Genomic DNA, 107,237 nt, shown 5'->3' with positions numbered 1-107,237 from the left:
GGGTGTTTATAAAAGATCCAGTCCCAAAGCAGATTAAGAGCAGTTTAAGCATGCCAGGGGAGGTTGTCCTCTCTGAATCTAGAAATCCACCCTGCAGCCAGGGGGAGGGGGTCACGCCTGGCTTACCACGTGCCCCGGCACCCTCATCTGTGGCACCCTGAGGGTGCAGCCCATCTCTCTGCCTTACCTTTGATTCCTTTACATAAGGGGCCTTTCTCTATTTAAAAAAAAAAACAAACACGCGCGCATCTTGTGCTGCTCCTGCTGAGTGGATAATCGCTTGGGATGGGTTGTTTACCTGCACTGCCAACCCCTCCCCGGCTGCCGCTGCTATTGCTGGCAGTGCAGCTCCGTGCCATGGCCACCCTCTCAGTGGCATTAGCGTTTTTGAGGTGCCCTCTTCTTTTTGGCATCCCAGCAGCCTCTAACAGCATATCCCTACCGGGAATAGTGGCATTTCCAAGAGCTCAGTCTTTCCAAGAGCTGTGCCTCTCCGGGTTGTGCTGTCCCAACAGTAGGAACGGGGTAGAGGAAACACTGACACCAGGCCAAAGCGTACCAGAGCTGATTACAAAGAGTCTCTAATTGTGTGCTGTATTATGACAATGCAGAAGGAAAAGGAGAGTCCTTCACAGCTTCTTCAAAATACATTTTCCAGGGCTGGTTTGGAGGTGGGCGGGAAGATTTTGGTGTTTGGGCTGCTCTGAGCCTGTGTTATACCAGCATGGGTGCAGGACGCAAGTAGATATATCGCTGGGTAGGTATGTGGGCATATGTACACAAGAACCCGCTATTGTTAGACTCTCACCATCTTCTTAAACCTGCTTTTGCTTTGTTCTTTTCCACCCCACGTCCCACCTCCCCTCCCAGGCCGAGTTACCTGCAGACCAGGCCAGCCATTTTACGTCCCCATTCCTCCGCCCTGGTTAAAAACTGTCCCTCTCCACCGTCTGGTCAGCGTTGCAGCCAGCTTGTGCCAACACCTCCCTGTCCCCCTCGGGACACCTGCCTCCCTCCCCGCTCTGCTCGTCCTCCACATGGTTGGCCTCCTCGCTGGCTGCCACCACGGCGTTGTCGGTGCTGTGGGCCGGCTGGTGGTTGTCGCTGCTGTGCTCCTCGGCTTCCTGCACGTCGGACTCTGCTTCTTCGGTGTCGCTCCCACCACCCCCCGACGGGGTCTTCTCTGGGGGAGGCGTCTTCTTCTTCCCTCGGTTCAGGCAGCAGTAGGTGGCCATGGCCAGGAAGAGAGCGGAGAGCACCACCTCTGAGCCCGCCAGGTAGAAGATCACCTCGTAGTTCTTGAGAGCGTCGACCAAACGGCCTGAAGGTTCGAGAAGAAATGGAGATGTTAGTGTCTGCCTCAGCACTCTGAGGCACAAAGCCCAGCACAGGTGGGCAGCACCTGCATTTGGCTGGGGAACCATTTTTCAAAGGAAGAGCAAGAAGCCTGGGTATCTAAAATCAACCTGGGTGGTGAGGGTATGGGTAACTGAAAATCATGCTGTACCATGAGGGAACTACTATAAGAGTGTGTGGGTTTGGGGTTTTCCCGTGTTCTGACAAGGCTAAATAGTGGTGATGGGGTCACACTGTGATAGGACATTTTCTTGCCAAGGTGAGACCAGCTTCTGAGAGCCTGGCTTCCGTAGAGGGCCCCCACCTGCTGATGTCTCAGCCAAAATGATGTTTCTTTTGACTGCACCTCCTGAATGCCTCAGGGCTGGCAAGGGAGGGAGGGTTCACAGTCCTGGGGGGCTGGAGCTGCCGCCCTACTGGGGTTGGGCTGGCACCCGCTGACTGGGATGGGGCCCCGTGCTGCGTTCTCCTTACTACGGATGTGACCCCGGGTCCCTGCTGCGCTGCGCCCAGCCCCGCTTTCACACGCAGCGAATTCCTCAGCGGATGAATGCGCCCTGTTCACCCAGGCTGGAGAGCGAGCAAGGAGCATGCGCGTGCATGCGTGTGCAGCTTATCCTACAGCAAGCCCCTCAGCCCCGTGGTGGAGGGGGAAGCAGCTCAGGAGGATTACACCAAACAAAGCCACTTTGTTCAACCCTCTTCTTCCATCAGAGCACTGCTCCCCCGGGTCCGAGTCTCAAGCTTCCCCTACGAGGGGGTCCCCCTGGGGTGGGGAGGTGGGAGCCCCCCCCAGATACATTCTCCAGTGACCCTGCACCTTCTCTGTCCTGTTTTGCACTTCACACAGTATCAAAGCACAGCAGAACTGAGGAGGGGTTCCCCCCATGACTGCTCAGAGTGGTGTCCCCACTGGCACATTCAATGTACAGGCTGGTGGAAGTAGGGACCCCTGCTCTCCATGTCCTTTCTCTGTTGTCTCAGTGTCTCCAGTCTTTCCTCCCCACTCTTGAAGTTCCGTGACATGGAAAAACTTCAGCTGCAGTGGTCTCCTACATCCTGTCCTAATGCAGGAAACTGTTTGGCTTTCAACTCTGTGAAAATAGCAAGTGACAGGGCAGGCCAGCGTGGAAAACTCAGCCATTTTCATCTGCTCCTTTTCCCCCTTTCTTTCTGGTTCCTTTACTCCTGGGGCCTGCTCACTGACAAAGCTGGCCCGCTGCCATATTGCGTGCAGGATTTAATAAACGTGGCTCCTGCTTCCTAATAGCCTTCTGCTTCCTCAATAGTTATTTCACTAAGTGCTCCAGGTCCTCAGAGCAAGGAAACGTTAAATCCTTCTCTCCCCCCAGGGTCCCTTGCAGCTGCCTCCAAGACACCTATTTTTGGACCCTTGCTGGCCTGGGACTGCCGATTGCTCTACAGGTTGTAAGACAGGCCATGACCTAGCATCAAGAGGGTCTTCACTCAGAACTGGTGGTACATGAAGACCTCTCGTTCACACAGAGGTCTTCACTGATGGGCTTTAACCCCCATGCTGCAGCCAAAGGGAGGGAGTCCAGGAAGCAAGGGACTTGTTCCTGCCCAGGGATTTGCCCATGGTCTGTCCCTGACCTTTGCTCGCAAGTCACAGATGCAGAGAACTGCACTTTGTTTGGAAGTGAGCCTTTGGCACGATTTGACTTCCTCAGACCTGATCAGACACTTAATCTGAAGCCACGCCAGCCTCTTGGGTGAAAGCTTCCTCTCCCATTGAACAACCTATGTACAGGCTGTAGGGCATGGATGGACCTTACAGGGACCTCACACGGTCCCTTACAGGGACTATGGTGTAGACTAGACTGGTGTAGAAACCATGAGTTTCTTAATACTCTTACAAAAAGTAACAGCAAATGCGTTGGGTGGCTCTACACACTGTTTTGGCAGCCTTGACTGACAGCAACATGGCACCTTGGGTTGGGGCCAACACAAATTGAAATTGTCATTTACAGCATCAGTCAAAATGCCATGAATACCAAGAAGAACCTGAAACATCCTCACCTTGTCCCACTGAAGACTCTCACACGTTTGCCTGCAACATGTGCCTGACCCTACCCATAACATGATTTGATGCAATGTTCACAGCAGAGACAAGGATCCCAGCATGAAGGAGAGGGAAGTGCCACTGATGAGGACTGAGGGGCGCTGGAAACCATGCCACTCTGTATGCTGGCCATCGCTCAGGTCTCTCAGCAAGGCAGAGAGAGAAATATCACTTGCCATTTTCTGCTCCAGATCAGATTCAGTGTTGTGGTGGAGGGAGACCAGGAGCTCTCGCTTCAGAGAGCATCCAGGAGAAATTTGAAATTGAGAAATAGGGCCTTTATTCATCTACTTTGCCCATGACCGATACCTGCAATACCGTGGAATGGAAGCAAAACCAATCACCTGTGTTTTGTTTTGCAGCACGAGACCTACCTGCAGAGGGGGGACCAATGAGCACAGCGAACGCCTCGATAAGCAGGACCAGCCCGATGGCACTGGAGAACTTCTGGGAGCCAACGATGGCCATCAGCACCTCGAACTGCAGTGCCCCCACCATGCCGTAGGAGATGCCGAAGAAGACGCAGAAGATGACCAGCCCCGTGTAGTTGCTAGCCCTGGCGCTGCAGATGTCCGTCAGGCCATTGAAGAGCATAGCGAAGCTGAACAGGTAGGCCACGTGAGGACGGACCCACTTCAACCCCGCCACCATGCCGCAGGCTGGTCGGGCAAAGATGTCTATGAAACCGATGATGGAGAGCAAGAACGCGGCCTCTGTGTCTGGTACTCCCGTGTCCTTGGCGTAGTTGACCAGCAATATGGGGGGCACAAAGAGACCCAAGACCAGGATGAACTTTGAGATGGTGTAAATGATAAACCCTCGGTTGGAAAAGATACTAAAATCCAACAGCTTCTTTCCTTTCTTGGGCTTCTTCTTGGCTTTCTTGGCTTTCTTGGTTCCATCTGTGGAGCTGATGCCCTCCTCTGACTTCCCTCCTATGGGCAACATCTCCTTGGCTTCATACTTGTCCTGAGTCTTCTCCACCTTCCTCTTCATGCCCATATCCAGGGGTCTCATGACTGCCCCACAAGTGCAGCAATTAAGCAGAAGGCCCCCCATGATGAGGAACCCTCCTCGCCAACCAAACTTCTCCAGCAGCACCTGCCCCAGTGGAGAGAGGGAGGAAAGGAAGACAGGGCTCCCAGCAGCAGCCAGTCCATTGGCAAGAGGCCGACGCTTGTCAAAGTAGGTGCCCAGCATGATCAGTGAGGGCTGGAAGTTCAGCGCCATACCCAGACCTACGTGAGGGTGAGAGCCAGAAGGGAGAGAGGGAGTGCAAGGACATGAGACGTGTTTTGGAACAAGCTGAAACCCATCCAAGACTGTCCTAGTCCTGATTCACGTGTTCCTTACAAGCCTCTTCTCCATCTTGTTGGGTTGCCCCTGGAAAAGATGGTCTAATAGCCTATCAGCCTGAACTGTATTTGACTCTGATAACTGTGGCCATGCTTAGACAGGACCTGTGCCTTACACAGGAGCCTCCCCTCCCTCCCCTACCACTTTATACTGATGCCACCCCAGTCGCCATGACTGGGCATCACTTGTGTTTCTCATGTGCCTCTCCCCTCATCCACAGGCTCTGCCTGTTTGTTTTCAGCAGTTACTTCTCCCACAGGTGTAACATGCAAGAACTAGATGCCTCCTGTGAGCGGGTGGGCATAGGTGAGGGGAGACCTGATGCTAGACATGGTAATGCTAAGGTAAGTCTGCTCCCCCTGCTCCTGAGCCTCTCACCTGTCAGCACGCCAGCTGTCAGATAAAGCTCGATGATGTTGGTGGTAAAAGATGCCAGGATCATCCCAGAAGAAGCTAGCAGCCCGCCGATGAGCATCACAGGCCGGCAGCCAAACTGGTTCACCATGATGCTGCATACTGGTCCTGGAAGGAAGCAGAGGAAACAGAGTAGGAGACCAGAAGGAAACAGGACATCTGGGAAGGGGCAGCCTGCCCAAGCAGGGCACCCAGGGAAGATGAAACGCTAATGACAGAGATCCCTGCTTGGCTGCTTAGATACACGGCCCTTGGGCCTGGCCCAAGCGGTGTGGAGACCTCTGCTTTGCCCTGCCTTCAGCCCCCTCTTCTCTGGGAACGAGAAGGGGCTTCACGTGATAGGAACAGTGCTTCAACACTGGGAGCAAACCCCATGTTAACTGGCTAAGAGGCAGGCGGGATGACCCTCAAGGGCTGCTGGGGCAGAGGAGACAGGGACATGCAATGAGCCACACTTCTAGAAGAGAAGTGGTGGGACAATCATGAACATTGGTTCATGACCAGGCCAGTGAACATGAGGACAGCCCCTAGGGACACGGACTGGGCCTCTAGCAGGACAGGGGAAGGCACAGACTGGGCAGGGGGAAGTGTATCCAAGCATCACCTGTCCCATAGAGCATGGCCAGCATGATGGAGGAGATCCAGGCTGTGTCACTGTAGCCCACGTGGAAATCTTTCATGAGCTCCTTGAAGTACACACTGACGGCTTTCGGGAAGGCATAGGAGAAGCCAGTGATCACAAAGCAGCCAAAGAGCACGATCCAGCCCCAGCCGCCATCAGGGGGCTTCACGGGAGCTGGGAGCTGCCCTTCCTCTGGGTCAGCTCTCCCCATCGTCTAGCCTGGGAGGGGGAAAGGCAGGCCGTGAGGCGGTGGGGTGACAGAGAGCGAGCTCTCCAGGTGCTGCAAGAAGAGAAGAGCACAGCAGGCAAACATTTACTGCAAGGCTCTGTGTCCCCCGGTCAGAGGCAGCCAAGCAGGGTCACTGAGCCACGAGGGCTGACATGGTAGCATCAGGAGCTGCAGCATCACGCTCACCCCATACTCAGCCTCATGTACAGACCCATGAGAGGTCAGAACTGGCGATGTGAACCCCTCTTGGCTCCCAGGGGCAGCCTTTGATCCTCTCGCCTTCTGGTCTGCTCCAGCTGGGAGCCCACCGGGACCTCCACACGGCAGAAGCGGTGGGGCACAGGAGGCCCATTCACCCCGCCGTGCTTTCCTCAGCACACAGCCCTTCCCTACCTTTTTCTTCCCTGCTGCATGGGGCCAGATTTGGGAAATGGGTGAAGGGGGAGAGCACAGCAAACTGGTGGTGATGTTTATTCGCATGCCAGAGAGATTAGGGCTCTGTACCTACCCGGAGGGGCCGGAACAAAGCCGAAGGGGGGAGAAGGAGGGAATTAGAGGGGATGTCTTGTGAGTTGCTCTCAGGACTCCTAAGCTGCCCAAGAATTTTGCTCCACTTGGCTGCTGTGGGTGTGTTTTTTGTATTTCTCCCCTAGGTACCAGGTCTCTGCCGTACCCCTTCCAGCACAGAGCAGTACTGCTGGCCTCAGTTTCTTGGGCGCCCAGGCTTATTTTCACACCTGTACAACGAATTGTCACTGATCTTTGATTATAGCTGCTCCCCAGCAGCATCAGACAGGTGTTAGAAAGAATCTGCACCCAAGTGCTTTGACACAAAATAGTCTTGGCCAAAGGTTTTAGACAGACAACGGAGGGTTTGATCATGGCAGCACCCAGGCATCCTCCACAGCCACGGCTCCCTGCAGCAGAGCTCCCAACCTTCAGGACCCCACCAGCCACAGAAATTGGAGCAGGATCTGCCTGTGAGCATGCATTGAGGCAGCTCTTCTGGGTGGCAATTCTATAACAGGTTCAGCCAGAACCTAAAAGCCAATGCAGGCTCCTTCTGTCTCTCCCCCCAACCCAAGTCTCAAGGATCATGGAGAGGGGCAGAGGCATGAATTGAGACCCAGCTGCTAGAAAGCCAAAGAATCATTGCAAGGAAGAAAAGGTTAATTATACACTCTCCAGACACCCGTACATTTCCCCCCTGCCCTTTCTGCTGTTCTGACCACTGGCACCAGTACAGCCAGACTGAACACAGCCTTGCTCAGTTTCAGCCCCTACCTGCCTGCTGCTCCTCTCCCAGCTCCACCTGACCGCCTGGCTACTTACAGCCATCCAAAATGTAACCCACTGCCAAAACACAGCGATGTCGCAGTCAGTGCTGGTCCTCAACCACCACTCCATCCACTGCACCTCAAGTAAGAGTGACTGCCACCAAACATACCCCAATCCTTTTTGTTTGAGCCCCTCTCCCAGCCTCACTCTTCTTGTTCTTGTCCTGCATTGCAAACCAGATCAATTAATCAGACTGCTGCAATTCATCCTTTTTTTTTCCCCCTGTAAACATCCTCATCTTCCTAGCAAGAAAACATTTGGCTACCTGTGGAATGCCCTTCAGAGATTTCCAAAGTATCTTCTGTCAATGGTGAATCAACAGCATATGACTTTGAAGAGAATTTTAGACAAATATATATGGGTACTGCTCAAGTCTAGGGCTGGATGGGTACCTGCAGGAGTCACTTTTTCAGTGCAACACAACTATACAGCAAGGTAGGAAAGGGCATTTACCTGACTGCAACTCGAAGCCAGCTGACGAAGACGAGGTGCACCAGAGAAGCTCTCCCGTGGAGCTCCCTCCAAGGCCAATGTGCTGCAGCTCAGCTCTGCTGGGGCTTTATCCCCGCTCTGAGCCAGGCAGTTCAGAGCTGCCTCGCTTCTAACGCTGCGGTGCATATGCAGGCTCCTCTGCTCATGGCTGCACACGGTGGTCACACCGTGTACCCTGCACCTGCCTCTGCATATGCTACAGCTTGCTATTATTTTCTCCTCGGTTAAGGAGCTTTATTCATGGTTAAAAATATCACACGTAAGTTCACCCACCCGTAAAAGCTCATCAGCACAGGCAGCAGCCTTTCCCCTGGGCATCACATGCAAGCAGGCCCATGGTGAGCACTGCTGCAGATCAAGCAGCAGGTAGATGCTAGGAGAAGACGCACCATCACCAGAAGTCACAAACCCAAGCCAGGCGGACAAAGACCACTGCAGGATCAGCCTTGGCTGCCAGTGCCTGGGTGCACACAGAAAAGCTGGTGCACGACAATGTCCAGCAAAGTCCTGCTGTGCCAGGCAAGCTGCACCAGTACCAGCATCCAGGACGGTCCACATGAATGCAAGGATGTCTCCTGCTGCCTCAGTAAAGTATGGATGGGGTGGGGAAGGTTCAATAAATTAAATGCAAAGGTCATGATTCATGCCACCAGACTCCCCAGCCCAACATCACCCCGGAAAAGCATTTGCTAGAGAATTAAATTAGAAAAGGTCTGCAAAAAGTTGTCCTTTTGGCTCAGATGCATGCTTCCCACTGTGCCACTGACCTGTGCAATGACCACCCGAGCGCAGGCTGAGTCCCCGAGGTGAGGGGATGGGTCTGGCTGGCCTTCCCCGGCTCTGGATGAGGGTGCCCAGTCAGATGGCCCTGCTGGCTCTTTGCTCCATGGCGGGCACACCATCAGCAAGGCACGGGGCGATGCCTGCAGGAACCCAGCACCCTTCGAGCAGCCTCCTCTGCCCCGCTCCTTCCTTCGGGGCAGCCACTTCCCCGCTGGAGAACTAATCCCCCTCTCAGCCTGCTTTCCTCCAGCGCTGATGCCGCCCTCTGCAAAGCCACCCACGGCCAAGCCGGAGGGGATGCCCCACGCAGGGGACCCCCTTGCCTCCCACAGGTGGGTGCGGGCAGGGTGGACGTGGGTCAACAGCCGCTTATGGTTTCAGGTCAGCGAAGACCAGCAGGTGCTGAGCAGGCAGAAAGCACTTCTCCACTTTTAAGAGGCTTTTCCAGCCAATGGGGAGGAGGTGGCTGCCTGAATCCCCCGATAATCCCACAGCCGGCTGGGGGGCTCCTCGCCTCTCCCCCAGCAGAGCAGGGCAGGTTTGGAGGGGACGAGGGAGGAAGAAGCGGTGATGGTGATGGGCTGAGCTGGGAGAGAGGGTGCAGGGGAGGGGAGTAGCAGAGGGGCAAAACTGTGGATGGGGCTGTTTTTCACAGCCTCCCCAAGCCCCAACGCCTCTCCCATGCTCATGGTTTTGCAGCAGCATGGGCAAGGCTGAGGGGTATGTGCCCAGCAGAGTCAGAAGCTGAGCTGGAGCAGCCAAGTGATCACCATCCTTCATGGCTGGAAGAGCCACTGGGGATGGATCCAGCACACCCCCAGCAGCTCACTAAAACCCCCAAAACAACCCCTACATGGCTGCCACTCGACCGCCTCTGGGGACGAGCCAGTCCCAGCCACACACAGGGAAACCCATTTCCTTGCAGGCTGGGGGGGCAGATTTTTGGGGCCCACGTGTTAATCCCACCAAGCCTCTTAGCCCCCACACCCCGTCCTGCCTGGCGGCAGGGAACGGGGCACACATGGGGCCCACAGGGGCTTGGCAGCACTCGCAGCCAGGGTTTAATTTCTATTAATAAGGCTAATCGGCTCAAGCCAGGGCCACCACTTGCGCGCCCTCCCTCGCTGCACCTAGGGCTCACGCCGCCTGTGTGTGCGGCATGGTGGCGGGGCCTGGCGGTGGGTGAGAAGATGGCCGTCAGGCCTTGCCCTCCCACCTGAGGCCCACCCAGGCATGGAGGCCGGGTGGAGGCCGGGTAACAGGGTTTTGCTGCCCTCCAGCGGCTGCAGACATGGGGCCGGCTGGTGGGGGCTCAGTGGGGGCTCAAGCAGCCCCCCAGCCCCTTGCTGGTGGGGTCACACGTCCTCCTCCCCCCATGGCCTCTGACCGAGGGGAAGGCCTGGCCGCTGGGACAGCTATGGAAGAAGCGTTCTCCGTTTTATTTACAAATGCCTTGTCCATAGGACATCAGGTGGAAAAGCAGGGCAGTGGCACTGGGCTCCATCACTTCCCCCTGCTGTGCCCAGGGGCTGCCCAGCAAGGGAAGGGGTCAGACGGAGGCAAAGAGGGGCAGGTGGCTTCACAATGAACGTGGCTGCCAAGGGGGGCAAGAGCCCTTCAGCCAGACCACATTGCTGGAAGCTTTCTGGTGGCCACCTCCATTTGGGGTTCGTTTTTCCAGCGACGAAGGAATGGTCTAGCAAGTGTCCTCCTCCTCCTTCCAGACCATCAACATCCCCTCTCCCAGGCCACCAGCATCAGTAACGCCAGGCTTCTCCCACTCAAGTACAATAATCACATGAGGGAGGGGGACAATCTGAAGAGAGTAGCAGGGGCGTGCTGCTGGCTACAGCATGCCAGACAGCCAGGGGAGACGGATCCCCATGTCCCAGAGGGAAGGGAGGGATAGAGAAAAGTCACTCTGTGGGTGGTAGCATGAGGTCTCTGCCCTGCTGGGGTTGCAGCCCGTCACTGCTATGCCTTCCTCTTCCCTGCTGAAATTCTCGGCTGTCCGCAGTGCCGCTTCATCGGATGATGGGTGCCGAGCGGTCGTTGGTGACCGTGGGACGCAGCTTGACTGTGGCAAAGGGGTTGGTACCTCTGGAAGGGGAAAGGAGAGAGGCAACCATCAGATAATTTGCAAAGACCATGCAGGGGACCTGCTGACCAAGCAAGGGCTGTTCAGTGTTGCCAGAACGACACCTCCATGCCAAGGAGTTGGCTGTCGCAAAGCTGGCTGCTGAGTGTGTTTTCTCCCTCTTTAACAGCCCCTGCTGCAGGTTCCCATGTGGTTTCTCAAGCTCTCCTCAGGGCTTATCCTCACCCTCACTCTTCCATATGATAAAGAAAGGACACTAGCATAAGGCTCTCCATAGTGGTAGCACTCTACACTCCTGACCCTAACCCTCCAAAGCAAGCAGGGAGAAGAAAGAGGTCACAGCACCATGCTGGAAACATGGAGACACCAATCTGGCAGCAGGGGGAAATTATGGCAAGCCTCACATCCACGGACCTGGCTCGTCAAAGCTAAAAGCCACATCCCTTATGTCCCCTCAGCCCTTTCCAAGCAGGCAGCACTGCATAAATCATTCAGCTCCATGCTCTGGATGGGAAGGAGCATGCCATCTGGTTTGGCCGTCTTGTCAGAGTGTTCAGCTCCCACCTAATACTACCAGGGGCAGGAGAGAGCCTTACCAGCCAGCAAAGGCCAGAAGGGCCCACCTCTCCCTTCTGACATGGAAGATGAGTTATGCATTGCTTCCTCCAGTCACTTCCCTGATCTTTCCATGTTTGATAACCCAAAAGATTAAATAATAATAGTATTCTAACAATGCCACCCTATCTGGTGATTCCAGAGTGCAACCCCATGCCTCACTCACCGTGGAAAGAGTTCAGGGGGCTGGTCAAATACTCCTGATTTCTGCAATGCAAAGAAAGGCAAGTGAGTGATCTGGGGTGGGGAGGGAAATGGAGAGACAAAAGTTGGGCAGGGGACACTACACACAGGGTAAGATTTAACAAAACACTTGAGTGAGTTAGGAGCCTATGTCCTATTAGCAGGGCTCTGACTCCTTATTCATTCAATTTCTGTGCTGGGGGGTTGTCCCTACACAGGTTCTTTATGGACACCTCCTTTTGTCTTGGGGAAGAAAGGAGATGCCTCAGATTCCCTAAGTGTCACGTCTGAAGAGCACAGCAAACAGGGACAGTCTGATCTACATTCCACCCTGCCAGCACAGCCAGAGATGCCCCCTCATGTTGCTCACCCATCCTGGCAAAGAGTTTATTGTCAATGCCCTCACGCTCCCTGCACTTTCAGGGAACTCGAGAGCTGGAGTGCTGTACCCTACCCTACACCACATACTGCTCAAAAGTGAACCAACCTGGTGGAGAAAGATGGAACTAGGCCCTATGGCCCCTATCTTTGGCCAGCAGATAGTGAAGGATCAGTGACAATTGTAATGGCCTGATAAAGCACACCAGTTTCTCTATCTGGTGGCAAACAAGAAAGCCAAGTGTGGCTATCTGTGTTCCAGCTGGGAAGTCAAAAAAGGTTTTATTTGCTCCTGGCTCAACAGGAGGATATCTTGGGAAGCTTAGAGCAAGGTTGAGCCTTTCCAAACTTCTAATGAGGTTCAATTGCTCTGTTACCATAATATAAGTGCTTCATACACTTAATTGTTCAATCCCAGGTCTATCCCTAAACCCTAGCCCTGGGGCTGGCTGGAAACCAGTGGCCCTGGGATCATAGGCTGCAGAGCCCATTCACGTCCGTGTTGTGCAGCCTGAGGCTTCCTGAAAACACAGAGTAGGCCATAAAGGGGAAAAAAAAAGTTAAATGTTACAGAGATGAGGTTTCCAGCCTTCTGAGACTGAGCAAGGCACACCCGGAGGGCAGCACCATTCTTCCTTCTCCTAATCAGAGGTCCTCATTTTACACTGTCCTCACCTTTAACTTTGACTGTTCTCACCAGTCAATTCCCCACAGCTGGAAGCAGAGTAAGTGGAGGGTTTCCTTCCCAGTATGCCATCCGTGAGCCACAGGTTGGAGATTCCTTGTTCTAAGACTCTCCAAAATGGCTGTGCTCTCAGCCTTTACCTCTAGCTGTTTGCCTGTCCCACCTGTGACTTTAACCCAACCCTTGCTTGAATTTGGAAGAGGAGCCCTATGAAGCTGCTCTCCATTCACTGAAGGGAGAAGAAGGATGGCATCTCTGTTAGCTGGTCACCCACTCCCAGACCAGCCTGATCACTCCATGGTCCTACTGTTAGCAGAAAGAGGTGCTGCCCCGGAGCCACCAGAAATCAGGCTGGGAGGTCATGGAGAAAAGGAGTGAACTGAAGGGGCCCTGGTGAGCAAAAAGAAAGAGAAATGAGAAGGGCGGGAGCACAAAGGCAGTCCCTGAGGGAGTAAATCCAGGCACCAAGGGTCTGCACACACAAAGTTGACAGGACTTGGTTGCATGGGGACAGATTGGATGAGAAAGGCCGGTGCTAACAAGATGCCTTAGCTCAGGAAAGGACAAGGGCACACTCCTACATCTGTGTACGTCATCCTTCTTAACAGGCCTCCGCAGAAAAGGATGGAAGTCAGCTCTGATGGAAAGACGTGCCCTGCTCCACACATGCCAGCCAGCCCTCCTGTACTCACCTTGGAGCCTGAACCAGCCGAGGTCACCAGCCCACTCTGGTGGCTGCTGGTAGCCACTGGTGGAGGAGGCGGGTTCGGCACAGCAGCTTGGGCAGCAGCAGGCCGGTGAGTGTTGGAGGAAGAAACGCTGGGACGGTCCAGGATGTCATCCATACTGTGACTGCTGCGGAGCGGGAAGGACCTGAGCAAGAAGAGAAGACAACGTGGGGATAGCCAAGGAGAAAGGAATGGGGAGAAGCACAGGTGTTAGCCACATGTGTCCATGGGATATCTTTGGAGAAAATATGTGGCTTGGAGTGGCCCAGTCTCCTTTTAGAAAATATTGCATGTGTTAGTGGAGTCACCTAGGGTAAGTATGTGAGATCTCAGCACACAGTGAGGCTCTCAGCAAATTGCAGCTCTCCACCGGGTGCACCTGAAACAGGCACCGGTGTGAAAGACCTACAAGGAGGCACTTTATCTTCTGCCTGGCCAATTGCCCTCCTCTTACCTGATGGGTGGCTCCTCCATATCCCTCATGCCATCCAGAGGCTTGACATAAGCTTCAGGGAACCAGCCACATCTAGGCCACAGAAACAGAGATAAATGAGCTCCAGGCAAACCATGGTTTGTGGTTTAGATCCAGCTGCCCAGCACACCTATCTACACCCATCCCAGACATTGACCAAGCCCCCGCTGCTGCAGCTACCACGTGTGATAGGGTTCAGCGTTCCTTTCGCCCCTAGGTGGAGCATGGGGTTATTGCAAGACAGTCCTTGGGAGGCCATGGAGCCATGGTATTACCACCCCTGCTTGGCGCTGGACTCGCTTATCTCAGAGGCTATGCAAAATCACTGCTCCTGGGAGCAGGACTGGCACAATCCAGGAAGAGAGGCTCTGACTGAGAGCAATCACAAGGAAGCCAAGGCCAGCACTCAAGGCAGCATGTGGCAATCCTCTTCTCCCCAGGTCAAAGCAGCTCTGTGCCAGAACCCCACTAAAAGAAGGGCACTGCGCTTGCCTGTCTTCATCTGAGTGACCTTCCCTGCAGAACATGGGGCACAGAGCCCATGTGAAAGTGGGCAGCCTTTGCCAAGAGGTGTCAGCCAGCGGCACCGCAGGGAGTAGTAATTCAGTAAGCGCTGGGTGCAGCAGTTTCCATGCCCTGCCTGCGTTGGAGCTGAGAAACACCAGGCCTCTCAGGTAACTCCCGCAGTTCACGGTCCTCAGCTGGCTCCCACGGCAGGAATCACTCAGCCATGCAAGCCGGGAAGCGTCACCGGGTCCCTGGCTCTCCTACCCTGGAGCCTTCCCAGGCAGCACATCCACCCTCGCCCTGCTCCACCACTTCTCCTGCTCAAGCAGGCTGGGGACACGGCACAGAAGAGGTGGCGAGCAAGCCACCAAGCCCATTGACTGCACCAAGGTCTCACGTACATGGACGAGCCCTCCAGCTTGCCGTACAGCCAGCCGTTCTGCGCTTCTGGCATCAGCACCGTGATAACGTCCCCGGGGTCAAAGCGCAGCAGGGTCCGGTTGGTCCCCGTCATGTGGGGCACAATCGCCTGCACCCTCACCACGCTTCTCTTCCGCCGGCCCTCGCTGCTGCTGCTGGCCTCGCCGAAGGAACCGGAGCGGGAGATGCGGCCGGTAGGGAGCAAACCTGCGGGGGGGCATCAGAGGGGTCTGGATGGAGCTCAGCATCCTCCTGCAAGACCCACGCCGCCTTGAGAGGACCAGCGCTGCGTCCTCTTTGGCCAAACATTTCGGGCACAGGTACAGCCCGCTGCAATGATGGGCAGATGGCCCTCTTCCTGGCCCTGCTGCAGCAATTGAGAGTTTGTGTAATTTTTCTCTCCACCCTCCCTTTTTTTTTTTTTTAAGACTTTCAGCTGAAATTTGTGATGAATGAAAAGCAGACGAGTCCTAGATGAACTCCACTCCGAAAGCTGAGCTCACCCCCACTTCATTCAGCCTTGTCCTCCCCAGCTCCCACGTGCACTGTCCTCTCACCACGCCCAGGGATGTGGCCGAGGACCTGTGGTCTGATAGTTGTGGTCCCTCCCTGAGCCTGACCCTGTTCCCCGAGAGGCCCAACCACCGTGTCTCCCCGTGGCACTGCTCCCAGACGTGGGTCATACTGGCTGATGGTGTCCTCTGCAGTGGCCGCCTGGAGAGCTCTGGTTGAGGAGACATCTTCATTTCTGGCTCCTGAGAGAAGATGCTGGATCTGCTCCCAGTCATGGAAGAAGTAAAGTCCCCAAGGGGTTTCTGGAGCTGTTGGAAGGAGACAAGGCTGAGTACGTATCCACAGGGGCTGTGTCAAACAAAAGACACCCCATCCCTCTCAGAAAGCCGAACCCAGCACGTTTCGCCACCACAACCCGTACACACTCTTCCCTCATCTTGGCCAGGAAAGGCCATGGAGAGGCACCAAGTGGGCCAAAAACTGGCCTTGCCCTGCAGCCCAGAAGGGGCAGTGCAGCCTCGCCACAGGACAGCGAAGGCTGTCCACATGCTCCTCACCATCTCAAGGTGTGTGGGGGTGAGCCGGCCCGACGGATACCCCTGGCTGTGGGAACCTGCGAGGAGGCCCTGAGCGTGGCTGTTTGAGGGGTTGCGGCTGGCCTCCAGCTGCTCCTTCCACTGCGGGGCCTTGGTCTGGATCATGCCCCGGGCCTGGTAAAAGAGAAAAGAGGCGGTGGTGGACGGGGCAGAACAGGCATAGGAGGAGTCAGCCCAGACCCCTGTTCCCTGCCCGATCCATGCTTTACCCAAGGGACAGCTCAGCCCTGGCTCCCTCCTGCCTGCATCCCCACCCAGCTCTGCTCCCCGGGGCCGTACCCTGCTGTAAAACTGGAGGAGAGTGTTGTAGAGGATCTGGTGCTTTTCGGCCAGGAAGCGGTAGCGCCGCTTCTCCTCCAGCTCAGCCTCCCGCTGGCTCTCAGAGACGAAGGCCTGCATCTCCGAGCGCAGCCGCATCACGTTCTCCTGGGCCACAGGGGAAACAAGGAGGAAGAGATCAGCCTAAATCCGGCAGTGGACTCATGCACGTTTGGGAGGGGAAGCACTGAAATGCGTGGTGGTGTCCCCAGCTTCCCAGTGCACTGCTGGGGCACCACAGAGGAACTTGAGCAGAGTGCCAAGGACCAGCTCCTTGCACCCTGAGGCTTGCTAAATGAGGCAAGAGCTTGGCAGGTCTTGCAGGGTTGGGGACCACAGGTCAGCAGCACCCTGCAGGAAAGGAGGTGCCTCCTTTCCAGATAAGACTGCTGCCTTTTGAACATCGGGGACAGCCCCTTGGCTCTTCAGGAAGGGCAGTGCTGCTCAGAAATCAGCCCTGGTTTCAGAGAAATCAAGTCTCCTTCCTGCAATCACTTCTCACCTTCATCTCCCAGACGTTTTTATCACGGGCCCTCTCCATTCTCCACAGCTCTGCCATGCACTTATCCAGGTTGGTGGCTCTGCGCCTGTACTCCAGCTCGTACTGCTTCTGGCTCTCCTGCCAGGGAGAAAGCAGGCACGGTGAGGAACCAGAGACCCGGCCATGCTGTGATGCAGTAAGGGTCCTGCTCTGGTGGGTGATTGACTGTCTGAGCCCCCCTGAAATCAGGCTTCCGCTGAACCTCTTATAAAACGCCCAGTCCCCTTTCTTCCTTTGCCTTTCCTTTTATTTTTCAGCTTGCTGATGAGCCTCAGGATGCCATGAGCGAAGAGAACTGGCACCCAGCTCACTGGGAGCAAGCCCCCAGGCCTGTGTCTCCTCCTGTGACACCACCAGGCCACAATGGCACGGGACCCAAACCCACACAGAGGCTGGGGTTTGGGCAAGCTGGGAACTCTGCTTTGGGATGCCAAATCTCTTAGCCCTGCGGAAGCACTCAGCAAGTCCCACTGCACAAGGAGAAGAGCTGCCTGCCCTCGTTAGCCCTCCATCAGCTGCCAGACCAGGGAGCTGGGCTGGTCCATGAGAGGAGAAGAAGGTAAGACCTCTGAGTCCTACTGAAGAAACACCTCAAGAGCTCAAGCAAGATGTTTTGGGTGGCAGAGAGAGGGAGACAAACAGGGCCGAGGCATGGAAGGGATTTCAGCACTCACACTGATGAACTGCACGTCCATTTTGGTGTTCTTCTCCATGTGCTGCAGCAGGTCCACGTGGAAGGTCTGAGCCTGCAGGAGGCAAAAGGAGCCATCACCCTCTGCCCATCACCATACAGGGTGTGACAGGCTCTGTGGTTTGGGTTGTCTCGCAGAACCAGTGACCCTCTTGTCACCTGACCCCAAAAAAAGGCCAGGGTGTGCACGCAGCACCCTCCGGACCACCAGCCCCTGAGGTTAGCATCCCCTGCTTGCGGTGGCAGCCCACAAACAGCACCAAGAAGGGAATGAAGCCAGGCTCCGGCCATGCCAGCTCTGCAACATGCCTCCGCCACGTGCAGCGGGGACAGCAGGGAGGGAGCACCTGCCGGCAGGCACGTGAGAGGGAGGGAGATGGAGCAAACTGGGCAAACGCCAGCGAGCTGCAGGGTGGGAAGTCCCTTCTTTCCCTGACTTGAGCCAGTCCCTGGGAAAAACACTCACCACGACTTCCAAATCGGAGGTCAGGAGCCTCTGCGTGTCAGACATCTGCATCAGGATTTCACCTTCAGAGAGAGAGAGAGAGACGGGAAGGGTGGAAAAACCCCGCAGCCATTTCCTGGCGCACCCAGGGAGGCAGAGCAGCAGCGTGCCACCGCGGCCGATAGGCGGGTGTGAAAGTCCAACAGCTATCGCAGGGCGCTGCTCTCTGCACCCTCGGAGGCTGGCAGCCTTCCTCCCCGGGGCTCAGCTCATCCTCCTCTCCCCAGGCACCAATTACTGCCAACTCCGGGCTGCTACAGCCTGGGAGGCTGCGGGACCAGTGCTCAGCACCAGGTGGGTGCTGGATGCTTTCTACTAAAACATTTAGCAGTGGAACAGTCCCCTGGGCGTATTTTTAACAGCCATCGTTAGGCTGCAGAATTATTTGCAGTACTGAGTGTAAGCCCCGCAGCCCTGAGTTGCCATTTCAGTTGGCTGCAGGCTCAGCAAGACAACACCTGTTTGGTGTTGTGGGTCCATGCCCTCAAGTTTTCTCCTCAAAGCTGCAAGAAGGAGAAAAATGGTTCCTCCAAGATGGAAATTTCAACTGTCAGGGCAGGATGCCTCGGCAAGAACTCATTTCCATGACAGGTCCGTGACCAAGGGTCCTCTCCAAGGCTCAGTCACTGATCTCAGGGAAACGCAGGGAGACTGCTGTGGCCCTGGGAGGATATTCAAGGATACACCACAAATTTGATTGTCACTGCTTGGACAGGGCCTGGCACTGTGGGACATCATTTAGGGGATCTGTCTTCCTTCCCCCAGGACCTGGAAAGGGACCAGCTACTGAGGAAAGCCAAAACCTTCAGCAGTGGCACCTCACGGTGCAGGGGATGGTAAGTGGGAGAGCCTTACCCAGCTTGTGTGAGGTGGAGCTCTGCAGTGCTTGCTCCCCAATCTTCTCAATCGCCTTAAAATAAATTTCAGCTGCTTTGGATAGTGCTGTGTGGAGAGGAGACGGGTAGTAAGGATCTGACCTGCCTTCCCATCAACACCAGCCCCAGCAAGCAGTGCACAAGACATCCAACCCTATACTTCCCCTAAAGGTCTTTCCCCTTCTGTGCCTACTAACTGAGGTGCATCCCAAAGCAGGAGAAAAAGCTCAGGACATGCCACAAGGGAGACCAACAGCCTGTCCCGAACGCACAGCAAACCCCCAGGACAGAGGCAGCAGCACGAAGTGGAGCCTGGGCTGTGCAGGACCCCACTCACCATGGAAAGCACGCAGGTAGTTGTTCCCCAGGTACACCAGGTTCTCCAGAGCGGGGTTGAACTGCTCCAGGATGGTCTGTAGGCAGACAAAAGCATGTTAATTTTGGTCTTCCCCGTGCCCCAGAGAGCCCAGCAGGTGGATGCCCTCCTGCTATGCCTCAGCTGGGTGCAGCAGGGACTCAGATCTTGCCCAGGCACCGTGCTGGATGGCCGTGCTGATGTACGGCTGTGCACAAAGTCAGCTCCCCGCATCACAGCAGCTGGGGCTTTCTGCTACCCTGTGTTGCCTCCAGCAAGGAGGAGAGGAGCAGTGCCAGAGGGGAAGGCAGCCTGCTGGAGCACCAAGCTGTCACCTGCAGTTGCCACCGTTCTCCTAGGGCCCCGTGCTCCACAACGGCTGCAGACAGGGGAGTAACAGCGAGGGGACGTGTGAGCAGCCTTATCCCTGACCCCCGAGCCTGCCTGGGTGAAGGCCACCACTCATTACTCAGACACGAACATGACTTTATCCTGGCCACGATCTGGTGCACTGCCAGCCTCAGCAGCTTGATAAGAGAAGGGATGGACTGCTGCGAATAGACCTCTCTGTTTTTATTTGCCGTATTTATCAAAGGGTTTTATTGCTTGCAGCATAGCAGATCAGAGGCTGGAATAAGGAATTTCCCCTACTCCCGGCCCTCACCACCTTTCTGCAGCACCAGTGCGCCCAGGGAAGAGTTAGTGGGATCAGACTGCTCTTTGCAGCAAGGGGGAAAAGAGCTGAACGAACTGGTGCTTCCTACCAGCAACCAAGGCATGTGACCCTTCAGAAACATACTCCATACCCAAATCACCAATTTCTTCCTGGTGTTGTCTTAAGACCCACGCCACACTCCCCTCCTGACAGCCGTCTGCTCTCAAGCACAGCCCAAGCCCCTGGGATGGATCCAGCCCTCAGCTGCCCACCCCAGGGAGCCTCCCTCGGAAAACAGCTCTCCTCCCAGCGACGCGTCTCCCCGAGGCAGGCAGCAGCAGCCTTCGGTGCCAGCGCTCACCTTATAGATGGAGATGGTGGATCTGTAGGACAGGTCCATCTCCTGAGCCTTTTCTCTCTCCCGCGGAGGAGGAAGGGGCGAAGGAGAGCGCGAGGCGCGGTGCTGGTCCAGAGGAGCCCTTCTGCGGAGCTGGATGGATGGAGAGAGCCTGTCACTGGTGAGGTGTGACAGCAGGAAGACACGGACGTGGTGCAAAGGGAACGGAGCACTGCTGGAGTTTAATAATTCACCAGCCGGGAGGCTGGAACTTGATCCCAGGATGTAACCGGACTCTGGAGAGAGAGAAATCCTGCGACAGCCAGCACGGGCATGTGACCGCCTCCTTCAATTATTGATCGCTGCTCAGCACCCGGCTCCCCCTGCCCTGGCACCCGCAGAGCCAGCCACCTGCCAGAAGGACACCTTCCAGCCTCCGGCCGCTCGGAGGAGGCTCGCTCAGCCTCCCCGTGCTAACGCAGCATCCTCGGGTCCCTCACGGGCGGGCACCACGCACAGGAGATCCCTGTTGGCTTTGTGGTCACCGTCAGCAAATGGCGGGGGAGGCAGAACGTAAGAAAAGCTCAAAATAGGTTTCGCCTCTTCCCTGCCCACTGTTCCTCCCCGTTCCTGAGTCTTCCTCCCACTCCCGGTCCCACCGAGGCTCCCTAATGACTGGCACAAGCTTGTGCCCGAAGCCTCCTGTCCTCCCTGCCTGCGTGGAGGCCGAGCACAGCAGCGCTGTGAAAAGCCCTGTGCAGGTGGGGCTGGCTTATAAAAAGAGGGGGAGAGCCCAAGCTGGGGTTGAAAAGCAGAAGAGAGATTGTGTTCTCTCTATCCCAAGATGTGTGGCTGTTTTTCCCCAGGAAGGTAAAGCTTTTCCATTAGGAAAAACAAAACCTTTACTCCATCCTAACAAACCCTTTAGAACAAGCGATCTCCTTTGTAAAACTGAAGATCAGAAGGCAAATAGGCAATTTTTAGCCCTATTCGGGACTCGGCACCCACACCCCTGCCAACAGCATCCCCTGGGTAGCAATGGGCACCAAAACCAACAAGCTTGCAGCAGTTAGCTCGTGCAGGAACCACCCATCCCCAGTCAGCTGTAGCCTGAGGGATTTCAGTGTTAATAGCCTCCAAAAGCATCCTCATGTGGGAGCTGCCCCAAAACCTCCGCACAGGCTGCAGCTGGTAAGCCCAAGGTGTAATGCTGTGCTCTGTAGGACAGCCAGCACGCTCACACCACACACATGGCTCCAGAGACAGGCCATTCACCTCTCCAGCCCATGCACAGGGAATAGTTGTGTGTCCCCAGGAGCCCAACTTGTCATTTTCTCACTGTGAGAAATTCAGCCTGCAAGCTCAGCCCCGCTTCGGGATGTTGCAGGACGCAGAGGCACAAGACAAACATGGACCACATCACAACAGAACCAAATTTTAGCCTCTCTTTATTTCAAGTCATGTTAGTTTTTGTTCATAACGGCAGTCCATCCACTCGGAAGCAAATGATTAGGAGTTCAGTTTTGCAGGTTACTTCTCAGAACTTCCAACGGATACATACGTCATTTATAAATATGCAACATTTGCTACAGAAACATTTAGTACAGAAGTCACAATGGGATTTCCAGCAGTAAAAATGGTCAATCCAAATTGTCACAGGGTCAGTTGCTTTGGTGGGACCTGAGCTCAGGTTCAATTGCACACTAATGTAGAGAAAATCCCTCTACTGTTATCCCTCATCTTGAGCTTGCCATGAGACAAGACGGGTTTTCACACCTCAGCCCTCGAGCAGACTGTCACATCAAATCAGGGGACACAAAACAGCCCCTGGGGGGTCTGCTCCCACCAGAGGTGCTGCCAGAACCTCAGTCATCTCTGAAGGGAAAAGGGGAGGGCATTACAGATGGCAACTGGTTGAGGAAGGGTTCCCCCTTCTCCCAGTGCCAGTCACAGTATTTTCCATCTCTCTACTGCAGAAGGTTGCAGAGTTTCCGCCTCCCTCCAAGCCAGGGGTGTTGAGCAAAGGATCCCTTTCCCCACCTCACTCAGAACCACCTTGGTCCAAGCAGGGAAAGCAATCCTTGAACTTTTATCTGGCATTGGCCCGTTCTGCGATGCAGGAAGGTGCACGGTGCTTTGTCACTGGGGGTGCTGCACAGACAGGAGCCGGGCTCCAGCTGCTCCAGCTCAAGGTAGGTGGGGGCTCTGGCTCCTGGAGAGGGCCGTAAGGTCAGAGAGCAGGGCAGCAAAACCAAGCACAGTAGTGGAGATCGGGCTGTAGTACAATAACTGTCAGTATTTCATAGCTGTCCCAGAATATGTGTATGTGCACTGTTGTCTATTAAATACGATTATTTTCTAATTAGCAGTAATAGTAGTCCCTCCCCCCACCTCAACGTTTTTGGGCAAACCCGAGCCCTTTCGGCATCTGCTGCTCCTTGCCACCGGGATGCAGGAGGGACACCTCCAGGCCAGTCATCGGCAAAGATCCCGCACCAGCCGCTCGAACTGCTCCCGCTGCTGGTAGATGTACAGCTGGGTGTCCCAGAGGGCGTTCACCAGCACCGTGTCATTCACCTCGTCCAGCATCACATCCGTGTGCAGCTGAGGGCTGAGCCTGCGGACACCGAGATATTATCACCAGCGGGGCACAGACATGAAGGCAACAAGGCAGCGAGTATCCCAAGCACAAGAATCACAGCAGAACCTGGCTCCTGCTTCCTGGGGCGTTCTTTTCCCCTTATCTGGGAAAACTGCAGGCTGGAGGCCTTTCCCCCCCACTTTCAAAGCCCAGCTGCAAGTTTTGCTGAGCCACAGTTCAGCTACTGCTGCATTTAAGACACGAGTCTCAAAACACACGGTGCAGTGCTCCGAGGTGGAATAGGGCAGGATGAGGTCCGCACCCTCAAAGGACCCTGTTTAACATCGTCCAAACCCCAATAACTGACCCCAGATGAGCTGTGCTCAGCGCATCCATGAGCTACAGCATCCTCTGTTATATCACGGAGGCCTGAGGAAGGGGGCAGGGGAACGGGTCTAGGCTGGCACACCCCTGGAGGGGACGTGATTTGGGATGACACATGCCCCAGCCAGATCTGGAGGCTAAAAACGGGTCTGTGCAGGGAGCAGAAAGGAAGCTCTTACCGGAAATACGGGATATCCGTCATCTCACACCAGGCCCTGGCACGATCCACAGCTGGGCCATCTGCCTCAGTGCACTGCGGGAGAAACAGGCCCGCAGTTAGGGCAGGACTGACACGCTGCCCATCCCCTGCCTGCAAGAGGCTTCCCTGGCACCAAGCTCCACAGCACAAGCCACGGAGGGAAAGGGAAAACCAGGAGCAAGCGCATCCTGGATGGCAAAGATCACCAACAAGAGTGGAGTGGCTTTTTTTTTTCCTTCTCCAAATACACGAACAGCCTTGGGACACAAGGAATTGCACCCTACAGACCCTCGTATTACAGCACAGAGCGAATTCCCATAAGAAACCCCCCAGGATGCTCTGAATCACAGCCTCTTTGGGACTTCATCTCTATCAATTTCTATTCCACAGCCCGGTACCAGCAGAGCCTGTGATTACTGCAGGCCTTCTGTGCTATCCTGGGACAACTGAAAGAAAAGATAGCGGAGGCAGAGGGGCCTCCCCAGGTATTTCCAGGCTCTAGGAAGCTAAAAAGAGATAAAGCCACATTATCAAGATTATAGTCAGAACCTCAATTCTGATCCTTCCAGCTTTCATTCATCTGGAATGTATTCATGCATAGTATCTAATGAGCTTCCTTCTGAAGCATGCAAAATCATACGCCTATCGCACAATCCTAACCACAGCTCTGAACTGCTGCTTCTTATTAGTAAAACTCCCACTTTTCAAGCACTTGCTAATTGCTCTAGTGGGGATAATAAAGCTTTTCTTAAGAAAAATGACTCGCTGTCTTGCTGAAGCATAATTTTTGGTCTACATTGCTCAGATGATAATCCATGCTCCCTGGAAGGATTCCAGTTCCACAAACTCACACCTGCCAATGTTCCTAGGAGTCACTGACCACCGTCCTGACCTTAGCTCCTTTCAGCTGCAAGAACTGCACCTCTCTTGGCACTCGAAACACCAAACAGGCAGACAGGGATTCAGACCTGCTGTGCTCGCACAATTTTTAATTTACCCCTTACCCCCATTCCTTGAATCGGCCGTGGTTGGAGAGATTCCAAAGAAAATTCACTTTTCTTCCAAAAGGAAGAAGCTGAAGACTGGAAACCTCTGCTCCCCCCTCTGAAAGCAACCCCAAGGCTCTTCCCCTCCTCCCAGTACTTACACAATCCACCACCATCTTGCCGAGCTCTCTGGCCCCAAACATGGTCTTTGCCAGCTCCCAGGGGTTGGAGGGGCGGAAGACATCCACAGAGCTCACCGGGACCTGTGGAGGCTTCCCGGTCCCTAGGGAGACCACCAGCCCCAATTTTCTTACTTTCTGCCTCTGACCCTGCGGACAAAAAAAAAAAAAAAGATTTATTTGCAAGAACCCACAATTAAGGTGAATTATGTACTTGGATACTTCAAACCCATGGGATTCCCAGAGAGATGAGTCCTGGGACCAGCTGGCTGTGAAACAGTCCAGCTCTTTCAGTCATTTAGGGAATAAACCTTCCCTCTCCACTGCAGGGAGAGGTAGCTGCCAGTAGTTAGTCATCCTTCCGAGCAACTGGCCACACCGCAGAAGGCAGTGCCCTACCATTGTCTTCTTCATTTTGGGGGGGGGAACAGGAAAAGCCCCCGCAGAGCTGTGTCACAGGCCACAAAACTATCAACTGAATCATCCTTGCTCAAAGAGCAAGGGTAGGCAAAAACTGCCTCTGATTCCAGCCTCCCCATCTCACACCCTTGTCAGAGGGGGTATTTCACCTCTCAGCCAGCATTCCCAACACACAACCCCCTCCATAAACTTGCTTCAAGGGTGCTGCGATGCTAACTTGTTTTTCTTCCACTAGAGAATCATCCATTCCCAGTCTCTCCTCCTCTTCAGGGGAGGCTCAGTGGAGGAAACCAAGTCCCAGCCACCCGTCAGGGCCAGGATTTCCCTCACCTTCTTGATCAGAGACTTGTTGTACTCATGGATCTCCGCCATGGCATCGAGGGTCGGGTTGTTTGCTAGCAGCCCGCCGTCCAAAAAGCGCCCTATGGGCCGGAAATAGGTGGGAGCCGCACCGCTGCAGCGAGCAGCACGCCATACCAGCTGGTCTGCAGGGAGACAGAGGAGCAGACGTGCCTCTTTCAGCAGCTTTCCTTCGTGCAAGGAGCATCCCCTCTTCACGAGGGACAGCTGGTGCTGGGACACCCCCATTTTCAGAACAACAGGAGGAGAAACAGGAATTTTCCTGTGTCTGAGAGTTGCCCCCCAGCGCCATCATCCACCTGGACCTGCCGCGTGCCCACATTTACCTTCTGGCCGAGTGAGTGGTTTGAAAGACGCGGTCGTCTTATATTCAGTGGAGACTTTTGTCTCTGGTACGGGGTAATTCCGGAAGAGGTGGAGCTCAGCTGGCTGCCGGTCACACAACGTCCCTGTCACAATAACTCTGGGGGAAAGGACAAGACAGTTAAGGGTAAAATGGAAAAAAAACCACATGCTTATGGCTTCCATAGTCTACCCATCACAGGATCTCCAGATCTGCTCAAAGGAGATGCCAAACATACTCCACGTGGCATCTAAGAGCATTCCCAAGAGAGCCACCAGCACAGCCCCAAGCAGGACTTACTTGGGTTTTTGGACATCTGTCATTTTGGTGTTTTCCCCAAATTCCTTCTTCAAGAACTCATCCAGGGGCTCCGACTCGTAGGGCCGAGAGCCCCGGAACACCATGTCCTTCATGCGGAAGTACAGGCAGCGCATGTAGTCCATGGACTTCCCTGAGGCAGCATCGGGAAGGAGGGAGGGCAGGCAGAACAAACAGCACATCAGAGCGTGGACTTTCCAGGAGCAGAGGGTGGTGGGAGGCATCACCCCCAACCTCACCCCCTTCCCAGGCTGCCTGTCCCTGCTTGGACATCAACAGCACAACTGGGACGGGTTAAAGAGGAAAGGCAAAGCTGGAGCTGAGTTTCCCACTGCTAGTAAGTGCTGATCGCCTTGCTGTAAAACCACTTTGGGGAGAGTGGGAAGAACAGAACGTTTTACTCTGCCACCACGCACCTCCCCAAAATCCAGACCAACTGATGTGAGAAGCAAGAGCGAAAACAGGTCTGGGTTTTCCTTCGCTGACGGACACACCTTCCCTCCGCAGGTAGGGACGACAAATCTCAGGCAGGACTCCCAGAGAGGCAGCTCCCATCCCACATCCCTTCCACCCAGAAGAGCGCTTGGCCCCACAGGAGTGAGAACGAGCCCGTTATTCGCCTCACCGTGTACAATAGCCAAGGCCAAGATGCCCCCGGTGCTGGTCCCTGCGATCCAGTCGAAAATCTCCCGAATGGGACGCCCCGCGGCCTTTTCAATCGCCAGGAGGAGCTGGATGAGCACCAGGCCCCGGATGCCCCCTCCATCCAGACACAGGAGGCGGTCGTAACTGGAGAGAGACAGACACAGCTCACAGGAACGGTGGCACAGCTTACAGATCTTAGCACCTGGCCTTGGGGATGGGAAACCAGGCCAGGAACACTGCTGTGGACAAGGTAATGACCAAACAAAGAAATAAAATAAGACCATCCTGTCTCTTTCTCAAGATGACGTTCACCTTCAATTTGCACACAAGTCTGGGCAGAAGCTATTCCTCACTTACCTTCTTCCACCCTCCCTGGGGGAGTCCATGACATCCGGTGTCTTCAAGAACTGTCCAAGCGTCGCAGAAGCATACAAAAGGTCCCCAAACCCTAGAGGGCCATGAATATGCAAGAAGAAGAAAAATAAAAAATGAGAGACCAATCTGCTACCTGAGCCCTCTGACGAGTGCCTCAGAGGTATCAGTCAACCAAATCATACTTAATCGATTAGAAAGCCTTTAATTATTCTTCCTACTTCCTCTCTGTCCCCAAAAAACCCGGCCAGGGTACCCAAACTTCCCACCCCCCTGGTAAATGATTTCTACCACAGTAACGCAGAGAACATCCAACGCCCTTCCCAGTCAAAGCTCCCTGCAGGAGACACAAGCCATCTTACCCGTAACCACCAGGTACCCCCCAAAATAAACCCCACACCGAAGAGGAGAAACCCCGTTCTCCAGAGCAGGCGGCTGGAGGTATGCTGGCAAAGACGAAGGATTTGTAGAAGCAGACGTTGAGCACCACGGGTGAGAGAGGAGTTGGAGCCTAGCAGCGTGCCCACTACGCAGCTGACTGCAAGCCATGAGATAAAACCTAAATCTACTCCTGCGAGGTAACCTAAGCAGGAGAGGTCTGGGGACAGGAAGGCTCGTCATTACCCCTCGGCTGATGTAAACCCAGGGCACCAATCCAGCCTAGGTGAGAAGGCAGCCTGTGAAACCAAAAGAAGAACACGGGGAAGAGAAGTTAAATACTGCTGCCAGCACCCAGGCTGGAAGGTAGCTGTGGACGATGGAGAACACAGCGAGGAGTTTCTTCGAGAGCCAGAGTCCGTGCTGGAAAAGGGCCTTGCTCTGTCAGTGTAAGAGAGCTGAAACTCGGTGGGACACCGTCACAAGGCCGTGGTGAGAAGTCCTGAGGTCTCCAGCCAGTGGGACTTGTGGTGGCACACACTCGAGAACCCGAGGGGGGTTGTCCTCTAGCCCCAGAGGAAGGCCTTTGCAATGGAAACCACCATTTCCAGATGGAAAGTGGACCACAAGCAGCTGTCATCTCCCTGCATGCCCTCGCCACGGTGTCAGAGCCTCCCTCCACGCCAGCTCACCCACTGCCTGCTCTGTAACCCTCCCTGCTGCCTCTGCCCAAGCTCTGCAGCTCCCCAGAGGGTGAAAGCTTGACTTACTCAGACTGGGCAGTACAGAGCACAAGCTATGACACAACCACACGTCCTGAGTTTGGCTCTTCCTATGGATAATAAAAACCCTGTACCCAGGGTCACTTATCCTTGGCCTCCTCCCTTCCCTCTCCCAACTAGTGGCCCCCGCGATCTGAACAAGTGACACTTCAATATCCTCATGCCCACTGGGACGTCCTTAAGACAAACCAGCAAGTGCCTCCCCTTCTGTGTGTGACCCAGTAGATAAACTGCATGTAAGCAAGCAAGTCCTACACCTCTTCCAGAAGGGTGAGGGAAACAGCCTTCCCTTTCCTCCATACAGAGCTGCCTTGTGCCAGGTCTATAAAACACGAGTTTAGAGTGCGAGAGTTTAGAGTACACACACAGGGAAAGCGGAGAAAAGAGCCTGGGTCCAGCTGAACGAGGACAGAGTGGCCAGAAAGCGAGAGCTAGGAGACAGCCCCCAGAGCACGGGCTGTCCGAAGAACAGGTCTGAAGCTAGAAAAGAAGAAAGCGAGGGAGAGCCAGGGAAGGCTTTACCTAAGCTGTTGAAGCTGCTCCGCGGGGAAGATGGGCCTTCCAGGAAGAAGGAGGCGTCAGATGGTGGCAGGCTTTGGGAGTCGGGATTGGGTGGGTGGCAGCGCTGTGTCCCTACAGTTTGCAGCAGGTCTAAGAGCACTTTCCGGTTCGCACCTTACGTGACGCAGGGGGAGTCACAGATCAGAAAGAGAATCAGTGCACGCACACACCTACTGGGGGGGGGGGTCTGCAAAATTCGCAGCAGCCATGACCCGCACAAAACCTCTGGGATAACCCAGGGAAAGAGGAAAGCACGTCCTGAATCGGCCTTATCACCGGGCAGCAGGACCTGTGCACAGCAGGCGTGGCCAGCGCCATGCAGCTTGAAGGGTTTGTGCCACGCACGCTTCTTGCTGCGGAAGAACAGCCCGTGCCTGCTTATGCCTGGGCAGCTCAGTCAGATTCCCATCCCGCTGTGAGTCTGCAGTGCCCAGCACCACGGGTCGAGGAGGGGGAGTGCGTGCCAGCTTTTCCTCTTGCTTCTCTGTCTCATAGAGGAGAAATTCATCACGGGCTATTAACACAAAGCCTATGCCACTAGCTTAGCAAGTGCCGGTCCTGTGAGCAACTAGAAGCTGGGAAAGCATTTTGGAGAAGCATTGCCTATGCTTGGCGTGTTTTCACCTCTCCAAGACACAACAAAGGGACACAGGATGCCAGTTTCTGGTGCTGCCTCACCTTTGCTGCTCCTCGCTGCCAACAACCCCGGTGTCTCCCCGAAATCATTGGGGATCTCCACATCTCCTCCAAACACAACAATTGCTTTGATCATATCCAGGTGGTCATGCTAGGAGGCAAGGTAAAGCTCAGTCAAAAGCCATGCTCCCCTCAGCTACATCTCTCAGTCCCTCCCTCCCCCTTCCATGAGCCAAAGCACCCACGAGGATTGCTCCATAAAAGACAACAGTCAGCATTTCAAAAGGGTCTGCCCTTGCCTCAGCCCTTCACGAATACCCTCTCCCCTCCCCGGCAGCCTCTGCAAAAAAAAAAATCTCACCTTCATGGCCAGATGCAGCGGCGTGTTGCCATCCTGACCCCTGGCGTTGGTGTTGGCCCCGTGCGTCAGCAGCACCATGGCGCAGTCAAAGCGGCCCCTCTTGACTGCAACGTGCAGGGCCATGTCGGCTGTGCGGCTGGCCACATTCACCTCGGAGCCGTACTTCAGCAGCAGCTGCGTCATCTGTGCCCACGCATGCACGTGCCAGGTCAAGGGAAGAGAAAACAGTCGTGAGGACAACTGCCTGAGGGCTCACATAAGCCAAGTCTCACGGGCAAGCGCAGCAGGTGGAGAGGAGCAAGCCTTCGCCTGGTCACGGCAGGAGCCAGCTGCATTGTCCCAGGCACTGGAGACAAGGCTTCTCTGCCTTCTACCTCAGAATTATCTGATGGTTTTGCAATCTGGCTACAGCTTCTGGATGTTTTGGGTCTTACAAGCAAGCGTAACAACTGGCTGGTGGCAATGGAGACACACACAGTTCCTACTCAGGCCAGAATCCCTGCAGACTGGAGGGAAGGAGTTTGCTTTTTCTCATCTTCTCCTCCTTGTAAGACAAAGATTTATTCTGCTCCAAACCTCCTCAGGGCACTTCTGAGAGGGATGTGATACTGCAGGAGGGAAAACGGTCCTTCCACTGAAATGTCCTCTGCTTAAAACGAGCCCCTTACAGGTGCTCCAGCATAACACACCACTGATCTGGATATCTCTAGCAGAAGGACCGTAACCTACGTACCACGGCCCTGTGCCTACCTCACACTCCCCTCACAGTTTAATGCACCAGTCTGCCTCCTCTCATTAAGCTGGAAGATAATGAGAAGAGAGCTCCCCCCAGGGGTAACTGTGCTTCAGTGACAGTGGTGTAGTTTCACAAGAAAAAGGGAAAAGGGACAAGCTGGCAGTTTCACAACACGGGATGAATTACTGGGACAAGCATGCCAGTTTTGGGTGTTGGTTTTGGTGTGTTGGTTTTTTTTTTTTTTGTATCTCAAGGCTCCACTGCTCCCCGCAGCAAACAGCGCCGGTCAGCAGAGAGCGAAGGGAATCAAACAGCTTCAATCAGCTCAACAGCAGGGCTGTCTTGCGGGCCGCTTGCTGGGCTCTGACACTGCCAGGGCTCTGCACAAACACTCAGCGGCAGGAGGAATGAACCAGCTGCTGAGGTGCTGGGTGGCAGCAGGGGCTCCGGCCATGGGTTGGCTCTATTTACCTCCGCCTTCTTCGCCCAGTGCAGCGGGGTGGCTTCATGGCGCGGGTCCCTGGAGCGGACCTGGCTGGCGTCCACCTCGAGGATGGCCTGGGCACACCTGGTGAAGACAATAAGATGATGAACTGAGACGCCGGGCACCCATCCCAAGGTTCACATCAGCACCTGCCTCCTGCACAGAGCCTTTCAGGAAACCCTTCAGCAGCAGCTGGCTCTCCGCAGCACGTGCAAGTTCCTCAGCTGCAAAGCAGTTTTAGTTTGCTCTCCTTAGAAAGGAAGAGAGCAACAGGAAGCATATAAGCAGCAGTGTTCAGACACAGCAGGATAATCCCTTCCCAGTTCCAAGTTGTGGAACAACACCTTGGTGCTTCTCCAACGCAGGAACATGGCATTTCTGGAAACTCTGAAGACCTGAAAGGAAATTCTGCCCTTCTCTCCTCCCTCTCCCTAGGTAAACATGGGGATAAAACTGAAATAGTTCAACACCTGCTGAAATTAAGTCTGTGTACCTGCCTCTGAGAGGGGAAAAAAATGATCACATCTGTTGTTACTAGAATAGCATCTAGTGCCTAAAAACTCTGTCTAGGTAAACTTAAATAAACCCACTCCGAAACAATGCCAAGTAAGTAACGTAAAAAAGATTAAGCCCCACTGCAAAATAAGGACCTAAGCACGTTTTTGGCTTGTGAGTGTCCCTCTAACATTGGAGAGCAGTTTTCAAAATGCTGAAAAATCAGCTGGCAGCAGTCTTTGTTGAGGGCCCTTTCTGCATGGCTTGGATGCTATGAAAATAAGCATTAGAAAGCACAAACAAAGAGAATCAAATTTCTCCCTGAAAAGGAGAACAGGAAGTAAATATTGCGTCTCTTGATTCAGAGTGTGTTAATTAAGGGTCAGGAGTACCTTTGCCCACAGGAGACGGAAATAACTACGCTTTGGAATGAAAGCTTATTAGGATCAAAGCACCCAAAGACAGGAAGGCAGAGGTACGGCAGTTAATAAGAGTATTTAAGCATTGGTAAGTCACCTTCTCGTAGCTCATTCTGAGAAAGTGTTGCACAAACTCTTTTTTTTTTTTTTTCCCTTTTCTTTTGTGCGTGCCTCCCTCATTACATCACACGAAGTAATACCTGTAGATAAATTTAGGGAAAACCTTTTTTTCTGAACACGTCTCTTTCTTCCACACCACTCTTCGGCCAGCTCAGCAATGTCCTCAGCAGAGGACAGCAGAGAACACCTACCTACTGAGCACCCTCCAGTCTTAGACAACCCAGAGTAAGCAGACAGGGCCCCAAACGGGAGAAACAGTCTTTCTCTGGCAGCCCCAGTGGCTACTTACCCCTTGTGGGAGTACTTCAGAGCTGTGTGGATGGGGTAGCCCAGCGTCCCCACGACACCGCAGCTGGCCCGGCATTTCAGCAGCGACCGAACCATGTCTTCTTTGCCCAGCTGACAAGCGAGGTGCAGAGGAGTCAGCCCCTCGCGGCTCAGGTGGTCCAAGCCGACAGTCGGGGTTCTGCCCAGGATCTGGGAAGCGGAGGCAATAAATAAATAGGAGGAGGAGGCAATAAATAAATAAAAGGCAGACAAGACATGGAAGCTCCACGGACAGGGTTCCTCACGATGCTACAGCCTGTCCTCTTCAACAACTGAAGCACTTGTGTATTTTCTCCTCCTCCTCAGGAGGACACAGAGTCAAGATTTTTCCCATTTCTCAAGCTGCCTGCCAGCGACGCCGGGGATGCACGAGGCGCTGGGAAGGGACGTAGCCAGGATATTCCACAGCACGTGACATTGTGCTCGGCAATAAAACGGGGGGAGTTGGCTGAGGGGGGCTGCCATTGCTCAGGAACTGGCTGGGCATTGCTCAGCTGGCAGTGAGCAATTGTGTTTCGCATCACTTGCTTTCCCCCCCTTTTCTTTGTTTGTTCTTTCTTATTATACTGTCTTTTTCTCAGCCCACAAGTTTTCAAACTTTCTTTCTGTCTGATTTTCTCCCCACCCCATCCAGCTGGGGAAGGAGCGGGGAGCAAGCGAGTGGCTGTGTGATGCTTAGCTGCTTCCAGGGGTTAAACCACAGCGCCGGGTTGTTACACAAAGATGTCCCGCTGTGGAAACCCAGAAAGTCCTGGGACACACGAGAATAGCAGGAATTTAGTTTCTTTTCTTTGGTTTAGCAAGGAATCAAAAGAGAAAGAGAAACAAACAGAAGACTGCTAGGAACTGAAAGTATTTCTTTAACAAGCCAAGTCACCAAAATCAGAGGAATACAGGAAGAGGATATGTTTTTAATACAAAGGCCCAAACTGCCCTGCTCCACAGCGTGGCAAGCCCCGATCGATCGTCATCCCTCCGCCATCTCACATTAGGAAACCCCACCAGTCTGGCAGGCAGCGGGAGAGCTGTCACGAGACGCGTTGAGCAAACACGGGGGGTGCAGCTGTAGGCGAGAGCCCGTCTGGCACCCAGTGCCCTGGAGCTGACAGACGCGAGGAGTGAAGCGGAGGGCGCTCCCACACCCCCGCCGCTCTGCCCAGCACCTCCCGGCAATCGAGAACACCCCTGGCTTCAGACTGTCTCTGCCTCGAGGCTCTGATCGCTGGGTTCAAAGAGGTCGTGCAGGCTGAGGAGAGGTCAGTGCAGCTCCAAACCAGCCCTCGGTCTGCAGGAAACGCACACCTGGAGCTTAACGGCCCCTTTGGAGCACCCTACCCAGAGCTAAAGGCCCTGTTTGGAGGAGATGTTGAAGGGACAGCCAAGGGCTGAGAAAGTTAGCATTAAGGCCCGAAGCAAAGTGCCAACGAAGGACACTTTCTGAGAAAACTGCTGCTTTACAGAACCGTTCCACTGCAGAGTGGAACTTGGAGTCCGCTTATGGGAAGCTGGACCAGTCAGAGGAGGGAAGAAAGGGGCTGAAACCAGCCTCGGGTATTCACACGGTGCCGCAGCAGAGCTAGCTGCCCTTCCTCCCCCCAGGCTGCAGCCCTGGGCTCTTCTCCTCCCTCACAGCACAGACAGGACCCATTCCAGTCCCGCTCCCCCGGCTTTGAAAGCGCTCCCACCTCGATGATCTGGGGGTTGTGCCCTCGCACAGCGTAGTGGAAAACCGTCTCCCCGTTCCGGTCGGTGACGTCCACCCGCGCGTGGCACTCGAGCAGCTCCAGCAGGCAGGCCATGTCCCCCTTGCGGCACGCCAGGTGCAGCGGGGTGCAGCCATCCTCGCTGTCGGTGCTGTTCACGCAGCTGCAAGAGAGGAGAAAACGTTACAGCACGGGAAGGCTGGGAAGGAAGGACACGCATCCGCCCTGGGAGCTGATCCGAAGGCATCAAACCTCGAGGTTCATGGAAGCCTAGCCCTCGTGCCCTCACCCCAGCACGCGGTTGTGCCGGAAGGCCTCGAGGAGGCCGATCTCCACCGCGACGTGCGCGGGGGACCAGCCGGGGTGGCTGCGCAGGCAGTCGCAGAGCTGCTGGAGCTCCTCCAGCGCCAGGGGCTGGGGCGAGCTCTCGTAGAAGGGCCGCAGGTGGCCGGCGTAATGCTGGAAGCGCTGCAGGGCCTCCGCTTCGTCGTCGAGCTGGAAGAGCCTGGACAGGGGGGGAGAGAGGGGGAGAGAGGTGAGACCCCAAAACCACAGGTTACACCCCCAAACCCTCCCCACCCGCAGCCCCCGGGGCCATTTGGGGGCCCAGGGCTGGTTGGGGGCCCGGGGCCATTTTGGGGCCCAGGACCATTTGGGGGCCTGGTTCCCTTTTGGGACCCGAAGCCCTTTTGGGGCCCAGAGCCATTCTGGGGTCCAGGGCCATTTTAGGGCCCGATTCCCTTTTGTGGCCCGGCTCCCTTTTGGGGGCCCAGTTCCATTTTGGGGCCCAGGACCATTTCGGGGCCCGGTTCCCTTTTGGGGCCCTGAAGCCATTTTAGGGTCCGGCTCCCTTTTGGGGGCCCGGAGCCATTTTGGGGCCCAGCTCCCTTTTGGGGCCTGGTTCCCTTTTGGGAGCCCACTTCCATTTTAGGGCCCGGTTCCCTTTTCGGGGCCCAGAGCCATTTTGGGGCCCTGAGCCATTTTGGGGCTCGGTTCTCTTTCGGGGACCCGGGGCCATTTTGAGGCTCAGGACCATTTTGGGGCCCGGTGCCCTTTGGGGGCCCAGTTCCGTTTTGGGGCCCAGGACCCTTTTGGGGCCCGGTGCCCTTTTGGGGCCTCGGAGCCCCTTTCGGGGTCCGGCTCCCTTTTGGGGCCCGGTGCCGGGGCGTACCTCAGGGCCAGCTGCGGGCTGTGTGGGCAGAGCAGCACGCAGTCCCAGTAGCGGCCGGGCCCGGGCCCGTAGAGCCGCAGCCGGCCCTCCTCGCTGAGGAGGCAGCGGCCGGGCCCGTACTCGGCGGCGGGCACCTCCCTGACGCGGTGCGGGTTGCCCAGCGCCTGGGCCACGCCGCTCAGGGTGCTCACCAGCCGCCCCAGGAACTGCATGGCGCCGCCACGGCGACCGGCGACACCCCGGCCGCCGGCGCCGCCGGGGCGGGCCAATCGCCGCCGCCCCGCCCCGCCAACCAGCCAATGGGCTGCGCGGAGCGGGGGGGAGGAGCGAATGGGGAGGGGAGAGAAGGGCGGGGCGAGTGAGGGCGGAGGGGGAGGGGGGCGCGGCCGCCATCTTTGTGAAGGGCGGGGAGGGGGGAAGGGGGCGTGGCCGGGCGGGCCCTCCCGGGGGCGGGGCGCGCGGGAGGGGGTGACGTCAGCGCATGACTGTGTTTTTATGAATGAAAGGAATCCGCGGGTGAGTAATCGCGGGCAGCTCGGGCCGGAGGCGCAGCGCGCCCCGCCCGCCCGCCGCGGGGACGAGCGCGGCCTCCCCGGTAAGCGCGGGGCGCAGGGGGCCGGGGGGGGGGGGTGGGGGGCTCGCTACCGAGGGGCCGGGGTTGGGGGGAGGCGGCTGGGCTCGGCTCGGCGCCCTCGCGTCCCTCCCGGCCCCGCGTCTCGCCCTCCTGGGCCCCGATTGCATCAGCCTCCCCCTTCCCCTCCAGCCCCTCGCCTGGCTGCCGGACCCCTCCGGGCCCCCCCCCACCCCACCCCCACCCCGGTCCTTCCTCGCTCTGCCGGCGGCGCGGGGGGGGTCCCGAGGCGGGGAAAGGCCGCTTGGGGCAGCCAGCGCCCTCCTCCCGTAGGGCTGGGGAAATATTCAACAATAATTAAAAAAAAAAAAAAAAAGAAAAGGGGACGGGCAGAGTCCGGGTGGCTTTCGGGTGCCCCCCCGTCGCTGCTGAATCACGGTGAGACGCTGTCTCGCCCGCCCCCGCGACGTGGCCGCGGCCCCCACCCTTCGCCCCCCTCGCCCCGGGGCGACCCCGCTCGTGCCCGGCCCGGCCCGGCGCCTCCGCCCGGTGTCGCCCCGCGGAGCCTCCGCTTCTGCTTTCCGAGAGGTATCGGGCGGATCTCGGCCCCGGTGCCCTCCCCAGGAGGAGGCCCGGCCTCCCCAAGGCGAGGCTGGGGCGCTCGGGGGGGTCCCCACGGCAGAGCATCCCCGCGGTGGGGCGAAGGAGGACGGGGGGGGGAAGGAGGACGGGAGGCCCGCCGCTGTTGGCCTCTGTTACGGACTTTTTATTAGGGGGAGGGATGGGACGTGGGGGTTTTAAGGCTGGGCACGGGACAGGGGGGTCGGCGTCACCCCTGGGCGCACGGCAGGCAATAACCGGCTCTTCTCTCGGCAGGGCTGGCACGGGGCGACCATGGCTGCGGACGGGCTCTCCAGCAAGGCGCTGAAGGTGGGCAGCGGGGGGGAAGACCGGGGGGTCACGGGGGTGCGTTATCAGGGGTCTCATGCGGTCTGTCCCGCAGGTGAAGCGGGAGCTGGGGGAGAACACGCCGCTGCTGTCGGATGAGGAGCTGATGGGGCTGTCGGTGCGGGAGCTCAACCACCACCTGCGGGGCCTCTCCAAGGAGGAGGTGGCGCGGCTGAAGCAGCGCCGGCGGACGCTGAAGAACCGGGGCTACGCCGCCAGCTGCCGGGTGAAGCGCGTCTGCCAGAAGGAAGAGCTGCAGAAGCAGAAGATGGAGCTGGAGTGGGAGGTGGACAAGCTGGCCCGGGAGAACGCCGCCATGCGCCTGGAGCTCGACACCCTCCGCGGCAAGTACGAGGCCCTGCAGGGCTTCGCCCGCACCGTGGCCGCGCACGGGCCCCCCGCCAAGGTGGCCACCGCCAGCGTCATCACCATCGTCAAGTCCAGCACCAACCAGGCCGCCTACTCCTAGTGCCGGCCCCTCGTCTCCCCCGGCCGGGCACGGACCCCCCGGGGCGCCTTCCCCCACGGATCGACTCGAGGGTCGCCTCCCCAAGCCCTCCCTGACCTCTCCTCTGCTGGGACGTGTCCCCAAAATCCTCCCCCTCTGGTCCCCAGACCTCCTCTTGCCGGGCCAGCTCTCCTGTGTACGGGGAGCTGCCACCACGTGTGTGCTGGGGTGGACAGGACCCCATTGGGGACCCCCGTGGAGGCAGCGGTGGCTCCCAAAACCTGGCACTACCCCATAGTGCCGTCCCCTGCTGCAGCCCCCACCCCCCGGCCGGGCACCCCTCTCCCTGGTGGGTGCATGCAGGAGGGGATGAGCCCACGCGGCTGGAGGCAGGGAAACGTCCCACGGCTCCAAGCTGGCAGGAAAATGATGTGCCCCTTTTTTTTGGGACGATGCGGGAGAGCTGAGCGCAGGGCAGGCGCTCCCAGGAGCATGTACCAGGGAGGGAAATGGGGGGAGAGAGAGTTTGGCGGCGATGGGCAGACGGAAAAAGATGGAGGGGGTTGGTATCGGCCCCACGAGACGGGATGGAGATGGCGAGGGAAGGTGGCAGGTCAGAGTGGGGAGAGAAAGTGGCTGCAGGTTGGTGCCTGGGTATGGGTGGGCAGGTGGGGAAGCGCTGGGGGAGCCCGGAGGTGATGGCGGTGGAGGGGAGGGGTCCTTCGGGCAGGGGATGTGAGGGGCTCAGCCCAGGCTGTTGCCCGCGAAGGGGAGAAGCAGAGGTGCTGTTTTCTCTGTCCCCATCACGCACATCCTTCACGCCTCTTCCTGCCCGCGGGACGCTCGGCCCGGCCGGGCGTCTCTGAAACGCCGAGGCATTGGGCAGGAAGGAAGCGGAGGCAGCTGGAGCGGCGATAAAACGCTGTTTTGCTCGGCGCAGGCCAGCTCGGACGGCCACGCCAAGCCCGGCGAGCGCTCCCCTGCGCCCCGTTGGCCATAAAGCACACGGAAAGGCCGTCCTGGCCTCCGGGAGCAGGAGTTGAGGCTGCGAGAATTGCAGGGAGAGGTGGAGGTGCGGGAGGTGGGGAGCCAGGGCACAGAGCATCCCTGCTCCTGGGAGCCGCCCCGCCGGCGGTCATGCCTCCCTTGGGGTTTTCCTCCAGCTTGGACACCAGCGCGGGACGACCGGCTCTTCAGAAGGCTTAAAAGCCGGAGGAGAGTTGGGTTTGATGAGCACCGGGGAGGTAGCGGGAGGCGGACGCCTCGTGTGTGGCCTCTGCCACCACCTGTGATCGCCCCTTTCTGCCCCTGCCGCGGTATCGCCACGCCAGCCGCCTCGGCTGCAGCCTCCATCCCTCCCCAAAAAGAGGTGCCTGCCGCTCACGGGGAGGGCACCGTGGTTAGAGTCCCCCCCGCCCCGACTCCTCTTGGGTTTATTTATTGCACGACCGTAAGTTATTTTCACGTCCTCTTTGCCATTCCGCCTCTCGGCACAGCCAGGATGTTGGTACAGAGCCGTACTTTATATTTTATATATGCAAATCACATTTTATCTTATACTTATATAGAGCAAAAAAAAATACTTATTTATTTTCTGACTTACAGTATGTGTCCTACCCGACTCCTCTGTATTTTGTAGACTTTACAAATAAAGCAAGTTTGTTGTTTTTTTTTTTTTTTCCAAAGCGAGTGTGTTTGGTCGTTCTTAAACCTCGGGCTAGAGCTGTGGCTCTGCGATCTTTAGCTTTGCTAAAGGACACGTTCAAGAAACTATGCCCCAAAAAGACTTGGGATGGGGCACAGCTCATGACTTCCAACCCAATGCTAACTTATACTCTTGGGTGTTGCTCCTCCTCTTCTCCCATAACTAGATCCCGGTGTACAAGGCTTCATAGGTTCATTGCTGGAGCTTTGGTGATGCGTTTATCTCCTGGATGCATCTTCCCTCTTCAAATCAGCAAAATCAGAAAGAGTTTCCCTTGCCTATTGACCAGGAGCTGCCAGGCTAGGCACTCTGAGGACGAGACCGGCAAAGTCTCGGTCCCTGAAACTGGGCAAAAATGTTAAATTGGCTCTCAGAAGTCACGCACGCCGACACCACCACGCAGAGGCAGCTTATGTACAATCTATATTATCTCTATATTTTTTATTTGTCATCATATTTGCTCATTTCTGCAGAGTATAACGTCACAAAGACCAAAATAGAGAGAGCGGCTTGTCGCTGAGCTCACATCAGTTAAACACGATAGGTACAAAACTAGGTGGCTCTGTCTTATTTATCATACAATTTTTTTTTTTCAGTCGTTTATATACAAAGAACTACTCTACCTGGAAAAATAATAAACAAACCCCATGGGTATGTTACATGGTAAACAAAAAGGAAGGACAGAGAGGGGAAGCAGGTGAGGGGAGCAGCTCCAAGGGCCTACTCCTGGAGCCGACGGGTTCGTTAGGGCCTGGGGCCACTGCGAGCAGACCTGCAAGGCCATGAGGTGCCGTGGCCTCAGTCTCAAGCTCTGGGTCTTCAAAATTAGGTATTTGTTCCTCCGAGCCGGCGAGGCTTCAGAGCCAATCCTCCTTCTGACACCTGCCTGTTGCAAGGGAGCGCAGGAAGCTCAGAGATGATCTCGTGTAGTGTTAAAAAATATATATATGAAATGCTAACGCAGGGCAGCTGGCTGTTGTTTGGGCGCTAGCTCTTCACCGGGCTTCTCCGAAGGCAGCTAGTGCAAGAGGGTTATGCTTTAAACCACTACAGAGAGGAAGCTTTGAGAATATCCAGATCCTATGCACGGCATACATATGCAGCATCCATTTTAAAACAAAGTTCAGAAAACGTATCCCCAAGCCCAGATCATCTTCAAGCTCAAGAGGGCCATTTCAGAGATTTCAGATCTCAGCCACCCCATGCAACAGACACCGGGGCCACTCGCCGGTTAGGTGACACCAGGGTGTCACCAAGACCTGCAAATACAGGGACAGGGGGAAGGGATCACGTCCCACACCCCGCTTTTCTAAAAGAAGTTTAAAACAAATACCCCAAACTAAAGGACTATTCATCAAAGCCGCAGGAGACGGAAGGAAAGCCTATCCAATCTTCAGTCCTGCTGTCCAGGTAGCTTATGGGATGAGGAAAAAGAAAGCATCTGCACGTCTATTCAGCAGTGAGATTTAGGAAAAGCAGCAGCTAGCTGCGTGGCGTTGCTGGATGCGAGCACGCAGCCCTGAGAAGGGTGCTGAGGAACAGAGGAGCCCCGTGCTCAAGGTTGCTTGTGAGAAAGTGAACGAGCGAGTGCACAGATCGTGACACGCAAGAGGAAAAGCAAACTCCAGGCAGTGAGACCCCGCTTCTAGCAGAGCAACAAGGGGCAGTCTGGAAACGTGAAGGTGTTCTTATGGCAAGGCAGGCGTCAAGCGGGAGAAGAACAGAGAAACTAGAGGCAAGGAAAAAGCAGAAACTTGCTGCAGCCTCTCCATTTCAGGGGCAGGGGCATCTGATCTATGGCACTCGAGTGTGCTCCCCCCGCTCCCCAATTTTAAGCAGTTCCTGGTCCCTGGACAGATGCACAGAGGGATTATTTTTATTTTGGCTCCACTGAAAATCTAGGGGGCAATTCAAAACTTGACAAATGTAAAGGGAAGCTTCTTTTCTCACCCCATGGATGCCGGCTCCACCTTGGAGAGCACCGCAGTTGCTGCAGGGCCCGTGAAGCGTGGAGCAGCAGCTGCTGCCTGGGAAGCAGAGGGACACCTTCAAGCAGGCTGCGTCAGGTTTCAAGCCTGCTCTGGCTTGGCCCGGAATGGTTATGGAGCTGAAAAGCAAAGGAGTGTGCAACATCCCTTTCTGGATACTCCAGTCTAAGGGCAAAGCTTGAGCATCTCGCAGGGGGGACCTGCAAGATGACTGACCGGGACCTGCTCTGACAGCTGGCTGGTGCAATCCACGTCTTTAAGAGGGGCAGGGAACAAGAGGAAAGAACAGCTTAGTGTTTACAAAAGTTCCTTTCCCCCCCAGAAGGATGAAAGGGCCAGAGCTGTGCAAACTTCCACCACCTATCACGGCCAGTCCTCGGTTTTGTGAGCAGGAGACAGATGCTCCAGGGAGGCATCTTGCCACAGGAATGCAGGGGAGATGTGAACCTGGTGATTAGCAAAGCCTGCCCTTGTGAGACAATAATTCCACCCCTGCTGAGCTTCAACAGGGAGCAGAGAGGATGCAGAGAGGGTGGAACAGGAAGAAAGTCCCGTCCTTTTCCCTTTTGCTCGCTTACGTACAGGACTGCACAACCAGTGCTGAAGAGGGGTGGGAGAAGCTGTTCCTGACCAAATATCCGAGGCAATGGCTAACAGAAAGACCATTCTCCAGTCTGGTCCTTGGGAACGCTCATCACTGCATCCTAATCCCATTTCCCAAAGATCGCAGAGACGTTAGTACCAGGGAGCTGGGAGAGCAAGCTGTGCCTACACCAACCATTCGGGAGGAGGAATACGAAGCGGTCAGGTTGTCCAGCTGAAAAGAAAAACATTTTTGGCCACAACTCCAGACTCTGGCCAGTCATGTGCCACACCAAGCTGGGCAAGTGGGGGAGGCCAGAGCCCCCGACCCTGTAGCTTTGCTTCGATTAATTCCAGTCAATTGCTGCTGGAAGGAACAGGCTCAAGAACAGAGTCTTGGCCAATCCCCTAACTCCACACCACTCATCGCATCCGTACCCACAAAACCTAACGGGAATTGCCCACTTCTGCAACCTGTACTCTCTAGGAAGTGATATGACTCGCACGTTTATGCTTCAATAAATTAAAAAAAAATAATAAAAACCAACAAAAGAGGAAAAATGATGGCCTGCACTGGCCGTTTCCCCTCCTAGAACTCATCATCAGAGCTCAGCAAGAGGGTCTTCTCGTTGTCACGGGCACCCGAGCAGCTGTGGGAGCGCGAGATGACGTGACCGCCGTTGCGCCAGGGGGGGCCATGCTCCAGCGTCGACTGCTGGGTGTACTGCTGGTAGGCTGGGGAGAAGTTGTGGATCGCGTCCTGGACGATGTCGTGAGGGTTCATGGTCTCCTTGAGGCTGCTGGAGATGCTCTTCATGGGAGCGCAACGACCTGTTGGGGCAAGATGGGGAGGGACACGTGAAGGACGCTGCTGCCTTCCCCCACGCCCTTCGGCATGAAGGTAAGGACAGGGAGCATGCACTCCTAGATCCTGCAGAGCTTTATTTACAGACTTCCTTAAGCAGCTGCTGAGGAAATGCCACACAAACGGTGTCAAGTTTTTACCAGTAGCGCTCCTCCTGAAGTCCTAAAGAGAATCCACCTCAGCACCAAATGGAGGCCGTGCCACGAGAATGGGACTTTACCCCCACAACAACCCCCACTGTGCACTACCTGTGCTGGCTCAGGTGTGCAGCAAAGACAGTCAAGTGGGGAGGTGCTTCTGTAAAGGTGGTTTTTTTTTTTCCAGCATGGGCCTCTGGCTCTGCTCAGTCCCGAGGACAAGCTCCCCAAACGACCAAGGCATGCCGATTAGCTTCGTGAAAGTGAAGGGAGGCTGCGGTGAGAGAGACCAGACCGGCCCCGTGCAGTTCTCTGGGGAGAGATGTTTCACACAGGCCCAACACGAACGCTCCAGCGCGGGGTTATGCCACTGCCCGAGGGGCTGTTCTACAATTTATGATCCAGACAACCCTAGAGCAGCTGTGTGAGGCAGTCAGGTTACAGAGCCACACGAAGGGGGGACAAGGGAGAGAAGAGGCAGTAGGCAGGCTGGGAGCCAGGACAGAAGGGCATCCCAGCTAAATCCGACTGAGACGAACACACACAGCATGCTGCACCTACCGTATGGCCCGTACGATGGAACGGCTGCATCGGGGACGAGTGGCCAAAGCAAAGGAGAGAGAAAAAGAGGAGGGGAGAGAGACAGAGAGAAAGAGAGAGAGGAAATAACAAGAACTGAACAAGACCCACCACCAAGTCACCCCCAAAGTACTGGGCAGCAGTTTACCCCTTCAACACACACAGATCTCACCTCCCCCAGCTGTGGCCACCATCCTGCCAAAACCTCTGGGGCTGGCTGGGATGGAGGGATTACCTACACGAACACAGCCCAGGGGTGCTGCCTTCCCACGGCTCGGCACAGAACCCCGCAACAGGAAGGAACCCCTTTATTTGGAAAACGAGAAGCCCCAGTTCCTAGAGAACTTACACCTCCCTCTTCCCCAGAATAAGATTTCTAGCAGCTCCACCTTCAAAGTCATTACAGGAAGATCCTCCTCCTCCAAGCCAAACATATTGCCAAAGCACGGCCTCATCCTCCCAAGCTGGAGTCAAAACAGAGCCTGTTTCAGGCCCTGTCCCTCCTGCCTTCAGCTTGTTGCACAATCTGGAGCAATGGAGTTCCCCTTTGGGGAGACAGGAAGAAGGACAAACCCACTCTACCGAAAGGATGCAACTTCTTGCAGCCCTGAGGTCTGCAACAAGCTATCGTGGGTGGCACACTAGGGAAGCGAAAAGGGAACAATGCAATTCAGGCAAGGTTTCTGCCCTGCAGAGCTGTTGCACAACGAAATCTGCTCAGACGCCACGGAGGAGGGGACATGATTCCAAGCGTTCAGGTTGGGAGTCATATCAGAGTGCTGGCTGCTGGAGGGACCCATCTCCACCCAGTCTCGCCACCCAACAGACACGCCATACACACCGGCACATTTCCTACCTTGCGCATCAAGTCTCTTGTCCGCGTACACCTTGTAGGTGAAGGCATGGCGCAGGGCGATGGCCGCGAAAAACATCTCCACGCAGATGATGAAGTCCTGATATCCAGCAGCGACCGTGCCTTCACCCACAGACACGTTGGCGGAGTGGATTTTGGGGATGGCACCACACTTCTCCAAGATGGCCAACAGCATCCCTAAATGAAGCAACAACCTCATGTAAACGTGTGAAAACCAGGATTACACACCAACAGGGGCAAATGGAAATAGCTGTCTATGCTCTAGGAATGCAAATCCATTTAACACGGGAACCACAACCAGAGCAAGCTGGATGCTCCCTAGCTCACCTGTACAACAACAAAAAAAGGAGGAATAAATGAAACAGATGTGTTTAAGCAAAGAATGTTCAAACATTGATCCTCTTCTATCCTCAGCTGAACTATTCTTGGGAACTAGCTGCTACAGGCCTTCAGCCCTAAAGGATATAAAGCAGTCAGATATTTCCACGGGTGATCTCAGCACCTCCACTAACTAAAGCTAAAAAAAAGAGGTAACTGGGCTTTTCTCTTGAAGCATAAACTGTTTATGACACACAACTGTAAGAAAGATATTTTTCCCTGTCCATAACCAGGTGGCTGGCTGAAGAATTCCAGAGAAGGCAGAAAGCGTGTGACCAGATGGCTCGAGATGAAAAAGTAGACGGCTTATTAGTCTGTCTGTATGCGGGGAGGATGGGCCATACTCCAACAGCCTAAATTCCACCTAAGTTCCTACTCAATTAGTCTTTGAAGTGCAACGCGGTAAACTTAAGTAGGGCACCGAACAGGGAAATGCTCAGAGCCAATTAGTAAGAGGCACTAAGCTGAGGTGGAATTTAGGCTTTCTGAATGCGCGTCTACGTCACGACGTGTGTGTTCTGAACGCCCTTCACGAACACCAGTGCTTGGTGGTGTTCCTGTGGCATTCAGCTAGCTGGCTGCTTCACAGGCATCACAGACAAGCCATTACAATTTTGATTACACAGCATTAAAAAAGTAATAATTTAAACGTGTCGCTTTAATCAATAAAATGGCAGCACGCAGACAAAACCTTGGCAGCTTGTGCTTTACGATTGCTTCAGGAATGCAAAGGACCCTTCAGCCAAACAGCTGATTTTGCCAGAGAGATGTGTGTGCACGTGCACATGGAGGAACAGCGAGGATTCCGGAGCACAGAAAGAAACAGGAAAACGAGCAAACCAGCTCTCCCTGAGAAAAGCAACAAAAGACCGTAAAACAAATCCAATAATAGTACTAATAAATAAATAACAGAAAGACATGCTGGCTATTAATCATCTGTTCCATGAATTCTAGTGTCTGAGCCCCTACACAGAGCTCCCTGTGGCTACAAGCGAAGGGGAAAGCAGCTCACCTTGCCAGAAGGACAGGAAGATGACAGACTTCACCATGAAGAACTTGAGGACTGGGCTATAGGGACTGAGCAGCTCACGTGTGGCAAAGTAGAAAAGGAAGAGGGCATAGAGTGCCAGGCTGACAGAGATGTTGTAGATGATCGTCACGTAGAGGTAGCCACTGGTTACACTGAAGAGAGAAAATATGTGAACACCTGAAAAGCTCAGTATGATCCATTCCCCTTGCCCTTTCCCCTTCTCCCCCAGACAAGGGCAGAAAAAAACTGAAGCCAACAGGTTTACCCCCTTTCTCATGTACATATTCAGCCCACGAGCATCCCAGTCTTTTCCCATGGCCCAGCACCCCCAGAGGCTGCAAGCGCAGCAGGGAAGGGGAAAGCGAGGCCTAGAGGCTAGACAAACTTACTCAAAGTCACCATCCTGGTACTTGCCGAAGGCCTGAAGGATGACGGTGCTGATGGCCATGAGGGGCTTCACCACACAGAACTGCAGGGTAGCCTGCGGGAACGAGAGAGGAGGAGTGAGAAGGCAGTGGGTGCAAGAGGCCGAGGTCGCAAACAAACACCCAGTGCACATGTCAGTGTCCACCGTGACTTGCCGTGCAAGCACCCAGCAGGAGACAGAGGAGATTCGGAGGAAGTACGTGCGCATTTATGCCCAGTAACTGCATGAAAACAATCCCGTGCTGTGCTACGGTACAAGCACAGCGTATGTAGGGTGAAGCACACAACACAAAGGAATACTGGGGGAGGGAAGCACACCCCAAGCTGGAGTTGCCATAAAGCTAGGTAAGAAGGCCTCCTTGGTTAAAGAGATGAAACCCAGCTCTCTGAGGAGGAACTGTGACAGCTGCCACCACGTTAAGGCATTTTGTATACACTGTCTGGTCAAAGAGAAGGTACAGCCGTTCTGTTGTCACCCACGCGCCTTTTCTGAATCTCCCCAAAGACTCTGCAGCACTTGGGACCAGCTCTGTCCAGTCTGGCAGTAGGCACTACAGGTATACGTCATGGCTCCTATCAGGATTCCTCTCTCAAAGCCACCCCACGCTTCATTTTTTTTCTGCGAACAGGGAAAGCCGAATGCCAAGGCCCTAAAAGAGCAGCAGACTGTGTCCCTAAAAACATCACCATGTCTCCCCAAAGAAGACTGCAAGAGCCGGGGCAGGTGCTGACCTGCACACGTGGGGAGGGCTGTGTTCGGAAAGAAAGCAAAACCGAAGAGGAATAATTGCTTTGGATACGATGCAATTTGTTAGTGGTCATAAGACTTCAAGGAGATTAAAAACCCCAGCACATGCCAGTTCGTGAGTCACTGTAAAGATGTGAACTGGAAAAGGTCAAGCTAATTGGTAAACAACTCCATCCCCTGAGCTTCCCCTCCTTCCAATCTCGGGATGTTTTAACCATTTCTCCACAATCCAAACCACCGCCTTCTATTTTTAGTCGCTTCCCCAGAAGATGCTACAGCATACGGGAAGCACATGGATGGTGTGTGACCCATGAGGGTCACCAGACACGGACCCAGAAAGAACCTCGATGGAGACAACTCGAAGGAAATGAGCTGTCCAGATTTTACAGCGCAGCCACCGGCACGCCACCCGGCTGCTGCAGGACCTCGGGCAACGCGTGCAGACTGAGTGACCCTCGGCAGCAACCTGCCTGAGAACAACTTGAGGCTGGTGGCAAGGATGGAAAGGAGAGGTCAGAACATGCAGACTTTCCCAGGATGAAAGGGGCTGGAAAAGCAGAAAACACGGGCAGGTGGTGGCGGGAAGCAGTGGGAGTGCTAGGGAGCAGGGATAAGATGGGCAGGGGGCTCCTTTCAGCACGTTCTTCTTCCTGAGCATCACGATGGTGGGATACTGCACCAGTCAGCACTGACACCTGCTCTGCTGCCCTTTCACACCAACCTACCCAGAAATTTGCCTCGGAAGGTCCCACTCGCCCGTCCTGGAAGTCTACAAGTACCAGAAAGCGAGTGTTGGTGTCAAAGACTTCTCACCAAGGCAACACACCAGCTCGAGCCAAGGAGGAGGGAAGTACTCAACACACCCCTTTGCAAGACGTCTCCCTCGCAGCCTCCACAGCAGAGTTAGTTGTTTGCAAAGGGCTGGCCTGGTGAGAAGAACTGCTGCCAGACAGCAGCAAAGCAAAAGCAAAAGCAAAATGTCCACCTAAGCCAGAGTTACCAAATGAGCTCGAGATTTGCAGAAGCCAGCAAAATCCCCCCGAAAAGTGCTTCTAGTTCTCATTGTTGTGAAGAAAAAAACAAAAAACTTCCCAAACACAACCACATGCAACCCATGATGTAGAGATACTTGCCAGAGGCTGCGAGACATGAGAAATAAGAGGTCTAAGGGAAATTCTCTCTTCAGCACTCATTCACCTCGATGGGTGTTAGGTCTGCTCGTGACACATTTAGAAGGTAAACGTTAAAATTAGGAGAAAAAGAATAGGTAATGCATGGAATCAACTATGGGAGCACAAATGAACCCCAAGAGAAAGAGAATAGACAACACACGGGGAGCAGTTTAGGAATAAAGTTTCAGGGAAGAAAACAGGAAAGCCACGAGGGCAGAATACAGGACAGAGACAAACAGAGTGGAGAAAAAGATGTGTTATTTTGAGAAAGGCCAACCACGCTGCAGAGATTACCACTGGATATTACTAAGAGGCCGCTTTGTACTTTTGATGTTCCTGCATGTTGCTAAACCACAGAAGATGGGGCATGATGTGGAAGAGAAGCCAGGGCAGAGATCTAGCCCCAGTGACTGGAATTACAGCGACCTGAACCCTTTCAAAGAACCAGACTGGCCTCACGCTGTCTCCGGAGAAGCCTCATGCGTTCATTTCAGTCCGTGAGCAAAGCCTTGAAACCCACCTGCTGTTTCATGGCAGCCAGAGGTGACTGACCTGAACTCCAGAGATGAGCAGACGAAGGCTGTATCGAGGTTTAGATCTCTCATTCCCTCCCCATCAACATACCCAACCCCGCACAGACAGACACACACACACACACGGTGAGCAATACCCGTTTCCTCCTACAAAGCATTGTGTCACGCTTAACCTCCACCCCCTCCTCAACTCTAACCACAATGGCAGCGATGGGAATTCAGGAGGCTGTTACACAACTGTTGGGTGTCTGCAACACAGCCCAGCCATCCATTTCTTAAAGTCATGACCTCTGCAATGTCAAAGGGAAGAAAAATTCTGAGTACGCTTCCCAGGGCTAATGTCAGGTCCCAGGGCTAATGGGGTTGAGCAGAAAATATTAACGTCATTAAAAAAAAAAAAAGAAAAAGAAAAAAAACACACACACACACAACCAAAACAAGAAAAGCCTCTGAGCAGTCTGCAGGCCTCCCTCAAAACGATATTATAAACCCAGTAAAAGGAATGCACATCTCAGAAGTTCAGCAGCAGAAGGCAACATTGCCACCCCTGCCACAGACTTCATTTGGTTCTGGAGAACGGCACAGCTGCTTCAGCCCATACCTGTTTGCAGAACCTCAGGAATCCAATTGAATAGGTCTTTCCCCACAGGCAGCAAGTCCCATACACACAGCTGGACCTGAAAGAACCACCACAAGATGACAGGGATCAGAAGCAAGATTTGGGCTAGAGCACAAGATTCCTGCCCTCTTTGCCTACCTCTGCAGCAGTCACAGAACTGGTGCTTTCTCCAGTCGTGACCACAGTCACAGCCATAGCCTCTTTCAGAGACATGTTTAAAACACCCTAACTCCACGCTCCAAATTATTTTATTTTTTTTTAAACTGAGTAGCATGGGGAGAAAACCAGCCCTGAAGGAGCATGCACAACCAACTGCAGACAGGGAAGATTCAAAGGAGAAGAATGGAAGAAAAGAAACAAAGGAGTAGGCAGGTGTTCAGAAGAGCTGTGAATCAATCCAACTTGCCCAGGAGACCACGATCAGCCTGATCTGTCTCGGAGCAGGATATTGGTAAATCACCACGAGCCATCCTGCCCAGTCCCAGCAGACGTTTGCCACCTGACACACTTTTTAGAGACAGGACAGGGATAGAGGCACGGCAGATGGGCATGGAAGGATGAGAGCATCATGCTGTACGCAGGACAAATACTCACTCAATTGGTTTCCCTCTGATCTCAGACATGATGGAGCTCTCCCCTCCCAAGTACTCATAGCAGAGGCTGAGAAAGTTGTATATTACAAAGGCTGCAACGACATCAATCAGAGCAAAATGACAACCAACTTCAAAACAGGTGCAAGGACTGAGAGAGCAGGCAACAACCCAAACATTAGCAGGGACTGCTTATGCAGCATCTTTCCTTTCAAAGCTCTCCAGATTGTTTTCACTGTATTTATCTTCCTACCTCAGCATTTACAAGACTATCTGAGCTGGAGTTTGGCCAAGGTCCCAGGCCAGTTCCACAGCTCATGCCAAAAGGGTCACAGGACCATTTAAAACCGTGGTCAGCCTCTGTTTTACTTGGCATCTGTAAGGCGCCATTCTTTACGGAGTTCCTGTGCATTATTCCACGACATTACATGGCTACTAAATCATATGGAAAATTTATTTCTGATCCATCAACCACATCTTATCTCCTGACTTCACCCTTTGAAGTGATGAGCACAGTCTCCCCCTCTCTCTGAGGTGACTGGATTGTAGGCAGAAGAGTTGGAGAAAAAGTATTTTTTACCGATCAGTGAAACTCTGTTTTCATGCCTGGTGGAGACTTTTGAACAAACAGGCTCTGTGCTTCATTTCCTCTGAAAGATCAAATCTCTTGCGTACTGAACAGCTCTCTTGTCGGGCCACCTCTTTTCTGCCTTCCCCAGCAGCTTGGTGCAGATAAGGAAGAGCCTTCTCGGACTGACCGCTAATACTCTGCCCCACTCCAGTTCTCTTCAAGGCTCAGCTGTGCTGATACACATAAAAGAGGTGAAGACACTGTGGGGAGGGCTCTCACCGTAATTATAGACGTTTCCTTTTCATGGGACGTGACCTGTCTGCCACTCTCTCAACTTGTCGTCGCTGTTGGATCCTGATGTGCAGTTCTGAGATTTTTTAGGGCGAGGACTTTACTCCAAAATTTGCCACATACAAACATGGGGCAAAATGACAGATCAGGTAACCTCTCTTTCAACTTTATTTTCTATGATACACCATCCCTGGACATTCCCTGGAACGCCACTACCCAGATCCTAGTTTTGGCCCCTGACGCTGACACAATACAAAAAGAAACTAACTTGGGATGGAAACAGAAGTGTCAAGGAACTTTGGAATGAGACCAAAAGCCTAACAATGCTGAAAACCTGACCTCCCCAAGTAGCCACTTATTAGACCTGAGGTCTGTTTTCCCACATGGATGAACTTCTACAGGCAGAGGCAGGCACCGACTCTAATTTGTTCTACAAGCATCCCAACTATGCCCTAGAAAACAGGTACTCAACGCTCCCCAAAATGCTCAGTCTCAAAACATCGCATTAATGGCTTCTAGATGTGCCTAGCTGGCAGGAACGCCAGAGCACATAAAAGCTTGGGGTATACCTGCTTCTCCTTATGTAACTGGGAAATTGTTATTCCATCTGTAACCTTTGTTGCTGACCAGAGCTCAGTATGTTCACACCGCGCTGATTTTGTGAAAGCCTTACTTAGGAAAGAAAACACCAAACATGGAAAATGTATTTAAATAACCGTGGTAACCTCTTCTGCCTGCAATTTGTCAGCAACTTAGGTGACAGCTCCCAGCATCCACAGGAAGAAAAGCCGAGCTTTTCTTATTATCCTCCAGTGACCCCTGCCCTCTGATGTGGTCATTACAATAGCAGCTGCCCATTCCACAGTCACTAGGAAAGAGATGACAACAGAGGAAGTAAACAAAAAAAAACAAACAGAGGTGAGAGGGAAGTATCTGTCCCTCCATCCCCGAAATAAACTAGTGCTGATTATCGAAGCCAACTGCACCAGCAGAACAACTGTTCTCCCAGTCCTGATCTGTATTCTCCAAATGTGCTCATGACATCAACATAACCAAAAAAAAAAAAATCTACTTGTGTCAGTGTTGCTGCTTTTGCACAAACCTGGTTGCTGGAGTCACACGATAGAGCAACACCAAAACACGTTCTTCCTAATACACACCATGAAACGCAGCCCACAAGTGGCCCAAGACAGCTTTCATAATTTATTAGTAGGGTCTTCTCCCCAGCGTTTTCTATCAGAGCCACCCCACCTCGATTCCCAAACTAAAACCTTCCTAAAAACCAAAAAATAAAAACGAACAGCAAAGGAGGAAAGACAACAAGAACGCAGTTTCAAAGCAACCTCCAGAAAAAGCAACGGAGAGAACCTGCTGATTGAAGGTGCTTTCACCTCCACCTGCAGTCCTGTCGCACAGCACAACACGCCGAGGAAGCCGGTGAGCTCCGGAAGCGTGGGCTGCCTCCTGAGCAGAGGCTCTGATGTTTGCAAACTCCTTGCGCAAGGCAGGGGGACAGTGGCAGCTGCTAGGAGAGGAGTTTCGCAGAGCAGCAGACTTCCTGCTAGACCTACACACGCACGCGGGGCTGGGAAGGACGGGAAAAAAAAAATAAACGGGCCCAAACAAAGATGCCTTCTGAATCATGTGCGCACGTTTGCCATCTGCTGCTGCACCTCGGAGCATTGTCACGGACGTGAAGGAGGGCCTGCAGGTCCTCTGAGCTGATTAACGCGTCCACAGGGGCGGGGGCACCTCTCTGCAACGCAGACCTCACTAAAACAACCGCACGAACGAGTTACTGATTTAATGCAGGCACGGTGATAAACGGCCAGAGCGCGTTCTCTCCTGCGGGTGGGCAGAAAGCTCTTGTCTGGGTGAGATCAGAAGGGAAGATACGATCGTGTCTATTGGGGTGTAACTCACATAAAACCTAGTGGTATCACCTGCAGCCGATGACCGAAACTGAATCAGTGCCCCTCCTGAACATGGCACCCTCCCTCCTGCAGGACTCCAGAGCAGGACTTTGCCCCTCACCGACACTAACGCGTGGCACTAGCAAACAGGACGAAGCAAGCACCTGGCTGCTAAGTCAGTGACGTTCTAAGAGCCAGGTGCTAACCGATACCTTGCTTTACACGCCCACATTCTTGCCTTCATACCTTCCTGAAGCAAAGGACGAAAGAAAATGATGAATTTTGTCCCTGCAGAACGCAGGAGGGAAGGCTCGGTGCATTTTGTCATGCTTAGAGCCCAGGAAGGGGTCATTTTTCAGTCACTGGGTGGTCACGGTCAACCAGACAAGCACCACCATAAAACTGTGTCTCAGCTGATGACAGAGATGCTCTCTTCATGTTCCCAACCAGAAGCAAAAATTCCCTGATGGCAGAGACTTTCCACCTCCCCCCGCTTTGCGCCTGACCCCTGCTTACCTTCATAGCAGTCCCGCACTGTGCCGAAGTAAACGTAGTACTGGTCGTTGGTGAAGAACAGGAGGCTGAGCCAGGAGTCAAAGGCGTAGATGGGCACGATGAAGAGGATCCGAACAATGTAGCGCTGCTCATTCGGGCAGCTATAGCAGCGAAGATGCATGTAGATCTGAGGGGACGGAGAGGGGAAAACAGGGTCAGCTGCATGCTGAGTGGAGAGGAGAAAGCGGATCTGAAGAGTCTCAACTGGAGCGGGGAACGCTAACTTGGTAAATCAACTCTTGATTGTCTCTGGCAACCTCCAGGTGATAAGCATCAGAAAATCACTGTTATCTTAGGGCATCCACAGAGCATCCCTTAGTTTGCAGAGAGAGGGGAAGGGGAGGAAAGGGAAATGAAGGCATTTATAATCTAGTTTCTCACAGGGAGTTAATGTGCTGATACTATCATCACCTTCCCCTTATTTTTTTGTTCACTCTTTTTTCCTATTACCATCCCCATATGCCTGCTATCCTAATTAGGCAGCTAAGATTCACAACACTGCAGGCTCCTTTCTCTCGGCGGCGTAGGAGCACGCTTTTAGGCGCACGCTCACCGTAAACACACTCACTCTCCAGGCAGTTGTGGATGCTTTTGAGTCTCTCACCTTAAACAACCCGAGAGTGCTTTCCAGTGCTTTTCAGTGCCAAGAGCTGGTACGCCCCAGCCCACCTGCTCCAGAAGTGCCACCCTGCACGTCTGCGACAGCGTGGCCACGAAGCCTCAGCCACCAAGGGAGCACCGCGCTCGGGCACTGGGCTGTGCTCAAAGGAGCCGCTTGCTTCGTCCCGCTGTCCACGCACCCACTCCCTCTGCTCAGGGTTTGACGGCCATCATTAAACCCCACACCTAAGCCGCGTTTTTCACAGAATATCCACCTCGTGGAAAAGTTATTTACTGCAAGCATACCCTGGAGATGAGCAGCGCCGCTGTAATGGGCTAATAGCAGAGCGGGAGCCCCGGCTGGACTCGCAGGTACGCTCCATCGGCCACGCAGGCAGGGGAGGACACGTTCTCCAGAAGCCAGACCTTCCCACAGCAACCCTCATCAAGCTGCTGCCCTAGCTGCTGGAATTAAAAGCACCTCCTTTATTACATAGGCGCCTCATGACTGACTGTGTGAAGTGGCACAAGCGCTTGTTTGAAGCTTCACCCTGCGTTTGGGGGGGGCGGGTGCTGCGTAGATTCCCTAGGCTCTAATAAAGCACAGGCTGATGCTCTCACCTCCCCCTCGTGAGGGAGAGGGGGTTATCTTCTCTTCATCTCTCTCGGCCTCTTGGCCAGGTTTGGTCAAAGTCAACTGAAGGGCTCAAAACACTCCTCTTTCCTCCTCCTGGCCCGCGAGGAGCTCACAAAAGCCTCATTTCCTGGCAAGAACAGGTTGAAAATAACCTAACAAACCTTAGTGGTATTTTTCCCCTGCGACGATCCCAGTGAAACACCTCACCCAGCACAGGGACAGCTGACGCCGGGGTTCGGATGACTCCGAGCTTTGCCCTTGGGATGTCACAAGAGCCCTGCAATCCACGTGCCTACGAGAGCACTTTAGGCAGGAACTACTGCCTCCCAACAGGACAACAGCGTGTTTTAATCAACAGTGTCTCCCCAGCACTGTCCTCCCTTGGTTTCTTCAGGGAAGCGCATTAATGCCTAACTATACAATGCTATACTGCAGAGGAAAGACTTCTCCCCACCCTCAGTCGGTGATCAATCCGTGCTCTGAAGCAGGAGGATCCATGGCACTTGTAATTGTTACCCAAGCTGGTGAAACTGCAGGTGTTGCTCTTATTCATCAGTGACTAATCCGTTTTTGAACTTCACTATCCCCCGTCCTCCATCAACAGGCTGTAGTTTTCTAGGTCCTACTCATCGCTCTGGCATCTATTGACCAACAGGTACGAAGCACAGGTTGATAAATAACAGGGTTATTTGCGTTTCCCCACCGTGTTGTTCAGTTCACATGACAACCGCACGAGAGAGCGGTACAGAACAGGATGCAGCGGTTGACTCGTTCTGGCTCCCAGGGCACCTACCCCAGAAAGAGGGGAGGGGAGAAAAATTAAAATAAAGTGTTTCCTGCTACTCCTTTCCGCAGCAGAGCTCAGCCCGTGGAATCCGCTGGCACAGGAGATCAAAGGAGGTATGTCAACCAGCAGATGACCACGATCACTTAGCTAGCAGCTGACACGGTAGCAAAATGGCTAGGTACAGCTACAGGACCTGGGAAAGGATGGATGGCTTGGGATAATGCACCTTTCTGCTAACGCTCCACGGAGGGCCAAATGTTTTATACCTGCTAGCTGTAACGAGTTTGCTCAGTCAGACTACAGAACCTGGGCAGAAAAAGGTTCATACAAAAGCCGTCACCTTGATCAGCAGAGATAATATATTAGATCCCCAAAGAAAAGGTCCTCATACCACCCCCGAGTCTGCAAACCCCCATCAGACATAAGTATCCAACAGAGATCTGCCAGGGTATCACGGGTATTCCTCCACGTGGGGAAAGGCAGAGGAGCAGAAGTGTGAGTGACAGGGTTTTTACCTGGTGGCAGGTGATGAGCAAAGCTGTCCACACGAAGAAACCTGAGATGGCCTGAGCAGCGGTGGTCATGAGGAAAATGGGCTGCTCCACGGCTGTGGGGCTGCCGTCTTCTGGCATCCAGGAGAAGTTGGGGGCCACGGCTGGAGTGGTGGCAGCTGACCCCAGCCGGGGGGCTGCAGTGACATCAGTCATCGCTATCATGGTGCCTTGCGGTGCCAGGCTCCGCCTGGGATTGCTGAAGAACCGCCCAAGAGCCGAGACCTGCCAAGGAAGAGAAAGAAAAAGCAACAGCACTCAGTGGAAAGGACCCGGGAGGATCACAGCAGCGGGACTTTGCATCGGCAGGCTGCTCAGGAGCCTCACGAACAGGACCTGGAGGAGTCTGTCCCCGCTGCCCCCTGCGATCACACCATACTCAGGAACCTCTGCACCACTCCCAGCACAGCCTTCCCGTTGCCAACACCCTCCTGCAATAAAAGCATTGAAGAACGAGATGAAAACTGCATTCAGCTGAGGTCAGAGGGAAGCGTCTAAATCGCTTGCACTGGAAGATGTCCAGCACACCTAAGTTAACAACTCTGCCTTCCACAAAAGCACTGGCTAGCCTGCTACGTCCTGAAAAGCCAGAGCCCTAGTCTTACGGTTTCATCCAGACGAGAGCAGAAGCAGCAGCAGCAAGCAATGAAGACAAGCACCATAAAGGCTCGTTGCGTTGCAAGGAGGTAAGAAAAGCACCCCTGTTCCCCCCACGAGCGATCCCTACCTCTCCCGCTGCCATTTTGACAACAACACTCAGCCCGAAGCGCCTGCATTGGAAGGATGTGTGCTGAAAGCTCGCCGCGCTACAAAGAGGAGCATCAAAGCGAGGCTTTTATCAAACACCATATGGCACGGTGCACTTAGTCAGCCTATCGCTACCTCTCCTAACTCGCATCATTTTCTATGTGATGCAAATTTAACCCGATTGGTGTCTCTAAGCCAGCTGACCCAGGACAACACACCCAGAACACAAGTATACGCAAGGTTTCCAAGCAGCGTTACCCTTGGCCATTTCCCGGATGAAAAGCTGGTTTCATTCGATGGAGAGAATTCTTAAAGGTCCAAGATCTAAAGCAGCTCTTATTTTCAGTTCGGCCGTAAGGAGGCTCTAACGTGACCTCTGGGTTGGAAGAAGATAATCCACTTAAACCAAGATCACAAGCAGCCAGCCGTTGCCTCTGCGAACTACACGCGCTGCTCCTGATGCTGCCGTAGCGAAGACGTCGTTATCAAGGGAAACAAAGCCAAAGGCCTGGAGCAAAGAAATGGCTTCCACGCGCACACTACGGTGTGCAAACAGCCTCTCCAACACCCCCCCCCAAACCACACGCTTGCAGGAGTGACACGCAGCCCTCCGATGTCACCTACACCGCGTTCCACCTCCTTTCTGCTTTCTGCCAAGGGGGAACAAGAACACAAAACCCAGGAAATATCTGGGTTTGTTCAAGCAGGTATTCACTTACTACAGAGGGAGCAGCACAACTCTATGGTTTAATTCATAAAATAATTGTCAAACTTGGCTTTTCTTAGCTCTTTCCAGCCATTCTTTTCTTCCAAAACATTCCTGCTCTAAGTTACAGCTTTCCACAACTGCACATACCAAAGGGTAATTCCTTTCCAGTCCTAATCAGCGCAGGAAACATAACTGATAAGTCAGGAGTTTCAAAGCATACACACACACAATCCATGCTAAATCTAAAAGTCTGGAGAGACAAAGGCAGCCTGGAGATGTCGGAAGGCAGCAAGGCTTTTTGTGCTTTGGGAAAAAGAGGATTTCTGCCCGAGTGGCTTCTGAAGCAACCCCGCAAACCACGCACCCCCCGCGCTGACAGCGCGTCCACGGGGCTCACAAAGGGCACGGCTAAAACGAAATGGGAGCAGATGCACCTGCGGTTAACCTAGCTCTAAATAAAGTCCAGCCAGCTGCGATCCTGCAGATCCCAGCGCACTTTGAGAGCTGCGTGAGAGAGGAAGCTGCTAAGCCCTCCCTAAAGTTCACGGGGGAGCGGGTCACGACTTGCAGACCAGCAGCGGCAGGGGGGACAGGACCCGGGGCTCCGCTCCCCAGCTGCTCAAACCTCGCCGACAAAAACCTCGCGCAGAGCCAAGCGCAGCACCGACCGTGCCCGCAGAACTGAAGAACCGACAGGGAATTCCTCTGCTTCTCCGCACCTCTCTCTTTTGTAAGACGCCGAAGCAGCAAAAAGCGATCAACAGGCCTGTTGACACAAGGGTTAAGCATTCAGAAGCCAGGACATTTACGAGTTCAAGTCGTATATATAACCTTAATACTGCCCCCTTGTGATTATAGATCAACTGCCTTTAATTAAATGATTATGCATCATTCTTTGCTTAATCCCTTTTGATTCGCACAGTCATGGCAACTCAGAACTCTTTCCACCCCTGGGTTCTGAAACAAAACGTGCAAACTTTCTTAATGGGGGCTCTACTTCTCCCTCTGTACCCCAAACCCCAATCCGCCCCATCCATGAGCATCCCCTGTTCCTCAGGGTTGCCTGAGGACAACTTTTATCACCGGATACTTCTTACTGGTTGTAAAACCATCAGCTTGCACTTCATTCTCCTTCCCAGTCAAACACGCAGGAACACTGCACTCCCGAACCTGCAAAATTAACACACCCCTTCCAAATTATCCCTCCTAATCTCCTGAAGTCCCGTACACCACTACTGCAGCGACGGGAGTATAAGCAGTGCTCCGAGCCTTTATGAAATAAATACGACGGCGTGCAAGAAGCTGGAGCTGTAAGAGCAATTCTGGATTTGAGAAACGGATGACAGCACCGATGACTGGAGCCTTAATCAGGTGAGTGGGCTTCAGCTTATTCACTGCCACCACCACAGACTCTGCTGCCTCCTCTTTTGCCTTTGGCAGACAAGAGCATCGTGAGGGCAGGCTACAGCAATCGTCTGAACATCTTGTTTCTGAGCTGCCTCGTTCCCCCCGTGCAACGGGACGCGAGCCCAGCACATCGCTAGAGCAGGCTTCCAGAAAAGGTGGTGCCTGGGAGCAAACACGCTGCCCAGACAAGCTCCAGACCGAGCACCCCGGCGCAGGCAGCTCCCCTCGTACCTGGCTCAGCAAACGTGTTTTGATATTTGTTTCCACGCTCGGGACACCTCATGGCCTGCAGCTGGTCCTAACCAATTCGCGAGCTGGACATCCACCTCCTAACACAACCGCCCCGCTTCCTCACGGGCCCAGGGAAAAGGTCCAACCCCCGCAAAGCCCTCACATTCTCCTCGATTTTCTCCCTTCTCCCCTTTGCTACCACAGCTTTGCAGCACCCCGACGCTGGCCCGACCGCCGGCTGTGATCTCTTTCCCGCGTGCTCCTCCCATCTGGCCGCATTTTGTTTGTTGTTTCTTCGAGCTCCGAGGGACAACCGTCGCTTTGTTCTCTGCCTGCGCAGTCCCCAGCACCGTGAGGTACCGATCCGTATGGCGAAGTAGGGGCATTGAGAAACCTACGTGACCCACGCAGCACAAAAGCAACTAATCTAACGCGGAATAAATCTTGTAGAGCTCCTTGCTCTTCTGTCATATCCCGTTTTCTCTGTCCATCTCTTTCACCTCCACGTCACTGCTTCCAATTCGAGGGAGAGGAAAGTTCCTTGCCCACTTACTCTCCCTCTCTGGAGTGCCTGCCTAAATGTATCAAAGGAAAACATTTCAACACTTCTCAGTTTCACTCCGAAGCTTTCCTGCCTCCAACTTACCACCTTGCTCCCCCCGGAGGTAACCTGCAACACAGCATGTCGTAGGCAGGCCCAGGAGAGCGTACAACCAGGCAAAGCACCGAGCTGTGGAACCACATCCCGAAAGTACACTGGGCAAACCCACAGGGCTCCCAGACGTGGGCCTGGGTGGCTGCAGGAGGGCTGTGGGGATCTCGGATCAGCCGCTGAAATTCCTGTGTGGGCCAAGGGCCGCAGCTGCCAAGGCCAAGGTGAAGGCTGCGGTGATGTCCCCGTCCTGTTATCGCTCCTACCTCGGTGCCGTCGCAATTCCACACCTTACAGCGAGGCAGGACGTGGCACTGCCAGGGCATTAGCTTCAACACCAACCCGGTACCAGCTTAAAATTACCTAACAGACCTTCCGAAAGCACTTTAGGAGTATTAGGCTCTGCTCTCCGTGCAAGGAGGAGAAAGAAAAGGAAAAGCAGGGGCTATTTGTATCACGATGACTGTCCCGACAGCATCCAAGAGATGCAAAAGGCTGCAGCTGAGATCCCCGGGGCTCCAGCTCTGCTGCAGGCTCGCCAGGGCACCTCCAGACGGCCCGCAACCGGGGGAGAACAGCAGCGCAGGCATTCTCCATCAGGAACAGATTGCCAGCCCGGTGTCTTTTGGAAACACAGGCCTTCTGTCTCTAGCATGAACATGGCAGCTCCTTCCACTGCAAATAAACTCGGAACAGTAAACAGAAGGGATCTGGCACAAGCGAAAACGAAAAGCTTCATTTTTGGCCTGCGTCAACGCACGGAAAATGTTACCAGCGAGGAGGAGCTATTCCTACATAAAGATAAACAAACATAAACACGTCAAGCCCACTTCTGACGCGACAAAAGCGGTGCGAGAGGAGGGAGGGAGCACTCAAACTCAGTCCCCTGCTCCTGAGGGTGCTTCTGAAGGTGCAGACGCGAACGCAGGCAGCGGGGAGCAGGCTGCCTGCTCTGGGCGAGACCCTCGCCCGTGTCGGGAGGGAGAGAACAGTGAATGACACCGCTCCGGAGCCGCTCTCTGCCATCTGCAAACGCAATCTGCACTTTTAAAACAGATCATCGCCTCCGAGGCCGAAAGTATTTCGTTTCTAAACTGCTGAGAGAGCAAAGAACGATGCACAAAGCCATCCCGGGAAAGAGCCTTAACAGCTAAGCCTCCTTCTGCCGCACAAGGGACGATCGGGGAAAACAAACATGACCTGGCTGCACGGCTCTCCCGGAAAGCCACAAGGCAAGGGGTTGCTCCTCTTTAAGACCGACTCTGTACTTACCACAGTGTCAAGTAGCCATCATGCTTAACTTGTTTTTGGTTAAGATACCATAAAACCATCTTCTGCCCCCTTACCTTATTTCTCCAAGAACTTCCCCACGACATTATCCTTACTCCAGACCCCAAAAGACCAACGTGGAAGTGCCATGCAGTGGGTGACCAAAAGCCTGAATTTTCTGCCTTTATTAAGACACAAGTAAGAGCTTTACGTTAGTGAAAGCACGAGCTTTGTGGTTTTCAGAATGTCCCCTAAACTTTTAGTAAGGAGTACAAGAACACACGCCAAAATGGCTCAGAGTTTCTTTTAGACTATTTTAATTGTAAGAATGCCGAGAATTGCCAACTGGGATCAGCTCCTTCCATCGTGCCAGGTGTATATTGCAAACCCATAACTGCTTTAAGTTCTTTTCAGCCCCCAAAGGCATGGCATAACCAGCCGATGTGGCAAAAGGTGTGAAAAGGAGGAGGGAGAGCGTCAGGACAAAATAATGCCACAGAGCGAGAGAGCCACTGGTGCAGATCAGATCAGTGATAACAATAAAAGCAAATCAAAAGCTTTTAAATTGATTACTACTTAAATCGCCTTCGCTCTCTGGGGCGGCATCTCCTTTAGTTAGCTACAAGATACAGAAAGGCCCCAGCAGTGTGTTTGGAAGCTCTCCAAGAGCACCCCCGAGACAATCCGTGAGCTAGGTACGTGACCCGGCACGCGGTTCCTACCAGGGCAACGCATTCATATTCTACTATTCACGCTAGGGGAAGCCTTCTTAACCTGAAGCCACCACAAATTACCTCCCCACCCGCGCCACAAGCACGTATTTCCAAGCACACGCGAGCACCGCCACGCTCTGCTAGGAGAGGACGGCAGAAGGCGGCGGGTGGCGGAGCCAGGCGGGCTCCTGCACCCGCAGGTAAAGGCTCAGCACCCTCTGCCCTATTCTACAGGCGATCCAACGCCTGCAGCCACATAAAAACATGCCGCACACACAGATGATTTAACTTCCCATGCCACCTCCTTTCTCGCTTTAAGGAAATCAAACCCGGAGAGCGCCACGGCAATCCTGCGCGCGGCCCCCACCCGTTTTGCGACCCCACCCCGACAGCGAGCTGCTTCCCCTCCCCAGCACCCATTTGCGAACTCACAACCAACAGCAAAACCCTTTTACCCTGCGCTGTGCACTCTTCTTTCCAGAGTTTTTTGCTGCTCTATTAATTCCTGTTGTCTCGCTCTACCCGCACGGCCCTCCTCCCCCCATCCTCCTCCTCCTCTTTTTTACTTTTTTTTTTTGTGTGTGTGTGGTTTTGGCGGACTGACCCACATTGTAATGGGTCAACATCCAGGCCCTTTTTTGGAAGGACGACAGGAAAAGGCGAGGGAGGGGGAGGAGAGGAGGAGAAGGGATGCTCCCCTGCCTTCCGAGCTCTCCTTTGAGACTAGGATCAGACAGGCCTGGGCCAGGCGCTGCGCCCCTTTCCCATATACCCCGCGGCCCCGCTCCACGTGAACCAGCGCAGCCCTTTGCCCCCCGGACAGAAACACAGAAAGACTACAAAGACTTTCTGCAACCGCCAGAGGCAGCTGATTAAAAGGATGTGTCGTAAACACTCGCGTCCGGCGTGACGCAGGAAGTGCGCGTGTCATTTTCCAAAAATCTCAAGAACAAAGTCAAATCAGAACTTCTTCCACCACCGCTCGCCTTCACCCTTCCCCACGTGGAAGCGCTGCGACAGAGACCGCAAGCTCTGGAGCTGCCACGGGGCAGGCAGTTACCGTGAGAGGCATCCGAAGTCAAACCGCAGCACGACTGAGAGCCACCGGACTTGCGGCTGTCACCCGTGAGGTTACCCAACGCGCTGCACTGGTTCGGGGTTTATACTGCAGCGTGCTTGCCCCGCACAGAAGGCACCGTGCAAACTCTCAGGTCCGTAGTTAGATGTAGCAGGCCGACGGGCCAGGAGAAGGCAGGGATCTCACCGCGAGCCCAGCGATGCGTACGAGGGCGGTGGCGCGGCCGAATTCCTCAGCAGCGGCTCCGACGCGGATACACAGCAGCGACGAGCAGCTGCCGAAGGAAAAGCGGGGTGTCCCAGCACAGCACCCAAAGCCGCTCGCCGTGCAGCCGTTCTGCTACCAGTGAAACAACTGACCCGGTGTTCCTTCGTTTGCCTTTAGACTCTCAGTTTTGCTGGTCAAGGAACGAACCCGGACACGGTTCCTTTACGCAGGCGTTACCTCTGGACGCTCGTAGGCAGAAAGCGATCCCCGGGGGAGGGAACCATTCCCAGCCACGATGCAAGCAGAGACACCTCGCCAGCCTCCTCTCCTGAAGGCTACTTACAGCACGCGAGCGGCCAGGAGCGGCTCGTCCTCTCCCGACTCAGCGCCGAAGCTGACCGCAGAGGTCCGCAGAGAAGCCGGCGGGTGCCAACAGGTACTAAACACAGCTCAGAGCGACTCTGAAATCGCCTCTCCGTACAGAACGAGGCACAGCAAGCATCCGCCTGAGAGGGTACGCGCTTGAAAAAAAAAAAAAAAAACAGACAAAACTTCAGCCCAGTTTTTCCCGACGCGGTAACGTTATTTTACCCGGTTGGGTGAAGCTGCCTAAATGGGAATTTATGTGAATAACTTCTGGTTTGAAACTCTGGGCCGCTCACATCGCTGCTGCTTGGGCTGCTCCCGCGCTGGAGATGACCAGGCAACGGCGGGCTCCCAAACTATCAGCTCGGCAGCCTCAACGCCCTGTTTTACAGCCTTGGGAGGGAACAACGGGCAGGCGAGGTCGGCTTTCAAGGCATTACTTCATCTCATCTGCTTCTCAAAGCTCCGCTGCCGCGCTAGATAACACGTCGCAGACGTTTTCTTCACTGAGCTACAGAGACCTTTTTTTTCAGCTTTTTGCCACAGACGGTAGCAGGAGGCAGAGGCACAACATACCCAGGCAGGGAGCTGAGACCGTGACACCACCTCGTTACGCTCTCGGTCACAACGTCCTCAAACAGCTGATCCTTTCAGATCATCAGACTCCCAGGCACTGCGACCCTAAGAGAATAACGGCAGCGTTTCCATCAGGGACTCGAGGGCGAGAAGACAAATATCTGGGTACTCTACGGGTTAAATGACACTCAGTGCTGCAGGTAGAGCACGTGAGGTATTTCCTTCTACAAGTTTCCTGTAAATTGGGCCCCCCCGGGGGGCTGTAAAGACCTGGTCACACCCAGGTGCGGCACCGCTCCTGGGCAGCCTGCCCACGCGCTGCGTTTTGCCCGGACACAGTTTGTTCTGTTCCCAGACATTTCGCTTATACCATCACGGACAAAAACTCCTCGGAGGCTGAGCTGATTTTTAAAGATTAGAGACAACGTGGCTGCAAGCATCACGCCATTCCCCCGCCTCTTCCTAGAGGAGGAAGGCTCTCAGGGGAGGCTCTGGAGGGTGGCCGTAGCTCGCTGGCAGAACTTCACCTCCGAAACCTTCCCAGGGGATCGCTGCTCTGAAAACACACAGTTAGTTCCTCCCAAATTAGTCCATAACGAAAAAAAAAGCCACCAAAGGTTCCAAAGGGTGTTTCCGGTGCAAGCACTATCGTATTTTACAGTACTTTAGCTGAGTTTTTTAAACCATCTTATCGGTTTCAAACCGCTTTCAGAGTCCTGAGCATTCTGGCAAGGCATGATGTCTTGGCAGGGAGCTGCTCTTCCACCGCACACCCCGAAGAGTTGGGGAAGAAGCGAGAACAGCACACACACACCCCACTTCAAGCGAAAAGACGGGCAAGTCAGCACACAAAACCCAACCGCCGTGCCATTCTCTACAACACCTCGATTTTCCAGGGACTCCGCGACTGCGATCGATCACAAGCTCTGGAAAAGAACAAGCCTCCGTCCCCAGCCCTGGCCGCTCGCCCTTCGGAATCAACAAATCCGATTTGCAGCTTCTTGTTTTACCCCAACTTTCAATACTGCGTCCGATGCAACGCTGGGCTCCGCAAGCGGCTAGGACCGAAGAATAAAGGGCTGCCAAACAATTCGCTGCTCCTCCGGGCACTGCTGCAAGAGCTCAAGGATGCCCTTTGCGCTGCTGGAAACTGAAAGAGGCAAGAGCTCATCTCCATCGCTGCAAACATAAGCCAATTAAACACGGACCCAAAACGGGAGGGGAGGAGGGATGAAGGGTAAGATCCATCACAGAGAAATTAACAGGTTGTTGTCTTAAGTCAGAACGTGGTTAGAAGCCTTAGAAAATTCAACAGCAGAACTGGACAGAGAAGGGAACTGACATCTTGAGAAAAGAGCGTTTTAAAAGTTATTTTATTGTAAGTTGGAAAAAAACCACACCCTTCCTTTATTCCGTAAGAACAGAAATCTTAATCTGTCAACTGCAAATCCCAAAAGCTCATCTCCCAGCCTCCTACCCGTTAACAGGCAAGCGAGCTGACAGAGAACAAGGTGGATTCCTAGTTAGAGTCTGTCAAATCTTCAGAAACAAGCCAGCTCAGAACGCTGTCGTTATGCCAAACCACCTAAAATCTGATTTCTGAGCAGCCTCTGCATGCCTAAGAACCTTCCCCTTCTAGCTGCCACGTGTCCTACGGCAGCTGAATAACAAAAAGTACAAAGGATGCCCCAGCGACTGGAAGGCACTCCGCCCCCTGCACCCCATTTCCGAAACACAACCTGCTCTGCAAAATCTGAACCGATTTTAGAGACCGGGGAACTGCTCAGGGACACTGACTGCAGCAGCAAAGCCGTCCCCATCCTTTCGCAGCAAGACACGGCTTCTGCTCCCGGTGTAGACAGCCACCTGCTGCATACACACCGCTTAGGTTTAGGGTACGTCTGTAACAACAAAGGTATTAAGGACTTAAACACCGCTCTGCTAGACCAGAGCGGACACGCATCCCATTTTCCTTCGGGGCTTTTTGCACCCATTTGACAACGGTGCAAAAAGCCCTGAAGTAGGTCACTGTGGAATGCCTTCACATTACTAAAACCTCTCCTCTGAGCCCTGTTGCTTAGTATTTAGCCAGCATCCCAAAAGCGCGAGGTTGTTTTTCCCCAAACTACTGCACACGTGAGAAACCTTTAGGACGACAAATCTGAAACTTTTAGGACGACAGACCCGAAACCTTTAGGATGACATACCTGGAACTTTTAGAACGACAAACCTGAAACCTTGAGGATGACAAACCATAAACTTTTAGGACGACAGACCCAAAACGTTTAGGGCAACAGACCCGAAACCTTTAGGACGACAGACCTGAAACCTTTAGGGTGACAAATACGAAGCTTTTAGGACGACAGACCTGAAGCCTTGAGGATGACAAACCTTAAACTTTTAGGACGACAGACCTGAAACGTTTAGGATAACAAATCTGAAACCTTGAGGACGACAGACCCGAAAGGCTGAGGATGACAGACCTTAAACTTTTAGGACGACAAACCTGAAACCTGAACCCCTTGAGGACCACAGACCCTAAACCTTTAGGGTGACAGACCCGACCGCCGCCACCGTTTACAAGGACACCTCTGCCCCCCCTCAGGCCGACGGCCGCAGCACGACACCCAAGGAGCGCACCAGAAGCAGCCAACTCTTTGTTAGCGGGACGCGTGCTTCAGCACAGCCCCCCCGCCCGCTGCCTGTCCCTCAGGGGCAGGACAGGGACACCCTAACCCCCCCCCCGTCCCCCCATATCCCCCCCCATATCCCCCCGGCCCGACACGGCGCCGCTCCCCCCCCTTACCTGCGGCCGGGGCCCGGCCCGGCCCGACCCGCTGAGGGGGGGGGGGGGGGGCGGGGGGGTTCACGAGCCCATGGCGACGCCGGGCCCTCCCCGGCCCGGCCCGGCCCGGCTGTGCCGCGCATGCGCCGGCCTGCAAGGGGAGGGGAGGAGGGAGCGGGGCGGTGACGTAACCGCGTAGGGCTTAAAGGGGCGGCGAGGGAGAAAAATGAATAAATAAATAAATTAATAAAGAAAGAAATAAAAATTTAAATAAATAATAAGGAAACGGGGGGAAAAAAGAAGCTGACCCCACCTTCCCGAGGTGCTAGCGCACGCCAAAGTGGCGGGCAGCACCTCAGAGGTTGCCCTCATCCCCCCCCTTCTTCCATTTCCTCACAGACTCATTTTCAGGTTTTGGGGGAATAAAGCCAAAAAACGCAAATCCCAAATCCCGTGGCCAAGCTATTCCTGCGTGGAGCTTGCACAGACCCCATCCTGCCCTCCCCAGGGCCATACATGGGCCGTGAGGGGCTCAGGGCCATGAGGCAAGATCCCGCACGGCCTCTGGCTCAGCGCCCCGCATTCATCCCACAGCTCCAGGGATCATAAAAATAAGCTCCGGCTTATTTTTAGGTGCTTTTTTTTTTTTTCCAGGAATTGGGATCAAACTCGTTCTGGGAACTCAGGGAGAGAGGTTGGGCCGCGAGGCAGCGCTCCCTGCTCGCGGGCCGAGGAAGGAAGAAATGACAGATGCTGGCATCACTTTATCATTTTCTACTTTATTACTTCAAATTAACAACCACGATAAAGCTCAAAAAAGTCCAATATTTACACAGGAAAAAAGTACAAAATCCCCCCCAAAGTTCTTCAGGTTTTTTTTTTGTTTCTTTTTTTAAATTACAAAGTAATAAAAAGTTTTGCTCTTTAATTAAAAAAAAAAAAAAGAGAAGAGAGACAGTAAGAAGGGTAAATAAATTAGGAAAAAAAACAAGGGAGGAAAAAAAACAAAGTGTTAAATAGAAAGGATAAAAACAAACAAACAAAAAGACTAACCCCACCCTCCCCGCCCTGCCAACAACCCATCGGCTCCACACTCCAGTGACAGTGTGTCTGCTACAGGCCATAGGTCGCAGTGGTGATCCTTGTGTTTCAAAGCCCCAAGCGGCACCAAGCAGCTTGAGGATTCCTAAATTAAATTTAAAAACAACTAAAGTGGGGGGGGGGGAGAGGGAAGGAAGGGGGAGAGGGCAGGAAGGGGTTGTGCACATACGGTGGATCTTACTTGGGGTTGCAAGAGGGAAGGAGAGAGCAAGAGGCACCGCTCCAAACGAACACCACACTCTCCAGTTTCTGCGTACCCCTCTCTTCTCGAGTCCCACGCTCTCTCCGCGGGAATTTAAAACAAGTTTTAATTAAAATACAAAAAAAAAAATAGAAAAACACACACAGCCAGACGAAAAAAAAATAAAGACAGACCCCGCTGCAGGATGGGAGGTGGGTTCTCATCTCCCGGTACGCCAGCTCCTGCCTCCCCATCCTCCATGTGGCCGGGTGCCCCTACGCCGAGACCCCTCGGCGCGTGAGGACCGCTCAGAGCGGGGAAGGCTGGCGCTCCCCGACAGCCCAAAAAAGACGCAGAGAAGCCACCCAAGGAAAGGAAGCCCGAGTCAACGATGAGGCCCGTTGCCACAATTCCCCTCACAGCTTAAAATTAATTTAATGCTTGAGAAAATAAATTCTGTTATAATAATAAAAAAAAAAATCAGACTTCCACCATCCAGCGTGGCTGGGATCTGATTCCTCCCAGCCCACCAGGCGCCTGCAGAGAACAAAACAAAGAGAGCAAACAAAGCCCCCCACCCCCTGCCCTCGGAGAAAAAGGAGAGCAAAGTTAAAACGTATATGGCTAGAAACCATATGACTTGAAAACGATTAAAAAAAATAATAAAGCAGAAGATACCTAAAGGGGAAGGGGGGGAAAAAAAAAAAAAGAAAACCAGGAGCAGATAAATCAGGAGAGGGTACGGGGTAGGCAACAGTAGGGCCCGGGGGGGCAGCGGAGGTGTTTCTGCACGGCTCCCGCGTCATCAGCTCCTCGGAGGTGCTCGCGCTGGGGGACGCAGGCGGCCCTCTCGGAAATGGCTTGCGCCAGCACGGGGGCACAGCTCGACTCCTCGTCGTTGGCAAAAAGAAAAAAATCGTTCATTTCTTGTGTTTTTTTTTGTATGATTCTTTTTTTTTTTTTTTACTTTTTTGTTTGGTTTTTTTTTTTTTGGATTTTTTGTTTTTTAAAAGAAAAATACAGTGAAGACACTAGAGAGATTTAAAAAAAAAAAGAGAGAAAAAGGAAGACAAAGTTAGGAGAAAAGGCTCTTCCCAGCAATTCCAATACCAACTGAAGCATAACAAACCAAATCACCTTCTACAGCCCTGCCACCCCTCAGAGTTACCCTGTCCAGTCAGAACAGACTAGCTGTGCAAAGTTTCACACTCTAATACATGCTCAGCACCCTCCTCCCCACCACCATCACACTGCCAGAAAAGCATTCATTAGGAACTAACAAAATGGCTCCCCAGCCCAGCACCTTCTCCACCCTCCCTACCCTCCAGGAGAAATGGAAGCTACTTTTACGCCCAAGATAATTCATCCCCGAGGCTTTGGCAGCAAACCTTACACTTCCTTCTGAAGCCAAAAAAAATCTCATTTTAATTTAATTCATTAAATTACAGTAAGATGAAGGGAAAAGGATATGGCCCCAGTCCCCCACAGTAACTTCAAGGCTTTAACTTAATTCCTAGTGCCAGCAATTCCCTCCTTGTGGGATCCCAGGCATGAGGACAGGCTCACCTAAGCAAACACTGGTCCAGTGGCGATTGCTCCTCACTTCCCAAGGTGATCAAATGGCACACTTGTCTGCAAAAGAAGAGAAAGAGTATGTAAGGGATGGAGGAAGAAAAAGGCAAGAAGGACACAAAAACAGAGGGCCTGCGCTTTTCTCTCCGGATATCATCCCTCCCAAGGGTTTACTGTTCCACTTCTCCAAACCACTGTGGTCTGGAAGACAACCAGGTGAAGGCTTACTCTGAGCAAAGCAGAGCTAACACCGTACTGAGCATGGCCTGCAGAAAAAGCACAACTGAAGACCAAAGCCATAACCTGGCACCACTCCCCTCAGCGCGCTGCAGAAGCTTCAGGCGTTGTGCTCACGTCAGCTCCAGCGAGTCGACCAAAAACTGCCTGCAGGGCCCTCGGTCTTTGTTAACACCCAGGCCAAGGCCACGTACATCACAGCGGGGGCTCACCTGTGACGCTGAAATCCGTGACACTTCTTGCCGCCCTGTGAGGTCGGATGAGGAGACGTTGGCAGGAGCTCCTCGGTGTAACCTCATGCTGACCTTCCGCTCCCTGTCCACTCTGGAGATTGCTCTGGGGGACGTGTTTCCTGTTGGGGCAGAGAAACGCGAGACGACAACGTCAGCCTAGTTCCAGCATCCAGTCGATAAACAGGGGCAGCTCCCCCATCCCACTCACCAGACTGCTGGATTCGGGAGGTGGGGGTGGAGGCCATGGGCTCTGTGACATTGCGAAGGCGGTTGGCAGTGGCTCCAGCAGGTGGGCCAGGGGCCAGTGCTCGTGTGGCTGAACCCCGCAGCTGCCCCATCCTCTCTTCTCGCTCATGCTCTCGCCGCTCCCGATCCATGTCTTCGGGGTTTCGGGCTGCTCCCTGGGGCAGAGAGAGAAAACCAAAATGTGGCAGTCAGGCAGGGGAGACAGTAGCAGCAGACAGAAGATTCAGGGTACTTGACCACAAGAAGAAAGGAAAGCTTCATCCCCAAAACAAGCTTGCCCCACCATCTTCCACTCCACCCAGAGGGGCTTCATTCTCTCCCATGGAGAAATGGGGAAGAAAGCACGTGGTAGTATAGCTGCTTTTGCAATCTACTTCTGTCCCATCTCCAGCTGTAGTTCTCTCCTGAAAGGTTACTTCTACCTACATACAGCGTGAGATCTATCTACTGATACACACGCTGCATCAGACATACTGACAGAACGGTAGCTGTACCCCTCAGCACCACAGAACAGCTGTACCTCTTTTTACGCTACCTGGCCCCCTTTCTCAAGTTGCTCGCTAGGCTTAAGTACACATGACAGGCAGTCTCTGACTTTCCTCCCTCATATCCATGCCACAAGTCAGCCCATGCTCCTCCAGCCTTTTCCCCCCACACACTCACAAATTTAAGCATGTTCCAGTCAAAGACGTAGTCGTAGGAGAAGCCCTGGCGGTGGAAGAGGTTGCGGAAGAGCTGCCGCAGGTACGAGTAGTCGGGTTTGTCATCAAACCTCAGCGAGCGGCAGAAGTTGAGGTATGTCGAGAACTCAGCTGGAAAGAGCAGAGAACAGTTGCTTGTTAGACACCGTTTGTTCCCCCAGCCCCACTGGGGATCTACCACAACCTTTCAGCAGCAGCGTGCTGGACCAGGAGAGTGCAAACACGGAGCTGGGTAAGGAGGAAAACAGAGCCTGAGGGCTGCAGTGCTCCGGCCACAGAGAAGATCCCATCCGTATTTTTACTGGAGGCAATGCTCACGCATCCCTCTCTTCTGGCTGCTTCTTCAAGCAAGAGGCAGCAAGTCACTGTGTCTGCTGAATGTGAGGAACCCAGGCCTACGTGGTGTAAAGATGACCAATGCAGTTCAGAGAGTGGCAGGGACATAATCTGTGCAAGGGGAGCTGTACTCAGCTCAGGCCAGAGGTCCTCCTTAGTCCAGCGGCCAGAAGTAGACAGCTACAAAAAAGGAAGACCAGAGCAAGCACGTCTGACACTTCTATTGACATTAGCCCAACTTCCACCTATTTTCAGCTCAGGGACTTCCTGATCTGGACATGGTTTCTAATTATTTAATAACCCTCCATGGATCTCTCTTCCACACAGTTGTCCAGCCTCTCCTTGAACTCCTGTAAGCTTTAAGCATCCACAACATCTTCTGGAAAGGAAGGAGTTCCACAGGTCTACTACTGGCTGTGTGAAGAACTGTATCATTTTGTTTTGAAGCTGGCAGGAGCCAGATTTATTTGGTGGCCTCAGTCCTTGTACTGGACAAGAAGTCCACTCCCATCCAAACTTCTGGAGGCACAGAGGGAGTGCAGACTTCTATCATCTCCCTTCTAACCGTATCTCCTTTCTGGATTCCAGCCCACTCACTTGCTGCATGTATGGAAGTCACCTCACTGCTGATCACACCTTTGGTCCCTTCCTGGGCCTTTTCCAGTTCTACCGCACCCTTTCTGAAATAAAGGGAAGGACCAGAGCCGCACAAGGCACATACGGTGTGAGTGGGCCACGGGTTTATATGTATTGTTTGTGCTTTTTTGTTTTCTAGCAATTCCCAACACCTGACTGACTTTCCTCAGTAGCCACTCAGTGCGAAGCTGATGCTTTCACAGAACCACTTATTGTAGCTGAAGCAGCTCCCTGCCGAGCGGCACCTGTCACCTCAGAGCCTACTGCTTTATACATGCCATGAGGACTTCTATTCTCCCCCCACATACAGGGCTCCACATTTGTCTACAAAGGATGGCATTTGCCACTCCGCTGCCTGGTTATTTCTGGGATTCATCATGGTCAGCCCTAATTCCTATCAACCAGAATAGCTCGGGATCATCTGCACACCTTCTCACCTCACTGCCCATCCCCTTTCCAGATTGTTTCTGAGGTTCTCAGAGATCCTTCCCAGGACCCTCACGCCCTTACTAAAACAAGGCTCATCCCTCCACTAAAACACCTAAGTTTCTCACTTCTGAGCCAGAACTGTGTCATCACGGGTCCCTTTTGCTTCTCTTCACTGGTGTCAGCAGCACATCCGGGTCTGGGCTTACCAGGCCATGCCCTTCAGTACCCAAGACTCCAGGGAGTTTCAGCAGAAGAGCAAGCCATGCACCAGACAAGACAGCCATCGAGATCAGAGCACTTACAAGGGTACCCTTTGCAGAGCACCTCAATGGGCGTTGACATCTTTTTCTCGCTGATCCTCTCGTACTTTTGGCGCTTGGTGGCAGCCTTGAGGCCCTGCCAGGGCAGCGAGCCCAGGTTGAAATACATGAGCACGTAGCCCAGGCTCTCCAGGTCATCGCGGCGGCTTTGTTCTGTGGGAAGAAGTTACACGGGGCAAGGAGTGAGTGGCAACTAGAACTGCTTTGGCAATCGCACAGGTTTGGAGGTGAACACAGAATCCAAGAAACAACATCTCTCTCTTCTTTGTTGCGTCTGTAGGGATAGACAAACTCACAGAAGAAATTCCAGTACGAATTCCTGCAGGGGTGTTCATACTGCAGTTACAGCACTCCTCTCCCCACACAGCACAATCCACTCATAAACGGGTAATTACTCTGACTACCTCCTTCCTCCCTTGGAGAAGCCTTAATTCACAAGAGAATCCAACATCAAGAAGTGCTGCAGCAGCTCTGCCGGCTTCCTCTTCCCTGTCACAGAGGAAGGGCACTTCCACTCCTCCACCCAGGAGGATACCTAACCCAGGGATTAGTCATGGCAGAGACTGTCACGGAAAGACAAAGCTCACAGAAGCAAGCCCCGAACTACCCTTTCAAACACATCTTCCAGCTAATCTGCTGATATTCTTTGAACAGGGCAAAAAGAAGGAACTAGTGACCCCTTCTCGAGATAAACAACTGTGCTCATAGTTTAGAGAAGCCCAACAGGTAATATTGTTAGGTAATACTGTGCAGAGACGGATTGGTGGCATTCTTCACGAGGAAGAGGAAAAAAGGCGTATTTTGAACCAAAAGGTTCCCCTCCAAATGGGAATGACTGTGTAACTGGCACCACCAACAATGCTACTTGGGGCAAAGACTGCCCTTAATAGGTCATTATAAAGGCCCGCTTTTAGATGTGTATTTATAAAACACAAAGCTTTGTTTCCCAAGCAAAAACATTTCACATTGAACTTTTTCCTCTGGCATCACCAAGCCATTTTGAGCAAACTAGTGACTTAAGATGCTGTTGACACAGAAGCTCAGCGACTTGGACAGGTTAACTTGTGAAACTTCCCTCAGCTCCCCCAGCGCAAGTACGAATTCATCTACATATCTTGCCAAGAAGCTCTTGCCCCTGTTGCCCTACTTCCCTCCCAAATACAAAACACTTTGGAGGAAGTATTTTGCATCTTCAGGAGAACAACTTAAATAGATAAGATGCAAAATATGGCTTGATGGAGAACACAGGGGAAGAAGAAAGACTAACGAGGTTCATCCAGGACATTCACCTACTACTACAGCACATCTTGCTGGATTCAGTGCCGTGTCCTGAAAGTTGCTGCAGACTACGTATTAGTCTGTGGGTTCAGTGTCAGCTACTTGCTGCCACCTGCCCCATCCGAAGGCCAGTGCAGTGTTGCAGGCACCCCTCACTCTGCCAGCCTACCTGAGCCGCTGCCTAAAGCCTGTAGCAGGTCGCAGACCCCGATGACCAGATGTACCCGCACACGCTGCGGGTCTTTCTTCTCCTGCATCCATCCCTCTCAACCTCTTCGTGCTTTTGAGGACTAGGGTGCTTGGCAAATTAAGATATATTAGGGGAAGGGGAAGAAAATAAGAAAAAAGACTGTGGTTGCAGAAGAAAAGGAGGGGCTCATCACTTCAGGACTGAGAGGAGGTGGCATAAAAATGTTACGGCCCAAGTGCAGGAAAAGAAGCCCCACTGATCCCCAAACTGTCTTACTTTGAGCATGCAGGAATAACTGCACCACTGCAAGTTGCCCACTTTAGAGGGGCTAATGCTTCCTGATCTCATCAGGCTGCTGCCAAAGATAACTACAGGGCTGGCTGTCAGACGCTCAGATGCTATGAGGGAAGCAGAGGAAGGAAAGACACCGTTTTGCATTTGGCTGAAGGCTGGGTTGCATATACTCTGAGGACTGCGATTACACACCTCACATATCAAATAAATTAAACTATACCGTATTTGATAACAACCTACATCCTGACTGAGACGGGAAGCCTGTGGAAGTGGAGCCAGAATACGCATCCAGGGCCTGAAAGCACAGGTGCTGAGGGCAACCCGGATTCTGCAATTTGCCAGCCCTCAACTTATCCATGGTGTAGCTCTAACAGCCTGTAATTGTTGGTTCCCTGTCTGGAGCGTAGGGGTAGTCCTTAGAGTAGGGATAGACAGGGCAGGAACCAGAGAAACCTACTGGGCAGAGGGTTAAGATGACCCAGGTCAGTGGGGGATGCTGCAAGGCCTTACTGGAGGCAAGGAACTGCGTCACAAAACCAAACCGGGTGGCTCACGAGTACACCAGACACATACCCAGTGCCTTAACGAGCAACACGATAGAGGAAAAGTAACTCTAAGGAGGTTATCCAATTACTAAAACGTGGAACGATAAATGCCTTGCTGTGTGGTATCCCTGAAGTGGGATTTCTCAGGTACATCTGGTCATTGTAGCCCACTTAAACAATTTCAGCGAGATTCAAATCTGTGAGGAGCCCGGAGCACCGACATGATGGGTCATGGCTGTCAAGCTACCTTAATTATAGTACAGACCTCAAACACCGTAGGTTTCTTTCACCTCTAGCCCCAGCTGAAAGATCCTTGATTAAACTTTGGGTGATGGTGAAGAAGAAAAGAGTTCCTAAATCCCATTTATCTATTTAATTTGCAGAGTTACACATTCCTAAGCTATCTCCAGTTGTTTGTTTCTTTTTTTTTTTAAAACCTGATCTTGTATACCAACAGCCACAGAATTGTAGGTAACATTAGACAGCCAAAATGGAGTAATTAATTAGAGTTAGGAAAAAAAACTTCACCTCTATGAACCAGAGAAGTGTTATTTAACATCACTACTTTTCAATTTTAGAAGCTCGACAATCGTTGAGTAACTCTCAAAGTATCGCTGAGAAGCGGGTCAAAAATCTCACTCTACAGATTGAGAAGAGAGAAAGAAACACGAGTGAAGTGAATGCGTGCGCAGAGCGAGCCAGTTCAGAAGCAGGATTACAGTCGTGACCTGCGTCTAACCTGCAACGCCACATCACACTTCCTCTCTCCATTTTAGTTCTCAGCTCTCCTACAACAGACGGGGAACTGCTACTTCTGTAACACGCTGCTCCTCACTCAAACACCCTTCCAACACAAAACATGAGGTTGCCTTCCCACACAGCCCAGCACGGCCTCTCAAATCCAACCCACTCTGCAAGCGATCTCCCCCGTGCTTAGGAGCGGCGCGGAGATGCGGTGCCAGTTTCTTCCCACTCCCAGGGAGTTCCCAGCCCACACCGTAGCTCCCTTTGCACCGCGGGGTCCTCAGAGGGAGCTGAGTCAGGGGTGAGCGGCAGGAAGGTGAGTTACCTGGTGGAGACACGCTTGGGCAAAGACAAGAGAACGAGGACTGTTTGCCTCGGATGCCAGGTTCATGCCAAAACTAGTTTCTGTGCTGCTCGAAGCACCTCCCGGTCCCCCAGCATGGTGCTTCCCTCCCACCCCAAGCAATGCTGTCCCCACGCTGGGCTCCCTAAATAAAAAACAGCTCTCTTCGCTAGAGCCGGCCAGGCTACGAGCAGTCTTACCCAGGCAATGCTTTCCTGATTACGCACTCAGACCTGACTCTGCACATTCTGGGACTACGCTTCCCCTTTCTCTCCCCGCCGTGTGATGACAGCCTTTAAAAGCGCACAGAAATCTGAAATGGGTGGCAGGAAGCGGGATCAGCAGAAGACCTTTATGATCAGCGCAGCCTGCGCCGATGCCGTCCTCGGGACGGGTTTGGGGAGGAACCGTCCCCCACCCCCGGCCTCCTGTTATCCAGACAGAGCCCACCAGGCCTCCCCCAGCGCTGTCTCCTGGGCACCCCTGGGCATCTATTTCAGACTTCACAAGCTCCAGAGGGTGCAGGGGACTCTCATCCCCAGAGCATGTGAAAATTGACTGGAATGCGTGAACCAAAGCCTGCACAGTCCACGGCCTCCCCCAACGGCAAGTCTCCAGCTGTGGAAGCCTTCCCCGATCTCGCCTCCTACTTTTTCCCCCGGTCACTGGGAAAAGAATGTGTTTCCTCCAGACATCGGAATGCCCAACCCTTAGCTTGCACATTCAAATAAAGGCATTTATTCATTTGCTATTCCCGTCACACGAGTACCCCAGCACCTGGTTCCTTCCCTCTCCCTAAACTGCATTAATGCAGCACTAAGACAGAGAATTTAGTATCTGAAAAGTCAAAAAATTCAGAGCGACTGTTCCCATGGCGATGCTGCTAACTCACAAACACGTCTGTCATTTACCCCGTGCTAAGGTCTTGAGGAAGAGGAACTCCGGCTGCCACCCTGCCACCCCCAGCGCCTCTCCTCCAGGCAGGTCAGCTCCCCCGAATCACAGAGAGGTGACATATCTGCAGCGTGGAGACAACGTGCCCGAGACCTGCTGCACCGAGTAACTCACACCCAGCATTTGAGAAGCAAAGGGCAGGAAGAGAGCAAGTGACTGTTGCGCTCAGATTGACGGCATATGCAATTTGCCCTTGGATTAGTGCTCAGATGTTTGCTCATCCTGACCCACGAGCCAAGCACCAGTAGCAAAGGGCTAAGTTAGGGGTCGGGTGAATAATAAAGTCGTTCAAGAACAAACAACCCACACCCACAACCAGACAGCTAGCCTCTCACGCTCAGTTCAGACAGGGCAGGCACACGCAGAAGAATCGACAGACATAGCAGTAAGAATTATTTTGTGCATGTCTCCTTGTGGCAGTTACCATGGCTGTGGAAATCTTGACCGAGAATTCAATGGAAAGCCAGTTATATATAAGCAGGTCAAGCCAAAATACAGAAGACCAACCCGGGGAGCACCACAAGAACTATTTTTACTACACGAAAGAAGTCGGGAGGTCACAGTCCACTCAACACACAGCAGTCCCTGTTTCAATATAAATAAAGTCGTTTCGGTGTACAACCATACAGTAGGAAGCACGGAGGACAGGGAGAAACTGCTTTTTCCGCAGGTCAAGTGTTGGCTCTAGACTTTTGAGAAAACATCTGCAGGAGGGGAGAAGCAAAAGCTTTCCCTGGGAATATGAGGACATGAAGTCTTGTGGAAGCTGTTAGTGTAAAATATCGGAATTCTTTGCTAGGATTTTCAAATTCCCAGATTATACATTGAAGAAGGTCTCCCAAATGCACACTGAACTGCGTTCCTGAATCTCCTGGCAAGGCAGTTTCGGTGCTTCTGCTGCTCAGATGCGCCAGGCAGTAGCAGAACATCAGCCTGTTCAGAACAAACCCTGTGGCAAATACGAAACTCTCACAGCAGGGACAAAGAGGTCACACAAAAAAGTACCCAGTGAGGGAATGGGAGAAAAAACTGCGAGAGGTTTTCACCTCTGTTCCTCACAGCAACCAGGTGTTATGCATCGGGGCTCGTTCCCTGGACAAGAGCTTGGGTGACTTCAGGAGGTTTAAGTGCCCTGTGGATTACCCTGTGCAGTGTGTCTACAGAGCCTGTCACCGGTATAAGACGCGGCTGAACTCCCAGCACTCTTTCCCAGCCCAGCTTTATCACCACTGTAGTAGCCTTAAATGCTCAGGGCAGAGCCCTGTCTCCCTAGAGCTGCCTCATATTCTCCCTCAGAGGTGAATGGGAGAGTGTTGTTAAAACACCCACGCATTTTAAAGGCCTGTGAAAGCCAACCCTCATTATCACAAAACCTGGATATTTGTGCCAAAGGAAACCTCCCCTCATTTCAGCTTCTTCTGCATTTCCAGCACGTTGCTGTCCCCATCCCTCAGGGGTGGCTAACAGGAGTATCACCACCTGCATCCTCCTGACAGCTACAAACTCATCACTGATGCAGGCACTAAGGAGTCATCAAGAGAGGTTCCAGTTGCACATATCCCTAAAGGCTTAGCATCTGCCAATGCCTCCTTACACATCTACCAGCCTGCAAAAATGGCGCAAGGCAGAGTTAGAAGCAGTGAACTCAAGGGGGTCACAGCCTCACTGCTTGAAATAGGGCCCTGCAGTACTAAGCAGTGCACAAGCACATACCAGCAGACAATTTCTGCTTTCTGGAGCTCAGAGGGATGCAGAAGGCAGGAAAGGTGACACAGGCATAACAACTAAGTTATTTGCCCACCACCCGCACGCAGGCCAGCAGCAGAGCCAGGCACAGGACCCAGCTGCGAGTGACTCAAACCCTGGAGGTGGCTTTGCAACCTTCAGGAGAACACCTGCTGCCCCCCCGGCACCAGACACACGCTGTGGCCCGTGGAAAGCCCCACTGAGGAGCAACAGCAGGCTCACCGATTCCCAGGTGGGTGTTGATAGAGGCGTAACGGGCCGTGCCGGTCAGGTTCTTGTTTTCCCGGTAAGGGATGTGCTGGTGGGTCCGGGCGTCTCGGTACTTCTTGGCCAAGCCAAAATCGATGATGTATACTAAGTTGCCTTTTTTGCCAAGCCCCATAAGGAAATTGTCTGGCTTCACGTCCCGGTGGATGAAGTTCTTGGAATGGATGTACTCAATACGGCTAATCTGGGAGGGGGAAAAATAAAATAAAAGTGAGAAGTGGAAAGAAAGCTCATCATAGCTGCATCCGTTATAAAGATACCATACCCTGTCAGAGCAGGAAAAGGGACAGAGAACATCAGAGATGGCAGCCAAGCAAAAGACAGCCCTTCCCACCCTCTGGAGGCAGTGGGATCTGGAGATGGAATTCGACCCTGCACACCAGCACAGTCCTCAGCCTGGGGAGGTCACCACTAGCACCACAAGGAAGGAATGGAAGAGACTTTGCACGGACCAAAACTCTGAGCTTCAGGGTTGACACCAGTCGGCTTTCAAACTAAGCCAGGTTGGAAAAGGAGAGGGTCCAGAACAGCTAAGGATCCTAAGCCCAGGGCAGGCGCAGTTTACTCAAGGTGGGTAGCAATACCAGTTGCTTATCATGCCAGTAAAAGTATCTACGCATGCAACACTAACAGAGGGTGAGCAAAAGAGGAAGGAAGGAGGGCTAGAGATTAGAAGAAGTCAGCAGTGCCTAGGTTCCAGGCCTCCAGCTTCATCAAGAAAGAAAAACCTGGCAGCCACTTGCTGCTAAATGCAAAAGCCTGGGGTACGGCATTTCTTGAGCACAGTGGATGGGGAAAAAGATAAAAGAGGCATGGAAAAGGAGAGTAGGCACAAATGCTTCAGAGGAAACTCACCATCTGGTCTGCTAGGAGCAGAACTGTCTTGAGACTAAATTTGCGGGAACAGAAGTTGAAGAGATCTTCCAGGCTCGGCCCCAAGAGCTCCATCACCATCACGTTATAGTCCCCCTCCGCTCCACACCACTTAATGGAGGGGATACCCACTGGGGAAACAGAAAGATTAAGCCCACAGAACAGAGGAAAACTGCTGCGTTCCCCGCTGAGAGGGTTCTATGCGATACCAAATCGTTTTCTTTCTGAGGCCCTCCAGAATAATTTCCTCCCTCAACCGCACCCCCAGCCCCATCCTTTCCTCCCCAGCTCACCTCCTCCTTGCATCATCTTGTAGAACTTGCTTTCGATGTGGAGCTGGGGATGCTTGGTTTTGACACATTCCAGTTTGATGGCCACCTCTTCACCGGTTGCAATATTGGCTCCTGCACAGAGACGAGGGTAAAATGAAGACTGAAGAGGCTTCCAGGGATGTTAACCGTTTTAACAAGGCCCTTACAGATGCCCAAAAATTTATTCTCTGCAACGCAAATGAGATTCGGCCACTTCCTACCAAGTTTCCAGCCCTGCCACGTGCAGAGACATGTCCAGAGGAAGGCACATGACTAGTAAGCCAGCTCTGCCCCTGCGGCTGGGCTAGAATAACAGTTCTACGACACAGTAAACTGCCTCGTTATCTCAACGAGTGCCAGACTTTGAGAGGACAGCCTGCATCAGCAGAAACAAAACTGAGTACAAGTTTTAGCTGTCCCTGAGCATACGCTCAGCCCCCTAAACCCAAGCCAGCTCCCAGGCAGGGATATGGAGTACATCTTCCCCAGAAAAATTACTGGTTACCTCAGGTACCAATGGGTTCAGGAGACACCGCTAGCATTCCCTGCTACCTCTGGTTTCTCTACAGCCCTGACCTGCTTGATGCAGACAATTCCCAAATCTCCAGCTTCTCCCTCTCCTGAGGGCTTTAATAATACCTTTATCTTTTGCCAACACAAAAACATTTGCTGCATCCAAAATTAGAAGCGCGAAGAAATAAACTGAGTCCGGAACTGAATTAAGCCACTCAGACGCCTTTTGTTGAAGGTATTGCTAGATGGTTTGTGGTGACACAAAAGCACCTCCCCGCGTGCTTCCTTCTAAAAAGGAGCGAGCTGCCAGCCACGAAAGCCAGCACTTTAGTCCCAAAGCGCACTGCCAAAGGAGGAACAGGCTGATCCTTCTCTAGTATTAGCGGGGAGGATTCCAGATGTTTCACATCATCCTAAAATGGAAAGAATGAAGATCTGCCACAGGTCACGGGAATGACACTCAAGACTTGCTTCTCTCTCCCCCTTCCCGCGCCTGCCTCGCACACAAACAAGCCCTTCCTCGTATCAGGGACTATTAAAAGTTGCACTCGAACACAACTCAGATTACCAGCTGCTTGTGAACTCTCCCAAAGTAAACTGCTCCAGAACACGCATGGGGAACGTGAACTGGAGTCAGAGATGGTGTTTTGTAGGAAACCCACAGCACGCTTTGGTAGGTATGGTTAATTCGTGCCTCCCGATCCCTGTGTTAAGACTCTGAAAGTCTTAACAAAGAAGTCCACAAAGACAGACCTCTCTATCCATTCTCTTTCACACACTTCTTCCAGAACTAAGGACTAAAGAAAAAAAAAAGGGAACAGTTCACGCAACTAAATCCCTTCTCCCACTGGATCCTAAACGAGATCCACCTCCTGCTGAAGGGTTCAGGCACTGCTTGTACACAGAGTTAGCCAAGAGCTCCCTGCTAGCAAAAAGACGTCATCTAGATACTACAGTGTCAGGTCGAGACAGACAAGCTGCTAGGAATTTGAAAGAGAGGAACAAAAACGATCAGGGCCTAGAGGGATTGATTTACTAAGAAAGATTAAAAGAGCTAAATATGTAACATAGACAAGAGATACAACTAAGAAGGGTGGGGAAGAAGAATGGGACATGACAACAGTCTGCAAATATTTGAAGGCTGTAAACACCAAGGAGGGAGAGGAATTATTTAGGGTGCTCTGAGGGAGGGGAAGGAGGAGCAATGGAATGAATTTAATAAGGGTTTTTACTCAAGAGCCAGTCGAAGGGAAGGGGGAAAAGCCACTCCAATAGTTAGAGCTGTTTTTCCAAGGGTGACTTCTGGAAAAAAAAAAAATTGCTATTTTCCACTTAAAAACCTGCTGGCCAGCCAACCAAGCCTGTTATTTCCCTTCACTCCACTACAAGACCCTTCTTACAAAGATCAGGGAAAGAAGAGCAGTAAAAGGGGCTCAGATCACAGTAAGGACGTGGCCCTGGACTAGCGATGTACCTTTTAAATGGGTGTTCAACCATAGGGCCACATTCAGCATGGGAACACCCAGGATACCCAGAAAGACGAGCGCATTTCCTTCCTTTCTCTCTTTCCCCTGCCTTTGTGAAGATTTTCCTCCAAATCCTCCGCAGCGGCTCCCTTGTGCATCCCCTGGGGTTTTTTTCCCCCCTCTCCTAGCCCATCTGCTGACACACGAGAAACGATGACTCCTGTTGACTTCTGGCAGCGTTAGCATTTTCAACGAACCTTACCCCCAAAGCTGAAGAGCGGAAAGACGAACGCGTTCTCGTCTCCGCATCGCCACGTGTGTTTAGGAAGATGACAATGCATCCACTGACAAGGCTGCGTGCAGGCGGGGGGTGCCATCTGTGAGCACGTAAAGCGGCTACGGGGAAGGGGTGCCGGTGCGTGTGTGGAAGGGGGGCATCAGACATTATGAACGCTTAGATCCTGCAAAACGTGAGGGTGGCACTCAAGCGATCAGCGTGGCCACCAGCCCCACGCTCTCGATAGCCCAGACACAGGTGTCAGTCTCCGAGAGGAAGCACGATCCCCCGTGGCCTGCGACAGCAAAAGTAGGATGAATCAGGTGTGATAAGGGGCTGGTCTTTGCTGAGGGGGTCACGGACCTTCAGCCAGCCCCCCGCCCCTAATATCTTCAGGTTGCTCCCTCTATCATTTATTTTTGGGGGGGTAGAGATCTACTCAGACAGCGACTACCAGGAACCAGGAGGGAATCCTCTCTGATCCTTTGTTCCACGCTTTAACCACCATCTTTTTTTAAAGGCACAAATACAAAAGCAACAGTTCCTCGCTCCTTCCCCAGCCTGAAAAACCCCACGTTTCAGACGAACGCGGCAGAGCCTGCCTAGCTTCAGCCAGTCGAGAGACGTATGTAGGATCGGGGATAATTCCTAACATCCGCCCCCAGTCTCGCTCCGCTGTGGGGGCTGCACAAACGCGACTCATTCATCACGAGCTGTTTGAAATGGGGCCCCGGGGACAGAGGATGTCACCTGCCGAACAGGATCTGGTTTTAAGAGCGGCCTCGCCGCGCGTCTGATGCGGCAAACGCCACCCTCCTCCCGCACCGGGCGAGACAACGGGCGCCTTCCCCGCTCTCCCCACCGCCCCGCTCCCCTCCGGCCAGCTCCAAGAGGGAAGAAAGGAGGGCTGCGAGCAGATGGGGGAAGTCAGAGAGGGCGAGAGAGAGTTAACAGGCCAGGAAACAAAGGAAACGCGCTCCCCTCCCAGCGAGGAGGAGCTTGCAACCAGGAACTGTCCAAAGGCAGCGCCGTGTCCCGGCATGCTTTGTCTGCAGCGCGCTCCCTCCTTCCTCGCCCCCTCCGCTCACCCCAAGGGCTCCCCGGGTGGACCCCAGCCCCGGCCATCTGTACGAGTCCAGCAGTGCCGCCCTGACAAAGCAGCTCTTCTCCGAGATGGGTTTTGTTCCCGTGGTTGAGCCTTTTTGGAGGCAACCGGGCTAGCCAAGGCCTGCGGGCAGCCGCATCGCAGCCCCCATCCCCACGCCAACGCAGGGGGAACCCCCTCGGCACACCCACCCCTCGAGGTGGAGCACGAAAGCAAGACGTTGTTGTTTGAGCCCCAGCCTGAGATTCACAACAGTCCCCCCCTTTGTGTGCGCCCGTGTGGAAATTCAAGTTTCCTTCTGACAGGAAACCCAGAAACGAATCCCAAGGAGCAGAGCACGCAGCACCCGTCGGTTCCTGAGGCAGCAACACCCCAAAAGAGGGAGGCCGGGAATACACCACAGCCCGTGCTCGCCTTCAGACACAAAGCTCATCTCTCTCTGCTCCAGCTCCCCACCATGATCAAGAGAGAACCGGGAGCTGGATGTGGTGCCGGGGAGACGTCCCCACGAGTGCGCCCGCCTGTCGGCGGAGCAGGCGGCGAGAGGCCAGCGGGAGCCTCAGCGTCCTCCAGACGCACCGCCACAGACTACGAGCCTGATCCCTCCGGGCTGGGGAGTCACCCCGGCTCCAACAAGTCTCGCTATCGCTGCTTCAAAACAGGCTGGCTTGCACCTCAATGAGCATCACAAGGGCTTTGATACCGCGTTCGAGCGACTCGGCTGAACCCAGCCACCCTGTGCTCGCCACACCATGGCGCCGGAGCTTCCCCTGCCCCTCGTGTTGTTCGGTGACGGGCCAACCCCTTCGCCTGAGCCACTTTTCCATGCCCCCGTTGTGTGCATCTATAACCAGCTCTATGATGCAGAAATACAGCATCAGGCCTTTCCACTCAGTACCTCCCTCCTTTCTCCGCACGTATCCCAGATGTTCCGCAAGATCCTGACATCTTCCACTGCCTTAGAGGGGCTCTGGAAGGCTTCAAGCCCTAGCAGGAGTGGAAAAGGCTGTGTCTGGGCTAAGAAATCATCCCCCCTCGATCCCTAGCACCTGGGCATTACCCAGGCACCTGAGACACCGACCGGCTGAAGGGCCGCAGAGGAACAGGCTGCAGCAAAGGCAGCACACGGTGGAATTTGGATAAGGGATCCCTTATTTATCACCTTTGTTCATGCTCTGGATAAAGGTGGCAACAAAGCCCGTTACTGATGATTCCCACAGGATACTTAATCAAGGGGAGCTGCCAACACCAATCAAGAGAGAATAATAAAGCAAAAGAGAACTGGAGATAAAAGCCAGAGGTAGAAAACAGAAGGTGATTTACGAAACAGGGAGAGGTAACCTGAACTAGAGGCATTCACTGAAGGGAACTCGGGGAGGGACGGAGATGTTGCAGAACCTGGAAGAGACCTCGCACAATACAGCTGACAGCGCGTTAGGGCCAGCTCTGCAACGTGATACAGCGTGATGGTGGATGGGGGAAGCCAAGGAGACCCAAAGCGGTCTATGCAGAGGCACCAAGTTACAGATCACCTAAGGGTGGCCCTCCTGGGCCCAGCGCTGGAAACGCCACACCCAAAACGCTGTGGAGGCTCCAAGCTGCTCAGCAGATGGATAAACTGGGAAGAACTGAAAGAGCAGCAACAGTGAGGAGCAGTGGATGTAGTGGGAAACAAAACAGGGCTCCACCGAGCAAACAAACAGCCAAGGAGCATATGATAACCATCTGTAAGTACCCAAAGGGTGCAAACACCAGGAAGAGAGGGCAATCATTCTGCTGGCCTGCGGGACTGCAGCTTACAAGGTAATGGTGGGAACTGGACAAGAGGTGAAGCCAGCCCAGCCCTCACGAATGGCTCTTACGGGATAGTCTCGCCACTCCAGCCCCACATGGTTTGAGCCACTAACATCATCAGCGGGCAAAGCATCAGGGAACGCATCTACACGTCAGCGTGCTGGCTCGGAGGAACTTCTCCCCAAGTGCTGTGGTAACAGGAAACCCCAGAGTTTCACAGGCTCCGTCCACTGACCCCATGCAGCTCCCAGCTCAGGTCACTCCAGATGGTAACTCTAAATCCCACCCCACCCACTGCAGACCTATCAGATCTGGGTCCCAGGACTTTAACCAGGCCGGCCTCTCCGACCTGTTTTACACCTCCTTGTCTCAGGCCTCTCTCACAGGTGCCGGACCACCTCTTCCACTATCAACCTTCCCATCGCTTTACTCGTCTTACCCTGAAGGAAAGGCCATCTCCTCCCTTTCCACCACCCACTGACAGAGTTTACACCCACACACCCAAGCTCAGGAAAAGGAGGCGTGAGAGTTGGAGTAGGGTGGATGACAAATACACCCTCAGTAGTCCAAACCTAGATCAGTCTAATCAAACACCACTGTGTCTCCAGTATCTGTGAGGCAAGGTGGAGTTTATCCCACCCTCTATGCCAACAGAAGACCAGCAGCAACTGGAAGTATTCCTTGAAGCTTTTTTACCCCCCCACTTTCTCCACCACTTCCAACCTTAGATGGCACCTAAAAATATCAACAGGCAAACAAACCAAGAACAGCGATGCAACTGAGAGAAAACAACCTTGCAGGTGGAAGGACACAGAGACTCGCGCTCACCTAGATAAATGTCTCCAAACGAACCGCTGCCGATCTTTCTGCCCAGCCGGTATTTGTTCCCCACTCGAAGCTCCATGGTTCAGGCGTGCTGCGGAAAGAAGGGCGGAAGACACAGTCAGAGCAGAACCAGGAACTGAATCGCTACCCCGTGGAAGGCTACAGAGTAGGCCTCGCCGCTTCGCCCAGCACTCGCTCCAGAGGCTGGGTACAGCTTTTAAAGCTCGAAATGTTTCACCTTCTACACAGCCACTATCCTGACCGCCTGGATGTCCAGGAACAGCGGGAGCTAGAAACGCTGCAGGAACGTGACCCTTTCAAGAACATCACGGGAACGCAGAAAGATTGAACCTCATTTCCCACCATTTTGTTGAGACTTGGGGCAGGAAATCCCTTTAGAAAGGTGCTAGAGGGCGACCACTTCACACCACAAGGAGCAGCACCCTCCCCCTTCACGGCCACCTAAAATAACCAGCACCAGGTCACTTCTAGCACCAGAAACACCAGAAAGGGTGCTCCGTCCCGTGACAATGAGCTCCCTCTGGCCCAACACCACACCAGCACCACAATGGCAGAGCAGCCCCGTAACCAGGGGCTGCGAGAGGCAGACAGACAGACAGACTGCCAGGAGCAAGCACCTCCGCCGCCCCTGGGCTGGGGCTGGCGCAGGGGACAGGGAGGAGCCGTCGCGCAGAGCCGGGCGGTGGAGAGGCGTGCTGAGGAGGAACAACACCATTTGCTTATCTCCTCGCACCTCTGCTGATGGGATCGCAGCTGGCTGAGCCTCCCCACCTGTGCTACCCCCCCAGGTGAGCCAACTGCTTGTTTGTAGCAGCCGGGGCCTTCCCCCATCCTTGTGCCCGAGGGGATTAGCTAACCCTTTGACCTGCTGTACCCGGTTGCCTTCCCCAGGCTCAGCCTACTCACCTTCCAGAGAAAACCCACTAAGGTAGAAGGCCCACAGCCATGGAGCTTGTCCCCCATCCGACCTCAACCTGCAGCAAACACCTCTGGTCCAGCAGCTCCCCCATTAGCTGCCCCATTTCCCTCACCCCTTTCACGGCCACCAACTTGTCCTAGGAACCGCGGCTCTTCCCGAGGCAGCGAGCACGGCTCCTTTTAGAGGAATTCGCCACACTCCTGATTTATGCAATGCCACGTTATTAGCGTACAAAACGCAGACACAGAGTCTGTTGGGGACAGGAAAGGTGAGGAATGATTCATGTTTTCACAAGTAGGTGAGAGGAACTTTCCCTCGCTGCAGCCCGCTGGGAAGGAAGCATCACTGAGCGAAAGGGAGGAAGGGATGGCTCTGTGAGACGCATGCCCAAAAAAAATAATCCCAGCCATGGGATTCTGGGCACACCATAAACCCGGAGCTGCTCCTCCTGCCCCAGGAGATGGGATTACAGAAAGAGGAACAGACGAGCTGCAGGGACGTCCGCCCGGGGAAATAATCCTATCAAGGCATTCAGGGGACATTGTGAACCCTGAAAGCAGAGCTCTGCCACCAGAAACCACACACAAAAACACTGGGAGGTGGAGTCCCCTCACCTAGTATTTGCTTATGCATGTGGGTTTCTGCGCATCTGAAGACTACAAAACCCTGTGGCTATTTCTGACTTTCTTACTCCGAGGAATGTAGGCAGAGCCTTGGGAAGCGAACCAGGCGGCAGGCGTACCTGGGCGAGGGCGCAGCAAGCAGGCACGATTTGTATCCGCTGCCTGCTGTTCCGTATAACCACGTTAACGCACAGCCGAGGTGCTCGGCCTCCTACGCCAACGCCAAGATCAAAGGTCTGCGTCCCCAGGAACCCATCACGCCACCACCATGAAGACGGCTCTCCGGCCTCTGTCCTTTGTGGCCACCCGGAGCACTTCCAACCCGAGATGGGGCTGGCAACAGGTCCCAGTGGGGTCCCATCGCACCGGGGCACGGTGACACCGGTCCACAATGCCACAATCCCAAGCCTAAACATGGTCCCACCCTTCTGGGACAGCTGGGTTAAGAAGGGTTTCTCGCACAGCAGGGCAGCAGCCCTCCTAGCTGATTGAGCAACAGGCTCCAGAGGGGAATCTAAAAAAAAAAAAAAAAATGCTCCGGGGTGAGGGGGTGGAAGCGGGAAGCAGGATAATGGAGTGAAAAATCACAGTCACACAGCTGTCACCCTGCCTTATCTCCCCCCCAGCACGCACACAAGTGCGCCCGGAGAACCTGGGCGGCGATGATGGCCTGATGGGGACAGCGGGGATTCGATGGCCAGATAGGGACAGCGGGGATTTGATGGCCAGATAGGGACAGCGGGGATTCGTGGCGAGGGGGGCAGGCACCCCCAGCACCAACTGCTGCAGGAGTTCCAACATCCGCCACGTTCGCTGGCTGCCTCCCACTCCACACGCGCAACCCTACAGCTCCTGCCCTTACCTCACCTTCAGGTCTACTACCGCAAAGAGAAGAATGGGGGTTTTGCACCGAGGACTTACGTTCTAATATTTTAAAATTATATCACTCTATATATTATTTATAGATGCGGCAATCTCAGAAATCCACCCCCCAGCAGACTTTAACTCCCCTGCGCTGCCACCCTTCTTGCTGCGCTCTCCAGCCAAGGCAGCGCTCCCAGGGGCTGCAGGGCAATCATTTAGTTAAACCATTTAGTTTTCCACACGGGATTAACACGCATACAACCTTAAAGCAAGCGTGTGCTCTGCATGAGCGTTTGCATACGTTAATATCCACATTACCCAGACACCTACAACATACTACACAGCCTCAGAAAAGAAAAAAAAAAAAAAAAAATACTATGCAGCCGCCTGTGTCGGTCCACACACACGCACCATTTTGCACCAATCCCCTTTTATATAATATAAAATACCCACGTACGTGCACAAAGGCCATTATATAAACACACCACGGAGCCGATCGCACACCGGTGTGTCAGCAGCGACGCCGGGCGAAGGCACTGCCAACCATTTCAAAGGGGGAAGAGTTGTCTCGGCCCCACCTGAGGAGGTGGGGAGCGAGGCGGCGGGTACGTGGGCTACCAAAGGCCACACAAAACCAAACGAAGACAGCTGAGTTCAGCAGCTGCATCATGGAGGCTGCCGAGCCCAGCACCGCTCCGGCTTGAAGGGGAAGTGTGGAGAGTGGGGGTTGCTTTGCCCATAAAGGCTGTGCACGGCTTTTTTTTTTTTGTGTGTGTGTGTGTGTGTGTGTGCGCCAGTGTGAAGGGAATAAAGGAAGAGGCTGGCGACACGATCATCGGAACTGGCTTTAAAAAAAAAAAAAATGGAAAAAAAAAACGCATTCTGATTGAAATGCAAAACATCAAACACCCCCCCCCCCCTCACACTTACAAAAAGGAGAGGGTCTGGCAGCTGATAAGATGGGGGGGCAGAAAATAAAATTAAAAAAAAAAAAAACAGCCACCCAGCATCGAAGCCTACATTTTAGGAACAAACAGCCACAAACAAGAAAACGGGGTGGGGGGGGGGGGTTGAAATTAAATAAATCTTTCCCTTACACCCCCACCCCCTACAGGCAAAACACTCCGAAAGCCAGCCGTACCGGGGCTTTTATTTTTCCGGGTAGGCAACAACAACAACAAAAAAATAATAAATAAAGCAGCCACCCCCCGGGAAGGGGCAGCCAACTTCTCGGCACCCCCCCCCCCCCCCCCAACCGCCTGCCGGCCGCGGCCCCCCATTACCCCCTATCCCCCCAAAACCCCAAACCCCATTTCCCCCCCCGGCACAAAGGCGGTGTGTGTGTGGGGGGGGGGGGGGGCACATCCCAACGACCCCACTCGGGGACCCCCCAACCCCCCCCCATTTCCCATGCAGGGCCCCGGCAGCGGGGACCCCCCCCACACCCCCCGCCCGGCTCCCCCCTTCCCGGGGCGGAGGGGGAACGGGGGCGCCCCCCTCCCCGCACCCCCACAAAGGGGCTTTTGTCCCCGCTGCCCCCCGGCCCGGCGCATCGCGCCCTGCCCTCCCTCCCCTCCCCGCCCCTCCTTCCTTCCTCCCTTCCCTTCTTCCCTTCCCCTCCCTCCCTCCCTCCCCGGGCGCACACAAAGAGCCGGAGGGGCCGCCTTTCCCCCGGGGTTTGCGCCCCAAGATGGAGGCGGGCGCCCCCCATACCCACCCAGGCGGGAAGGGGGCCGTGTGGGGCTGCTGCTCCGCCGGCTGTCAGGGGGCCAGGCGGCCGCGGAGGGGAGGATGACGGAGGATTGGGGAGGGCTGGCGGCGGCCGTGCCCGGCTCGGTCCCTCCTTTCGCTCGGCGCGGCGCGGCGCTGCCTGCCGCCTCCCCGCCCGCTCGCCGTCCCCTCCAGCCGGCGTGTGCTCGGCACAGCCCGGCGCTCACCCAGTTTCCATTGAGCCCCGGAGCCAAACCCACTGATGTCACCCAGCGCAGCCCCGGCCCTCCTCCTCCTCCTCTCCTCCTCCTCTTCTCCTCCTCCTACCGCCCGCCGTTAAAGGCGCAACCGCCGTTCCCTCTGCCCCCCTCGCCCGGCACGGCCGCGGTCCCCGTCCCCTCAGCGCTGGGACATGGGGGACCTTTCCCCTCGGTGGCTCCCCGCTCTCCTTTCGGCCCTGAGGGGAACCAGAGGCCCGAGGCCGCCCGCTTCCCTCACACCGCCCGGCCTGCTTGGCTGGGAGTTAAAATGTCGTCGAGTTTTTAGTGGGGAGGCCGTGGGTGTGCGGCCCCGAGCCCTTGGGGACAGCCCTGAGGGTGGGCGTCACGGCCCCAACGGGTTCGGTTTGGCCAGCACCAGTGGGAGCAGGAGCCCCGTGCCCTGGTGTCACTGCACTGCCTTCACACCATCCGCATAACCCAAAATATTTTGCCCGTTCCTCTTTTCACTAGCCATCCTTCCCCTTCCAACCGCAGCTAATAGTAACCTGCTTGCTCCTCTCCCCTCAGGGGTGCTTCCAGCACCTTCCCCATGCCCTCTCCCCCTGCCTGTGGATGCTGTGGTGCCTGACTCAAAATTTCATCGCTGGACAAGGCCAGTGGGCACGGAGCAGGGCGATGCCAGCTCTGCCCCTCAGCACCGGTTGGCACAGCACGGCACAAGGCCGGGGCTGGGGTGGCGGCGGGGGCTTGAAGAAATCCCCAGTGGAGACACAGCCCTCGCGGGTGAAATCCGAATGCGTGTACGGACACTCCCGCTGCCTTTATTTTAATCATTTCGGGCTTAAAATAATAACTCTTTAATTAGAAGTGTTTCCTTAATTGAATTGTAATCAAGTTTTTAGTGCTGTTATCCGGACTATCCACGTGATCTAATAACACCCACCTTCTCTCCAACACTGCCTAGCTACACCTCGTCTTCTGGAGTGATTTGTACTGGGGAGCCCGGGCCAGGGGCTTCTGGTTTGGGGATGCCTGGAGCAGCCCATCGAGACCCCGTCTCCATCAGGGCTGTCCTATTCTCTTGGGAAGGTCCTCGGGCAGCCCCCGGTGCTCGCGCTGCAGTGCTGTGGGGGGAACCCATGGTGATGGGTCATGGGCTGAGTGTTGTAGAGACCCTGCCCCTCTCTGAGCACTAGGAGCGGTCGGAAAGGCACTCGCTGGCTGGTGTATCCAAGGGGGATTCATCTCAGTGCGAACCCAGCCAGCATCACCTCTGCCAGCCACTCCATTCCTGGGGTAGGAAGGGAGAAGAAGCACCAGAGCTGCCCCCTTCATTCGCGGTGTCACTGCTGGGTGGCCTCCCAGTCACCGTACATGATTTTCCATGACCAGGGAGCTGACTTCATAGCACCTAGCAAAACTCATGGGTAAACTGAAGCCCTCCCAAGGGAAAGCTGAGCTCCAGTGACCCGGCAGACCTCAGAGCGCTGCCAGGTCGCGTTTGGCAGCTCTGCCTGCTCTGCAGTGAGCAGATTCCTGTTTCATCTGCTATCCAGGGAGGGACGTGCTGCTTCAAAGACCAGAGCCGTGTCCTCACATGCTACGAAAGTGTGAGGAATGAGAGGAAGAGCAGAGAAAACTTTGAATCTGTGCTGATATTCTACCTCTACAAGGCCAGCAGAAGCAAGAAATCTGAAGTGAGAGCAAACTCCTGGGATTCAAGAGGAGGCAAACACACACAGCTTGATGCATCCAGCAGCACAAACCTCCTGGCAGCCCAAGAGTCCCTGAGGTGACTTCCCACTGGGACAGGGGCACCTCTGCTCATCTAACGCTGATAAACTCAGCGTAGATCTGGCAGCCTCCTGCGCTCGCTTACCCTGGGGCTGCAGCTCGGCTGCCCTCCTGCCCTTGGTGTAACGGAGGCACGGGGTTAGCAGTGTGTCACGAGGACCACAAGACTTACTTTATCACGCTCGAAATGCTATGCGAGGGCAGCGCTAACGCAGCACAATCCTCAAACCCGAAATGGGCCGAAATAGGAAGGATATGGATTACGGTCCAGGCTGTATAAGACCACATGCATTTCTTGTCCCGGGATCACTGCCCAGGCTGGCTGGTGATCATTTGAGGATCAGCTGTCTGGTATTCTGTTTTCTCCTTGTTGTTCAAAGCGTTAACTCACAGTTTATTAACTTCAGGATAGTCAGCCCCTACTCTAAAAACAATGATTAATGTTCACGGGGTCTTTTCACAGGACACACACTTTGATTTCTCAGTGCTTCCCAAATAATCAGGGATTTGCCTTCCCAATACTCACACCAAGCAAAAGAGCAGCATTTCAGAGAAGACCCAATGTTCCCCGAGGTAAGGTCAGAAGTAGCCTGCAATGTGGGGATGCCGATCTGAGCGGTGAGCCTTGCCAGAGCACTTTGCATTTTGTAGCCTTTTGTACAGTCAAGTCCCAATTCACACACAGCAGGGAGCAATGAATACTCCTGCAAATGAGACATCAGGATCCCAGGATAGCACGAGGCTAAAAACAAAGCAAAACGCCAAAATAAATAAAACATAGCTAATAGCTACCTCCAAAAAGGTTGCTGTGAGTGACTCGCTCAGCATCAGGTAGGAAATCCGCGGCGGGGCAGGGATCCAGGCCAGCACACAACCATCTCAGCAATGAGTCACTCCTTTTCCTTCACACTTTTGCAAAAAAAAAAAAAAAAAAAATTTACAAAATGATGCTGAGGCTCTGCAAGGAGGCTCCTGCATGACACAGTCCCGACTCATCCCAAGCACCGTCTAACCTGCGTGCGGCAGGTGTCCTGTGGAAAATAAATCTGTGGCCGTGTAATTAAAGAGTCTATCGTAACTCAAATGCACGAGGATGCTGAAGGGTAGCTGCGCAGACAACCTTGGTGCTGATAAAACAGGGAGAGCGGTGGCCTGCTGTCCCCAGTGAGGACTGGAGGTGGTGAGAGGTGGGACACGCTGCCGGCTGGTGTCTGGGGTCACATCGCAGCAGCGGTGAGCCTTGGGAATTGTGGCCCCTTGCCGAGGTGCTGGAGAAACCTGTGGTCCCAGCAGCACAAGGTGACACGGCTCCAGCCCCAGTCCCACCTGCCACCAAGCCCCCCACAAACGCTCTGGTTCCCACCACCCCTCCTCTGCTCTCCCCGTCCCCACTGCACTGCCCCGGCCAGCCCTGCTCTCTGCTCCTGGGCTCCAAAACTGCTCCTGGGAAAGCCCCAATCCTCCGTGGGAAAGCCCACACGTCGTTTCTCCAGCCTTGGAAGCCGCGGGAGGGTTGGGCAGGTTCACAGAGGCTGAAATCCTTGTAGCTGGGAAGCTGTGACAAGCCTTCCTCCTGCCTGTAGCAAAGCCATGTAATTTGTCCACGCCGGTGGGGGAGAGCAGCGGTGTCACGGAGCTGGCAAAGCACAGCCTCCGTGACACAAAAACTGCCTTCCTGCCCAGGGCCAAGCCCTTGCTCAAAGCCCAGAAGACCTGGAGCCTTCATCCCCTGGGCCAGACCTTAGGTATATATTCTAGGTTTTCAGGAAAACTCAATGTTTTCACAAAAACTCAATAAACGGGCCCAATTCAAGCCGAGGCAATCGCTGGCAACTTAAAGTTTCTGCTTGGTTGGAGAAACTTTGACAAAGTTATAAGGTAGTGAAAACAGGGTCTTAAAAGGGGAAGTGTCGGCAACGTTAATAATAGGAGCTGCTCCTGGCCACACCTATAATTAAGGGCCTTTATTGGTTTTTTCCATATACCTCACCTTTTTTTATCCTTGTGGTATTCCCAGCTTCTGTCAGCCACCCACGCCGCCTTGGTTTGTTTAAAAAAATAGAATAAAAAAATGACCAAGTGGAAAAAAAAAACAAATAGGAATATTGAGGTGCACCCTTGGGGCTGTGTTAGGCCAGGGCAGACGTAGCAGAGGACTGCGGGACAGGGACAGGGCAGAAGAAGGGCTCAGGGCTGAGTCTGCAGCATCTTGTTTGAGGATGTATAAGCTCATCCTCCAACCCTCATCTTTTTTGGAGAAAAGGGGTTGAATTTATCACTCTCTCTGCTTGGGTTTTGCCCCGTGGCAGAGCCACGGGCTGGGGCAGCCCCATTGCATCATCCTGGAGGGCTGGCAGCAGGAGGGCCGGGGCAGGACAGGCAGCTCCGTCCCTTCCCGCAAGGCGCTGGGGGTGGATTTTTTAGCTTCTCAGAGCCTCTGGTGAGAGGATGAGCAGCCCATGGAGAAGACACCGAGCTTGCAGATGACACTCCATTGGAGGGAGGACCGAGAATCACGGAATCATTAAGGTTGGAAAAGACCTCCAAGGTCCAACCGTCCCCCTACCACCAATATTACCAGGGATGGTCCTGCAGGAACTCCGTGAGTTCAGCAGGGACAAATGCAAAGCCCTGCACCCGGGAAGAAGGAGTCCCTGGCAAGGATACGGGCTGGGGAGCGGCTCTGTAAAAGACAGAGCCAAGCCCTTCACGGTGGTGCCTGGTGAGGTCCCTTTCATCCCGCATTGCCCTTCGGTCCTGTGATGTGCAGCTCCCGATTGCGTTTGGCATTTTTGGCACAGGTGAGGCGGCACATGCCTGCCATGGGAGCAAAAATACTCAGATACCACCCGCGGTGTGTGTGTGTGGCGGGGGGGGAAGCACAGCATTCACCCGAGCTTGTGATTCACGGCGGTGAAAAACGGTGGCCAAAAAGCCTCCCATGTACGAGCGAGCCCCATGTATGCACGCGCCGGGGGTGGGGGGTGGGGGTGGGGGCGGCCCAGGCGGTTATGAAACCAGCTTGCCCAGTCAGGATAATTCACGTACCGCTGTGGGAGGGACGGGAGAGATAAACAACATGCGGGGAGCCGGGAGGGCAGGGAGGATGGCTTAAAATGCAGCTTCCCGGCATGCCCCGCTGGATTAGTTCAGCATCTCAGCACAGCTCCTCTGCGATTCTTATGCAAGGGGGTTCTCTGCAAGGGACAGCCTGTCCTCGCCGGCTGAGCGCCAGGCACGGGGCACCGATTAACAAAAGGCCATCTCACCACGCGGCCCACGCGGCCGAGGGCGAGAGGCAGCTGGGGACCGGCTCCCTGCGACAGCCGAGGATCGGGGGGGGTTTCGTGCTCATGGGCAGGTCGCTGGCCAAGGCACACGGTGTAACTGCTTAGCCCCCAGCAGCCTGCACCTAAGTGATGGCCGTGCTTTGCATGTGTTTAACCAGCTGACCATTTCAGTGACTGCAGCGCTGGGACATTCGAACAACTCCATCCACGCACCGCAGCCGGGGACCCTAATATTACCAGGTCCCAGGTCTCAAGACGTGCTATTTCAAATTCGGGGCCAGCACCAAAATAATCCTGCTAATTTCAGAGGCCAAAAGGTTTTAAAGCTCAAATATCCAGTGTCTGACAGACTATTTCAGGACGGTGTTTGTGTCCATCCTGCATTTCTTTGTGGGCACTAGGGCAGTGAAATCGCATCACTCCGCTTAGCAGCACGCATTTCCTCTTCCCACGCTGGCCTGATCTGGGTAGCTTGTCACTCGGGGTCTGCATGCTTAGAGCTACCCAGAGAGCAGAGGGGTTGTCCCCACTGGATGCTTCCTTCTGGAGGGGACGTGTTCAAAGGTAAGGAAATGACTAATGGCCCATTGACTGCTCTCCTCTTGTTGCTTTTCTCAGGAACTGGGAGAAACCCAGGAGCAGAGACTCTGTACGGTTTGCAAGCCGGGCTACCATTACCTTGTGTCCTGAGGGGATACAAAAAGGTCGGTTGCCAGAAGAGCTCCTAGGGCATTGAAAGCCCTGCAAGCTGTACACCAGCCACCATGCTGGCCAGGACACGTCCCAGCAGGGCATTTCTCCACTACCACGCAGGTTCACAGCTGCCTGGGGCAGGGGAAAGGCAGCATTACCCTGCTGCCCCATAAGATGCGTGTGCCACGCCAAGGGACTGAGTAATGGAAATGTGGGGAAAAAATGTGAAATGTTGAGCATCTGCAACCAGCCAGCTTGCAGAGGTGACAACTGAAGGGACAGGCAGGTGGCAGGGCAGTGACCAGAAAGACCTGGCTCCGAACCCAGGTTTTCTCTGCACAACTTCCCCGGGCTGGCACAGCTCTGCCCGGAGAAGAAATCAAAGTGTCGGTGTACATCTGAACGGCACTCAAAGCCAGTGGGTGCTCTGTGAAAGCTGCTGAGGTTTTACAGAGCTGATAGTTGATAGAGCTGTCCCCAGCCAGCCTGACCTTTGCTGTAGGTTGAAGGACCAGGCTGGGAAAACGCTGGCACCCCGGTGCCCGTCCTTCCAGAGCGGGCGTTGTCTGCAGGGTGGGAAGGGGAACATCCCCACCCCCTGCACACCATTCCGCACCACCCCATCCCGCACCCCCGGGGGTGTCCCCAGCCCGGTGTGGCCCCGCAGCCGCTGGAGGAGCAGGGAGAGGCAGGGTGCGAGGCTCGCTTTCATCCCTAGGTGGTGCTCTGAGGACAGCCAAGTGCCGCAGCATCCCCGCTCCGGCTCCCGCAGAGCACCAGGGGGCTGGGGAGGGCTGCACCCCCCAGCAGAGCCCCCCCAAGGGCTGAGCACAGCCCCTGTGGCACCTCGCTGCCACCTCAGCTCCTCTGCTTTGCACCCCCAGCCTGCGCAGCCCCCCTGGCTGAGGGACCCCAAGTCCCAGCCGGCTGCACCCAAGGGTCCCCTGCCCGCCCCGCTGCTGGGCGCCCACCCTGCCGGGTGCCCCCCAAGCGATGCGCTGAGCTCCCCCCCGACCCCACAAACTGCCCTTTCACCTCTCCCCCTCCTGCTTAGCCCAGCTTTCCCCTGTCCCAGCTTCCCAGCTTGAGCACAGGCCTCCCGCCGCAGGGGGTTTCCGATAGTGGCACTCCATTAGGGCCCAGCTCCGCGCTCACCCCAGGCAATGGCAAAATTCCCATTGACTTAGCAGGGGCAGGAGCGAGCCCTTAATGGCCTGGGAAGAAGGGGAAGAGGCATTTTACAGCGCAGAGGTCACAAGCCTGTGTGCAACCGGCTGCTCCCCGCTCCGGGACACAACAGAAGCGGAGCTGGGTGCAAAAAAAAAAAAAAAAATGCAGGTTTCTTCAGAAACGAGAACATTTTCAACGTGATTTCCTGACCACGGAAATCCAGACCCATTTTCTCCCTGTTTGAAACTATTATCGTGTTCCTTGACAATATTTTTAGCCGCGGTCGTGTATCAAAAACGTTTCGCTGAGCAAGTTTTGGGGTGAGCTGAAAGGTGCCAACGACGGTCTCTTTTCAAAAGGGTTGGCTAAAAGTGTCACCAAAAATAAAACATGAAACAAATTGCTCAAGTGTCATTTAAAACAACAACAATGTTCATCTGAGAGCTGGCAGGAGCCAGAGCGGCATAGTTAGCTGTCATGGGGTGCAGGATCTGAGCCAGTGCCTGGATCTCATTCATAGGGGAAAAAGCCCTTCCTCTCCCCGTTAGCTTTCTGAGGTTTGAATAGCTTTCAACAACAAGCCAAGCCCCAACAAGCATTGCAGAAACGATCCCTCCATCAGGCCCTGCAGGAGCGAGGGAGCACACAGAGGTGTCTTCTCTGGAGAGCACAGAACCAGAAGGCATCCCCTACCTGAAGGGCAATGCTCCACACATCATACACTGCAGCACCCTGTCCTAAACCCCATCTGTATTCGTCTGTGAATGGCTGGGCGAGCCGATTTGCAGACCCCCTTAAAAGCCTTCTCTATAGCAAACAGCCCTCCACGGTGGATTCTGCTGATGGTTTTTTGTGGGCCGTGTAAAGGAGCGCCCGGCATCTAACCCCAGAGGCGCTTGTTGCGATGAATGCTGCTGTTGCACAAGGTTTGTGAGCCCGTGGCTGGGTGTTCGTGGGGTGCGGCTGTGGTGTAGGGTGGTTTATGCCCACGTGTGACATATGCGTGTGTTCCTGGGCACGAGTACTTGGTGATTTGGGTGATCACAAGGAGGACGAAGGATGTACCTACCTCTGTGCATTGGCAAAGCAGGGGAAATCTCCCCCACATGTCCTCGTGGGCTGCATCCCCTTGCAGATCAGCCTCCCAGGAGCTACCAGGCTGGGGGATCTCATTGTCCCCCAGCGCTTCCCTCCCTCCCAAAGGATGCTGTACCTCGGTTGGGGGTGCCCAGCCACGTGGGTTCCCCATCTTTGGGAACCACGTCCTGGGTGCTCGTGTCCTCGCACACGGAGTCCTTCCCTCTCGGTCCATTAGTTTGTTTCCACTGCCATGGCCAGCGACAGGCAGCCAGCTCTGAAAGCTGTATTGAAAGCCAGGTCAATACCGGCCCCTGTTTATTCCCTCTGGGGAAAATAAATAAATAATAAAGGGAGGGAGGGAGGGACTTTGTTAATTAGCAGCGGAGAGGGGAGGTGGGACAGGGACACACGCTGAGAAATGAGGCTGGGTATCAAGCTGTACGTGGGAAAAGCCAGGAGGCACCGTGTGGAAAACAAAGGCTTCTCTTGCTTCTTGTACCAGTTCTGAACTGATATCGAGATGCTGTCTTTCTGTTCTGTAGATCAAGGCTGAGATGGGAAATCATTTCTTCAGCCGTTTCCCTGATAGCACGTCTGTTAGGCGCCCAGAGCAGCTTCTTGAGCTACCCATTTATCTTCCCATCCTCATATCATCTACAGTATTAAACGAGTTATCCTGCTGCTCCTAAAGGGAAAGACTCACCAAGCTTTTGTGTCTTCTGTGAAATGATAGAAAAGTGATGTTAGGTCTAGTGGCAGCTGATGCCCTCCCTTTATGTATCCCAGTTCTTACTCGTACCTAGCAATTTTGGGATGGGTGGGTTTTTGTCTTGTTTGTGTGTGTGTGTTGAGCCTTACATCTAGAGCGGTGTTGAGTACATCTCTGCCTCTTCATCAAGCACACCCCTTAGCCTTTCTTGGGCAAAACTCCTGGTATCTCCAAAGCAGGCAGGATTTTTTTGACCCATCCTATTGGAAAATTTAATGCAAATGCATCCCTCCCTCCACACATTGTGTATGCAACATATCCTAGCCCCAGGCACACTCTTTGAGCCTCTTATGGTAGGTCTTTCCCAGAGAGGCCCAGAGCAAGGCAGCCTCGAGGCACCGATGCCATACAAACAGCAAACACCAGCACTCATCAGTCTCTACACCGGGCTGCAGCCTTGGGGTCTCTCCTTCGCTTCCAAACCTCCCCCCGGGATATTAGACTTTATTAAAAATAAATAGTTACAAATTCAGTTTTACAGCTGATGGCAGCAGGGAGAAGAACGGAGGAGGTGGAAGGAGCAAGGAGAGGTTCTGCTGTCCAGTCAGGTCACTTGTCTGCCGTCCTGGCCGTGCCGTGCCGGGAGCAGTCCAGGCGTGCAAGCACAGGGCCCTGCCTCCCCTGCCAGGCATCTTGGGGGAGAAGCAGGACGTGTGTTTCGGGAGGACCGGGAGAGCTGGGTCTGAGTCCGTGGAGCCGAGCTGCTTCTGGAGGTGACGGGCGCCAAAAGCCGAGGAGAGTGCAGAGCGGGCTATGTGCAGTGTCCTTCTCTCCTAGCTTGGCGTTTACAGTGGAAGAATATGGATTTCAGTTCTTCATCTGTTTTATGTACAAAGAAAGTCATGTGCAACAAGCGATAAACATGCAAGCAAACCCCTCCCTCCAGAGCCTTCCCCGCTCCCTCCAGGAGTCCTAAACTCTCCTGTCTATCCTCATCTGGTCAGGGCTTAGGTATCACCACTCCTCTCCTCGTGACAATCGTGACTCTTGATAACCACGGGGCCTGCCCACGTTGGGAGGGGCCAGAAAGTCTGTCATTGTCTCAGCTGCAGATACAATTTCGGGGGGTCCCAGCCTGCCCGTTGAGGGCACGGACTCCTGTCGCCTCTCCAGAGATGAGAAACCAGGCGTGCTCCTCTCCTGTCTCTGGGCAGGCAACGGGTCCTCGCACAAGCTGCACACCCCGGAAGGATCGTGTATCCTAACTCCTCTTCCAGGCGGTATAACTTCATGGGATAGGGAGTATATCAGAGCAGCTCCAGGCCTTGATGTACTCAGGTGCTGAGAGGTGGTCACGGGCGGGTTTTTTTTTTTGGTGGGCAAGGGACTTATCCGGCTACGTACGGGTGCAGAACAAAGGAGGAGATGGTGGGCAACGGGTGTAGCACGGGGAGGTTGGAGGAGTTAGATGGCTGACTCCCTGCGGTACGAGATTGTATCTAGGGGCAGAGTTGCCTGGAGCCGCTCCAGGTCCAGGTGGCTTCCAAAATCCATCATCTGGATGACGCCTCCCTCTTCCTTGGTGCTGCCACCTAATGCCACACCCACTTCATCATCATCTTCATCTTCGTCTTGACTGACAAGAGCCAGCTCATTCTCATAGCAGAAGGCACTGGGAGGTGGAGGAGAAGGTAGGATAGTCATCTTGCTTTCTTGCAGCTCCCGGGCAGAGCAGCAAGGTGTGCCAGCTACCTCATAGGTCTTGTGAAAGCGCGAATAATCCACTTTGTAGTGGTTCTTCTCCTCAAACACAACTGGTTCAAAACGGTGACCCCAGAGTATTTCACTTGCGAGGTAAGAGCTTCGTGCCTGAGTGGTCATGGCCGTGGCTTCCACCATCCCCTCCAGGATAACGACAATCTCAAAGTTCTCCGTCTCCAACTCCTCCTTGCCAATCCCATAGAGTGGGCTTTCCTCATCGATCTCATGAACAATAATAATGGGCGAGACCAAAAATATACGATCGAGGCCCACATCATAGCCTACATTGAGGTCCCGCTGGTCCAACGGTAGGTATTCCCCTTCCTCCGTCATGTAGGGCTTGATGAGCTGGGCTCGGACGTGGGCCTCCACAATGTGGCTCCTCCTCAGGTTGCCCACTCGCCACATGAGGCACAGTTTGCCATCCCGCACGGAGATGACCGCGTGGTGACTGAAGAGGAGAGTCTGGGCCCGCTTCTTGGGCCTTGCCATCTTGGCCATGATGGTGCCAATCATGAAGGAGTCAATAACGCAGCCCACGATGGACTGGACCACGACTGCCATGATGGCCAGTGGGCACTCCTCAGTCACGCAGCGGAAGCCGTACCCAATGGTTGTCTGTGTCTCCACTGAGAAAAGAAAAGCCCCCAGGAAGCTGTTCACATGCATGATGCAGGGCTTGAGGAGAGAGGGGCCACCTCCCACTGCCGGTGCGTTGAGGTCACCGTGGAAGAAAGCGATGCACCAGAAGAGGAAGCCGAAGAAGAGCCAGGAGACCAGGAAGGCAGCGGAGAAGATCATAAGCATGTACCGCCAGCGCGTGTCCACACAGGTGGTGAAGATGTCGGCCATGTAGCGCTGAGACTTGTTGCTCAGGTTGGCAAAGTAGACGTTGCACTGGCCGTTCTTCTTCACGAAGCGGTTGCGGTGCTTCCGCCGGGGGGCATGGCCCTTCCCGTTCCGGCTGTGCCCGTTCATGCTGCCCAGCGCGGAGACCTTGTGTCCATCTTCTTCGGTCGAGACGATGCTGTACCTGGAAGAGAAGGGACAGGCAGAGAGATACGTGAAGAGCAACATGTTGGCCCTGGCGTTATATAAGGCTGGGCGTTTCTATTTTCTCCTCTGCTCTCCTCACCGACTCCATTGTGCGTTGGTGACAATGTTTATACACTTCCTGCGCTCAGGACAACTCAGTTGCCACAGCAACAAGCGTGGCTCCCAGCATCCCGCATCCGAAGCCAAAGGTGTAATTTGGAGATCAACAACCAAAGCACTGGCAGTTTCCCTGGGAGAAACTCCCCTCTTCGGGGAGCCTTTGTCCTCCCTGCTCCCCTCTGTTATGGATGGCACCGTTGCACCTCTCCTCGCTGCCAGGAGAAGGCAGCTTCTGAGTGCTTATATGCTGCTGGGTCTTAAGTCGCAGACGCTCCTTAAAGGCATGATGGCAGAAGATGCTCTGAGCACTGAGGAGATTAAGCTGCCTCTCCCCGAGTGCACAGACCCACCGAGACCACTCTGCCCTCGTCACCATGGCCTCCCAGGACCACTTGGGCTGGCAGTGCCTCCCTCCCAGCCCATCACGTTGACAGGTTTGCTGGGTTCCTCCAGCATGACCACCATCCCCCTGGTGCCAAGTGCTCCGTGCTTAAATAGGGTGTTTTCTTCAGGGCAGCCTAACAGCTCCAGCACCATCTGCCATCCTCATCTCATTGGAAAGGGGACGCGGGGCTTCTGCAGTCCTGCTGAAATTGGCAATTTCTGGGCCAGGGCAAGTGTCCAGCACTGCATTGGTACTTTGCTTCTCCTCTGCAGCAGCCAACCCTGATGAGAGCCAAGATCTCCCCCCACACATGGCGCGTTTCAGATTGGAGCCAGAGAAAGGAGCCATAACTTGGAGCAGGAAAGCCCCCGGTGGGTATTTTGAGAAGAATATAATGAGAGATGGGCTGAAGGCAGAGCCTGAGGGACCAGATGAGGCTGCCCAGACCACCTGGTGCAGCAATGGTCCTTGAGATGAAGGCTACTCACCGGTTGACTCGGACGCTGCCCATGGCTCGCTGTATCATCGGGTGTCGGGGGCCAGGGGAGCTCGGAGAGCGTGGGATCTCATGCAGCAGCACTCACACGGGACCGAGCGGCTCTAGGTTTCACCTCTGGCCAGCTGAGGCCCACGCTGTCATCGCCATTGCTCCTGGGCATGTGCCTTACAGAGAAGGACAGAGCAAAACCCCGTCAAAGCCCCCCCTGAAAGCACCCGTGCTGGGTGTGTGGAGGGTTTACAGCTCCCAGAGGGGCCTGGTGGTGCCGGGGGACACCACTCCACAGCTCTGCTCCGGCTGGTGAAGGGACGATGGATGTAAGCCTGGTTCACCCACAGCCTGCAGTCCCCAGCCCAGGTAGAGGTGCTGGCAGGCTGGTCACCGCTCTCCAGATCAAGGACACAACAGTTGAGCAGCTTGCAGGGCCCCTGCCCTGAGCCAATATATTAATATCATAGCTTACATGAGGGCAAGAGCTCAGCCAGTCTAAATACCCCACACGCAAGGACTAACAAAGCACGGACACACGCGGCGGTCCTCAGGGATCTCCGTCAGCCCAGCCTGACCCAGAGGGCATTTAATTCCAGGGAGTGCAGAACATCCCCCCACCACCACCATTTTAAGGATGGGAAGAAAAGCAAGTGGGAGAGCCAAAAAGGAGAAGTGATGCAAAGGAAGAGCTTAGGGGTAGCTAAGCAGAAGCCAGTTAGAGCAAACAGACCTTGCAACATACCACGCTCGCTGTGGGGAGCACGTCCAGCGGATGTTATGTCCCGACCCGGTCCTCCCTGAACTGAAGGACTGGGAGACCGAAGACTTGAGAGCAGACCTATCCCACCTGCCCAGAGCTGCTGGGAAGTGAAACGCAGCGAGGGGGTAATGACTCACAGATTAGGAAGGGCTTTGTACACCCATGCTAATCCTGCACTGTAACCTTTGGATTACAGCAGCCGGCGCAGAGCACACAGCGCAGACACGGCCAGCCAGTTCGCTTCCTCCCAGCCTCACCGATGAGCAACCAGCGGTTGCCATATCTCGGTCAAATCCAAGGATTTCTGGGTCAAACCCAATGTTTAGGGCTTGTTGCAAGAGCGGGGTTTTGTGTGGCTAAGGGTGACCGCCACCTTTCCTGACTTAGGAGCACAGACTGGATGGCAGCAAGTAAGGAGCTCCAGACATCACCTCTGATGTGCAGGCACTGCCGTTGCCATGTCTGTGGTGAAGGTTAATCAGCAGTCCCTTCCCCAGAGGCCAAGGTTACTGAGGCAGCTGAAGGCCTGTGGCAACACAACCATGGCCGTTCAGAGCAGGGACACTATGGGACCATGAGACAGCAGCAGCCTTGTAGTTTGCCACTTACCATGTAGAGGTAATTTTTTTGCTCCGCAAAATTCCCAACAGGAAAAACCATGATGCTGAACTCTGCCAGGACCCACCCCTCAGCACCCTACAGCATCCAACTGTTTAAGAAGGGTCCCTTTGGCCAGACATGGAAAATTCTGGTGTGCAGCTGGATAACCTACAGCAGAAACTGAGGTGGGTAACCTAAATTGGTCAGAAATCTTGAGGGATGACTAGGTGACCAAGAAAGGTCACTTTGTGCCCACAGGTGGTCCCAAAAGGATAAAGCTAAGCCACATCTTTGTTGATTACATGGTGAGTTTGGACAGTAGGGTCCTGCCTTCACTTCTTTAGCAGGTGGCAAAGGTGGGCAACTCAGGCATGCTCCTCTCCACCACGTCCTCCCCAGCCTCTACTTTCCCTGGCCGCAGAAATAGGTGCACAAATTCCAAAGAGACTTCGTATTTCAGGGCCAGGCGAACTGCTGGCTCCACATGAAGAGGAAGGAGGACCCAAGGAAAATCTGCCCTCTGAAGCTGTGAGCAGCAGCACCCAGACCTCCGCTTCTTACCTGCCCTAGCTCACCAAGAAGGGGCAAAGGGAAGGGATGAAACGCAGGTACAAGGGCTGTGCTCATTCCCCGTTCAGCTAAGCGAAGGGATGTGTTTAGGAGAACCACATCCCCTGCTGCTGAGCACATGGGAGCCCAAGTCAGCTCTTGTGCAGGCCCACCACAGCTGGGCCTTGCAGCTCAGAGCCTGGGGAGTGCTTGCTTCTGGCTCCACCGTGCCAAAACAGCTACAGCAGTACCCATAATTCATAATTAACCACAAGGAAAGCGTTTCTGTGAAGAATAAAGGCTACCAAGGTGAACATACGCAGCCCAGCACATGAGAGCAAACGTTTTTAGTGTCGGCTGTGGTGGGACACACGTGGCCTCAGTCTGCATGCTCCCCCACGGGACCCCCACAGCATTTTGTTCATAGGTCTTTCTCTTCTTCAGCGTCCGAAATTTTGCCTGTAGACTTAAGGAGCTCAGCAACAAAGTTCAGCGACTCTGCTCCAGACACCAGCTGTCTGATGGACAAGTTCGCACCCGATATTATCTTGTGGAGGCTCTGCAAGGCAAAGTCTATGTTGTGCTTCACCGCCCCCAGGTCCGTGGTCTGGCCTGCTCTCAAGTTTTCGTTCTCCACCTTGGAGGTCTCCAGCTCCCCCTGGAGAACGATCATCTCCTGCTTCAGCCTCTCCACGTGGCCTTCCGCCTCCAGAGCCCGCTGGGTCATGAGCTGGAGGTTCCGCTCGGCCTGCTGGACGAGGGACTGCAGCCCTTGGGCCTCTCTCTCCTCTTTGACCAGGCTGGCCTTCAGCCGCCTCTCCAGGCTGCGCACCGTGCGCGCCTGGCTCTCCAAGGAGCTCTGCATGCTCCTGACCATCCTCCTGAGCACGTTGTTCTCGTCCCAGAGCACTTTGTAGGTCAGCTGCAGGGAGGGGAGCTCCCTGTCCCCGACGGCCTCCTCCTGCTGCATGTGGGGCTCTGCTGCCCTGCCGTGCTCTGGGTAGGCGAGGTACGGGTCGCTGGCGTGGGCCCACAGGGCGAACGCATCCGTCCCCAGGTGCTTGCTGGTGCCGTGCTGGAACGAGTCGTAGGGGCTGCACGGAGATGAGCTGGCAGCGCGGGACACGTGCGGCCTTCGGTGCACGGGGAGGTGGTAGGTCCTGGTCCAGCTGTCGTCCTCCTCCTCCGACAAGCTGCCAGACATTTCCTTCTCTTTGTGAAATGGCTCCTGAAACTCCTGAGCGTCCTCCTCGAGCTCCAGAGCGTGCCTGGCCAGCCTCTTGGCGTACATTCTGTTTTTCTCGCCATCTTTCACCATGCAGGAGTGTCTGGGCTTTAAGGGGAACGGGATGCTGACTGGCCCACCCGGATCCTCCAGCTGACTGTCACCAGAGCTGTCGCGGCTCTTGCACTGGGGCGGAGGATGCATGGAGTGGCAGGCGTACCTGTAATCGTCGTTGTCATCATCGTTGTCATCATCATCATCTTCCAGGTCTTGAGGCTCCAGGCAGGCCCTCTCCATCACCCCGGAGATGCCAAGCGGCCGCGACATTTTCAGGACTGCAGGGAACGGGAGGATCCGAACTGCCCTCAGCCCTGGTCCCGTAGGCAGGTGGCACCTGCCCCGTGCCAACCTCTGCAGCCTCGGTGACACTGGCAGGGGACCAGGCGATCACCGAGGCCCCTCCATTCAAACCAGCAGGGTGTTCGGGTGCGTGTGGTGGGGAGCGGAGGCGGCAGGGAGGGGAGGACCAGGCATCTCTGTCTTTGCTAGGGGGGGCACAGGAACCACCTCGGTCTGTGATGTCACTGTGCAGCTTCCTTGCCCACTGTGATGTCACGACGAGGAAGCGAGGAATCCAGCAGCTACACAAGTGCTTTTTGGTATCGGGGTCCCACAGAGCCCACCCAGCCCAGGGATGCTGTCGGTGGGTGGAGAGGAGCTGGCAAAGCGACCCGAAGCCTCTCGCGGTGCACGGGGAGAGGGATTGGTGGCCCTGGGCAGGCAGCGCGGGGATGGAGACATCTCTGGCAGCAAGAGCAGGCTGCTGGCGCGTTGCTGACAGCGCTGGCACCAGGCAGGGGAAGGGGACAGGGCTGGTGAAGCAGGAGCGTGCCGCGCAAAGCCGCAGTCGGGGGCACGGAGGCTGATGCGGGGAGAGGATGGAGGGCAGGGACAGAGCACGAGTCGGGCTTTAATAAAGACAGGCACCTGGCTAATTCTGTCAGCAACCTGGCAATTGCCGAGCCACGTAAAGTCCACCCCGCCGGCGGCCTCAGCCCGCTGCGCGGGGACACCACAGCCATCCCCTCCGGACAGCCCCTCGAGCATCCCGCGGGGCACCTACCTCGGTCACCGGTGGGCGGCTGGGGACACCGAGGCTGCCCTTGCTGCCTCCTGCGAGGCAGGAGGAGCCGAGCGTGGCTGCCGGCAGCCGAGCGGCAGCAGCGCTTTGGGCAGGGCATCGGCCCCGCGGGCTGGCCGCAGACGGGTCCGCGCTGCGCTGCTGCCGCCCCGCTCTGTCCCCTGCTGCCAGCTGGCAGAGGGACCGCTCGTACTGCCGGCCGCCACAGCCTCGCAGCCGCACGAGCCAGGAGACGGATGGAAATAAACCCGCTCACCGCTCCCAGCCCCACGCACCCGTGAGGGTGAGATGGCCCTGCCTGTGCAATGGGCTCCCCAAGGTCAGGGGTCGTGTCACCAGCTCACCCCGTGCTCATCAGCATCCTCCCCACCATCCACGCCAAGGAGACACCGAGGGGTCCCATTCCTCCCCCGAGACCTAAAACATGAGTGGGATGAGGTGGGAGGGGGCTCGAGGATGTCCCCAGCAAAAGGGGGTGACATTCATGGCCTCAAGTGGCTTGGTCGTACAGACTAGGGGATGAAAGCCTGTCTGAAGGCAGAAATGCAAATCCCCATCCCATGGGAACGTGCCCAGGGAGCTGGTCCTGCATCCAGGGACTCATGTGGAGATGGGGC

At 54.3% G+C, this 107,237-nt stretch overlaps 8 protein-coding genes across 16 annotated transcripts; 1 reads left to right on the top strand and 7 right to left on the bottom strand.

Moving 5' to 3' along the window:
- Window positions 1-231: 231 nt before the first annotated feature.
- SLC16A8 (solute carrier family 16 member 8) lies at window positions 232-9,953 on the bottom strand. Its single transcript, XM_040544815.1, has 5 exons — window positions 8,658-9,953; window positions 5,814-6,111; window positions 5,174-5,317; window positions 3,814-4,677; window positions 232-1,321 (listed from the first exon to the last, which is right to left on the bottom strand). The coding sequence occupies exons 2-5, from the start codon at window positions 6,040-6,042 to the stop codon at window positions 927-929; spliced, it is 1,632 nt and encodes a 543-aa protein (XP_040400749.1). The 5' UTR covers window positions 6,043-6,111; window positions 8,658-9,953; the 3' UTR covers window positions 232-926.
- A 136-nt stretch (window positions 9,954-10,089) lies between these two features.
- On the bottom strand, window positions 10,090-20,748 carry BAIAP2L2 (BAR/IMD domain containing adaptor protein 2 like 2). Its single transcript, XM_040544816.1, has 14 exons — window positions 20,170-20,748; window positions 19,136-19,211; window positions 18,779-18,865; window positions 17,885-17,946; window positions 17,402-17,473; window positions 16,689-16,805; window positions 16,148-16,294; window positions 15,830-15,982; window positions 15,445-15,580; window positions 14,741-14,966; window positions 13,815-13,886; window positions 13,325-13,505; window positions 11,553-11,593; window positions 10,090-10,773 (listed from the first exon to the last, which is right to left on the bottom strand). Exons 1-14 carry the CDS (start codon window positions 20,206-20,208, stop codon window positions 10,698-10,700), a joined length of 1,485 nt encoding a protein of 494 aa, XP_040400750.1. The 5' UTR covers window positions 20,209-20,748; the 3' UTR covers window positions 10,090-10,697.
- An 828-nt stretch (window positions 20,749-21,576) lies between these two features.
- Window positions 21,577-35,382, bottom strand: PLA2G6 (phospholipase A2 group VI). Of its 2 annotated transcripts, XM_040544795.1 has the most exons (16): window positions 35,106-35,382; window positions 34,224-34,439; window positions 33,917-34,097; window positions 32,194-32,381; window positions 30,858-30,954; window positions 29,651-29,833; window positions 29,332-29,440; window positions 28,615-28,767; window positions 26,918-27,008; window positions 26,541-26,704; window positions 25,898-26,048; window positions 25,581-25,717; window positions 25,225-25,379; window positions 24,457-24,624; window positions 23,290-23,363; window positions 21,577-22,762 (listed from the first exon to the last, which is right to left on the bottom strand). In XM_040544795.1, the coding sequence occupies exons 1-16, from the start codon at window positions 35,315-35,317 to the stop codon at window positions 22,621-22,623; spliced, it is 2,421 nt and encodes an 806-aa protein (XP_040400729.1). In that variant the 5' UTR covers window positions 35,318-35,382; the 3' UTR covers window positions 21,577-22,620. The 2 variants fall into 2 exon arrangements, with proteins under 2 accessions (XP_040400729.1, XP_040400731.1); XM_040544797.1 differs by lacking the exon at window positions 28,615-28,767.
- A 195-nt stretch (window positions 35,383-35,577) lies between these two features.
- On the top strand, window positions 35,578-38,757 carry MAFF (MAF bZIP transcription factor F). 4 transcript variants are annotated; one of them, XM_040544868.1, is made up of 3 exons: window positions 35,578-35,621; window positions 36,553-36,606; window positions 36,680-38,757. In XM_040544868.1, the coding sequence occupies exons 1-3, from the start codon at window positions 35,601-35,603 to the stop codon at window positions 37,091-37,093; spliced, it is 489 nt and encodes a 162-aa protein (XP_040400802.1). In that variant the 5' UTR covers window positions 35,578-35,600; the 3' UTR covers window positions 37,094-38,757. The 4 variants fall into 4 exon arrangements, with proteins under 4 accessions (XP_040400802.1, XP_040400803.1, XP_040400805.1 ...); XM_040544869.1 differs by having other exon boundaries at window positions 35,599-35,700; XM_040544871.1 differs by lacking the exon at window positions 35,578-35,621 and adding an exon at window positions 35,864-36,114.
- A 435-nt stretch (window positions 38,758-39,192) lies between these two features.
- Window positions 39,193-66,091, bottom strand: TMEM184B (transmembrane protein 184B). Of its 4 annotated transcripts, none has more exons than XM_040544822.1 (10): window positions 65,965-66,091; window positions 55,168-55,428; window positions 52,590-52,755; window positions 49,303-49,393; window positions 48,691-48,766; window positions 45,600-45,691; window positions 45,193-45,362; window positions 43,785-43,979; window positions 42,911-42,934; window positions 39,193-42,178 (listed from the first exon to the last, which is right to left on the bottom strand). In XM_040544822.1, the coding sequence occupies exons 2-10, from the start codon at window positions 55,366-55,368 to the stop codon at window positions 41,937-41,939; spliced, it is 1,257 nt and encodes a 418-aa protein (XP_040400756.1). In that variant the 5' UTR covers window positions 55,369-55,428; window positions 65,965-66,091; the 3' UTR covers window positions 39,193-41,936. The 4 variants fall into 4 exon arrangements, with proteins under 4 accessions (XP_040400756.1, XP_040400757.1, XP_040400759.1 ...); XM_040544823.1 differs by lacking the exon at window positions 65,965-66,091 and adding an exon at window positions 55,540-55,560; XM_040544825.1 differs by lacking the exon at window positions 42,911-42,934.
- Window positions 66,092-66,706: 615 nt separating this feature from the next.
- Window positions 66,707-89,903, bottom strand: CSNK1E (casein kinase 1 epsilon). Of its 2 annotated transcripts, none has more exons than XM_040544826.1 (11): window positions 89,605-89,903; window positions 85,464-85,551; window positions 79,463-79,573; window positions 79,152-79,300; window positions 78,252-78,480; window positions 71,918-72,088; window positions 70,177-70,325; window positions 69,476-69,668; window positions 69,247-69,386; window positions 68,792-68,857; window positions 66,707-68,256 (listed from the first exon to the last, which is right to left on the bottom strand). In XM_040544826.1, the coding sequence occupies exons 2-10, from the start codon at window positions 85,537-85,539 to the stop codon at window positions 68,825-68,827; spliced, it is 1,251 nt and encodes a 416-aa protein (XP_040400760.1). In that variant the 5' UTR covers window positions 85,540-85,551; window positions 89,605-89,903; the 3' UTR covers window positions 66,707-68,256; window positions 68,792-68,824. The 2 variants fall into 2 exon arrangements, with proteins under 2 accessions (XP_040400760.1, XP_040400761.1); XM_040544827.1 differs by having other exon boundaries at window positions 89,825-89,903.
- A 9,112-nt stretch (window positions 89,904-99,015) lies between these two features.
- On the bottom strand, window positions 99,016-105,784 carry KCNJ4 (potassium inwardly rectifying channel subfamily J member 4). The gene is made up of 3 exons (XM_040544818.1): window positions 105,700-105,784; window positions 102,344-102,518; window positions 99,016-101,348 (listed from the first exon to the last, which is right to left on the bottom strand). The coding sequence occupies exons 2-3, from the start codon at window positions 102,379-102,381 to the stop codon at window positions 100,019-100,021; spliced, it is 1,368 nt and encodes a 455-aa protein (XP_040400752.1). The 5' UTR covers window positions 102,382-102,518; window positions 105,700-105,784; the 3' UTR covers window positions 99,016-100,018.
- LOC121063901 (endosome-associated-trafficking regulator 1-like) lies at window positions 104,587-106,472 on the bottom strand. Its single transcript, XM_040544833.1, has one exon. It carries the CDS (start codon window positions 105,804-105,806, stop codon window positions 104,676-104,678), a length of 1,131 nt encoding a protein of 376 aa, XP_040400767.1. The 5' UTR covers window positions 105,807-106,472; the 3' UTR covers window positions 104,587-104,675.
- Between the last annotated feature and the right edge of the window lie 765 nt (window positions 106,473-107,237).

The sequence above is a fragment of the Cygnus olor genome, chromosome 1, assembly GCF_009769625.2.
Source record: "Cygnus olor isolate bCygOlo1 chromosome 1, bCygOlo1.pri.v2, whole genome shotgun sequence".
NCBI classification, from domain to species: Eukaryota; Metazoa; Chordata; class Aves; order Anseriformes; family Anatidae; genus Cygnus; species Cygnus olor.
This window is presented reverse-complemented; position numbering and strand designations above follow the sequence as displayed.

Coding starts and splice junctions, on each gene's coding strand:
- SLC16A8 (XM_040544815.1), bottom strand. CDS start 6,042: ATGGGGAGAGCTGACCCAGAGGAAGGGCAGCTCCCAGCTCCCGTGAAG. Junction 4,678..5,173: donor GACAGCTGGCGTGCTGACAG/GTGAGAGGCTCA, acceptor ACCCTCACGTAG/GTCTGGGTATGGCGCTGAAC. Junction 1,322..3,813: donor CATTGGTCCCCCCTCTGCAG/GTAGGTCTCGTG, acceptor TCGAACCTTCAG/GCCGTTTGGTCGACGCTCTC.
- BAIAP2L2 (XM_040544816.1), bottom strand. CDS start 20,208: ATGGACCTGTCCTACAGATCCACCATCTCCATCTATAAG. Junction 19,212..20,169: donor CCACCATCTCCATCTATAAG/GTGAGCGCTGGC, acceptor GTCTGCCTACAG/ACCATCCTGGAGCAGTTCAA. Junction 18,866..19,135: donor CTACCTGCGTGCTTTCCATG/GTGAGTGGGGTC, acceptor CTCTCCACACAG/CACTATCCAAAGCAGCTGAA.
- PLA2G6 (XM_040544795.1), bottom strand. CDS start 35,317: ATGCAGTTCCTGGGGCGGCTGGTGAGCACCCTGAGCGGCGTGGCCCAG. Junction 26,705..26,917: donor CCCAGGGAGGGTGGAAGAAG/GTAAGTGAGGAA, acceptor GTCTCTCTCCAG/TTACGACCGCCTCCTGTGTC. Junction 25,718..25,897: donor ACAGATGTCCAAAAACCCAA/GTAAGTCCTGCT, acceptor CCTTTCCCCCAG/AGTTATTGTGACAGGGACGT.
- MAFF (XM_040544868.1), top strand. CDS start 35,601: ATGAATGAAAGGAATCCGCGG. Junction 35,622..36,552: donor TGAATGAAAGGAATCCGCGG/GTGAGTAATCGC, acceptor TTCTCTCGGCAG/GGCTGGCACGGGGCGACCAT. Junction 36,607..36,679: donor TCTCCAGCAAGGCGCTGAAG/GTGGGCAGCGGG, acceptor TCTGTCCCGCAG/GTGAAGCGGGAGCTGGGGGA.
- TMEM184B (XM_040544822.1), bottom strand. CDS start 55,368: ATGATAGCGATGACTGATGTCACTGCAGCCCCCCGGCTGGGGTCAGCT. Junction 49,394..52,589: donor AGTGCGGGACTGCTATGAAG/GTAAGCAGGGGT, acceptor ATGTCGTTGCAG/CCTTTGTAATATACAACTTT. Junction 45,692..48,690: donor TCCTGAGGTTCTGCAAACAG/GTATGGGCTGAA, acceptor TCGTTCCCGCAG/GCTACCCTGCAGTTCTGTGT.
- CSNK1E (XM_040544826.1), bottom strand. CDS start 85,539: ATGGAGCTTCGAGTGGGGAACAAATACCGGCTGGGCAGAAAGATCGGC. Junction 79,301..79,462: donor CAAGATGATGCAAGGAGGAG/GTGAGCTGGGGA, acceptor CTGTTTCCCCAG/TGGGTATCCCCTCCATTAAG. Junction 69,387..69,475: donor CTCCCGAATCCAGCAGTCTG/GTGAGTGGGATG, acceptor CTGCCCCAACAG/GAAACACGTCCCCCAGAGCA.
- KCNJ4 (XM_040544818.1), bottom strand. CDS start 102,381: ATGATACAGCGAGCCATGGGCAGCGTCCGAGTCAACCG. Junction 101,349..102,343: donor GGCAGCGTCCGAGTCAACCG/GTGAGTAGCCTT, acceptor CTTCTCTTCCAG/GTACAGCATCGTCTCGACCG.
- LOC121063901 (XM_040544833.1), bottom strand. CDS start 105,806: ATGTCGCGGCCGCTTGGCATCTCCGGGGTGATGGAGAGGGCCTGCCTG.